Source organism: Garra rufa, chromosome 9, assembly GCF_049309525.1.
Source record: "Garra rufa chromosome 9, GarRuf1.0, whole genome shotgun sequence".
NCBI lineage: Eukaryota > Metazoa > Chordata > Actinopteri > Cypriniformes > Cyprinidae > Garra > Garra rufa.
Genome location: NC_133369.1, coordinates 25,110,686 through 25,246,575, shown reverse-complemented (window position 1 = coordinate 25,246,575; position 135,890 = coordinate 25,110,686). Strand labels below are relative to the sequence as shown.

The following is a 135,890-nucleotide window of genomic DNA, read 5'->3' as shown; positions in this document are numbered from 1 at the left end:
AAAAGGTTATTTATTCCTATGATCAAATGACAGTTTAGGAGTTTAGTATAGAAAAACCATGACTAAAGTAATTCATAATTTCAATTTATTTATTTTTTTAATTTTAATAAAATATAGCATCATTACTTCAGTCACGTGATCCTTTAGAAAACATTCCAATATGCTGATTAAGTAATTTTTTTTCAGGGTTTTTTAATGAATAGAAAGATCTATATATATATATATATATCGATATATATATATACACACACACACACACACACGCTTTTCAACATATTAATAATAATAAAAATTTTATTTTATCAGAATATTACAATGATTTCTGGAGGATCATTTAACTGGAGTAATCAGCTTTAAAATTATAGGAATAAATTACATTTTTAAATATATTCAAATAGTAAACAGTTATTTTAAATAGTAAAAATATTTTAAAATCTGTTGTTTTTGTTGTCCTTTGGATCAAATAAATGTAGGCTTCGTTTAAACTTTTGACTGGTGATGTACACACACACACACACACACACACACACCTATCTATATTCAGTTATTTCACATTAATGGCAATGAAAAGAACATATTCATAAAGTGAAATTACTGAATCTACGCATAGAAGCCTGATGAAAATTTTCATTTTAGAAAAAAAAAAAATCAAATGACACTTAGAGGCTTTTGCATCTAAACTCTTCATTTCCTTTTTTTTTTACAAAAGCCTCAAAAATCCACCACTACTTACCACTTACTTTCATTTCCATTTACTACCAACATTGTAACAACATAAATCTAAATGAAAACTTGTAAGTAAGCAGAAAAATCAAAGTTCAAGTGTTTTGCTCTTGAATGGAAACCCAAAAACGATCACCCCGACACATCTTCCCAAGCTTTCATAAAGGCCTCTAAGTTCATCTTCAGCGGTTTGTCATGTTAATGAACATCCTACTGAAGGCTCTTCGGATATGTGAGGTATGCTATTGTGAAAGACATGCAAATATCAAACCACATAATAGAGCATCGGTTAAACTATTCTTTCCGCACAACACTTCAATCATCAACTTGTTCTGGTGCGCTACAACTTTGTGCAATACGCAAAACTCATGTTTGCTTTGAATGTTTAACATTCTCCCGATGCTTGAAGAGAAAGAACAGACCAGAAGGGAAGGAAAGTGAGAGCGAGATGACATCTGACCTCACTTACTAGAGCCAACCGGAACCTTAATCAAATATTGTAAATCTGTAGTACTTCTGATCTGAAGAAATGGGGAATTACGCAGAAGAATTTAGGAAATTAGATAAGGAAATGAAACCAGGCTGACGTGGTTCATACGCTCGTTTAGAGTATCATATGCAGTTGAGGAGATGGCATCGGACCGTCGTGCCATTGGCTGCGTGGCATGTGACCGGCGGGGGCAGGGGCGTGTGTTGGAATGCAGGGTTAAGGGGTGCAGCTATGGAAGGTCACGAGGTCAGGGTCATACACACAACATGTCCCCCCTCCCCCCGGTCATACACAGGGGCCTCTGTGCTTCTGTCAGTCCATAAATGACTCCAACACATGGACGCTCTCGCTCGTATTCTACGCTGCCTCCGTAACCCACTGACATGGCAAACACACACAAACCACTGTGCTCCCCTGTTGGTGGACACACCATTATTGTTCTCCAGGGGTAAAAACAAACAAAATACTATTCAACCCCAGAGGACCTCATTCATCCCTAGAAATACACCATCCGTACACTTCCAGTGAAACATCTATTCCCAACACTCCCAAATCGAGGTACAAGTTCTCCCAAGGCGACCGGTGTAAGAAAAAAAAAGTACAAACTGTATCGGTGCAGCGTTTAATACGGTCTCGCATTTCAACGTCAACGAAAAATCCTGCCTTTGTGTGTGACATTTACAGAAATAGCACAACGGTGCAACCGTTTGATGGGCCTGATGGGAAACTAGGCAGTGCGGAAAATACAAAACACGTCTCGCACAAACACGCACATGCTGCCGAACAGGATACATAAGCATGTAAACATAGAGAGGTGCCTGTTGATGTTGAACTGGTTCCAGAGAGACCTGAACAAGTGAGGCGGCTGCATAACACTGACTAAAACGGAGCACACAGTCTCCTGTGTGACAATGTGAACGAGCGATAAGAGGCTGCTAATTATTCCAAATTAACAATCTATTACACCTACATGGAAACCAGCTTACAGTGAGCATGACAACGAAACCCTTACAAACACACAGGCCAACATGTGGAACAAAGCAAATAAATACAATAAGCAACATGAATCAGGGTTCAAAGTAATCTGGGGCTGGGTCAAAAATGCACCTGAAATTTAAAATGTGATATAGTTTTTCTAATTTATTAATGGGTAAAAATATAGATTTCTCGATTTTAATCAATTCATTTTTACAAAACGATATAGATTCTTAAATCACAAGAATCAATTAGTCGAGCCTGTTTTCAGTTAATGAACAAAACATTGTAGTGTGCCTACCATCAAATAAATCCCAATATTGTGATTTGTTACTTTTTATATTTCAAATTCTGTGCATTTTATTACAATATTCAACAAAATCAGTCACAAGTAGTAATAGCCAACAATACATTGTATGGGTCAAAATTTTAGATTTTTCTTTTATGCCAAAAATCATTAGGATATTAAGTAAAGACCATGTTCAATGAAGATATTTTGTACATTTCCTACTGTAAATGTATCAAAACTTAATTTTTGATTAGTAATATGCATGGCTAAGAACTTCATTTAGACAACTTTAAATGTGATTTTCTCAGTATTTAGATTTTTTGCACCCTCAGATTCCAGATTTTCAAATAGTTGTATCCCAACAATTAATAAGCTTGTGGAAAGCTTTCAGATGAAGTTTAATTCTCAATTTCAAAAAATTTACCTATATGACTGGTTGTGTGGTCCTGGGTCACAAATGGCGTTTTGGCTCCATTTAATGTGGAGTGATAGGTCGCTGTAGCGTGTGAACTGATCATGCAACTCCACTTTGATACGGTTACAGCGCAAAATCCTCGAAGGTACATTCAAAGGTCTTTTATAAGAAAGAGTACAACTTACTGAAATCCGTATCCTGTCTCACGTAATCTTTCAATCAGTGTTTCAACCGTGGAAAGACGTCAGTATAACAGCTTATCACATAACATCACATTTACCTCAGGAAAAAAAAAAAGTGTATTTGGTGACCATAAACTCGTTGAACCTTCAATATTATTGTAATGTAGTACCGACTGACTCTCATTTTAAAAGATTAGTTAAGAGATTTTTTTTTCCTTGAGAAAATTTACCATGTACTGTACATTATGTATATTCGATATTCAGTCGAATCGGAATTGCAAGTTTGTGAAGCATAATCGAATCGACTTGTGAACTTTGTATTAAAACCCAGGCCTGTTATTTATACAACAATTAGAATCTGAATTTGATTGGCTGAGCGGAATTTTTTGTATAAGTGAGTCATTGAATTATTCACTTAAGCAATTCATTCAACAGCACTGATTCACTCAAGAACAAAACAAGCGACTGTATTTATGAGTGAGTCATTGAATCATTCACTCAAATGATTTGTTTAAAACAACAAAACACTTCAAAACAGACCAAAATAATAAGGTTATTTCCTCTACAAATGTAATTTATTTAACTGTGTGTAAAAGCAATATCACACTAACATCTGCTGAATATCTGCAAGCATATTAATTCATTTGTAATTAGTCCCACTGATAATTTATTTACATGAATTGTTTCAAGTAAAATTTATTAAAAAATTAGGCTATTTGAAAAAGTTGGCATAAACATGATTAAAAAATGACCTCAAAGTAAAAAATGTCTGTGGGCAAATATTACATGTCTGATACTGATGGGTAAGGGTAACGCATATCTCTATGAAAAATAACAAGCTGATATTACAAATTAAAGCTGCAATCGTTACAACCAACTCTTCGCTAACAACCATCTCATGAGACACGCAAAGTGATAGCCATTCAGGATACTGCTGTACTAAATACACACTGAGGCCTGATGGGTAGACCATAGTTAAACCACAGACACTTTCAGATGTTAGAGGAAACGAGATCAGCCAGGGTCAGCTGAAGCCTATTTGGGCAGACGCACAGCACCCGGAAAAGAAGAAAGCCCGAAGAGGTGCGCATCATTCTCTGAATTCATGCAAAGTGGCAGTCGGAGCATGAGGAGGCGATAAGAGCAGAGTCTCGTATCTAATGCGATTCATGTGGCGAAAGCTTTTTGATGAAGTCGATAGTGTCAGTTTTACAAGGACTGACAGACACTCACATGACTTTTATCAGGATGCACACCATACCAGCGCTGTTGTCACCTCCTGTTCTCATAACAAACCACGGCTTTCAGAGAAAATGCTCTCTCACCGAAATGCACTAGGTATTTATACCACTGTGGGTGTTTGCAGGTAAGAACACAGACTGAAGAGATACTAAAATCTGATAAAGAGTGAAGCACATGGAAACCACATCCTATACTCGGTACTGTATCTTCGTCTCACTCTCTTGCTCGCTTGCATACTCAGCAGCTGAGCTCACCTCGTAACTATCGAGGTCAGAATGTGGCCTGCACAGCCGTAGACTGATAAAACCGCAAGGTACTTGTAGTAGTTATTGCCACCTGACTTAAAACAACATTTCATCCCCTCTCTGCATCCTATCGAACTGAAAGTCAACATACACAAATGGAATCATTGGTTCGATTTAAGATGAGATATGTGCGTTACGAAACTTTTATCTTTAGAAAAGGGAAAACCAATGCTACAAATTCAAGTATATATTTTAGAGCAGGTCAAGAGGTCAACCACAAAACCTTCTTAAATTTCAATTTTATGCACCTTCTTAGTTTGGATCTAAACAAATCACAGCTGAAAGTGTAATGTGGTTTTCAAATGTGTTGATATTGACACTGATATCACAGCATGTTTCTTTAAGATATTTAAAGGTACAGTTCACCCAAAAATAAAATATTATGTCATTTAGTTTTTTTTGCGCAACAAAAAGTAATCTCGTAACTTCATAAAGTTACGGTTGAACTACTGATGTCACATGGACTATTTTGTCAATGTTCTTGGTACCTTTCTGGACCTTGAACGTGGCAGGACCCTTGCTGTCTATGAAGGGTCAGAAAGCTCTTGGATATCAAAAATATCTTAATTTCTGTTTTCCGAAGACAAACGAAGGTCTTATGCGTTTGGAACGACATGAGGTTGAGTAATTAAGACAGAATTTTACATTTTGGATGAACTATCCCTAAAAGACTATAAAGCGCTGTAAAGAAAATTCACTGACAACTCACACACATGTAAACATGCTGACAGACTTTGGGAAATAAAGTAAAAATATTTATCAATAATGCTGACCCAGGCTTTCAAAGCTCACACTGAAAAGGCAGACTTTGGCTCTAGACCAGATGGATTTCAGACATACTTATTCAGACATTGCCAAAGTATTCTTTAAATAAAAACAGTATATACAAAAATACTTGCAATTTAACACACTACATACTACAAAAAATGCACTGTTCAGCTAAAAACAACAAACTTTACTTGTGAGGGAGAGGAAGGCGGGGTTTATAAAAGTGAATGACCATGAAGCGGTAAGACTTCACGGAGAGCCAGGCGAACTTCATAAAGGCCGGTGTACAGCGCCAGACAAAACTACAACGTGTTGATGATGGTGTGTAATAGTTAAAAGTCCGTCGAGCAGCGTGGGTGGCGAGGTACGACCTCTGGGAAAATCGTGAAATGAGAGAAATTATTGTGATTGAGAGAGAAAAAAAGCCTGAGTCTCAACATGGATTCCCAAACATGCCACAATAGGCCTCCTGAACACGGCTACTGAAACTTCCTGCAGTTGGCGGGACAGTAGCAACTTCACAAGTATACACTGGACAAGTAGATACACGTTACGAAATGAATACTTGCGGCAAGTATGCTAACAGTAATGAAAGTGAATTCAAACTACTGGAAAGCATTCATCATAAAAGCAGGCGTCTTTTCGCCTAACGGGATATTAGTGCGCAGCTCTGGGTTATTAGACTCTACTGCACTTTACAAGCATAAATGTCTATATCCCCACCTAGAAAAACTGTAAAGTGGTCGGTTTATAAACAAAGTAGTGAAAACGTTTATTAAATACTCTTGTGAGAAAGCGGGGCTTCCATTTTGAATGTGCCATGCTACTGGTTCAAAGCTTACGCTTGAGCTGCACAGCTGGTTCGCGCAGGAGGAAAATTTTTGGAAAAAAGGTATTTAACATTGTGCACATTGTCCACAGCATCGATTTCGACATTTTTCCAAGAAGGACAGAAGTACGAGCTGCTGTTTAAAGTTGAAGCCATTCAACAGGTTCAGTGCGCTTTGCGCTGACAGGACTGGAAGAAACTGAAATTAAGCGGTCATTCGGTTTGAATGTAACTATTTAAAGTAAACCGCAAACTGGAGAACTTGTTAACATTAGAGCTGGACTACATGTCTAGGCTATCCCGCGACACTTGAGGTTTTAAAATGAATGGACATTAGTTTTAACATTCGAAAACTGCCAGGAGCTAAAACATGAGATTAACCTGATCATGTAAACAAAAAATATCCGAGTAGTGAATCAGTTGACATGTCAGAATAACAAATGCTGGATGAAAGTAAACTTTTCCAAAAGTAAAAGTCAGTTGTTGTGAAACTAATGCATCGGTTTTGACATTGCTGACTGGTGAATAATATATAGAAAGCTGTTTGTAAAATCCTGACTTTATACACTAGCTCAACAAGCTCGCAAGTCAAAGAAGTTGTGGCAGCACTTGATATTGAATGCCTGCGTAACTTACCCGCGTCCCCCGGGGTTTTCATGGTGAAAGTTATCTGCCCCTAACACACAGCAAGCTGGGTTAAGTTGTCAGTTCAGCAGTGGCGAGACTCGGCCTCTCCCGCACCCCGTCTCCAAAAGGCCAAACTTTTGTCCAATGTTCAGCGCTCTTGTTGCTCCCGCTGTACGCTTTCTGGCCTCTTTACGCGATCCCTCCAAACCCGCCGACCGACAGCGCTGAGTTTGGGAAAGCGGCTGAGTACTTCCACTGGCGCGACGGGACGGGGTGCAACGGAGTTCCGAAACAGCGCTTTCCCGTCTGTCCCGGGAGCGATCGATACAATCCCAACACGGCGGAAAAGCAGCACTCGTCTTTCTGTTACAAACGCGCGCTCTGGTTCCCAGTTGATGATTTTCGCAACATTTTATCCTTGTGTTAGTTTGTCATCTGCTCTCCCGAGGCTCGCCATTCGCAGTATATCAGTCAGTTTCCCATTCTCTCTTTCACACCGACTTTTTTTCCTTCCTCCACTCTCCCTAGTCTGAAACTACTCGCTGTCTCCTCCCCCCATTTCTCTCTCTCTCTCTCTCGGGTGTCGTGTTTCGCTCGCTGCTGCCGCACGGGGCCGCCCACACGGTCGGGGGAAGGAGGGGAATGGGGCGGGAGGGGGGACTCGGGCATTGGCTGAGTCACGCCCCCTCACCACGAGCCGGGGCTGGCGTCACTGCAGCACGAGGCGTCGTTATGGAGACCGCCATAGTCACTGTCCGTAATGACATCACATCCGCGTCCTACGAGAACTTGAGATTCAGCGTCATCGCGCCCGTTAACGTCAGCAACAAGTGTTTTTCGAGCTAATTAGCCCTCGTTCTCTTTCATTTAATGATAATTATCTACCCCCATCGAGAGGTAGTAGCGCATGGAGTAATGATTTCCGGAATTTACCACACAAGATCAAAGACCCTAAGGGCACTTTTGGCCACTTACATATTTTCCATCAAAACATGTCAAATATTCTGTTTGTTTTTTATATGGATACAGGGCAGTGAAAAATAAGCCTACACATATATTTTCCAAGGTAACTAAATATTTTTTATATCACCAGTTTCATAAATATCATACATTTTACATCAAAACATTTTTATATAAGGTTACCACACTTAACCAGAAAAAATAGTGTATGTGATATTAAAAAAAAGAATAATGTTATCTTGACACACAGTCATGTGGGTTCTCTTCTTCCAACCCCAACTTTGATTTGCCAAATAGAAGAACTAGAGAAACAGAGAGATAGATAGACGAGAAACAGACAGATAGATAGACGAGAAACAGATAGACGAGAAACAGACAGATAGATAGATGAGAAACAGACAGACAGATAGACAAGAAACAGACAGATAGATAGATGAGAGACAGACAGAGAGATGGATAGATAGACGAGAAACAGACAGACGAGAAACAGACAGATAGACGAGAGACAGACAGAGAGATGGATAGATAGACGAGAAACAGACAGATAGATAGACGAGAAACAGACAGATAGATAGACGAGAGACAAACAGAGAGATATACGAGAAACAGACAGATAGATATACGAGAAACAGACAGATAGATAGATGAGAAACAGACAGATAGATGAGAAACAGACAGACAGATAGACGAGAAACAGACAGATAGATAGACGAGAAACAGACAGATAGATATACGAAAAACAGACAGATAGATGAGAAACAGACAGACAGATAGATGAGAAACAGACAGACAGATAGACGAGAAACAGACAGATAGATAGACGAGAGATGGATAGATAGACGAGAAACAGACAGATAGATAGACGAGAAACAGACAGAGAGATGGATAGATAGACAAGAAACAGACAGATAGATAGACGAGAAACAGACAGATAGATAGACGAGAGACAGACAGAGAGATGGATAGATAGACGAGAAACAGACAGATAGATAGATGAGAGACAGACAGAGAGATGGATAGATAGACGAGAAACAGACCGATAGATAGACGAGAGACAGACAGAGAGATGGATAGATAGACGATAAACAGACAGATAGATAGGCGAGAGACAGACAGAGAGATGGATAGATAGACGAGAAACAGACAGATAGATAGATGAGAGACAGACAGAGAGATGGATAGATAGACGAGAAACAGACCGATAGATAGACGAGAGACAGACAGAGAGATGGATAGATAGACGAGAAACAGACAGATAGATAGATGAGAGACAGACAGAGAGATGGATAGATAGACGAGAAACAGACCGATAGATAGACGAGAGACAGACAGAGAGATGGATAGATAGACGATAAACAGACAGATAGATAAACGAGAGACAGACAGAGAGATGGATAGATAGACGAGAAACAGACAGATAGATAAACGAGAGACAGACAGAGAGATGGATAGATAGACGAGAAAAAGACCGATAGATAGACGAGAGACAGACAGAGAAATGGATAGATAGACGAGAAACAGACAGATAGATAGACGAGAGACAGACAGAGAGATGGATAGATAGACGAGAAACAGACAGATAGATAGATGAGAGACAGATAGATAGATGAGAGACAGACAGAGAGATGGATAGATAGACGAGAAACAGATAGATAGATGAGAGACAGACAGAGAGATGGATAGATAGACGAGAAACAGACAGATAGATAGACGAGAAACAGATAGATGAGAGACAGACAGAGAGATGGATAGATAGACGAGAAACAGACAGAGAGATGGATGAGAGACAGACAGAGAGATGGATAGATAGACGAGAGACAGACAGATAGATAGACGAGAAACAGACAGATAGATAGACGAGAGGCAGACAGATAGATAGACGAGAAACAGACAGATAGATAGATGAGAGACAGACAGATAGATAGACGAGAAACAGACAGATAGATAGATGAGAGACAGATAGATAGATAGACGAGAGACAGACAGATAGACGAGAAACAGACAGATAGATGAGAAACAGACAGACAGATAGATGAGAGACAGACAGATAGATAGACGAGAAACAGACAGATAGATAGATGAGAGACAGACAGATAGATAGATGAGAAACAGACAGATAGATAGATGAGAGACAGACAGATAGATAGACGAGAGACAGACAGATAGATAGATGAGAGACAGATAGATAGACGAGAGACAGACAGAGAGATGGATAGATAGACGAGAAACAGACAGACAGATAGATGAGAGACAGACAGAGAGATGGATAGATAGACGAGAAACAGACAGATAGATAGATGAGAGACAGACAGAGAGATGGATAGATAGACGAGAAACAGACAGATAGATAGACGAGAAACAGATAGATGAGAGACAGACAGAGAGATGGATAGATAGACGAGAAACAGACAGATAGATAGACGAGAAACAGACAGAGAGATGGATGAGAGACAGACAGAGAGATGGATAGATAGACGAGAGACAGACAGATAGATAGACGAGAAACAGACAGATAGATAGACGAGAGACAGACAGATAGATAGACGAGAAACAGACAGATAGATAGATGAGAGACAGACAGATAGATAGACGAGAAACAGACAGATAGATAGATGAGAGACAGATAGATAGATAGATAGACGAGAGACAGACAGATAGATAGATGAGAGACAGATAGATAGATGAGAGACAGACAGATAGATAGACGAGAGACAGACAGATAGATAGACGAGAGACAGACAGATAGATAGATGAGAGACAGACAGAGAGATAGATGAGAGACAGACAGATAGATAGATGAGAGACAGATAGATAGATAGACGAGAGACAGACAGATAGATAGATGAGAGACAGATAGATAGATGAGAAACAGACAGATAGATAGATGAGAGACAGATAGATAGACGAGAAACAGACAGATAGATAGATGAGAGACAGACAGAGAGATAGATGAGAGACAGACAGATAGATAGATGAGAGACAGATAGATAGATGAGAGACAGATAGATAGATAGACGAGAGACAGACAGATAGATAGATGAGAGACAGATAGATAGATGAGAGACAGACAGAGAGATAGATGAGAGACAGACAGAGAGATAGATGAGAGACAGATAGATAGATAAGAGACAGATAGATAGATAGATAGACAAGAGACAGACAGATAGATAGATGAGAGACAGACAGATAGATAGACGAGAGACAGACAGATAGATAGACGAGAGACAGACAGATAGATAGATGAGAGACAGACAGAGAGATAGATGAGAGACAGACAGATAGATAGATGAGAGACAGATAGATAGATAGACGAGAGACAGACAGATAGATAGATGAGAGACAGATAGATAGATGAGAAACAGACAGATAGATAGATGAGAGACAGATAGATAGACGAGAAACAGACAGATAGATAGATGAGAGACAGACAGAGAGATAGATGAGAGACAGACAGATAGATAGATGAGAGACAGATAGATAGATGAGAGACAGATAGATAGATAGACGAGAGACAGACAGATAGATAGATGAGAGACAGATAGATAGATGAGAGACAGACAGAGAGATAGATGAGAGACAGACAGAGAGATAGATGAGAGACAGATAGATAGATAAGAGACAGATAGATAGATAGATAGACAAGAGACAGACAGATAGATAGATGAGAGACAGATAGATAGATAGATAGACGAGAGACAGACAGATAGATAGATGAGAGACAGATAGATAGATAGATAGACGAGAGACAGACAGATAGATAGATGAGAAACAGACAGATAGATAGACGAGAGACAGACAGATAGATAGACGAGAAACAGACAGATAGATAGATGAGAGACAGACAGATAGATAGACAAGAAACAGACAGATAGATAGACGAGAAACAGACAGACAGATAGATGAGAGACAGACAGATAGATAGACGAGAAACAGACAGATAGATAGATGAGAGACAGACAGAAAGATATACGAGAAACAGACAGATAGATAGATGAGAGACAGACAGATAGATAGACGAGAAACAGACAGATAGATAGACAGATAGATAGATGAGAGACAGACAGAAAGATATACGAGAAACAGACAGATAGATAGATGAGAGACAGACAGATAGATAGACGAGAAACAGACAGATAGATAGACGAGAGACAGACAGATAGATAGATGAGAGACAGATAGATAGATGAGAGACAGACCGAGAGATGGATAGATAGACGAGAAACAGACAGATATATAGACGAGAAACAGACAGAGAGATGGATGAGAGACAGACAGAGAGATGGATAGATAGACGAGAGACAGACAGATAGATAGACGAGAAACAGACAGATAGATAGATGAGAGACAGACAGATAGATAGACGAGAAACAGACAGATAGATAGACGAGAGACAGACAGATAGATAGATGAGAGACAGATAGATAGATGAGAGACAGACCGAGAGATGGATAGATAGACGAGAAACAGACAGATATATAGACGAGAAACAGACAGATAGATAGATGAGAGACAGATAGATAGACGAGAAACAGACAGATAGATAGATGAGAGACAGACAGAGAGATAGATGAGAGACAGACAGATAGATAGATGAGAGACAGATAGATAGATGAGAGACAGATAGATAGATAGACGAGAGACAGACAGATAGATAGATGAGAGACAGATAGATAGATGAGAGACAGACAGAGAGATAGATGAGAGACAGACAGAGAGATAGATGAGAGACAGATAGATAGATAAGAGACAGATAGATAGATAGATAGACAAGAGACAGACAGATAGATAGATGAGAGACAGATAGATAGATAGATAGACGAGAGACAGACAGATAGATAGATGAGAGACAGATAGATAGATAGATAGACGAGAGACAGACAGATAGATAGATGAGAAACAGACAGATAGATAGACGAGAGACAGACAGATAGATAGACGAGAAACAGACAGATAGATAGATGAGAGACAGACAGATAGATAGACAAGAAACAGACAGATAGATAGACGAGAAACAGACAGACAGATAGATGAGAGACAGACAGATAGATAGACGAGAAACAGACAGATAGATAGATGAGAGACAGACAGAAAGATATACGAGAAACAGACAGATAGATAGATGAGAGACAGACAGATAGATAGACGAGAAACAGACAGATAGATAGACAGATAGATAGATGAGAGACAGACAGAAAGATATACGAGAAACAGACAGATAGATAGATGAGAGACAGACAGATAGATAGACGAGAAACAGACAGATAGATAGACGAGAGACAGACAGATAGATAGATGAGAGACAGATAGATAGATGAGAGACAGACCGAGAGATGGATAGATAGACGAGAAACAGACAGATATATAGACGAGAAACAGACAGAGAGATGGATGAGAGACAGACAGAGAGATGGATAGATAGACGAGAGACAGACAGATAGATAGACGAGAAACAGACAGATAGATAGATGAGAGACAGACAGATAGATAGACGAGAAACAGACAGATAGATAGACGAGAGACAGACAGATAGATAGATGAGAGACAGATAGATAGATGAGAGACAGACCGAGAGATGGATAGATAGACGAGAAACAGACAGATATATAGACGAGAAACAGACAGAGAGATGGATGAGAGACAGACAGAGAGATGGATAGATAGACGAGAGACAGACAGATAGATAGACGAGAAACAGACAGATAGATAGACGAGAGACAGACAGATAGATAGACGAGAAACAGACAGATAGATAGATGAGAGACAGACAGATAGATAGACGAGAAACAGACAGATAGATAGATGAGAGACAGATAGATAGATAGATGAGAGACAGACAGATAGATAGATGAGAGACAGATAGATAGATAGACGAGAGACAGACAGAGAGATGGATAGATAGACGAGAAACAGACAGATAGATAGATGAGAGACAGACAGAGAGATGGATAGATAGACGAGAAACAGACAGATAGATAGATGAGAGACAGACAGATAGATTTTTTTACAGAATAAATTCATGGAATTGCACATTTCATTCTCCCTTATTTTTATATTTATCAATAAAGGGAAAATGAGAGGTATTAAAGATTCAATCAGAAACATATAACATGACCTTCCTCTTGTTTTGTTTTTTCAGTGATTATATGAAGTTTGCTAGTAAAACAGTGTGACCTATTGACCACACTTCCATTGAATTCTGCTGGAACATACATGAGAGAATGAGAATATTGCAGTGTGAGAAACAGCGTATGTTGGTTTCCTGTATGATTTGAATGTGATCCATCTGCTCAAGCATATACATCCTGTGTTAAAGCTGAGCACCTGAACCATAAAAGGACCCCTTTCCCTCCCTCATTGACAAACAGTTTTTGAGTAAATGTGGTGTCTCTCATGAGCAGTGTAGCACGTCTCCTGTTCTAGATTAGCACATCCTACTGCTAGAAAACAGGCGACTGAGGAGTGTTGACACAAACTGTCTTTAAACGTGCACTGAGTAATTTTATTTTTGAACGTTTTAAAAAAAGATTTGTCACTAATAACATAGTTCAACCATCATTTTTACTGAAAACATTAATAATGGCTGATTGACTTTAGTAAGGGTAAAATTAGTAATGGCTTTAATAATGTTGCAAATGATTGATTTTCTTGATACTGCATTCATTCCACTAGGTGTCAGTATAAATCTAAGATGGCTGACATATGTATAAAAGCCTGTTTTTGCCACGAGATAAAAAATTGAATTGGTAATTGCGACTTTTTTCTCACAATAATTAATTTATTTTTTATGACTGAGTTTAAGTGCCACGTTAAAAAAAATACAAAAAATGTATAATTATGAGATTAAAGTAATAATATTTTGAGAAAAAGTCAAAATTACGAGAATAAAGTCGTAGCATAACAAGAGTCATGTCAGAATATTTTAATAATAAAATAAAAATGACAAGAATAAAGTCGCAATATTTTGAAAATAAAGTCTGATGTGCGACTTTATTCTCGTAATTTCTCGTAAAATTTCTTGTAATTTCTCGTAAAATATTTTGACTTTATTTTCAAAATATAACAACCTTATTCTCGTAATTTAATTTTTTTCTAAAAATATTTTGACTTAATTCTCATAATTTTGACTTTATTTTCAAAATATTTAGACTTTATTTTTGTAATTTCGATTTTGTCAAAATATTTAGACATTTTATTTTCGTAATTTCAACTTCATTCTTAAAATATTTTTAATTTATTCCCGCAATTTCGACTTTTTTCTCACATTATTTAGATTTATTTGTATAATTTTGACTTTATTTTCAAATATTTCAACCTTATTCTTGTAATTTTGACTTTGTCAAAATATTTAGACAATATTCTTGTAATTTTGACTTTATTGTCACATTATTATGACTTTATTTAAAAAATATTTTGACTTTATTCTTGTAATTTCAACTTCATTCTTAAAATATTTTTAATTTATTCCCGCAATTTAAACTTTTTTCTCAAAATATTTTTAATTCATTCATAATTCATTTAGACTTTATTCTCGTAATTTTTACTTTATTGTCAAAATATTTTGACAATGTTCTCGTAATTTCGACTTTGTCAAATTATTTTGACTTTATTTAAAAAAACTTTGTTCTCATAAGTTCGACTTTATTTTCAAAATATTTAGACTTTGTTCTCATAATTTCAATTTTATTTTTTAAATATTTTGACTTTATTTTTAAAATTTCAACTTTTTTCTCAAAATATTTTGACTTTATTCTCTTAATTTTTTCTTTATTGTCAAAATATTTTAAAAAAATAACCTCGTAATTTCGACTTTATTGTCATATTATTTTGACTTTATTTTAAAAATATTTTGACTTTATTCTCGTAATTTCGACTTTATTCTCAAAATATTCAGACTTTGTTTTCATAATTTCAATTTTATTTTCAAAGTATTTTTACTTTATTCTCATAATTTTAACTTTTTTCTTAAAATATTTTGACTTTATTCTCGTAATTTCGACTTCATTCTCAAAATATTCAGACTTTGTTTTCATAATTTCAATTTTATTTTCAAAGTATTTTTACTTTATTCTCATAATTTTAACTTTTTTCTTAAAATATTTTGACTTTATTCTCGTAATTTCGACTTCATTCTCAAAATATTTTGACTTTATTCTTGTAATTTCGACTTTTTCTCAAATTATTTAGACTTTTCTCTCATAATTTTGACTTTATTTTAAAATTAATATTTTAAAAATCAGAACTCAGAACAGAAAAATTAACATTAAAAATGTTGTATTCCATGGCGAAAACAAAAAAAGAATTGCAAAATGTCAAATCAAAAAAGCCAAAATTACAAGATGAAAACACATAATTGTGAGGGGAAAAAGACTGAACTCTGAGTTTATATTTTGCAATTCTGTTTCTTTGCTTCTACCTAATTTTTTTTTCTTCTTGCAATTATGGTTTTATATCTCACAATTCTGACTTTTCTTCTCAGAATTCAGGATTGCGAGAAACAAAGTCAGATTTGTGAGATTTAAAGTCTGTTAGAATGACACTTTACTTAAAGTAGCAACCTTTCAATTCGATTTCTTAGCAATTTATCAAATTTTCTCAAATCTATGTGATGGGAACATTAAGTCAAGACTGACAGGATGATGTGTGGTTTTATGAGCTTTAACCTGATCAGTTGTCCTTTCCTTTGAGAGGAAACTGTTGTCATTGTGCTGTGAGCTGTAATGTGTATTATAGTGGTTCTCATGATTGTGCCTCTTGTTGTTATTTGTGCTACTCAGGCTGTAGAGTGTCAGCAGTCATTTCTGGTCACAGGAAACAGACTTACCTCAGATAAGCATCTCAGCTCCATAATGCTGCTGCTGCAGCCTATGTGAACGTGTGTGTGTGTGTGTGTGTGTTGTTTTGGAAATATCCAGTGCTGTCACATCTGTCCGAGACACCCTCTGTTTTCTTTCCCCAGGAAAGAAAACAAGAGCAGTTATTGGGATGGGCAATTTCCTTTGACTGTAATGGACAATAAATACAGTCTACTATTGTATTTACCCACAATTTTCCATTTCCTCTCTCACACTTGCAGCTTGTTCTTTCTACTTCCTTCTGTCTTCACCTACTGTATCTCTGTTTCCCAGTGTGATGAAATGTCTTCAGCTTCAAAAGAAAAAATCTTTCTTGTTCTGCTAACCGCTAAATCACTATTCTACGCTCTCTATCTCTCTGCCAAAGTACAATACATTCTGCTGTCCGATTCATCCTATTCATCCTTGTAATGTTTCCTTCACTTCTGTATTATTCATCCACACCATTATTTAGCGCTATCAACCTTCTCTTCCTCCACGTCCTCTGCTCTCCTGATTCTTATCCACTCCTTTACGTCAAATCTGTTAGCACAGTAAACTCAAGGTTATCAGTTTCTAAGAAAACTTCTTTACTGCTCTCGCTCTCACATGCATATGCGTGTGTTTATGTATTGACACACAACTCGCTTTCTCCTCCACACTTCTGTTTATGTTTAGGTATAACCAACAGCACTATCACCAAGTCTATTGGCTTCCCACAAACATAGAAAAAGTTGGAGTGACTGGAGAAACCTATAGTCAAAAGTTTGGAAACCCCTACTCTTTTGTATATTTGCACTTCTGTAAAGAAGCTGTTTCTGCTTTAAAAAATTGACTGTGTACAATAAGGATCAATTTGTTAACATTAGTTAACATGACCTAACAATGAAATGGAATACTTCAATACCACAATGAAAAGGCATTAATTAATCTTAAAGTTAAAGGGATAGTTCTGTCATTAATTACTCACCTTCATGTTGTTCCAAAGCTGTAAGACCTTCGTTCATCTTTAAAACACAAATTAGGATATTTTTGATGAAATTCAAGAGCTTTCTGACCTTCCATACACAGCAGTGCATCTACCACGTTCAAAACCCAGAGGGGTAGTAAGGACATCGATAAAATAGTCCTTGTGACATCTGTGGTTTAACCGTAATGTTGTGAAGCTGCGAGAATACTGTGTGTGCACAAAATAAAAAACAAAAATAATGACTTTCTCTAAATGTCAAGAGATTGAATAAACATTCTTCTCACTTTATTACAGTGCATGTTCTATGACGATGCCAGTGTTGTTTCATTGTTTGATATAATTCTGTGCTTTTCTCAGTTGCAGCATTATGAGAGAACCCCCCCCCCCCTTGTTCCCCTGCCCCACCAGCTCAATTTCCTTGTTCTTCTTTATGAGATGATCAGCATTTAAAATCGGAGTGACAGACAGATGCTGGAGTGATACAGTGCTTCCCAAAACCCTTGCACAGTTCAACCATTCTTTCTCCTCCCTCCATTTTGCTGTTGATGAAAGTACATGCTCACAATATTCAGTCCCATGTGGCACTGCTTTTTCTCAATTATTTAAAGGGGTCCTGTTATGCTTTTTCACTTTTTGAATTTTAGCCAGTGTGTGGTGTTTATGTTTGGGCATTAAAAACATCTACAAAGGGTTCAAATCTCAAAGTCCACACCAAAGGGAGATATTTAGTTTTTAAAAAATCCCTATTCGAGAACTATAACAAACGGCTCCTCTGAACTACAGAATTTGTTTTCCGGATGCTATGTCACAACATAAATCCCACCTAAGGAAATTCAAATTGTTGGCGGCTGGGGAGGGACGAGGTGGGGGATTCGCCTAACTTTAGCAATGTAACATGGACATCCGCTTCTGGGATGCTTCAGCCAGCCTCAGGGCGGCTCGTATAAATGCTAGCATTGACTAAAGTGTCTGCGAACTGCTCTGGTAGCCGTGCTGGCTGATGTAAACACAAGCATTGACTAGAGTGATGATCATCGGTTGCCGTGTCGGAGCCGCGCCGTAGACGTGTGCAGTTAGAGATTTATTCATCATACAGTGTAGATAGCTTCACTATAGCCTTATGTTGGAGCTGGTTTCAGGCATGTAAATAATTAAATAAATTAGCACAATAATGATAATATCATGTATTGGTGATCTCACAGGCTTATGATAGAACCAACACTACTGTGGGCTTATTATTAACTCACCCTCCATGCATCCTAGGTGTATAAGATTTCCTTCTTTCAGACGAATGCAATCAGAGTTATATTAAAAATGAGTTATTATAGTTACATAGTTAGTTACAGTTATAATAAAAGCCCCCTGTAGTGAACCAATGTGTTTTTGTAAGAAAAATATCTATATTTAAAACGTAAGAATCACTTTAATCTAGTTTGTGGAGTTGTACAGGGAACTTGCTGCTTTGGGAAGGGGCTTGGCAGGACTGAAATGCTGTCTAAGCTGTTCGCCAATCACAACGCAGTAGGAGTGCTAACCAATCACAACACATATCGTTTTTCGGAAAGCGGGCCTTTATCAAACCTGGAACTAATCGGGCCATGTGTGCCAGATTGGGGAGAAAGCTATTGTAATAATGTAAATTATGTGAAAAATAATGCATTTTTCAAACCACCAAGCATGAGAGCATGTTCTAGTGCCCAAAACAAAGACTTTGTAAAAGAGCATAATAGGACCCCTTTAAACCAGTCTTTTCTTTTAGTCTATTTGTCCAGTTGACTCAAGCGTGTGGACTGTGTCAGAAAGCGAATCAAATGTAGACCAGATGTAACAAGTGATTGTAATTTCTATTTCTAATTCTATTTGACACTCGTATTCAGTGTGCCAGCCGTTAATCTACTGAACACCAGTGGTCATGGCTTTAATGGTACAAAGACCTCTTATATGCCAAAAGAGGCAAATTTGATTTCTCATGTCATGACCTCTTTATAAATATGTGCTATGCTTGCACTACACATTGTAATTTTTTTTTTCTAAAAAAATTGCCTATGAGTGCTGTTCCACTGTCAAGTTAGATGGCAAAAAAGAGTGTACTCTATTTAAGAGGGCCTCATTGTACCTCTTTATCTGTTGGCCTCCTAGTGGAGTGAAGCGCACAAAAGTGATGGATCTGTTAGACAAAGCAAGAGAGAGTAAAATGATTCCTCACAAACAAGGGACAGAACGACAGACCAATGCTGCCCTTATGCATCATGCTACATGATTTTAAATTTATGTTTATTGTAATTGTAAATTAAATTTGAAAAAACTGTACAAACAAATGTGGTATATTTGTAGCAATAGCCAACAATACATTGTATGGGTCAAAATTACCGATTTTTCTTTTATGCCAAAAATCATTAGGATATTAAATAAAGATCATGTTCCATTAAGATATTTTGTAAATTTACTGCCATAATATATCAAAACTTAATTTTTGGTATTGTATAAACTGTATAAATGTCAGTTTCAAAAAATGTACCCTTATGACCCTTTTGTGGCCCAGTCACATGAATTATGAAAAAGCAAATAATTCAGACAACACAGTGAGTCTGCCCTGTTTTCTTTAGAAAGAACGAATATTAAATGCCATTTAAGTTAACCGGACATCAGATTTTAAATAGCATTTTTTCAATGTTGCATAGTTAAATCAAGAATGAATTTCATGTGTCTACTGCATGTAAAATCTAAACTAAAAGGTTAATCAGAATTAATATCAGTGTTAATAAATTGAATCATGAAAAATTACTTGAATAAAATAATAATTATTAATGCTTAATACCATCATTTTTTTATTTTATTGTCATTACATGAATAAGTAAATACTACTGATGAACAACATGTAATAATAACATGTAATAACAACATTAATGTTTTATTTTATTTTATTATTTTACTATTCAATCTGTATAATATTTTGTAGCTGTATAGTGAGTCAGTACACCGGACATCAAATATTCACTTAAGATTGTATGAAAAAAAAAATCTGTAATTTTACTTAGTAAACTAAGCACTAAGTGCAACATTCCAAAATGATGAATGTAGAAAAAATATTTCAGGACAATTTTTTTTTAATACTTCTGCAGTGTCATTCTCACATGCTGCAATTTCTGATTTTATTTCTAAGCTGAACCAAAAATGACCAATTAATTTGGCATATGAAATTCACAGAAACAGAAGTCAGCCAGACAACATAACTGTTGCAATGATTTTGTTCTGAGGGTTATTAGACAAGTAGAAAACAAGGATCTTCTATGCTTTCAATATTTCTTACCTCCCTCCCTGCTTCAAGCTTGTACTTTTCTGGTCAACACTTGAAACTTTGTATTGCTAGCAGTTCTCATGTAAGAGGAAATGGTTTGGATAAAAGTGTCTGCTAAATGAAAAAATCTAAATATTTGTAACTATATATGTGGACAGATTAATACAGCTAAAGGATTACAATTTACAAATTTACAAGAAGTTTTTACCCGCATGTGTTTTTCTATCTGTGTGTGTCCTTGTGAGAGTGAAAGGATGAGAGAGCATGTCAATGGGCTCTTTGTCATCAAAGAACATGTTTATTTTCAAGTTTGGCGCTCCAACTGTCAGGAATCCCATCATCTCCCTTCAGCGCCCCTCCTCTCTCGTCCCTGTATTCTTCCCTCAGTCTTTAGGGTCATGTTCCATAGCTTAAATGCTTTTTGTCTGCTCACCACTATAACAGAGAACTGACAATCCCTCTCTCCCGCTCACCCTCTCTCTCCATCTCCCTCTCTTTCTCTCAGCTGGTTTTCGCACAAGAGTAATAGGATTACCACACACTGCTCTGCCAAGGACAGAGACTGGAGGGGGAGACAGGAGGACAGGTTAAAAAGGGGGAGGAAGAGAGAAGAGTACAAGTTGAAAAACAGAATCTGATGTCGCTGCACACCCATCCTGAAACCCCTCGGAGTAACAGGCCTGAGAAATTTAAGGAGCGACAGAGAGGTATGTGTCGCTCTATGTCAGTTGCTATATTAAGCACACAGTGTGTGTTGATAGTGTCTCCAGTATCTTGCTTGGGATCAAACTCTTCCTATTGGCACAGCTGACTGTTTCCACTACTGAAGCTGCCATACCTTCATTCCAGCGCGATGGATCTGTATCCGGTACAGCTGTCATTTCAGAGGCGGGGAGCTAATCGGAGGTCCGATTTAGCAGCGTGACGGGCCTAAAGCGTGGTCAATGCATGGCTGCTACTCACTGCTGCTGTTAGTACGCCAGCTGCTGAACTTCATGTAACTCAAGCGCAGTCTCAAATCACTACATGACATTCCACAGATAGGCAGATACACAAAAATGGACTTCTGTTTCTGTACTCAACATACAGCCATTATTGTCAAAATAGCTGGCAACAAAAGTGAGTACACCCTAAGTGAACTTATCTAAAGTGTCAATATATTGTGTTAGCACCATTGTTATCTTATTAATCCTGGGCATGGAATTGACCAGAGCTGCACAGGTTGTTGCTGGGATCCTCTTCCACTCCTCACAGAGCTGCTGGATGTTAGACACATGGTGCTTCACCTTACACTTGAGGATGCCCCACAGGTGCTTAATAGGGTTCAGGTCTGGAGACATACTTGGCCACCCCATCACCTTCAGCTTCCTCAGCAAGGCAGTTGTCATCTTGGTGGTGTTTCCCTCAATGAACTGCAGCTCCCCAGTACCAGCAGCACTCATGCAGCCCCAGACCATAATGCTACCACCACCATGCTTGACTGTAGACAAGACACAGTTTTCTTGGAACTCCTCACCAGGGCATCGCCACACATGCTGGACATCATCTGAGCCAAACAAGTTGATCTTATAGTCTTATCAGACCACAGGACATGATTCCAGTAATTCATGCTCTTGGACAGGTTGTCTTCAGCAAACGGTTTGCGGGCTTTCTTGCGAGCCAGCTTCAGATAAGGCTTTCTTTCTGTGGCAACGCCTATGCAATCCAACTTGTTGCAGTGTGCACCATATGATCTGAGCACTGACAAGCTGACCTTCTACTTCTGCAACCTTTAATGCAATGCTGGCAGCATTCATGCATCTGTTTTTTGAAGCCAGGCTCTGCACCTGACGCACAGAACGAGTGCTCAACTTCATTGATTGACCCTTGCCAGGCCTTTTGGAACTCATCTTGGAAAACCTCTGTATGAACCTGGCCACTATAGTGTAACTTGGTTTCAGGGTGTTACTGAACCTCTTATAACCTTGGCCATCTTTGTGGAGAGCAACAATTCGAATTCTCAACTCCTCAGAGAGTTCTTTGCCATGAGATGCCATGTTGAACATCTAGTGGTCAGTATGAGAGAACTGTGCTTAAAGGTAGGGCTGCTCGATTTTGGCAAAAATCATAATCACGATTATTTTGGTCAATATTGTAATCACGATTATTTAAATGATTATGACAGGCTCAAAAACTTTACACAGTGATTAATTTAAAGATAGCAATACAGCGAGAAAAAGATACAAATAAAAAAACAGTGCTTTAACAAAGCATTAACAAAGGACAGTGCAAGTTTTCTTACGTGCTATTAAAAACACAACATCAAAGAAACATTAATAAATTAAGCACGTCCCATTTTATGAAAGCCACCTTACACGATTTAGCTGATTTGCATGTGAAATTTGGCTTTTATGGAGGAGCGAAAGCGCACCACTGGTAAAAGGGCAGAATGGGGCGCAATAATCGTTTCATCTCGATTACTGCATTTTCATGATCGTTTGAAGCAGAAATCGAAATCGAAACCGAATTTCGATTAATTGCACAGCCCTACTTAAAGGTGCCATAGAATGGAAAACTGTATTTACATTGGCATAGTTGAATAATAACAGTTCTGTACATTGACATGACATACCGTGAGTCTTAAGCACAATCGTTTCCTTATATAAATCTGGTGTTTGCAAAAGACCACTGAAAAAGAGGCCAATTCTAACATAACACAGAATATGACGTTATAGTCTCGGGATCATTAATGGCCACGCCCCCAACATTTGCATAGCCCAATCATCAGAAGTTCTGCAGGTAGGCTATTGTGAAAAAACAAAGCGAGGACAATAGCAAAAATGGCACATTATGGAAATAAATGTTATGTTCCAGGTTGTGCAGGAGATGTTAAGTGCAGGAATGGGTTGGTGTCTGTACTCAGAAAGGCATGGAAAACAAATAAGGCAATCTAATAAAATAAGGCGAGCCACTAAAGGGACACAGTTAGCTTCTTGCTAGCACTAGCCTGTTACATTGCAGTACATAAAATTTCACTTACCACATAAACAGAGTAAGGAGAGATGATTGTGCGGACGATGGTGAATGATTTGCAGATCCTGATCACCGCTGACAACATCTAAACTTGTCAAATGTGCTAAGTACTGCCACTGTAGTATAAAGTTACACAGAGCATGTGCGATCACAAATCTCAAAAGTGAAAGTAAAAATTTATCGTGCATCCAAAACGGCAGTTTCAATGCCCCGCATATTAATAGCGGCTCAAGGTCCGTAATTAAATTATATTTATCTTCCATGTGTTTCCTTTCTGCTGTGCTGCTAAATGAGCTGCTCTGTGAAACAGCCAATCAGAGCAGAGCTCATCATTATTATTTATTAACCTTCCAAATAAGGTAATAACATACCATTTCACTCTAGGGACAAATCCTAGGGTTGTAAATGGACTTGTAAAACTGTTTCTGAAGAATTTTTGCCCTTACCTATTACATTATGCAATATACTGCTGTTATCACTTAGGGTGTACTCACTTTTGTTGCCAGCTATGTTGACAATAATGGCTGTATGTTGAGTTATTTCCAGAGGAAAGTAAATATATACTGCTATACAAGCTGCACATTGACTACTTTAAAATATATCACATTTTTATTTCTATAGTGTTGTCCCTTGAGAAGATATACTAAAATGGTTGCTGAAATGTGAGGGTTGTACTCACTTTTGTGAGTTACTGTACTACGCATATAGAAAGCCCCCTATACAGCAGGTTCATGAATTGTGGTAGCAAACAGAATTGCAATTGACTGGGGCTGTGACGATAAACCGATGCATTGTGAATCAAGAAATGATTCTGCATGGAGTTTGAGATTTTCCGACAAGCAATCTGACCAATCATAATGCTGAATGAGCCTTTTTGTCTGACAAACAAACCAGACAGGAGAGTGGATTAGCATCAGTGGACTTGAACTTCGAAAAATGGTGTGTAATGGAGGTCTTTCCGTGGTTGAAACAAGATATCTTCTAGTGTTCATTCATGTTTATTGTGCTATAACTAGTAAAAAAGGAAGAGGAAAAGAGATCGGGAAAGGTCCTCAAGCCGGGATTCGAACTCGGGACGCCTGTAGCACCTGTATAAGGCTGACACTCTTTTTTCTAAACCCAGTCTGTGAAAAGGACAAGTGAAGCAATTATCTCGTCCTTTTTACTAGTTCTAGCACAAAATAAACATGAATGAACATCAGAAGATATCTTGTTTTAATCATGGAAAGACCTCAATTACACCATTTTTCAGGTTCAAGTTCACTGGCATTGATCCTCTCTCCTGTCTGGTTTGTTTGTCAGACAAAATGGCTGAATCAGTATTATGATTGGTCAGATTGCCTGTGCATCAAACTCCCTGTAAAGGGTCAATTGTAGGGTTGCGATGATAAATTGATGCATCTTGAAAAAAATTAAGTTGACTAAACTAAAAATTTTAAGTCAGTGGGGTAACAAACTATTTTTTTACAGTGTGTTGGAATTCTTTAAATGGACCCTCTTCACAGACTGAGATGACATGTTTGCAGTTATTAAAATCATAACGTTTGTTTTTGTTAGTTTTAATTGTCATAAAAAATAAAAAAACTTAAAGGGTTAGTTCACCCAAAAATTAAAATTCAGTCAATTATTAACGATGCATCGATTTATCATCGCAACCCTACAATTGACCCTTCACAGGGAGTTTGATTGACAAGGCAATCTGACCAATCATAATACTGATTCAGCCATTTTGTCTGACAAACAAACCAGACAGGAGCGTGAATTAATGTCAATTAACTTAAACCTGAAAAATAGTGTAATTGAGGTTTTTTCGTGATTAAAATAAAATATCTTCTGATGTTCATTCATGTTTATTTTGTGCTATGAATAGTAAAGAGAAAGAGATAATTGCTTCACTTGTCCTTTTCACAGACAGAGTTTTAAAAAAAGTGTCGGTGCTGATAGCCTTGTAAGCGCCGTTGCGGTACGGGCGTCCCGAGTTCGAATCCCGGCTCAAGAACCTTTCCCGATCCCACCCCCCCTCTCTCTCTTCAACTTAAAAATGATATACCTTCTTGTCAACTCTAAACTGTCCTATTTTTGTAAAGTCAAAAACGCCCAAAAGCAAAGAGAAAAAGAATTAGTTTTTAATTACTACATTATTATTTTGGATGAAATCTGAGAGTGTTACGAACCGTACACTGTTTTCTTGTGTATGTTCTTCTTTTTTCTGTTCTGTCACTTTTAGTGTTCTCTAGGTACCGCCTACCTTCGGAACTCTATTGGCTGGTGTGGCTGTCAATCATCGTTGGTCACCTGTGACAGTTTGTGATCTCTGCCAATCGGGATCTGCTAGAGACCTTTAAATTGGAAGCGCCAACCGGAAGATGGAAGTGTGTGTTTTGACTTGTCGTGTCACTGGCTGTTTGGTGGTGTTACAGCCGGAGTGTCCTTCCGCATTTGTCCACTAGGTGGTGTTCCGTGATTTTGTCTTTTCCAGAGCGAGACTTGAATACAGGTGTGGAGTGTTAACTATGATTGGAGTTTGGGCTTAAAAGACTGGGATTCAGACAGCAGAAGTAGCTCTGGACTTTGGTGCCGTTCGTCTTCCCTCTTCAGTCCTGGATTGTTTCTTTTTGTTGTTTCCTTTTTCTTACTTATACTTAATTTTTGTATTAATTCGATTTATTTCTAATTAAATGATTATTTGTTAAATTCAGTTTGTGTGTGGCCTCCCCTTACTTTGTAATGTTGCTTCACCCTGAGCCAGGTGGTTGTAACATTATGGGGGCTCGTCTATAAGTTTAGTAAGTTTGGTAAAATAATTGGTTTAAGAAAAACTGAATGAGTTTGAGTAATAGTTGTTACGTAAATGTTTTGATTGTTTTGGGGAGTGTTTGCATAATGCCACACTCAAAGATTGGATTTCGATTTGGATAATTTTGGATAATTTTGGCTGGGACTGGAGAGGAAAGAATTCTCCCGCAGTCAAAGTATAAGGACTTTGGCAGCGGGTTAAACCTTTTTGTACATGACCAGAGGTAAGTAATGTTTCCGCTGTAAATGCTAAGAAGTATTGAGTAGACAGGTTAGACCGTCAAAGCCACACAAACTCCCGTGTTAGGTTGTAGAGCGCTAACGCTATTTTTTATTTTAGTTTGTTATTTTGATTTTTTGTTTTTGGTGTGTCGGACACGGGTAGGCGGATTAGCCGCTGAGCTGCATGTGGGCGTACCAAAGACTAGGGTTGAGATATTTAGGTCTTAGTTAGATACGGGACGGCTCTTAATTTCTTCTTGCATTTATAGTGATATTCATTTGGTTTTCATTTGTTTAATGTTTTCCTCTGGTCTGTGCATTTAAGGACATTTGGTAAAACGGCAACGTTATTTATTGCGGCTTTGAAAAATTAAATGAGTATAGTACATTGACTACCAAAAATGGATAAATTACATGAATTTTTGTTTGCTCCTACAATAGAAGGATTGAATGAGCTTACAAAAGAGCAATTGTGTAAAGTAGTTGAGCACTTTAATTTTGAGGTAGCAGTAACTAAAAGTACAAAACTAAAAACCTTTTGTGATATCGTAAAAGAAAAATTAATCGAGAGGATGATTTTAACTGTTGATACACAATCTGAAGAAGCGTTGTCACCTGAGAGCACTTCAACGCCGCTTGTTATGACGGGGATACAGACCAGGTTAACTTTTGAGCAACAATTAGAAATCTTGAATTTGCAGAGTAAGGAACGCAAATTAGATAGACAGCTCGAATTAGAGAAAATGCGAGTTCAAGAAAGAGAACGTGAACGACAATTTGAAAAGTTTAAGAGTGAACAAAGAATTCAGGAGGCTAAATTGGCTCAAGAGGCAGAACGTTTGAAACTAGTTGCCGAAGGGAAAATAGGTAGCGTAAGTATTGACTCCTCGGGTGAGCAGCTGGTTACAAACACTGCTTTAAATATTACAAATATGGCCAAATTGTTGCCTAAGTTTAATGAGAAAAACTTGGATGCGTTCTTTTCATTGTTGGAAAGTGTTGCTGACGATCGGGGTTGGAACGATGCTGAACGTACGAACATACAAAGCATTCTGGAGGGTAAAGCTCAAGAAGTTTTTATTTCACTCTCACCAGTAGATCGAAAAGATTACAAAATCGTGAAAGACACTACTTTAAAAGCTTATGAACTTGTCCCTGAAGCTTACCGTCGCCGATTTAGGGGATGGAGAAAGGGAGAAAGACAAACTCATGTGGAAGTTGCGCGAGAGCTCACAAGTCACTTTAATCGCTGGTGCACTTCGTTAGGAGTAGGTTCTTTTGATAGTCTTTGTGACTTGATGATTTTGGAGCAGTTCAAAAATATTGTTCCTGAATGAATCGCAACGTACCTGTCAGGGTGAAATGTTGTAAAGTTCCCGAAGTGGGTCTTGAACCCCGGTCTCTCAGTCAGAGAATACAACCTTTCTACCTCTGGTCTACTGAGGAAGACAGTTTGCAAAAGACCCACGTGCAGAAGGAGAAGTATACCAGGAGGCTTAGGTTACTCAATAAAGAGGCAGTCTTTACTTGGTCTCAGTCTTCAAACAGAAACAAAAGGCAGTAATAACTTTACAAAACATAAACACAAAGATGGCCAAAAGGCAATAGCGAAACAGAACAGCACTTCTAGAACTGGGGTTATCCAAACAAGGTACGCTCAAGACTGAACACGGCTCAGTGAAATCGCCAGACTTAAATACAACAAAATACAGGTGATACAAATTAACTTAATGAGACGTGCTAACAAAGAGTTCACATTAGATAGTGCCACCTGGTGGCGGGGAGTCTTCGCAATACAGTGGTAGGGAGGGACACTGCAAGAGGGAGCAGACAGCGCTCCCTAGTGGCTGGGAGAGTCATTGCAAGAGGGAGCAGACAGCCCCCCTTAGTGGCTGGGAGAGTCACTGCAGGAGAAGTCTTACAGTACACAAATGAACAAAAGGTGAAAACGGCGGCTGAAGCAGCAGTTTTAGCAGATTAATTCGTGTTGATTCATAAAAACTCCTGTGGGTATCAAAAAGAGTGCAAATATGAAAATCTAGATCGACCGATGTCAAACGTTGTGTATAGACCTAGAAAAATCGATCCAAATTCCTCTTGTAGGTACTGTCTGGAAAAGGGCCACTGGAAGAAAGAATGTCCAGTGTTGAAAAGCAAGTTTAAGTCCACTAAAACAGTTGGATTTGCGTCAGTTTATTCTTGTACGCCTACTGAATGATTCTGCGTTAGGGAAGTACCTGACAAAATTAAAAACGCAGATGAGTACGTGGGGAATCAGACAGATTATGGTCCTTATATTACGACGGGATTTGTTTCCTTGGTTAACTGTCCTGTTAAAAAATATGTCAAGATCTTGCGCGACACTGGGTCTTCAGAATCCTTTCTTTTGGACTCAAAACTGAATTTCTCTTCTGAATCTAGTACAGGGAAAAGTGTTCTGATTCAATGAATTGGGTTGGAGATATTTTCTGCTCCTTTACACAGAATTCAGTTGGACTCTGAAATGGTAAATGGAGAAGTTGAAATTGCGCTACGATGTTCATTGCCAATGGAAGGCGTAGATTTAATTTTGAGAAATAATTTGGCCGGAAACCGCGTGTGGAGTGCTGCGGCATCTCCTGTTGTGAAAACGACTCCAACTTTGTCTGCGAATCCAATTAAGAATGTCCAAGATTTTCCTGACGTTTTCGTCTCCTGTGCTGTAACTCGAGCAATGAGTGCTGGAAAAAATGTGACCCAGAGTGAAGGGGAATTTTCCTTTGACCCGTAAGCCAATTTGACTTTGCTTCCTTCGTCAATCTCCCATGATGAGCTCATTGCGGCTCAGGGAAAAGATGCTGGGTTAACAACTTTATTTGCGGCTGTTCAATCTAATGATGACATTGAAACCGCAGCTTCTGGTTATTTCATAAAAGACAGCGTTTTGGTTCGTAAGTGGACGCCGGGTATCGATCGTGCTTTGGGTGAACCAATATTTCAGATCGTTATTCCAGCCGGATTGCGTGATTTGGTGCTAAAAACGGCTCATGGCGATGTAGCTGGACACTTGGGGGTTAAGAAAACTTACCATAGCGTAATGCTCTACTTTTTTTGGCCTCGACTGAAGAGAGATGTGTCGAGTTTTATTAAGACATGCCACACATGCCAAATAGTAGGCAAACCTAATGAGGTACTAGCCCCTGCGCCGTTGTAACCCATCCCAGCCGTGGGCAATCCTTTTGAATATCTAACTATTGACTGTGTGGGTCCGTTAAATCCATCCAAATCTGGTTCTACTTACATATTAACAGTAATGTGTCAGACGACTCGCTACCCCACTTCTTATCCTTTACGGAAAATAACCACTAAGGCAGTTGTGAAGGCTCTGTCTCAGTTCATTTCAATGTTTTGTATTCCAAAGATTAAATTAGCCCGTGAAAAACCTAGGTAAAGCACAGTTGAAAATGAAAACCTGGTTTGATTGCCGATCTGAGCGCCGCGAGTTTAGTCCTGGAGATCAAGTTTTACTACCTGTTACTGGATCGTCTTTCTTGGCAAGATTTGCTGGACCTTACACTGTTGTTAAACGTATATCGGACCAAAATTATGTTGTTTCGACTCCGAATCTGAGAAAATCTACCCAACTTTCTCACGTAAATTTGTTAAAACCTTACTTTTGTCGTGTAGGTGAGAATGCTGTTCCTGGTGCTGAAATCAAGCCAGTGGCTTTGGTTGCGGAGGTGAGTAGTGCCTCTATGAGTACGGCTACAAATGTCAACGAAGGAGAGAGAAGTCCACCTGATTGTATCGTTCAACCTCAACTAAACTGAGCAACTGACTAAATTGGACGATATGTTGAAACATTTGACTAAAGAAAATTGTTGTCAATTAATTGATTTGATAACTGAGTTCCCTTCACTCTTTTCAGATACTCCCTCGTGTACTGACTTAATATATCATGACAACGATGTTGGTCGATCGATGTTCTTTGCCCATCCGACAAAGGTTTTATCGTGTTTCCCCTGAGAAGCAGGCATTTTTAGAAACTGAAGTTAAATATCTGTTAAATACCAGCCTTGCGAAGCCTTCATATTCAAGTTGGGCGTCACCATGCATTCTGGTTGCGAAGCCAGATAAAACGCATAGGTTTTGCACAGATTACAGAAAATTAAATAGCGTCACCAAGTCCGATTCGTTTCCGCTTCCACGAGTGGAAGACTGCGTTGACTCAGTGGGTTCAGCCAAGTTTGTAACGAAGATTGATCTTTTGAAGGGGTATTATCAAGTTCCTTTAACTCCTCGAGCACAAGAAGTTTCTACTTTTATCACTCCATCTGGGCTATACTCCTACAATGTAATGAGCTTCGGTTTACGAAATGCTCCAGCTACCTTCCAGCGCCTGATGAACAGGGTGGTCTCAGGGCTGGAAGGGTGTGCCATGTATTTGGATGATGTTGTTGTGTATAGTCAAATGTGGGACGAACACCTTTGTCATTTGCGTGCCTTGTTTATTCGTCTTTTAGAAGCCAAGCTAACTATCAATTTAGCGAAGTGTGAATTTGCAGAAGCCACGGTAACTTATTTGGGAAAAGTAGTGGGCCAAGGAGAGGTGCGTCCGGTATGGGCAAAGGTGCGCACTGTTGATGGCTTCCCTGCTCCTACCACTAAAAAGGAGTTGATGAGATTTTTGGGGATGATTGGGTATTACCGCAGTTTTTGCGAAAACTTCTCGACTGTAGTGGCCCCGCTTACTGATCTGTTAAAGACCAAACGTACGTTTGAGTGGTCTTCAAATTGTCAACACACGTTTGAAAATGTGAAACTCCTATTAAGTACTGCTCCTGTTTTAGTTGCGCCTCGGTGGGATCGAGCGTTTCAGATCCAAGTAGATGCAAGCCAGGTGGGTGCAGGAGCCGTTTTACTACAAAAAGATGATGATGGAGTTGATCGTCCAGTCAGTTTCTTTTCTAAGAAATTTAATTCATACCAACTGAATTACTCCACAATTAAGAAAGAAACACTGGCTTTGGTGTGGGCATTGCACTTCGATGTCTATGTAGGAGGTGGTGCAATGCCTGTAGTGGTATTCTCAGATCACAATCCGTTTACATTTTTACAATCATTGCGAAGTCCTAATCAACGACTTATTCATTGGGCTCTTTTATTACAACCATACTGCTTAGATATTCGTCATATTTGAGGGCGGGATAATGTTATGGCGGATGCCTTGTCTCGTTCTCCGATTGAAGAATAAAATAACTAACTGTCATTTAAGTTATTTGCTCTTTCTCTTAGTTTAGTGTTTTCAAGGCGCCTGAACATACTGAACAATGGAGTTGGGGTAGGTGCTGAGATGAGAGGGGGTAAGTGAGATTTGTATGGGAGCCCTCAAATTTGCATTGTTGGTGTAAACTGGTTTGATTGTGTATTTAGTGTTGTTTTTGTTTATTATTATTATTATTATTATTATTATTATTATTATTATTATTGGTGTTTACAGAGTTCCCTTTTAGGGCCTCAGTTTTAAGAGGGGAGGTGTTACAGCCGGAGTGTCCTTCTGCATTTGTCCACTAGGTGGTGTTCCGTGATTTTGTCTTTTCCAGAGCGAGACTTGAATACAGGTGTGGAGTGTAACCTATGATTGGCGTTTGGGCTTAAAAGACTGGGATTCAGACAGCAGAAGTAGCTCTGGACTTTGGTGCCGTTCGTCTTCCCTCTTCAGTCCTGGATTGTTTCTTTTTGTTGTTTCCTTTTTCTTACTTATACTTAAATTTTGTATTAATTCGATTTATTTCTAATTAAATGATTATTTGTTAAATTCAGTTTGTGTGTGGCCTCCCCTTACTTTGTAATGTTGCTTCCCCCTGAGCCAGGTGGTTGTAACAGGTGGCGTTAGTTATCTGCTACTATTGGTATGCTTACGAGACTAGCGTGAGATTTGTTGGAATGACCTGTGTAAAGTTTTTTCACCTGTGACATCTACGTTCATGATGAACGTTATGTGTCTTTGATACCTCTAGCCCGCTTATGCTCCACTTAAACTTGTGATCTAATTGCTGACTTACAGACAAGGGAGACGTGGAACAGCCTAGTAAGTCACGTGACATACATACCTTGCACGCAGGATTTTACTCTGTATTAGACACACTATTTAAGTGAAGTGTGCTAAATGTGTATTTTTGTGTTTTTTTAGTTAGAGTAAGTTTAGGGCGCATCTGCGCTGAAGATTTCTTTTTCATTTTTTGTTTTCTTATTTAGAGGACCGGGTGGAGACAGCGGGGATCTTTTTGTTATATTTATTTCTTTGATTTTCTGGCGCTACTTTCAGTTCCTCTCCCGTTTGTCTTGGTTATATAATTATATTATTGTTTAGCATTTTGTTTTCCTAAATGTTTGTAAATATTCATGGTTTTGGGAGCAATAAATCTTTTGCGGTGCTAATTTGATGTCTGGAGTTTCTCTTGCCACTTTTACTATAAGCTTCTTCTTTTGGTCATCTCAATGTTACTCCTTTTAAATTCCTAGAAAAAATTTCCATCAAAGGTCATAACAGAGAGCTTTCTGACCCTGCGTAAACAACAACGCAACTACCACATTCAAGGTCCAGAAAGGTAGTAAGGACAATGTTCAAACAGTTGATGTGACATTAGTCGTTCAAAACAAAACAAAAATAATGACTTTATTCAACAATTTCTTCACTTTTTTTATTTTTTTGCTATTGGAGAAAATAGGATCACAAAAATTATATTTGATGACTTTCGCTTCAAAGAACCTTGGAAATGTGAAAAGCGTCCATTGTAAATTCAGTTATGAACAGTAGCATTCAGAATAAAAGTAAAAATAGTGTAATTACAACATCTACTAACAAGGGCTAAATGTGTTATACTAACCAAACCAAATTTTGACCCCAAGGCCTGTAACAAGCCAAAAAAAGGTTTGTTTTGCTGTTTTATGATCTCTGGTCACTATGATTTAAAATTGAATAGCAATAGCTGGGTATCAAATCTAAAAAAATAAATAAAGCTGCAAGCACTATATTGTAAAACAGTTCATGCAGTTCATTGCTAAAAACATTTTCTCAGCTAATTCAAAATCCATTCAACATTCAGCCACCTCAAATTACATCTCAAGGCAAAAAAACAGATATAAATCTGTTTAACTTTGGTATGGTTTGTGAAGCTGAAGAGACCTTATACATTTCTGCTGTAACATGCTATGACAGATGTATGTTAGTCTCTGTGTGTGTGGGCTCATCGCAAAGATAGGAAATCTGTGTAGGTACCAAATTCATACTGTGGGCACTAGATGTTCCTAATGACTCACCAAGTCCATGTGTAATGTGGGACACCCCCATATTTTCTCAGTTTTGTGTATTTGTGTGTTTCGTGCTCGTAGGATCTGTATTAACTGACAAGATGTTGTGGTGTGTTCCAGATAGATGGCGGCAACCCAAAGCTCCTCGTTTCAAACTCTGGAAGCGATGATCCACGAAGGTATCAGCGACATGCCCTTAAGTCCTACAAGTTTTAGGTTTACCAAGTTAGCCTAATCCATCACAGCTCAAGACTGTACCTAATGAAGGGTTATCATAATCTATTTTTTTAAACAGCTGAAGAGCGATTAGTCGCATGATATTTGCATTGCAGATGATTGATTTAAAAATTGATTTCTGTGGCCTCTGTCATGGACGCCAAGGGTTAGCTGTTTGCCAAACAGAAACACATCCATGCATTTTCCAAACCGCTTGTCCTTTTTAAGGTCAAGGGACAGAAAAAAAATAGACTATTGGCTTTGATTATTTGTTATAATATTTAAAGTGATAGTTCACACAAAAATGTCAAAAATTCACACATTTAAGGTCTGGAAAGATAGTAAGGACAACGTTAAAATAGTCCATGTGACATTAGTGGTTCAACCGTAATGTTATGAAGCTACGAGAATACTTTCTGTGTGCAAAGAAAACAAAAACTTTATTTCAAAAACTTCCATGTCACAGTAGTTACCTTGTAGATACTGCATGTTTTTGCTAAATGAAACCATGTCATAAGTCATTTGGGAGGCTATGAATGCCTGTAAAATGTTTAAATCACGAGTGCAAATTCCTCACAAAGGTCACAGGTGTGACTAATAGAGCCGATCACTGTCCATTTTTTGTTTAGACTGAATAACAATAGCTGCTTAAGAGTCGTGTCATGTGTTGAATAGTTTGTGATGCCGTGTTTGCTCAGTGCAGGTGTGGTGACTCAGAGTAGGGTGTGAAAACACTCAGGTAGAGGAAGGGAATTTCATTGTTTGTGTGAGAATGTCCTCTGAAAGACTAAACATCAGATGATTTCCTCAAGCCCACAGTGACATCTGCATTTGTTTAGCTTGTAATCATTGTTGCAGGATTCCATGACAAAGATAGTGTTATGGTTGATAATCTAACATAAACAAAAGAGCATATGCTCCAGCCCCATGTTTGTGGAATTTACTGTGCTCCTGTTACACACCTGAAATGCCACCGTCATCTGTTCCGTCTTGGAGCGCTGTTAGACACTCACGCAAACACACACCTGTGCCACTGAAGTGACAGATTGACCACCTGTCTCTGTGAGTAGGCGGGTACAGTCTGACTGAGGCAGATTGTGAGTGGGAGCAGAGATGACTGACGCATCCTGTGACCAATCTGTAAACATCTCACAGCTTCTGCAGACTGAAATCACATTTACTTGTGTGCTGGACTATAGGGTGGTAAATGATACCCGGACAAGTCTATCTGTTAGCATTCTCAGTGGAAATCCACAATTGAAACACAGCCAACCCTGATATGTCATGTGACTAATCAACAGAGTAAACAGTGCAACAGTCCACCCACTTTCTAAAAATATTTTTTTCCATTCATTTTTCTCATAGGGAACTTAAAACGTCTTTGTTAGAGAGTTATTAGTCTCGGTTATTAGACTGACGGCTGAAGGTCTGGAATTCATGACAGCTTTCATTGGCCAAGGCATTGAAAGTTAATGAAGAAGAGGGAGAACAAGCAGTAAGTCAGTAATTTGTTCATGAACGTCGCAAATGTGTATAACAACAATGGCGCCTGCATAAGCACATTTTAGCAAAACGCAGAGTAAATCCGTCTGCGCTTTGTTTCCCAGCGGACCGAAAACAAACACGACACTCGCGTCTCCCGGAAATCCGATCAAACTCAACTAATCAGATGACGACTTTGAAACTCCTGAAGTGTTTCCAGTTAAGTGTACCATATGCATCAGACGTTTAGCCAACGTTCCATGGGCGTGAGGCTGAGACCAGAGAGTTATAAGCCATGAACCAAACTGACCAGCTACGAAATGAATCATAACATTACAAACATTAATTTGAAGCTAAAAAGTGTTTAAAAATTTGGTAACATTTGACAAAGATACTATGTGCTTAAAGGATTAGTTCACTTCCATAATATAAATTTCCTGAAAATGTACTCGCCATGTGTCATGCAAGATGCATTTCTTTCTTTCTTCAGTCGAGAGAAATTAAAGTTTTTCAGGAATACATTGAGGGATAGTTCTCCATATAGTAGACTTCAGTGGTGGCCAACACATTGAAGATCAAAATGGCAGTTTAAATGCAGCTTCAGAGTGCTCTACACCATCCCAGCCATAGAAATAAGGGTCTTATGAAAACAATCAGTCATTTTCAAAAAAAAAAAAAAAAAAAATTGTATACTTTCTAACCACAAATGCTCATCTTGCACTAGCATTGAAGTCTACGAATTCACGCATTACGTAATCACGTCGGAAAGGTCACACACGTTTAGTTCTTTGTCTGTGTACTCCGGTTCAAAAAGGTAAGGTAGGGTGGAAAAACTCTCAAAGTCAAATTTTCTCCTCCAACTTCAAAATTATCCGACATCATTATTTTACCTTTCTTTTTGTAAAGAGCGTTTGACTTTCTTTGCACGTTTGCTTTCTAAACACTTCCGCCTATGTCACGCGTGGACTTTCCAATGTGACTATGTAATGTGTGAGGTCAAGCTAGTGCAAGACGAGCATTTGTGGTTAAAAAGTATAGAATTTTTTATTTTTTTATTTTTTTTAGAAAATAACTGATCATTTCGCTAGATAAGACCCTTATTCTTCAGCTGGGATCGTGTAGAGCTTTTTGAAGCTGCATTGAAACAATTTGGACCTTTGACCTGTTGGCTCGGAGAAAAATCCTGCAATGTTTTCCTCAAAAACCTTCAATTCTTTTTGACTGAAGAAAGAAAGGCATGAACATCTTGGAAGACATTGAGTAAGAGTTGAGTAAATTATCAGGATATTTCTTATTTTGTGAAATTTAATTAAACTACAATCCCATGAAGCATTGCAATGCATAATTGAATTAATAATGATATAGAAACAAAACCCTTGGCAAAATAATATACCATCAGTCAGTAAGGCTTCAATATTTTATAAATATTCATTAACGATAAATTCCTATCTGGAGATAATTACCAGGACAGTTCACCCAAAAATTAAAATGACTGCATGATTTAGTCCCCTCAAGTGCTTCTTTCAGGCAAATACTGTCAGATATGTTAAAAAATGTCTTGGTTCTTCCAAGCTTGGCTGTTGAAGCAAAATAAAGTGCATCCATCCATCATAAAAAGTACTCCACTTGGCTTCGGAGGGGTTAAGGAAGGACTTCTGAAGTGAATGAGTTTTTGCAAGAAAAATATCCATATTTAATTTTATAAACCATCTCTAGAGCATCAGTTTCTTAAATTAGACAAACAACAAAACAAAATCCTCCTTGTCAGTAATGTCAGTGTCATTCTGAACACAACAGGCATTTTTTGCTTTTAGCCTCCGCATAACTTTGCAGCAGCATGACATCCAACCCACTCAACTCAGGACAAACTTACTGAAAAGTTTCTGTGACGCTGACATGTTGAATGCCTCCAAGCATTCAGTGATGCACAGTTTCCACAGCTCAACTCATGCATCAGTGCAAAATAGCTTAGTAAAAACAACAGGTAGTGTTCAAAGTGTTGGATATGTAAAGGTCTCTTCAACCTGCAGCAAGTTTTCTATTAAACCTGGCCAAACTTAACACGCATATCAGACCACTTTAATGTGTAACTCAAAGCAACCAAATGGAAGTTTTTGACCTTGAAATATCAATTTCATAATCATTCTGATGGCACACTGGCACTTACTTCTAATAAGGCGAACAGCTTCTGTTTCGTTCCCACGCTCTCTCTTACAGGGGTCATTGGATGCAAAATGCACATAAATGTGTGTTGACAGTGTGTGTATGCAACCACCCCATAATGGTTTTTTAAGGGTGTGTTCACACTTGTAGTTTGGTTCGTTTGGTTCATTTGGTCTGGACCAAAAAGGAAAATTATACATTTGGTCCTGGTCCACTTAGTGTTCACAGTGGCACTTTTGACAGCAAACCTAATGATACTGAACCTAAAGGCATAGTGATACATTCACAACCTGATTGGTCAGGTTGAATGACATATATTTCATGATGGAACTCACTTAATACTCCAAACAAAAGAAAAAGGTGTGTTTGACTTAAACACACTGTGGGTGTATGACATTCAAGTACCCATTCACTGATCGCTCTGCTCATCACCAATTTAAGTCGAATACACCTAATGCTGTCTGCTGGACTTAGTGCGCTCATTGCTGCATGTATATGATTTTATTTTTACCAACTACGAACTCATTGTTATTTCATGTTTGCCCTCTGCTTATTTCGTTTTGTATACACCACTTGTTCCCTTCGTGAAATCACGTCGCATAGTGTGGCATCTTGTCATTACTTCTTGTTTTTGGTTCGTTTAGAAGTATTTAGTCCATGTTGCATTCATATTTAATTCAAACTGTACCAGAGTTTCTTTTGGAAGCGGACACAGACCCATCTTTAGCGCCCCTGGTCCACTTGTTTGGTGTGCACCAGGGTTCGGATGGCAGTGTTCACACTTACTCAAATGAACCGCATTAACAGAGCAGTCGCACCAGAGTTTGTTTTAATCTAACCAAACATGACAAGTGTGAACACATTCTAAAAATAAATATAAATAATAACCCCTTTCTCAAATCAAACTATTCTCAGATTCTTGGCCAAGGTTGCTCCCACGATTGTTGACTGACAAGGCCGTCTTACCTTAAACTCACCCTGAGTGAGCTGTGAACTGTCTGACTGCCAGTGTTTCATCAGCAGAGCAGGAGTAGACAAGAATGTCTCCTAAGCCATTGAGGTGTTTCGTTGTTGGATGTAATAAGGAACATAGCAGTAGTCATTTACTCCTGACATCAGAGTCACTGAAGACGGATTACTTTTGTTTTTGAGGGGAATGTCCCCCTGATCGACATAAATGCATCTATGTTTGCATTTTTCACATTTTTAAAAAAGATCTCTGTGGCAGCAGCATACTACACTGCCCTCCAAAGGCAAAGCGCAGTAACTACGCATTTGGTCAAAATTGAGTTAAGGCTTAAAATGGACTTTGTGACAACTGTTTTGTCTTGTGGCAAAGTCTTCTGGTTCAATTTTGTCCCAGAGGAACGAGAGTGTTTCAGATAAACAAGAGTGTCAACATGTTTGACAAGCTGGCGTAAAAACTTTAAAGGCATTTTTCTCAGTTTCAGTGTTGGCGTAGTTACTGCACTTTGCCTTTGCCTTAAATATCGAGGGAAATACATTTATTTCAACAATTAGTTTCAAATAGTGAAACGTGTATGTCATATTAGTTCACTACACACAAAGTGAAATATTTCAAGCCTTTATTTGTTTCAGTTTTGATGATTATGGATTACAAAAACAAAAAACAAATCCAGTATTTCACTAAATTAGAATATTTCATGTGACCAATATAAAAGGATCTTAAACACGTGTTGGCCTTCTGAAAAGTGTGCTAATGTACTGTATTATGTCCTCAGTACTTTGTTGGGCTTCCTTTTGCACTGATGACAGCATCAAGGCGGCGTGGCATGGAGGCAATCAGCCTTTGAAACAGTTGAGGTGTTATGGTAGCCCAAGTTGCTTTGATAGTTCCTTCAGCTCGTCTGCATTTCGGGGTCTCTGTTCCCTCATCTTCCTTTTAACAATACCCCATAGATTTTCAATGGGGTTTAAGTCAGGCGAGTTTGCCGGCCAATCAAGTACAGTTATTCCATGGCTATTAAACCAGGTACTGGTAGTTTTGGCTCTGTGGGCAGGTGCCAAATCCTACTGGAAAATAAAATCATCATCTCCAAAAAGCTTGTCGGCAGCAGGAAGCATGAAGTGCTCTAAAATTTCCAGGTAGACAGCTGTGTTGACTGTGGACTTGATAAAAGACAATGGACCCACACCAGCAGATGACATGGCTTCCCAAACCATCACTGACTGTGGAAAGGTCACACTGGACTTTAAGCAGCTTGATTTTTGTGCCTCTCCAGTCTTCCTCCAGACTCTGGGACCTTGATTTTCAAATGAAATGCAAAATTTGAAAACAGGACTTTGGACCATTGGGCAACAGACCAGTACTTTTTCTCCTTAGCCCAGCACAGACGCTTCTGACGTTGTTTTTGGTTCAGGAGTGGTTTGACGCATGGAATTCTCCAGCTGTAGCCCATGTCATGCAGACGTCTGTATGTGGTGGTTCCTGATGCACTGACACCAGCCTCAGTCCACTTCTTATGAAGCTCCCCCAGATTTCTGAACTGCCCTTGCTTGACAATCCTCTCAAGGCTACGGTCATCCCTGTAACTTGTGCACCTTTTCCGGCCACATTTTTCCCTTTCTCTTAACACTCTGTTAATATACTTCCTACTTTCCTTATGGAGGGTGTCAATGATGGTCTTCTGCACAACCATCAAGTCAGCAGTCTTCCCCATGATTCTGAAGCCTATTAAGCCAGACTGAGACAATTTAAAGGCTGAGGAAACATTTGCAGGTGGTTTGTGTTAATTAGCTGCTAGATTGGGACACACTACAGTGTTGAACTTTGTCATGATATTCTAATTTTGTGAAATACTGGATTTTTTTTTTTTTTAATCTTTAATCCATAATCATTCAAACTGAAACAAATAAAGGCTTATTTATGAAATAAATTTCACTTTGTGTGTAGTGAAATTATTGAAATAAACTATTGAAATAAATGGACTTTCCCTCGATATTCTAATTTCTTGGTGCATACCTGTATACAGTAAATAAATCAATAAATCCAGTGCTCTCTTGTCTGCTCTGAGGCTGGGACTCTAGTCTGTGCAGCCAACGACAGAACAGTTAGCATGCTTTGCATGAACTTTTGCTGTGGCATTTAAACCGGTGCACCGTCGTCACTTGCAAAATCAAAAAGGTGGCGATGTGAGTGGAAACGTGCAGATTAAAGGGGACTTCGGATGCCCATTTTCAAGTTCATATGATTCTTCAGGGTCTTAATAAAAAATCTCTAATATACTTTGGTTAAAAATTCTCAATAGTAGTGTAAAAAAAATGGTCCCTTTAATTGCAAATAAGCTCTGCTCGCCCCGCCCCTCTCTGCTGTGGGATGATGAGACGAGATGTTTACTTTAGCCGTATTTAGCTGCATTTAGCCACGGAACTTGCCAACAAGCACATTATTAAGAAAGGCCATTTTCAAAGATGCATAAAAAATCCTTATACTCACTTCTGCTGTGGGTGAAGCTGCATCAGGAACGATTCGCATGAACAAAAATGCATATGTAGATCGGGATCAGCACTTTCCTTTTAAAAATGAAAGTAACGTTATCCTCTGCATCTTCAGCGGCTCAGATGTTGAGAGTTATTACATCCAACAACAGAACACCTCAGTTGCTCAATCAGAGACATTTATGTGTTCCCTGCACCTGAGTCGACACAATGGCGATCGGAGTCGGACTGTTTCAACTCGGTGAGGGCGGGTCTAGGGTAAGGTGCTCATGTCAATCAACTATCGTGGGAGTGGCCTCTGTTGGTGTGCCCTCACACCGACAAGAAGCTGAGAATGACCTGATTTTAAAAAGGAGATTTTACTTTTGATGATAAAAAAAAACACTGAGTGGATTTTTGTCATTGTAGGGTGGTTGTGTATACAAACTACCAACACACATTAATGTTCAAACTACATGTAAAAGTTGATAAAAATCTGAGCGGCTAATTTTTTCCACATTCTCACAGAAAAGGCTTACCAAAACAAAGTTACTGAGTTGTCCTTTTTTACTTTTTCTAGTTGCACAGAGACTGGTTTTTCTGTGCTAAAGTCAGGAAACTTTGCTTCCTTTGCTCCTGTAAATAAACGTTGGTTTTCGCCAGACTCACAGGCGCATACGCAACACCGACATCCTACATCATCCTCCCAGAGCTGCTTCCAGGTACAACCATTAGTGCAAGCTAGAATAAAGTGATTATTACATTTTAAATATGGATATTTTTCTTACAAAAATGCATTGATTCGCTACAGGAGGCTTTTATTCACCTACCATAGCTGTGAAAGGCGGACTGATTTACTCTGCGTTTTGCTAAAATGTGCTTATGCAGGCACCATTGTTGTTATACACATTTGCGACGTTCGCGAACAAATTACTGACTTACTGCTTGTTCTCCCTCTTCTTATTTAACTTTCAATGCTGGTTATTTCTGTTGCACGCCAGTCTGTTGTTGTGGGGGCATTTCCACGCACCGAAACGTGACGCTGAACGAAACGAACTGTGATTGGTTGTTTGACATGTCGGTCAAACGGTCTTATGGGCGGGCCTTGGCCAGTGAAAGCTGCCATGAATTCCAGCCGTCAGTCTGAAGGTCTGGCTACGTGAGACTTTGTCCCCTTTAACTTCATACATTTGCTGTAAATACTCTATGACTTTATGAAGTCATTAAAATAAGAACTTTTTACTTTTTACCAATAAACGTTTTCGGTTTCTAACTAAGCTTTGGTTGATGTTGTGTTTTTTTTTTCTGTAGCAGATGTAAAGACATAAAAATCTTAAAAAGGTGAGATTTGTAATCATCTAAATTGGAGAGGAGTAGAACATGAGAACAAGGACGAGCTGTCTGGCAAAGACCAGATGTCCTATGAGTCAGATGAGCAAATGAGAGCTGTGAAAAGTGGAAAAAGAGGGAGAAAAGAGAGAAACCGATAGATGTAGAGAGAGTGAAGGAAGGGGAAGAGAAGGTGACTAAGTTGAGGCACCATGTGGAGGCAGAAGCTCTTACGGATGATTCATCCATGTGAAGGAGAACAGCATGTGGCTGCTGCTGCCACCCAGCGGCCAAACGCGGACCGACGGCATCGTACAAGTCCACCGGAACGTTTTCACACATGAACTGAGAAGTAAAAGACAACATTTTCATGCACTGTTCTTTTTCTCTACCGTTTTTATTCAGATGAGTGAAACACTTTCAGTTACAAAAATGACTTTAAATGAACAACACTGTACAATGAACAAGCGAGTTATTTGTCAACTATTTTTTGGTTTCAGAGATAATTACACCAAAAGGCTAACCTGTCACCATAGGGAGAAAAAGAGAGACACAAAGGACAGAAGAGAAGAAGGAACTGCTCAACTCAAGTGAGGAAAAAAAAAAAGGAACGATGGAAAGGGTAAAAACATGACAACGTACATCAACAAGCAAAACAGACGCACGCATTCACGCACATATCCACACTGCCAAAATAACCGCATTCTCTCCAATTTTAGCGTGTAAAATACGTGAACATATGAACGCACAGACAATAATGACGCACCCACGCACTCTCATTTACGCACCGAGTGAGCAGCGAACATGAAATCAGGGAGAAGATTCAGGGGACAGATTAACACCACTAACCCCCAGAAAACGGAAACAAAAATCATCACAGACATACCAAGTCTTTTCTTTAAGATCATCATCATCACCATGAAGGTTTGTCCCCAAGTAATGAATAATTAAAAATATACATTTCATCATCTTCATCGTATGTTACTTTGGATAGTTGAGGTTATACCTTCAGAAACTGGGTTGCTAGGTGACCAGGAAATGAGACAAAAGAAAACAGCTGCGGATGTGTTCGTGTAGCTCTTTGGTTTAACTAGACGTGTTTAAGTTCTTTGCTATTTTTAAAAATCTTTTTAAACACCTTTGGACTGAAGCTGGTATATATTTTTCTTTTTTTTTAAATGTATAATAGAAAGAGAGAGTAGATAAAACAATTAGAGAGTAAAATGAGAACGAAAAGACTCACATTTGCAGTTCTCTTGGTCAGGCCTTTCACCAATTTTAGATTGTTACTAATGAATTGATCGAAAACCGCCACGAATCAAACTCAAGGATTGCGTACGTGAGTTTAGGGAGCGTGTGTGTTGTGTACCGTCTCAAAATGGCGTGTTGCTTTGGTATCATTCTCTAGAGATTCACGCCACTGAGAGACTCGCACTTTGAACACGCTCCCTTACGCTGCGGCTATAACTTGCATATCAACATCGTTAAGTTTTGAAGACGTCCAGAACTGCGCCTGACTGTAACGGTAAGAAGGAAAGCTTTAGAGAAAAGGTAACGCAAGATTAAAAGGGTTCCCCTTATGTTCCTCTTCAACATCTCCCGCGTTTTAAGACATAAACTTTTGTCACCTAGCAACAACAGTCACCGCCCGCTCTTCAGTCACCTATTTGACTTATATACATACACATGCACAATAACCGTGTACATATATGAAAAGTTGTGTGTATGTGTCCTGCCCTGTGTTTGGTGACTGGAAAAGTGGTTCCGGAGGCCGAGGAAGTTCGGCAAGGGTCATTCCGTGTCAAAGCGAACAAACTTCAAAAACTTCCCTGGCTCAAATTTTTGATTTTGATTTCTGAAGAAAGAATATTTACTGAGTAATCCACTATTTTATAGAGGGAGGTCAAAATGGCAATTTTCACCTGAGCTTCAGAGTCAAGTTATGGGGGGTAAAATGACTTCAGAAAGATGCCAGCATCATAATGTTATTTTTACATAGAGATTGGTAAGTTTATTAGTAAAATTTGTTGACTTAACAATCTTTGTTACATTATGTGCCAATGGTGACCATTAAACATGGGGAAACAACACTTTTTTACATCTTCTCCAAAGTTTGCATGCTTGTAACTCAAGAAGTTTTAAAGATATTGTTTTAGATATTGGGTCTTAATACAATGCTAATTTAAAATAATTTCTTCTTCAGAAATTGTTCTTTAATAAACTAAGTATCAGCTGTATACAAAGTAACCAACATTTGCTTTTTGACCACTAAACATGGGTAATATTCAACAATCTGGTCATGGAGCCTCATTGAGATCCCCATATCTCAGGGATTGAACGATGTAGGGCCTTGAAATTGAAGATTCCAAAAGAAAAGTTTATTAACAACTAAAATCTAAAATCATATTGCAATATCTTTAATACTTCTTGAGTTATAGGCATGCAAACGTTGGGAAAAAAGAATATTTATGGCACAGGTATATTCAGTGCAGTTGTCCTGGCAGAAGGAAACGAGATACATAGTTCTTCAGACATTCCTCTTCAAAAGAAAGAAGTATAATATTTTTGCAAACTGACTCACATTTAGTTTTGGACCACTGAAAATGTGTACTTTTTAACCATTAAAATTCCAATATCTTTGGAATTATCTCCTAGGGCCTTAAAAATAAAGATGGCAAAAGGAAAGTTTGTTAAGACCAAATATTTAAAAGGGCATTAGATAGCTTTAATACAACTTCAGTTATATGCATGCAAACTTCGGAGGAAAACCTGAGAAGTGCTGTTTCCCCATTTTTAAATGGTCACCATTGACACCTAATGCAACAAAGATTGTTAAAGTCAACAGATTTTACTAACAGACCTACTAATCTTTGCGTACAAATAACATTATGATGCTGGCATCTTTCTGAAGTAATTTTTACCCCCCTGTAATTTGACTCTGAATCTCAGGTGAAAATGGCCATTTTGACCCCCCTCTACAAAATAGTGGCTTACTCAATAAATATTCATCCAAGACATTTAATATTTTGGCTTTCATCACTATACATGTCTATATTTCTGTAGAATCAAAAGTTTGAGCAGAGGACCTCTGGTTGAGTTGACACGGAATGGCCTGTAAGTGTTTTCATCTTTATAACGTCCGATCAAAACACTTTTCCTCAGCCCCTACTGACAGATCTGTTTTTAAAGCATTCATCTATTTGGTTTGTCATTAAGAGAGTATAAGAGGTATTAAGAGGTATATGAGGAACTATCTCTCTTCTACACCCCCTAACCAGGAGACAGATCAACGGACACGCTACGAAATAAATACAAAACAAAACAGGAATAGAAATCGGACGAAGAGGAGGAGGAGGAGTGAGGCAGAGAGCAAGAAGAGAGGAAGATGGAGCACTGATACATTTCCGCTATCATACAATACATACATTGCGCTGTATTTTCCCTCCAAGTCCCTCCATCTTTCCTCTCCTAAAGTTTTTGGTTTTGTAGCTGTTTAAAGCTTTCAGGTCAAGGCTCACGGCAGCACTGCGCTCGACGCCGTCACACACGCGCACGGTAGCCATCACGACAGTAACCATAGCAACACCATCAGAAACATCAGCAGTGGTGAAACAGGTACGTACAAATACATTGCACGTTCCTATAGAAACGTATCCCTTTTAAGCATGGCAGTGCGTGCTTTTGCTCTGGAAGGTTACTTCAGCTACCGAAACATTTGAGCAGAAGAAACACAGTGCTGCTTTTTTCCCCTGATAGGTTTCCCCCCCACAGGCTCTGTCCAGTAAGGGACAGCTAAGAGGTCGAGAAGACAAGTTGTCCGCCCCCCACGCCGTCGATTAGCGGCCGGTCCTTTAGGACCGACGGTTGCATTTGTCGATGGATTTGGTTTGAAAGGTCGCCTTGGCAAAGGAAGTTTACATTTGAATACAATCTGGTGCCTCAAACACACCCACTACAAAACAGCATTTGGAATATATTAAATAAATAATAATATTAATAATAAAAAAAAACCTTGTTAAGAAAATCCACAAACGAGCAAGAGGAGCATAAATAGAGAAATCAATTTTTAAAAACGGGGGAGGAAGAAAACACAAAAACCCGAAAGAGAGATAGTGTGAATTTTTGGTCTAAGTAAATATCGAGATTTTTTTTTCTTTTCACAATGTTTTTCTTCCATACATTAGCAATTAGTAAGCATTATAACATAGATCATTTACTACAAAAATCTATAGAAGCACTAACCGACCCATTCGGACTATACGGTAACGCAGAGAACTGAGTTCATGTATCCATCCCTCGTTGAACCTGCAGCGCTCGCCGACTACAGATTTCAGCACGATATAAATACAACGGTAAGGTGGATGAGAGCGTGTAAGTTGTTGCGTATGTGATATTTGGTTCTCTTTAAAGCTTGTTTATACTCGACTTTGGTTCTTTGGATGTACTTGAGCGTGTTTATCCTGGTTTCTTATCTGTTGAGCTGAATTTTCACAGTATTGTTTCAACCACCTGATTAGAGTCTCTAACACAACTAGATAGGAACAAGTAAGGAACGTAAAAAATACCTTTGAATGAATACCTTTTCCCCGAACGAAAGCACACAGATCTACACACACGGCCGAGAAGTCCCACAAAACGGACAGACGCAACGAAAGACCAAAAGTAACAACCCTCCCAACCCCCAAACGAACCCGAAACATCTTTTTCAGATGAGTCCAGTGAGGTCATCAAAGATCCCGCCACCCAGGACCAGGAAGAGTTTGAATGACAGGAGGCAGACGTGGATCCCTTGCTACATGGTTCTGGGTGACCTCAGTCCAGAGATGTGTGAAGGGATACTCTTTTTCTGTACAGGCTCCTCCATCGGTTTTTGGCTTGGTTTGTTTTTGGTTTTCCTTTCTGGGAAGTTTGGCTGGCTATGAAGTTTTGCTTCCTTTTTTGGCTTGTAGAAGAAGCAGAGAGCCCCATGTTTCAGAGCGGCCTTGATCTGAAACTGATCGAGTATGAATGAATCGCTTTGGTATTCAAAAGGGAGAAAGTGAGTGACGAGGGCATGAAATGGAATGAGGAAGGATACAAGCACTTAATTATCAAGAGAGAAATGAGAGTATTTACACTTAACTCGAAGCGTGAAAGCTAGAGAGGAGCTTGGTCTCACTTTTATTACACTATACGACATTCATGTCATCGGACAAACAAGTGCATCAAGCTATGCAGTGCTAATATGATGAACATCAAAGACCCAATCCTCTCTATATGCTCGATAAGACATGGAATGATGATGATGATCGTATGTGCTAAACATTACAGATGGAAAATCTGCTACTTCTGAAGAAGAAAAAATAGACATGAATGAAGAAGAACCAGAGAACTGGCTCGATCATATTTAACATTAAATCATAAAAAACATAATGGAAAATGATGTGATTGCATGGCAGATATGACAGTGAGCTCAGAGATGGATGGATTGTTGAAACTGGGTCTGGTCCTGGACGGTTGGCTATTTACAGGTCTTTTGGATAAAGCTTTTCCATCCGTATTTTTGGTGTTTGTTTTTGGTATTTGAGATTTTGGTATGCTTGTATTTTTTGTCATATTTTTGAGTCTCTCAAAGTTCCTTTATACTTTTTGGTATTCTCCACGTTTTGCTTCAAAGAGTTGCAAAAGTTCTATAACACAGTAAGTTTGTTGTTTTTGGTGCTCAAGGATCTCCTTTTGTCCTCTTCTCACTGTACTACATAGTTTTTTTTGGTTCTCCTTTTATGTATTTGGCTGCGTCCTGCTAAGCCGCGTGGTGTTTTTTTGGTTTAGTTTTCCCTCCTCTCCTCGTTCTTTCTCTTTCCACTCTGTCTCTCCATCTCTCCCCTCTTCTACTCTGTATATTTTTGGCATCAGTAGAGCGGGAGAGCGGAAGAGAGAGAGTGCGAACTAAAGGAAACGAAAGAGAGCGAGGGGATCAAGAGATGCTTTGGTTGACAGGTAAGGTTTCATCTCCTCCTTCTCCTCCTCCTGTGATTGGCCTCGGGCAACGTCACTCGATTTTCGCCCCTCCGATCGAGTGTGGGCTGTGTAGCAATTCGCCGGAAGAGCAGGAAGAGATGGGGCTCGAGCAAGGGGAGGGACTCATGCCGCCTGTGACAGGAAATGAGGTTTTGGCAAGAGCTGAACCGCCCAATCCCATGCCGGTGCCTGCTGCCATAGGCAACAAAGAGGAGTGGTTAAGGAAGAGGGAAGAGGGGAGACCTGCTCCTTGGCCTCCAGAACCACCAATTAACACCTTGCTGCTGCCCTCAAGACTGGAAATGGGCAGCTGGCCACCACTGGCTGCCAGAGCTGTGAAAGAGACACAGTATTACTCACAAACATCAACAAAACTAACTTGCTATGCACTTGATGAACACATGATGTGAGAAAAGGATAATAGGAGTGGAATGACGTAAACAAACACTCATACAGAGAGGACACGGTAACACATGACTGATATGAGGTGGCAAAGTCTCTCTCGGCCTCCCTTTCGCACAAACCTTGGATAGTAGCAAGTGGGTTGCTGCCAAGAAGAGCTTGGTTCAATCCTGTGTTAACTCCCCTCAGTGTATTCCTGAGTCGCACAAACGAATAACCAACCCACAGAAGACACGGACAGAAACGGAAAACAGAAAGGAATACAGGGAAGAGGAAGGGAAAAAGAGAGAACATTTAGAAGCATAGTTAAAGGGTTAGTTCACCCAAAAATGAAAATTTGATGTTTATCTGCCCCCAATGTATCCAAAATGTAGGTGACTTTGTTTCCTCAGAAAAACACAAACGAAGATTTTTAATGAAAACCGGTGCAGTCTGCCAGCCTTATCATGTGAGTGGATGGGCACCAAACCTTTAAAAGTAAACAAAAACATGCACAGACAAATCCAAATTACACCCTGCGGCTCGTGACGATACATTGATGTCCTAAGACACGAAACGATCGGTTTTTGTGAGAAACTGAACAGTATTTATATCATTTTTTACCTTTGATACACAGCCACGTCCATCTCTCCTGAGCACGAGTTTGGCATCAGTCACGTCACATGTGCACGCGCTCTGTCGTAGAATACGCAAACGCCGGAAGCGATCTGTCGCATGAATACGACACTCATTGTTTCAACAGTGCACAGAGATTGTGGGTATAGCGGCTATTCAAAATGGTAATTACTTGCGCGTATCCTGATTGTTTAAACCGATTTAAAGCTAAAAGATTACGTTTGCTTGCACAAACTCATCCGGGACTTTTCACTGATTTCCCCTTACGGCGTTTGCGTATTCTACGCCAGAAGCGCGTGCACATGTGACGTGACTGATGCCGTGCTCATGACAGATGGACGTGGCTGTGTATCAAAGGTAAAAAATGATATAAATACTGTTCAGTTTCTCGCAAAAAACGATCGTTTCGTGTCTTAGGACATCAATGTATCGTCACGAGCCGCAGGGTGTAATTTGGATTTGTCTGTGCATGTTTTTGTTTACTTTTAAAGGTTTGGTGCCCATCCACGTCCATGATAAGGCTGGTAGACTGCACCGGTTTTCATTAAAAATCTTCGTTTGTGTTTTTCTGAGGAAACAAAGTCACCTACATCTTGGATGCATTGGAGGTAAGCAGATAAACATCAAATTTTCATTTTTGGGTGAACTATCCCTTTAAGAGCTGGAAAAACAGTGCAAGAAGACATGTCTTTGCAGAGTAAATATGGCTTTTCTTGTTGTACAATGCAGGCCACACACCAGCAGACCTCAGTGATGCATCAGCGTGTAACAATCCTTACGCTAAAATGTAGTGGGATTTGACCAAATCTTTTGAACCAATATGCAAAATCGCTGAACAAATACACAAAGAATGACCACACTTAAATACTCAGAAATGTAAATAAAAAAACTAACAAAAATGAAAATAAAAAATGTAGAAATATATATTTTTATAGTATCAAAACAAATATATAAATTATAGTGCAAATCTATTCATAATTTTTTTTTCACGATTTATGTTGCAGCCTTATGTTAAAACTGCTTTAAATGACCTTTTCCCCCACATCAATCTACACTCCATACACCATGACAAAGCACAAAACTGATTTGTGACAACTTTGCAAATTGATCAAAAATAAAACACTGAAATAAGTACATTGCATAAGTATTTATACCCTTAACTCAGAAGCTGAAGCAGACCTTTACAACCTAAAGTCTTTTAGGTATGATGTGACAAGTTTTGCACATTTGCATTTGGCAATTCACCCTTCACCCACTCTTTACCTCTCAAGCTCTGTCAGCTTGGATGGAGGCAGATGCATATTTTCAGGTTTTTCCAGAAATGTTTGATTGGATTTAAGTCCAGGCTGTGGCTGGGCCACTCAAGGGCATTTACAGAGTTGTCTATGAGCCACTCATGTGTGCTTAAGGACACTGTTGGAAGGTGAACCTTCTGCCAAGATTGAGGTTCTGAATGCTCTGGACTAAGTTTTCATTTAAGCGATCTCCATATTTTGCTGTGTTGAGCTTTCATTCAGTCCCTCTTGCTGAAAAACCCCATAGAATGAGGCTGCTACCATCACACTTTACTTTTGGGATGCTACTGTTCAGGTGATGAGCAGTAGCAGGTTTTCTCCATATATAATACTTGAAATTGAGGTTCGTCAGACCAGAGAATCTTGTTTCTCACAGTCTGAGGGTCCTTTAGGTGCTTTTTTGCAAATTCCAAGTTTGTTTCATGTGTCTTCACTGAGGAGAGAATTGAGTCTTGCCACACCACCATAAAAGCCCAGATTAGTGGAGTGTTGCAGTGATGTTTGCCCTTCTTTAAGTTTCTCCCATCTGCATATATGATCATGGAGCTCAACTAGAGTGACCATGAGGTTATTGGTCACCACTCTAGCCAAAACCCTTCTCCATCAATTGCTCAGTTAGGCTAGGAGGCTAGTTCTAGGAAGAGTCTTGGTTGTTTCAAACTTCTTCTGTTAAGGGTAATGGAGAGTACATGCTTCTGTGCCCCTTCAATGCAGCAGATTTTTTTCTAAACTCTACCCCAGATCTGTGGCTTGTTGCAATCCTTTTGACCTCAGAGCTTGGTTTTTGCTCTGATATGCATTTTCAGCTGTTAGACCTTTTATTGAGGGGTGTGTGCCTTTCCAAGTCATACTCATGAATTTGCAACATGTTAAAGGGATAGTTCACCCAAAAATTAAAATTTGATGTTTATCTGCTTACCCCCAGGGCATCCAAGATGTAGGTGACTTTGTTTCTTCAGGAGAACATAAACAAAGATTTTTAACTCAAAGCGTTGCAGTCTGTCAGCCAAATAATGGCAGTGGATGGATTTGTTCAAACCGATTTATTGCTAAAAGATTACGTTTGCTTGTGCGAACTAATCCGGTGACTTTTCACTGATTTCCCCTTACGGCGTTTGCGTATACTACGCCAGAGCGCGTTCACATGTAACGAGCCGGATTATGAGCTCGTGCTCGGCACAGTTGGACATGGCTGTGTATCAAAGGTAAAAAATGATGTAAATACTGTTCAGTTTCTTACAAAAACCGATCGTTTCGTGTCTTAGGACATCAGTGTATCGTCACGAGCAACAGGGTGTAATTCGGATTTGTCTGTGCATGTTTTTTTTTAACTTTTAAAGGTTTGGTGCCCATCCACTGCCATTATTTGGCTGACAGACTGCACCGCTTTGAGTTAAAAATCTTTGTTTGTGTTCTCCTGAAGAAACAAAGTCACCTACATCTTGGATGCCCTGGGGGTAAGCAGATAAACATCAAATTTTCATTTTTGGGTGAACTACCCCTTTAACTTCACTCGAAGTGTAGTAACATCTACAAGCGATATGAATGCCTCTGAGCTAAATTTCAAGTGTCCCAGAAAAGGGTATGATACTTATGCAATGGAATAATTTCAGTGTTTTATTTCTAATAAACTTGCAAGTTGTTACAAACCTGTTTTGTTCTTTGTCATTATGGTGTATGGAGTGTAGATTGATGTGGAAAAAGTAATTTAAAGCAGTTTAACATAAGGCAGGAACATAACAAAACGTGAAAAAAGAAGGGGTATGAATACTTTCGCAAGGCACTGTAAATAAAATTGATAAAAGTAATATTTACATGTAATATTTTAGAAATTGCAATACTATTAATTATAACAAATTCTATAACAATAATTATAATTAATATAATGTATTTAATTGCTCATAATATATAATAATAGTGCATCTATCACCATATACAATTGTCAATTTACCAGAATAACCTAATCCACATTTTCCTATACTTGACAATGACAAATAAGAACACAGACTCTGCTGGTTGTATTCACCTCAAACTTGCAGCAAAGTCAGTGATGTAGTTAGAAACGTCACCATTCTTTTTATGCCATGAACTGCGGATGACAAAACCACACACACAATAATACATTGGCACACAAACACTGCAGTTACCTACATTTGCTGAGCCACAGGGAGTAAAAGGTGATGAGTATGTGCTGAGTGGATGTGTGTGTATGTGTGTGTATGTGAGAGAGAAATCAACTCACCCTGTGCTCAGACTTAGTGTACTGTGAGTCGGCGGGGCGGGGCTGGCATCACTGCGGGGAGGCGGGGTTACAGGAGATGGTGCAGAGCTTAAGGAGGGGCCGCTCGGGGTCAAAGGGCAAACTGATGACATAGTGGTCACTGACAGAGGGAAATAATAAGAGATAGAGCATCCATCATATATATATATATATATATATATATATATATATATATATAAATTACATAATTGTATGTATCTGATCAGCAGATGTCAACTTGTGCACCCTACCTGCTGTGCCGAGACTGCTCACTGTCTGCGATGGTCCCTGACTGGACATCTGTAAGGAAGATGCGGATATGATGTCACAGGTCAAAAGGGAAACATGATGGACAGAGTGTAACGGAGGGTGAAAAGGAGAGAGGCTACAAAACTTCAATTAAACACAATTTTCCTCTAAAAGAATTAGTAACAGAGGCTGAATCCTCTTGTAGTATTATGACAACGACAGTGAACTAGTTGTATAAATTGGCTATGAAGATATGATATATTACAGATTAAAATGCAAAGCAATGCAGGACGGGTGAAACAACATTCAGGAGTAAATGATATATGCATCATTATGGGAGTGATTATTATCGTCTGCTCATGCAGGAGAAACTATTAGTGTTGTGGCACAGGGTGGTTGGAGATGGGGGTATGGGCCAAGGGAGCAAGCCGGGTCGTACCATGTGCGGGCTGTAGCAGGGGGGTTTGTGCGAGGTGGGCTGGGGTTGGCTGGGCAAGGGAGGGGTGGCACTGGAGGGGTTAATACGTTTCTCTTTCTGTCGGCGGTTGCAGAACCAGACGCGGATCACCTCCTTCTCCATGCAGAGCTTCTCGGCGATGAGCAGGATCTCCTCTGAGGTAGGCTTCTGGTTCTGAATGAAGAAAACACAGGTTTAGGATGGGATTATTTGAGGACATTCATTTCAGAAGCATTTAGTTATATGTGACCCTGGACCAGAAAACCAATCATAAGGGTCAGTTTGTTAGGATAGAACAATATTTGGCTGAGATACAACTATCTAAGAGGGCAAATAAAATCTAAATATTGAGAAAATCACCTTTAACGTTGTCCAAATAAAGTTCTTAGCAATGCATAAATAAAAAATTAAGTTTTAATATATTTGCAGTAGGAAATTTACAAAATGTCTTAATGGAACATGATCTTCACTTAATATCCTAATGATTTTTGGCATAAAAGACAAATCTATCATTTTGACCCAATATAATGTATTTTTGGCTTTTGCTACAAACATACCTGTGCTACCTAAGACTTGGTCCAGGGTCACATATAGTACTGATCAAAAGTTTGGGGTCAGAACTTAACAGAACAGAACTTTTCTTAAGCAAATAGAAATGTTTCTTGAGCACCAAATCAGCATATTGTTTTCTGAAGAACACTGAACACCAGAATAATGGCCACTGAAAAATCATCTTTACTATCACATGAATAAATTACATTATAGAAAATATTCAAATATAAATTTGTTGTTTTATATTTTACTAACATTTAGGAATATTACTCTTTCTACTGTATTTATAACCAAACAAATGCAGCCTTGGTGAGCATAAGAGAATTCTTTTGAAAACAAAACAAAAAAATCCCCAACCCCAAACTTTTAACTGATAGTCAGAGCTGGGTAGATTACTTCCAAAGGTAGTTAGTAATGTAATCCATTACATTACACCTTTTAGGTCATATAATCAGACTACTTTTAGATTACATTACATTTCTCTATTAAATAGGAAAATATTGTACCATATAGATACAACGAGTAAGAAAATATATTCCATTTGTTGTTACCAACAACAGAAAGTGCATTGAACATTATATTATGTCATGATTTTCCAAAACTGGGTTTGTGAAGGAACATCAGAGAACTCATGAACATGCAAATGTAATACTTCATTATTAAATTATTATAATATATGCTATTTTAGAAAGGAAAATGTAAAGATGAAAATGAGGAATTAGAGAGAATCAATACATTTTAAATAAATCGTTGCTGTTGTGTAAATAATATGTAATCCATAAAAAAGTAACTGTAGTCTGATTACAAGTATTTGAATCTAATTTAATCTGATTACAAGTACTTAATTTTTGGAATCTGATCACGTAATCCAGACTACATGTAATCAGTGCATACCCAGCTCTGCTGATAGTGTATGTTGTGCAATGGATTTGTAATCATGTGTTCTGACCGTAATGAAGCTGCGTTCCAGAGCGACGCGGACGTTGGTCTCAATGCTGGTGCGTTTCTTCCTACGGCGACCGGGCAGGCCCTCAAACCCCAGCGAGGGAGAGGAAAGAGCACTGGGGCTTGGCAAGGTGCTGTCCATCGACATTGTTTCTACGTAAACCATTAAAAAAATTATTTTTACTAATTCAAATGCAATGTCACATTTTTTAAAATGTTATTCTTCAATAATGATGTGGCTTAAATGCCACTTAAACTGTAGTTTTAATGTATGTACAGAACATGTTTTTAAGATTGAAAGGAACTTAAAGGGACAGTTCACCCAAAATGAAAATTGTCTCATTTATCCTGTATGACTTACTTTCTTATGTGGAACAAAAAATCAAATATTTCGGAGAGTGTTGAACAAAAAATACAATTGAAGTCAGAAGGAACTTGATCTGTTTAGTTGCCAACATTTTTCTAAATATCTTTTGTGAAAAAATAAAGTCATACAGGTTTGGAACAAAATGAAAATTTTCAGAATTGGGTACACTATCCCTTTAAGCACAAGGTATGATTGACAGCTATAACTCTAATCTGCAGCTGTCTGTGGTGGTTACCTGCGTCAGTCAGCCACTTCTCCAACAGAGGTTTGAGTTTGCACATGTTCTTAAAGCTAAGATTGAGTGCCTCGAATCGAGAGATGGTGGTCTGACTGAAATCATTCCCATAGAGCTTCCCCATGGCCAATCCAACATCACCCTGTAGAGGGAAACAGAGACCAAATGTTATTATACAGGGAAAGTCAATTCTTTTGAGTGTGCATGTGTGTTTGAGTATGTACCTGTGTGAAGCCCAGTTTGATTCTTCTCTGTTTGAATGTGCGGGCAAATTGCTCCAGTTCCTCCAAATCACTGGGCTCCTCAGGATGAGGGGTCACAGAAGTCACTGTGTTCACGCTGCTCTCTGCAACCTTCTCTCTCTGCCACGAACCAGACACACAAGACCCGAACATGAGTGTCAGATGTAAATATAATGGGAGGAGAACAGCAAAGACATACACTAACGTTCAAAATTTCTTTTATGCTCAATAAGGCTGCATTTATTTGATCCATAATACAGCAAACACAGTGATATTGTGACATATTATTACAATTTAAAACTTTTTTTCTGGCTTTTAAAAGTTCAAATGTCTTTTAAAATGTTAATTTACTTATGTGATGGCGAAATGTGAAAGCTGAATTTTCAGTATCATTACTCCAGTCTTCAGTCACATTTCCTACAGAAATAATTCTAAAATGCTGATTTGCTGCTTAGGAAACACTCCTATTATTATGATCAATGTTGAAAACAGTTAATACTAATACCTATTAATACTTGTGCTTAATATTTTGAAATCGTGAACAGTTTTTCATGATTCTTTGAAGACAAAAAAGTTCAAAAGAACAGCATTCGTTTAGAACTAAAATCAGTTAAACAGTCACTCGCTGAATAAAACTATCACATTTTTCAAATAATTTTTCTACCTCAATCTTTTGAACGGTAGTGTATTACCACATCTGTCATCCACACAAAATTACAGTGTTCAAATACATTATTGTGTTTCCCTTTTTAAAAAGGGAACTGAAATGAATAATCGCAATCATCACAGTTCTTACAGATAATTAATCAGTTATTTTATTCTGTTGTATGTTTTTTTATATTTAGCATTTTCTGCATTTAACATAGAAATATCTTTAAGTACCCCTTGAAATCTGTTTAAGTAACCTTTGACATATGTATACCCCTGTTTGGAAACAGAAAACTCACTAATATGTGGTCTTTCATCAGCCGTTGTACCTGTGCTTGCAGACTTAGTCTGGGTGGAGCGGCCAGCAGGCTTCCTTGGTTTTGCTGAGGTAGTGGAATAAGATTTGGCGTTGATAGCAGCCCTGAAACATATACAACCAATATGATTATATCTATCACAATTACATCAAATCAGACAATTATCTAGGGTTGTCACTAACGATTATTTTGTCAATCGTGTAATCGGTTGATTATTCTGATGATTAATCGAGTAATTGGATAATTATAATGAATTATTTTGTGGTAATAAAAATAGACCTAAGTGATCAATTTATTGAGATTTGAGAGTTGAGATTTAAAAATTTTGATTTATACATCATCTGAAATCTGAGTTAATAAGCTTTCCATAGATATATGAGATATAAAATCTAGAATCTGATGCAAAAAAAATCTAAACATTGAGAAAATCGCCAAATGAAGTTCTTATCAATGCATATTACTAATCAAAAATTAAGTTTTGATATATTTACAGTAGGAAATTTACTAAATATCTTAATGGAACATGATCTTAATATCTTAATATTCGATTTTTGGCATTAAAAAAAACCGATAATTTGGACCCATACGGTGTATTTTTGTCTATTGCTACAAATCTACCCATGCTACTTAAGACTGGTTTTGTGGTCCAGGGTCACATATAACATTTAACGCCACTAAAATGAACAAAATGACTTAAATGAGAGAATAAAATGATCCGATCTTCCCATCACTAATACTAATAGTAATTACGCTACCTTGCTGCCCTTGCTGTGTTTGTGGTAAAAGAAACTGTGCGGGTGAAGGCAGAGTGTGTCCTGGAACGAGGACTAACTGCTGCAGCTGCAACAACTGCTGAATGTCCTGAAAGAGAGAAAAGAAACAGATGCTGAAAGGATGTGACAGTTTCACTCTGGTGAATGACTGAAAGAGCAAAAACACTGATTCTGGAAGAATATTAGCTTTGCTGTTAAAGGTATAGTTCACCCAAAAATTATAATCCTGTCATTAATTACTCACCCTCATGTCATTCCAAACCCGTAAGACCTTCGTTCATCTTCAGAACACAAATTAAGATATTTTTGATGAAATCCGAGAGCTTTCTGATCCTGCATAGACAGCAACACAACTAAAATGTTTAAACAGCCCAGAAAGGTAAGAACTTAGTTGAAATAGTCCATGTGACATCAGTGCTTCAACCGTAATGTTATGAAGCTATGAGAATACTTTTTGTGTGCAAAGAAAGCTAAAATAATGACTTTATTCAACAATTCTCCTCCAAATCACATCTTCCGCCATTTTTAAGGGTACCTCTGCATGTAAACAACACATCGTTTGGTACGCAATGCGTCGTGAGAAGAATTGGAGAAGAATAGTTGAATAAAGTTGTTTTCTTTGCGCACAAAAAGTATTCTCATAGCTTTGTAAAATTGCCACATGGACTATTTTTAACAATGTTCTTACTACCTTTCTGGGCCTTGAACATGTCAGTTGCGTTGCTGTCTATGCAGAGTCAGAAAGCTGTCGAATTTAATCAAAAATATCTTAATTTGTGCTCCGAAGATGAAAGAAGGTTTTACAGGTTTGGAACAACATGAGGGTGAGTAATTAAAGACAGAATTTGTATTTTTGTGTGAACTAACTCTTTAAAAGCCTGAGGAGGGAAATCACCAAGAATAAGCAAATAAGGCGCAGACCTTTGAGTCTTAAAATTGGCTGTTTAGTGAATATATCCCTAATATCACCTCTTTTCAGGTGTGCTGCTCAACACTGATTGGCTGTACCTGCGCAGTGAGCTGGATTGGCTGAGAAAGAGGAAGCTGGTGAGGAGGAGGCGGGACAGGGGCGGCGGTTTGTTCCTGTGTGCTCTGCGATTGGCCCTGCGACTGCTGCTGAGCTGCCTGCTGACTGGCCTGCTGCTGGGCTTGCTGTTGATTGGCCGCGTGGGCCGCATGCGACTGCTGCACAGCTGCAGCGAGGAGCTGCGCCTGCTGTAAGAGCAGCTGCTGCTGTGCTGGCAAAAGTGCAGTCAACTAGAAAGAGAAAGAGCGGCGGGGACGAAAAGTGCGGTGAAAACAAAAGTTAGAAAAGAAAGCACATGTAAAGCAAGCAAGCTCACATAGGAACACACACATAGAGCACATGTAAAGAGTAAGTGCATGTGTTTGTCTTACCCCTGCAAGCTGACCACCCGTTAGCATCAGCTGTGTGTGGGAAAGGGCCGTCTGAGCGGGAGTAGTTTGTACAGCAGCGGGAGACATCTCACCACAATCCTCCACCTTAGTCTAAAACATTGAGTAGGAGAAACGTTGATGATGAATTCATGTGTTACTAAAAGTGACACAGTGAGTGGGGGTATTGAAATGAAGGTGATGATATCTGTGGTTAATAAAATAGTAGCAGCTCACGAGGTGGAAAACACTAAATCTTTATTTGCAAAAGAGTCAAAACTCCTTTTTATCTGGTCACATACAAGAAAATGTGCAGCTCTCTAAATCTCTTGGTAATACAGAACACAGGCTTTCACATGCATTTGCACACTTTCACTCACCTTGGTGCTGCTGCTCAGTGTGGGAGAAAGAGAGAAAGGGTTGATTTTCATTGCCTGAACCTGTTGGAGGGAAACACATTGAAAATATGACTCATTTTTTGATCATGCTGTATATAAATTTCAAATGGAATATAACACTGGGACCTGGCTCTCACTTACCTGATTATTTGAATCTGAGCCATTTCTTTCTGCGTCTAAAACACAATGAAAGAAGAAAACATTTTTGTTAATTTAGTCAATTTAAGTTAGGTTTTAGTTAAGGTAGTATTTCATTTACTAGTATTTTTTATTATTGATTTATTTGTTCAGAATTTTCTGAAAGCAATTATTAGCACAATTAATGTACTTTTTTGTAAACTTTGTTACAAATATATATAAATATTAGCATTTACATTAGACCTTTTTTTACTTTGTTACTGTTTTATTTTGAATATTTGTTTTTATTTTTTTAAATATTAATTTCAATTTAATTCAACTTAATTTCAATTTATAGAATCACTGATACTGTTGTTTTCTTATTTATTGCTGTGTAGCTGCTTAGTAACAATCAGTTTTTATTTTATTATTATGATTTAAATAAATAATAAATAATTATTTAACTGTGACTTAAATTTTTAGTGTGTGTGTGTGTGTGTGTATATATATATATATATATATATATATAACATGTTTAATTTTTAAGTTCAACTTTTTAAGTTTTCTTATTTATTGCTGTGAAGCTGCTTAGTAACAGTATCTGTTTTTACTTCATTTTATTTTCATGATTTAATTAATGTGTAGTGTTTTTTAGTGTTTTATTTATATATATTAGCATTTTTATTTATATTTTTTATTATTTAAATGTGACTTTTTAATTTAATTTTTAGTGACTGTGTGTGTATATAAGCATTTTTATTTATACTTTGTTATTTTTTTAATGATTTAAATATGACTTTTTAACAATTTTTAGTGAGTGTTTTGTTTTGAATGTATGTTTTTATTTTAAAATTATTAAATTCAATTTAATTCAACTTAATTTTAATTTATATAATCACTGATTCTGTTGTTTTCTTATGTTTTGCCGTGCAGCTGCTTAGTAACAATCTGTTTTTATTTTATTTTTATGATTTAATTAATGTGTAGTGTTTTTTAGTGTTTTACTTATATTTTTAATTTTAAATCATTTAAATGTGACTTAATTTTTAATTAGTGTTTTATTTTGAATGTTTGTTTATTAATATATATATATATATATATATATATATATATATTAGCATTTTTATTTATATTTTTTTATTTAAATGTGACTTTTTATTTAATTCTTAGTGACTGTGTATATATATTAGCATTTTTATTTATATTTTTTTATTTAAATGTGACTTTTTATTTAATTCTTAGTGACTGTGTATATATATAAGCATTTTTATTTATACTTTTTTATTTTTTTATGATTTAAATATGACTTAATGTAATATTTAGTGAGTGTTTTATTTTTAATGTGTTTTTATTTTAAAATTATTAAATTCAATTTAATTCAATTTAATTTTAATTTACAGAATCACTGCTTCTGTTGTTTTCTTATTAATTGCTGTGCAGCTGCTTAGTAACAATCTGTTTTTATTTTATTTTTATGATGTAATTAACTTGTAGTGTTTTATTTATATATTTTTAATTTTTAATTAATTAAATGTGATTTTTTAATGAGTGTTTTTGTTTGTTTTAATTTTACAATTATTAATTTCAATTTAATTCCACTTAATTTCAATTTATAGAATGACTGATTCTGTTGTTTTCTTATTTATTGCTGTGAAGCTGCTTAGTAACAATCTGTTTTTATTTTATTTTTATGATTTTATTCATTTGTAGTGTTTTTAGTGGTTTTTTTCTATTTAAATGTTACTTTTTTTTCTTTTACTTTTTCTTTATTTTTTTACTTTATTATATTATTAACACAAATATAACCTGCGAAAAATAATTTTATCATATTTTTTATAGGGCTAGTGCAAATGTTATGTTAATTATATGCTCGAGTAAATATCTGAGCAGAAAATTCCATTTTTGTTAAGCAGACAAAAGCTTGAGCTTTATACCTGTGCTCTCCATCGGAGAGTCTGCCGCTGGATTCTCAACCTCTATTGGCTTTGACATTCTGATATCTGTGAAAAAGAGAGAAGGATATGAGGTCAGTCATCAACTTTTATTACATGCTGATGCATTTCCGTTAACTCACAAATGAATTACAATTATCATCCTTTAAAAAATATCAAGAGCAATATACCCTAATTCAACAGTCCAACCCTATTCCACAGTTATTTCAAACGTTATTAAATAGTTTTGATGATGACACAGATGATGAATGGAAGTGTAACAAACACAAATATATTTAAAACACACATTTTGAGTCTAGATTCCTCCGTTCTCACACGAGTGGAGACCAATCCAACAAACAACTAATAATGATTACGTCACCACAGACGTGTCATTTCAAATTTAACTGTAACCGAGCCCATGGGACAGTCCCAGTCCCTCAGCAGACAAACAGAGCGTGCAAAGTAAACGTGTGTGAAATATGATAAATCTTTTATGAATCCTAATAATATTTTTTTGATATATAATGTAGACACACAAAGTCAGAATACACAACAAAACATGTATGCTTCTGACAAATCCAAGCCAGTTTAGTTTATCAGGAAGACACTTTTAACAATAAAAATAGCTGTATGCAGCATCAGCGATATAAATTCTGTAGCCAAAAAGCTCTGAAATAGAACCCATACACAAACACACACACACTGAGAGAGAAACACACTCACTTCCCTTTTGTAAAAAAAATGCAAATAAAGCCAACGACTGACTAATAATATCACCCACCTGCATATACCACTATCTTGTGTGATCCTCTTTATCTATCTCCCCTCAACACTCGCACCTCATCCTTCATTTCTCACTCTTTCAGCCTTCCTTCCATCAATATTTCATTCCTGCCAACTACATGAAACAATGAGGCCTCGCCAGATATTCATAATTAATATCTGACTCCTCCAGGGGGCAGTACAAGTACAATTAAAAAAAAAAAAAGTCTGTAATAATCCCAGAGAAAGTTACACAGGAAACCAGCTTCACTCGTATCAGTTGTGTCACTCGTGTAAAAGCCGCCAAAAAGCTGAAGAATTGCCGACTTCCTCAGACGATCAAATCCAGGGTCCGGTGACAGAGATCGGTGAAAGGAAGTAAGAGGGAAGGAAAGCCCCTCTCGAGGCCCGTCAGCAAACGGAGTTCAGGGTTTCCACAGAATGGCCTGCTGGTAAAACGGTGCTCTGATAGCTCAGGCTGAAAGTTTTGCGAATATTTTCAGATTGTGTCACACACAAATTCTGACTATTTTGAGGATGGTGTCATAATTCATCTGAATAAAATAAGCTGACTAGAGGTCTTCAGAAAGGCATCATTGCCGTCACGCAGTCTACACATTTACCACAATTTGGCATTATCGAATCTAGAACATAGGTTTGTTTGATATGAAGTGTATGTGCAGTTCATCATTCATATTAAGTTCATATAAAAGACTGCCTGATGGTTTTGGTGTTAATGTCTCACTTCCCTCTCCGTTTCCCCTCAGGCTGGGCCAAACACAATGTGTTAAACCAAACACTTACTGTCGGGCCAGCTATTAATATGCATGTTCGCACACGCACACACACACACACACACACACACACACACGCACACGTGTGCTTGAATGTAAGTGCTGCTATATAATATACAGTAGCCGACACACAGTTCTGTTTCTTATATATATTTGAACTTCTCCATTTCATAACTTCTGTATTACAAAGATCTCTATTCTTTTTTTAAATCTGCACATACTGGAAATCTTTTCCAAGCTGAATTATTATAAGGCGATATTAATTGCCAATAACAATATCCACATTTCTGAGGGAAACAGACGTTCTGCACACCCTCAGCAATACACATTTCCTCTCTTATTTGTATGTTAACCTCATAATCACTCATTTTGGCACACATAGTCAAACCCAAAAGTATTCAGACACCAGATTTAATTTTTGATATTTTTTAGTTTTCGTGCAGGACACTATAGTTCATTTATGTAAGTGAGGATAGCATAATAACGTAAACGGTGACATATTATACCAAAAATTCTTCATACAGGACCAAAAATGTGATTTTACACTTTGACCTGATCATGTCAAAGTTATCTGGCATTATCAAGATGAATTAGTTCTGACGCAGTGTAACACTTGAGTTCTTGTCATATTTTTTAAACTATATTCAATAAACTGATAATGTGAGAAATGTTTTTCTTCAGAGCTGAACCCAGGATTACTGCCCTTCTAGTCTTTATTAAGCTACAGGATCTCTGCATATGCCTGTTAAGATGGAGGAGACTCTTTTTCAGCCACCAGCCACTTATTTTTACTTCAAGATGCCACAAATTAAGATGACAAGAATCAAATCTCAAATCTCAGTCACTGTATGAATTTCAATTTGCTCAGCTCAATTTGCTTTTAACCACATATTCATAATGGTGTCTGGGATCCAGTAGACTTACTTCTGATTGATGATTACGGACCTCTCTTTCATTTTTACAATGTTTGAAAGGTCAGATATTCAGTTATGATTAGATTATAGCTGTAAGTGAAGGCAACATTCCTCAAGGAAGCTTCTTATTTCTTCTCATAGCAAACGCATACTATACTAACATTGTACACTATACTCAACAGTATACTAATCTTCCTGTACTGTGGTCCATCTGTTGAGTGCACAGCTGCGTTGTAGTTGCAGTTGGGAGCTGAGGAAGGGGGAAACCCCATTAAGAACTTCACACTGGGTTTCCCAGAGGTTCCCTTTATACGCTTCCAGTCAATAAATACAATTTCATCACCTCCGCAATACTAAAAACTACTTATATGCTTGATGGACCAGCAAAGAACTAGATATGTGACCATTGATCACAAAACCAGTCGTACTGTAAGTAGCACAGGTATATTTGTAACAATAGCGAAACATACATTGAATGGGTCAAAATTATCGCCAAAAATCATTAGGATATTAAGTATCATGTTCCATGAGAAAATTTTATAAATTTTCTACCATAAATAAATCGAAATGTACTTTTTGATTAGTAATATGCATTGCTAAGAATTTTTTGACAACTTTAAAGGTGATTTTCTTAATATTTAGATTTTTTTGCACCCTCAGATTGCGGATTTTCAAATAGTTGTATCTCGGGCCAAATATTGTCCTATCCTAACAAACCATACATCAATGGAAAGCTTATATATTTATGGATTTTATGCACATAATACCACATTGGCATTGTTGTTAACCACTTGAAAGTCAGAAAAGCTGAGCTCTTACAACACTGTATTTAATGATCATGCCTTTGAAATTAATGCAAATTTCACAACAGAAAGACCAACAGTTCATAAAAACAGAAGAAAAAAACCCTCACAACCTCACTGTGGCAACTTGTGAGAAAAGCCATGAATGAAAAAAAAAACCTTAGTCTGTCATAAAGCATTATACTGCTAAAAAGAGAAATGGAAAAAATGTGAAATTTAACATCCTCACTGTGAAGTGAGGTGTTTGAAGCGTCATGCTGTGGATTTGCGTTTCATTAGCAGAGACTAGGCATCTTATCAAAGTACAATCAAACCAAAATGTATTCAGACACCTTCAACATTTCTCACATTATCACAGTTTATTCGCTATAGTTTAGAAAATGGTAATAAAATATGACAAGAACTTAAGAGTTAAACTGCCTCAGAACTAATTCATCTTGATAAAGTAACTTTGATAGAAAGGTACGTAACAAAACATGGTCAGGTCAAAGTGTCAAATCAAATTTTACTGGTAGTCCACTGTATGAAAATATATCAGTTTACTTTTTTAGTTTACTCTTTGCTATCCTCCCTTACATAATCTAGTAAAAAAAATAGCAAAAATTATATCTGGTGTCTGAATAATTTTTGGTTTGACTATATTGTGCAAATTTAATACTGGTCACACTTCAAAAACCAACATCTTCACAGTGAAAAAGCTGTTGGGAGCATCATGCAGAGCAGAGACTGGGCATCTTATCAAAGTACAAAGAAAAAATAGATGCTGCAAAAAGGAAATGCTACAACTAAACTTCAGCAGGACAATGATCTCAAACTTTGAGAACGTAAAGGTGGATGTCCTACACTGACCCAGATTTCAACCCCAAAATACGGTGGCATCTGAAAAGATGAATCATAAGATGAATCGCTTGCCGTGTTCCTCGTTTGTAAGATGCTTTGGATGAAAGCATCTGCTATATGAATAAACGTAAATGTGAAAACATCACTTGATGACATGAACAGCATGAATCTAGACACGTACTTAGAAAATGCATTTCACACTGTGAAATATTATTTTGAATATCTTTGTTTTTAGGGACTGCATTTAAATATTTTCTTATTAAAAAAAAAAAAATAGTTTTACGCTTTGTAAAACTTAACCAGTGCAGTGCTTTGAAAAAATAAACCACAGAAAATTTGAATCCATTTGCAAAGCACCACAACATAAATCCCTCTATTTCTAGAGAAAAATTCACAAAGCATATTTGGAATTTCAGCCTTTGCATATCTCTTTCTTTCAGTTTCTCTACACTAACCTTCTTGGTCTGATGACCTCAAGCTTGCCTGCATTTCTAATAAATCCATCAATAAAACTTAGAAGAGACCAACCTGGCAACCACCTAGACACATACCTGGCAACCACATATGGGAGTAATCCATGGATGCAACAGGACCGTTCTTTGTCATGTTGATGAATATGTGTGCAGTCGTTCAGTGAGGTCCTCTTCCTCTCACACACAGGCATATACACTCTTTCTCTGTCTCACTCTCTCCGTGTCTCTTTGACTCTGTCAGTGTGTGGCCAAGAAGGAGGAACAAACTGATAACAAGCGGTGGGGTGAACTCTCCACTCCTCCTTCTCTCCTCCCTCAGTCACCTCCTCTCTACGCTATACTCACCCACACCTCCGCCCCCCTGTGCCCACTTCCTGACCCCAAGAGAGCAAGAAAGGAGCGGGTCAGGGCAGACGTGCCACATTCACAACACAATGACAGCATTTTACACTTACAGGTCGTTTCATTGAGCGAATTTATGCAACGCTCGCATTTGGAGGGGGAAATGCTGAGGAAGACGTGCGGGACGGTGAGTGTACGAAAGAGGAAGTGAAGCGCTGTCGGTCGGTGGGCAGAAGAGTGGGGTCAGGTGAAGAGAGAGAGGATGAAAGAGGTTGAGAGTGGGAAGGCAGAAGAGAGGAGCGAGAGATGAAAGAATAAGCAGATGGCGCGATAGAGGTGAAAAGAGGGGGAGAGTTGTGCCGCTGGAAAGTGCTGGGGTTGCTGGAAAGAGTAGCTCACGAGTCCTGCGGTGACTCTCCGTCTCTCTCGCACACCCGTTTCATGCCGTATCTCTACTGTATATCAACACATCTGTCACAACGCAAGCCTCCATCAGAAAATACAGAATGAGGACGCTTGCTCACACAGCTTTTTTCCAACCTCACTCGTCCACACCGGGGCATGAATCACCCCTGTAGGAGCCCAAAACATAGCAGAGAAAGCAAAACAAGCCGTGTGTTGTGATATAAAACTGTGTCTAAAGCAGGAAGCAGGGATGGATTACAGGCTGTACTGCTCAGACTGAGAATAAAAAGGTCCAAAGTGCCCACACTACTATAGTGTCCAACAAATCTGGAAAAAAAAGTTATTAAATGCTATAAAACAACCTGCATCCTGGGATGCTTTTGTGTTGAAGCGTTGAAGATCCTTATTAGCTTATTTTTATGATTTGCTCCGTTTCAAAACACAAAAATAAATAAATAAAATACTAAATAAATGGATAAATCATATGTGACCCTGTACCACACAAGTCTTAAGTAGCACAGGTATATTTGTAGCAATAGCCAAAAACACATTGTATGGGTCAAAATGATCAATTTTACGCCAGAAAATCATTAGAATATAGAATATAGAAGTAAAGATCATGTTCCATGAGGATATTTTGTACATTTTGTACAAACCTACTGTGAATATATCAAAAACTAAATTTGATTAGTAATATGGGTTGCTAAGAACTTCATTTGGACAACTTTAAAGATGATTTTCTTAATATTTTTATTTTTTCGCACCATTGTAATCTTGGTCAAATATTGACAATGGAAAACGTACTTATTCAGCTTTCAGATGATGTAGAAATCTCAATTTCGAAAAATGGACTCTTAAGGCTGGTTTTGTGGCTCTGGGTCAAATATAGTGATTATACATAATATTCGTCTAGTAAATTAATTTCAAAGATTTTAAAAGATGATGCTTTTATACAGTTCTTAAAGCTCTTAAAGGAAAAGTTCACTTCCAGAGAAAAACATTTCAGATAAATTACTCTCTTGTCATCTAAGATGTTCATGTTTTTTTTTTTCTTCAGTCATAAAGAAATGTTTTTTGAGGTAAACATTTCAGCATTTCTCTCCATATAGTGGACTTCTATGGTGCCTGCGAGTTTGAACTTCCAAAATGCAGCTTCAATGGTCTTATCTAGCTAAACAATTTATATACTTTTTAACCTCACATGCTCGCCTTGTCTAGCTCTGCATGAACTCTGCACACTTTGGTTCATGTCAGTAAGGGTATATATGTTGAAAAATTCCCACCTTATTTTCTCGTCCAACTTCAAAATTGCCCTATATTGCTGTTTTACCTTTTTTTGTAAAGGGAGTTTGATCTTTTTTGCATGTTCACTTTGTAAACACTTGGTCAGTACTTAGTAGCAATGTATGATTTTAAAAGTTGGAGAATAAAATGAGATGGCAGATTTTTGCCATACCCTAAATGTCTTGAACTGGAATACACAGAGTACACGCAGCGCTAGACAAGACGAGCATTTGAGGTTAAAAAGTATATAAATTGTCAATTTTTTTGAGAAATTACCAGATCGTTTTGCTAGATAACACCCTTCTTCCTCGGCTGGGATCATTTAGAGCCCTTTGAAGCTGCATTTAAACTGCATTTTGAAAGTTCAAACTCACAGGCACCATAGAAGTCCACTATATGAAAAGAAAATCTGAAATGTTTTTCCTCAAAAAACATAATTTCTTCTTTAAGACCCAAGTGAAAAAAGTGTTTTTTTCCACACACTCATTTTATACTTAATATTCCAAAATTTATTCTTAAGAAGTACTAAATATAATCTTAAGAACATCTAAGTGTACACAGCTGTGCTATTTTGGGACACCATGAGTATGAACTATTACTTTTTGCATACAACCTATCAAAAATGTATTTAGTTACCACTTGTAGTATACTTGAGCATATTTGTAAAGAATGGGTTCAAGTGCACTACAAGTGGTAACTATTTTTTTAATACAGAGATAGTATGTCAAAGGCACATTTTAGTTCATATTCATAGTGTCCAAAAATTAAATAAATAATATAAAATTTAAAAAATCTTACCGTGACAATAAATATTTGTCTAGTGAATTAATTTCAAAGATTTAAAAAGATGAGGCTTCATTTAAAAGTTCTTAAAGCTCCTGAGAAACCTTTACATTTGAATGGTGCTGCATGTTGTAAAATAGCTTTCATCTTCATAATTTGAAAAGGATTCAAGAAAAGATAAATAAATATACAGTATTAATGTAAAAAATAAAATATTTAAAACATAATATTTTTGTTATTAAATAAATAAACATTATTTTTCATTATTAAAATTATTATATTATTTATTATACTTGATGTTGCAGTATTAAACAAACAAATGATTAGAAGATTTAACAGCGAGTAACTTATGAAAAGTTTAGACATGGCCCGCTAAAATGATTTACAGTCAAGGTGAAGTATATAAAAAAAGAAAAAAGAAAAAGAAAATTAAAATTAAAAAGTAAATAAATATAATCTAAATATAATCATACAGTGAAAATTAATATTTGTCTAGTAATTTAATTTAAAGATATAAAAAGATTAGGCTTTCAAGAAAACGTAATCACAATAATCTGAATATAAAATAAAGTTATAGTATTAATATAAATAAAATTGAGAACAAAAATAATAATAAGAAGAATAGTTTTATTATTAAAAATCTTAATATGATATCTAACAAACAGATTTCATATAAAAGGGAGATTTTAGCATATATACATATACACAATATGGTATTGTATATGTAGGATCATAGTTTTAGTGTGTTGAGTGAAGATAATGTTGGAGTAATATAAAAGCATTCCATAAACAAAGTCTCAAAGGTGGTCGGAAAAGAGAGATTCAACTACATACAACAGAAAACCAGATTTACAAATATAGAAAATGTTTAATATTTGGCGTATTAAACAAATCAAATGGTTAGAAGGAACACGATGCAATGGCTGGTTAATTCAGAAAATTGTAGACACAGCCCGCTAAAATGATTTACAGTCAAGGTGGTGTCGAATTACAGGATATAGGCTATAGTGAGACCAGGACTGCAAGAGAATGCAGTACAGTATGTTTAACAGTAGGAGGCGCCATTGTCCCATTTCTCGTGAACGCAATGAAGAGTTTCTCTGTCTCCAGTCTCCTGATTGATAAGTCGTATTTCCGAGCGCTGCATTTAAACTTTACTGCTCATATAAAAGTAAAATAAAAGTGAAAATAGCTTGTCTGGTTTATATTCTCATTAATATAAACACACACACATACACTCACACACACACCCAACAAAGGAGCTGCCACTTAATTCACTTACTATTCTCTCTAGGCTTTCAAATTAACATTCTTCCCATCCACCTTATTTTTCCGGTAAGAGCGGGCGTGGCCATTTGTAAATTTAATGCGTCTGGGCTTCCGGTCTCATCAACGTCCAGCTATATTTAGCTTTATTACAAAACAGCTCATTCAGCCTCTTGATATTGCAGGTGTGTCTTACCATATTATTTTAATGTATTATTCTATTCTATTTATGAACACAGTGGTACGTAGTGGAAACAGTTTTACCATTTACTACACTTTGTTATTATTTTGGTTATTTAGCGGAAAAACAGCTTACTTCCGCACGGAAGTAGCACGGGTAGGCCTATATTTGTAGCAGTAGCCGAAAATACATCGTAGGGGTCAAAATGGTCGATTTTTTTAATGCCAAAAATAATAGATAATGTTCCATAAATACATTTTGTAAATTTACTACCATACATATATCAAAATTAATTTCTGATTAGTAATATGCATTGCTAAGAACTTCATTTGGACAACTTTAAAGGGCGATTATCTCAATATTTCAGATTTTCAAATAGTCGTATCTCAGCCAAATTTGTCCTAAAAAAACCATACATCAATTGAAAGCTTATTTGAAAAGCTTTCAGATGATGTTTCAGGTTTTGTGATTCAGGGTTACAAATAAAGTGGATATCATCATCTTATAAATCTTCAATGTAACAAAATAATCTCAAACTGATACAAAAACTACAGAATTTGAGCACTTGTATGTGGATCAAAAACGTCAAGATGTCAAAAGAAATTTTAAAAAGCAATTTTATGTCCATAGAAATCATACTGAAATGTAAGTAAAGTGTCTACTTTTAAGGTTTTAAATAAGTTTTTGGAGAATAAAATGTCAAAATTTGGTTGAAATTGGTCATTCAGTGTAACAATATTTATGTAAAAATTCAAACAACATGGTTATTCTGACCTGTACGTATTAAAATATATAAAAGAGCAAGGGAGCATATTAAATTATTAAAATAAACTATTTTACAGACAAATGGGCAAAACCTAGGATAGTGGCAAATTTTAAAAATAATAAACGAATTAGTATTCAGGATGAAAGTTATTCATCTTTTAATATGTCATAAATTAATTTTGTTGTAAATATGCCAGACAAGATTGTTACATTGAATGAAATTATAGTGGGTGTCTTCAGTAAAGTAGGGAAAATTGAAAAAAATAAAATCAAATCAAAAACAAAAATGCAAAAAAGAGAGAAAACTTGTGAATATTTTTTTTGGAAAAACAATTTAAAGCAGTATTATACATATTGTTTTTATGCTTTATATTATTTATGCTATATTGTTGTATCAGACAAAGAGAGAAGAGCGTCAGGTTCACGGTCATCGACAGCCCGTCTGTATGCTGTGCGGCTGCTGGGGTTAAAGTTCACGACCCCGGAGGTCACACAGCACAGACACGTCTGCATATGTCACAGAGGTCTCAGGCCATTTGGCCGCCCTCTCATCTCATGATTTCCATGGAAACATCACTCCTAAGTGCTTCCTCGTAATGATTGCAAACAACATTTTTAGCTCATGTGATGACCCGCGGCCTGATGCATCTCACGGTCCACCAGCACATATGCCTCTATGATCTATAAAATCTAGTACGTTTCTCGATCCGTTCCTCTCTCTCTCCTTCTCTCCATGTTTATCTGATCAGCTGTCCGTTTAAGAGCGTGAGCTACAGGCCTCAAGAGAGCCATCAATCTTGCAGCTGTCACAGCTCAGAGCCGTATGCGTTCGTATGTGTGTGAGCGATTAGATACTAACTATTTCGCACAGCGAACGCTCTTCGCGCCGCAGATGCAATCGCGTTCGGTCCAACACGAGTGTGTCTTGGTCTTTAATGCTGATAAAGTTACTTTCCGTCCTTCATTCCAGAGTGAGGCGTCCACCTCTTCACCTCCATAAACACAAGCGTCCATTCTCTCCACTTTCCTCTCGCTCCTCCAGCTGTTAAACTATCAGCACGTCCCGTAACGTAATGATGAAAATGCTCTTTTTAAATTGTTTCCAGACATTTCTTTCTCTCTTTCTTCCCTGCTGGTCAGCAGACGCTGTGACATCACTGGACACTGCTCTGCACTGTGATTGGTCACTGGCCTGCGTTGCCAGGCAACAGCAGTGAAAGGTCTCTTGTGTGTGTGTGTGTGTGTGTGTGTGTGTGTGTGTGTGTGTGTGTGTGTGTGTGTGTGTGTGTGTGTGTGTGTGTTTGTCTGTGCTTATGTGTATGTTTTTACCCCTGTGACAGACAGTGAAATGGTAAACGGAGAGCGGCTCTTGTGCTGATAAGTTTCCTATCTGAAATGGAGTATTTTTCCTGTAATGTGAGGGTTGTGTATCGTTTCTCCAGAATGAATGTGTGCATGTTTAATATTTCACCGTATATAGAGTGTGTGTGAACGCAGCTGTGTGTGAGAAACTGTGTGTCTGGGGAATAGGTGGTTATTGTTTTTGACACAGACCCTCATATTTCTGCATCGATCGATTCCTCTGACTCCCGACACGACAATAATCGCACACACATACACGCACACACAAGCAGACACACACTTGGGCCTCTTTCTATCAGTAGCATTATTACTGTGCAGAAAGGCAGAGGGGGAAATAAGGGGAGCTGAGAGGAATCCATACGGCAGGACGGGAGCGAACGCGGATGTAGGAGAAAGTCAGGCCACTTGAAGAAGAAGTGCACAGTGGGAGAATTGATAGTAAAATCTCACTGGGAAAGAAAAGGACAGGGGGAGATGAAGAGAGATGAGAAAATAAATGAAAAACTTGGAAGATAAGACTAGAAAGTAGAACGAAATGTGTGTAAGCTGAAAAAGTGCCACCAATCTGACGCTCTTGGTCGATACAAATGACCATCGAAACTGAACTGAATTTTTCATCGGTTTCAATACATTCATGATGCTTTATTTAAAACTCTGGTTTACTGATTAATTTTTGTCATTTTTGTTATGCATTAAATTCACTAAAAAGTACATTTTATATTTAGTATTTATTTTAATTTAATTAATTTAATATATATTTGTGAAATATTTATATTTATAATATTACTATTTATTGCTGTACTCCGGATAAAAATTTAAGTGATTAATATTTTATGTATTATTTTACACATTAAATATTTTGAATCTAATTTACTTATTTACTCATAAAAACACTTATATCAGAACAAATACATATAAACTGAGATATATATCAAATAACGTCAAAAGCCTGAAAATTCTTTACCTCTATAATATTTTAGCTATGAAATATTACATTTAAAAAAGTACATTTTATATTTACTATTTTTTAATTAATTAATTTAATATAAATTTGTGAAAGATTTGTATTCATAATACTATTTATTTATTGCTAGGCTTAAAAAATGTAAGTGATTAATATTTTATGTATTTACATAATTGTATATTTTAAAAAAAGCTAAATTTGTGTGAAAAGCTGTATAGAAGAAGTTTAATATTTTAACTTTACACATTAAATATTTTTAATCTAATTGATTTCTTGGTGAAACTATGGTTCCTCAGATTAACAAAAACACCCATTTCAGAACAAATACATAAACTGAGATATATATCAAATAACGTCAAAAGCCTGAAAATTACCTCTATAATATTTTTATTTTATTTATTTAGCTATGAAACTGGTTTAAACTTTTTCATCCGTTTCAATAAATTTCAAAATGCGTTTCACTGATTCATTTGTGTAATTGTTATGCATTAAATTCACTAAAAAGCATGTTTTATATTAAGTATTTTTAAAATTAATTTATTAAATATAAATTTGTGAAATATTTGTATTCATAATAATATTTATTGCTAATAATAAAATTAAAGTGATTCATATTTTATGTATTAACATAATTGTATATTTAAAAAAACAACTAAAAATGGTGTAAAACCATGTAGAAAACATTCAATATTTTAACTTTTATTTTACATTAAAATAAATAAGTATGGTTTTTCAGATTAATAAAAACACCCGTTTCAGAACAAATACATAAAAACTGAGATACATATTAAATAACATCAAAAGCCTGAAAATGACCTCGAATATTTTAGCCATAAAATTGGTTTAAACTGTTTCATCTGTTTCAATAAATATTAATGCTTCATTCCAAATGTTTTACTGATTAATCTGTGTCATTTTTATTATGCATTAAATTTGCTAAAAAAGTATATTTTAGATTTAGTATTTATTTTAGATTTATTAACTTATTCAATATAAATTTATAAAATATTAATATTAATTATATTACTTTATTGCTATACTATGGATGAAAATGAAAGTGATTAATATTTTATGCATTTGCATAATTGTATATTTAAAAAAAATACAATTTAGTGAAAAACTCATTTTAAACTAAATTTAGTGTGGAAAAATGTAATCACTTTAACTTTTTTGCTTTACACATTTAATATTTTGAATCTAATTGACTTCCTGGTGAAACTATAGTTCCTCAGAATAATAAAAACACCCATTTCAGAAAAATTACATAAAAATTGAGATATGGATCAAATAACATCAAAAGCCTGAAAATTACCTCTATAATATTTTTAGCTATGAAACTGGTTTAAACTTTTTTTTTTTAACAGTTTCACTCAAAACTGTTTTACTGATTCATTTGTCTAAATCTTGTGATTAATTGTATGCATTAAATTCACTAAAAGGTACATTTTATATTTAGTATTGAATTTATTTATTAATAATTTGTTTATTATCATGAATTCATTTAATATTAAAAATAAAGTGAATAATATTTTATATATTTACAAAAATTGTATTAAAATAGCTTAATTTAGTGAAAAACCATGTGGAAAACATTCATTATTCAACATTTTACTTTCCACATGAAATATGTTGAATCTAATTGACTTCTTGGTGAAACTATGCTTCCTCAGATTAATAAAAACACCCATTTCGGAACAAATACATAAAAACCGAGATATATATATCAAATAACGTCAAAAGCCTGGAAATTACCTCTATAATATTTTTAGCTATCTCGCCTACCCCTGCTGCAAAATAATAACAGAAGAGCATTACAAGAGAGAAGATGAAGGATTCATCCCATCGTTTTCCAATAAAAGAAGAAATGAGGGATTGAATTGGGGAGGATGGAGGGGTGAGGGTACAACAAAAGAGATGAGACACACACATACACACCGAAACTGTTGTTTTTGAGAGATGAGGAAGAGATGTTATTAGGTTGACAGCGGCGTAATGACGGAGCGGCTCTAGAGCTGTCACAGAAAAAGCACAAGCGCACCGTGATGGAGGACAAACACGGACATGTTCACACCTACACTGTCACTTTCATGAGGAACCGTTTGGGTTGACATGAAGGACGGGTCATGATGGTTAACTAGTGAGGCTACCTAAGTTTGGGCATTTTGAGATTTGTTAGTGCTCCAACTATATGATCGAACACATGAACCAAAACCAAGCTAGTCAGGCAGCTCACACACTTAATATTTCAGTTTTCACATCCTTATTTAATATCCTCCATCCTCCAACTACGTGTCAGTCTTTTCCAATAGTTACAGTATTGTAGTTATGATCAAACGTGATTGGCACAATTTCAGGACTAATTTGACCTGCCTTTCACCTTTCCCTGCTCAGTTTTTTTTTCCTTTCACTTTGTCTCCTGTCTGTCATTCTTACTCATCAATATTCCCTCTCACCCTCCATCTTTATCACAACATCCATCTTTCTCTCTCCCATAATCCCCTTCTCCTTCGCTTTCCGCCCCCCCTCCTTTTTGTATCACTTCATTCCCCCTCTTCGTTCTCCTCTCATCCCATTTCACTTCCTAAACTACATCTCAGTCTCTCTCTCTCCCTCTTTGTCTATCCATCCATTTCCAGCTGCCATTTTTTTGCCTCTTTTATTGTTTAATTTCCTTTCCTTTTTTATGCCCCACTTGGCTGTCTCTCTCTATCCATCCTTGTCTCTGTGTTTGTGATAATAACTAAAATAAGAGTTTCTTCTGCCATTATTTATTTCTCTCCTCCCGACCGCAAGGAGATATCAAAACCTACTCAAAGGCGGCACAGGGGACCCGTGCTACATTTGGGGAAAGGAGAGGTGGACTATGAGATGGAGAGAAGGAACGAGAGGGGGTAGGGGCTCTACTGCTGTTAGATGGGGGTAGATGGGTTGGGGGGGTGTAGGAAATCGGTCTGGCTAGCGGAACAGCTTTTCACCTATCTCTCTCTCTCTTTCTCTCTTTCTCTCTCTCTCCCCATACTGCTTTGTATTCTGTGGAGATGACAGGGGAAAGCTTTATTGCTCTGAGTCGGTATCGATCGGGGCCCTAGGCAGGGGGGAGCGCACAGACGCCCATTAGAGGCACTTTCTCAACGACCGCTCCCTAAGAGCACAACCCCACCCTACCCCCCTCTTTCTCTTTCTTTGCCTCTGAAATTCAAATTCAAGGTTTCTATCCTTGAGGCTTGACTGAGAAACAAGGAGAGCAAGCGAGAGGAGACATAATCTGATAAAGAAAGAGCCAACAGAGACACAAAGCAAAGAAAATATATCAATATTTCAATAGCCGCCGAATATATATATATGAAGTGCTACATTCCTGTTATTCTTTCAACCTTCTATTATTCCACATCTTCTATATTTTTAATATAGCATGAGAATGTGTAGGTTGAAATCAGTATAGATGTCCAGCATGATATAGTTATTCACACATTCACGCACAACAGAGAATGCATAGTGTTCCTGCGAATTGTGTGTATCATACCAAAACGATTCTTTTCCACTGTGTCTGTGTTTTCAAATCCCACTGGGATGTCACACTCTGGAATGAGGCCTTGTATCACCTGTAATCTCCCTCTTCACAGAATTCCTCATTTTTAAATCAGAGTTTGGCAAGGCAGGAGTCTCACCTTACCATTCACCCGTCCTTGCCCTCTCTCTCACACCTTGACCAAACAAAAGCACACTGTCATCGCGAAGAAAACGCTTTTTCGTACCTCCCTGGCTATCCAAAATCACACAGTACACTATAAATAGTAATTCTCTATTACCCAGCTGAAAAAGCCTGACCGGCAGAGACTAAACTTTGACCTTGGGGAACTTTATTCGCGCATCTCCTCTGTCCTTATTCAATTAATAAAAAACAGTGATCTGCTGCACACAATCCAGAAATATGCAATGTTTAGTTGTATAAAAATAATACTAAGAATACAATATTTTATATCCATCTTTTCACACTGAGGACAACTGAGGGACACATATGCAACTATTACAGAAGGTTCAAACGCTCACTGATGCTTCAGAACGGAACACGATGCATTAACAGACAGGGGTGAAAACTTTTTGAATTTGAAGATCAGGGTAAATTAAACTTATTTTGTCTTTTGGAAAACATGTAGTGTCTTCTGTAGCCTCTGAAGAGCAGTACTAAAAATATATATATATTTAGGAAAAATAAGAAAAATTTACACATCTTCATTCTGTTCAAAAGTTTTCACCCTCCAGCTCTTAATGAATGCATTGTGTTTCCTTCTGAAGCAACAGTGAGCATTTGAACCTTCTGTAATAGTTGCATATAAGTCCCTCAGTTGTCTTCAGTGTGAAAAGATGGATCCAAAGATCATACAGTTATTGTTGGAAAGGGTTCAAACACACAAAAATGCTGAATTTTTTTTTGTGAGACCTAAAAGATTTTTCTGAAGAACAGCGGACAGTTGAACTGTTCAGGACAAACAAAGAACTGTGAATCATTGAGGTAACAATATTAACAGTATTAACAATCAAATGTGTGTTTGAACAGGGTAATTTTTATAACTTTTTTTTATTACTATTATTTTCCCTTGTGGACTATATGTGAACGTCTTTTATGTGAAATATCTTATTTAGGTCAGTACTAAATAAAAAATAACATGCATTTTGTATGATTCCCTCTTATTTTGGTAAAATAATTAACATTTTGCAGATTTTGCAAGGTGTATGTAAACTTTTGACTTTAACTGTATATTGCAATAACATGAGTTTAAGCCTTGGTGCTCAAGTGGGAAATTCAGGTTCAAATCTAGCCTGCAACATGTCCTGATTCAAGTCTTTTTATTATTTTCTTGTCTTCTCTATCCTTTTTATCTATGAATAGTGATATAATATTAATATATGTTTATTCGCATCTGCATGATCCGACTGACTACTCAAGTAAAGCTTTTTGCATCTTCAGATATTTCTTCTCTTCTAGTCATATTTCAGAGTATTCAGAGTATTTTTAGGTAGGGTGGGACCTCTCAATATGAATCCGACATGTTTTTAACCTGACGAACACTGAAAAGTCTGTCTCTGTAATAACCCAATGGGAATAGTTGAAGAGACTTCGACGTAGTACAATCGTGCACCATGTTTACACATGTGAGTCAATCGCTCCCACGCCAATCGATGGAGAGAGAAAGAGAGACAGAGAGAACAGGTTACCTTTGGTCATTAAGACGGGGGAATCCCAGACTTAGGGTGGTTAGGGGGTTCATTGATAGAGAGAGAGTACGAGAGAGCGAGTATTTGGCAAAGAGAGAGAGCAGACAATTATCTGTATTGATTAAAGGGAGGCAGCACAGTGAAGAACAGAGCTCACTATGTGTCGATCAATACAGAGAGAGAGAGAAGGAGAGAGAGACAGATTGAGCGAATTGTTTGGGGAAAGAGGGTCAATAGGGTGGGAACGAGATAGGGACAAAATCAAGAGTGAAAATGAGAACAAGAGCAAGGTAGGTAATGCAAAGACAGAGCATGAAATAAAAAGATCAAAACTATATAATACACTACAGTATAAGTGTTGTTTAAAAATGTTGATATCAACATTATACAAGTGTCCAGCATCTTTTAAATGCTGCAAGTCAGATGCAAGTTTTATTATAGACCAAACAAAATATAGCACTACCCTAAAACATTTTACAATTACAAAATGAGCTAAAATTATTGTTATTGGCCTAGGGAATAAAGTGCAAAGCATTGCCACTGGTGGCCAATCGAAAAACCAGTTGGGTACTTTGTAGCGAGACCACCTCTCGCCCTCAGAAACACGTAAAACACCATGACAAAAGCTTCAAAGAAGACTAACAACAAGTGAACTGTGTAGACACAAGCAGTGTAGACAGAGCGACTGCTTGCCCCTTCTCAAAATATTAATCCCCTTTCAGACAAACTTGACCCCCAACGCACACACACTCCCCTTTTCCGCTCCCATTAGGAGCCCAATGCATATCTACAGACTGAGCCGGCCGTTGCCTGGTAACCGTGACCCTCATCGGCTAACACCGGTAACAACACAACATTCATTACGTCCTCTGACTCATTTGTTGCTTAGTAATGTAACATTGTCTGAAAAGCATGTATTAGTGCACTTTAGCTGGAGTTTTAAAATCAAAGTTTTTAACAATGAGAGCATTTCAGGTCAAAACCATATAGAATAAATGAACATGAACATTTTCAGTAAATGTATTAGAAAATCAAATGTGAATTCATGTTCTACTCACATTTTCTTGGTTAAACATTACTTAGACTATCAGAAAAGAGAAATAATTATATTTTATATTTTTACATTTACAATATAATCAATTTTCTCATCATTAAAACCAAGTATGAATTTCATCAAGTTAGTGTTTTTAAGCATTTTACATTTATTCCAAAATAATAACTCAAGATAGTAACAATTTAAATAATATATTTTACTTGTGAACTTACATTCAGCTATTTTTTTTAATCGTTAACTTTGAACCATTCATACCATTTTAAGTCTTATTTTGACGTAACAAAGTGGTTATATCTAAGTATGTAAGTTGTACTTTTTCTGAATTAGTCATCTTATTAAAGAGCAATTCATAAGGTATTGTAAAGTATTCTAATATTGTGTAGGAGTCCCCTACAGTTTTTAATGCATCTAAGGTCTGAAAACATTGTAATTTTCTTAGAATATACATTTAATATTAGAATAATTTTCATCCTCCCTTCTATAAGCCTACTCTGCTCTGATTGGTCAGGTGGCCAAGTCTGTTGTGATTGGTCTTTCCGTATACACTGCAAGCGAATCGTGCTCACAGCTAAAGTTTAGCTGCTAAACTGTAAACACTTCACAAAACATTAATAGTGGATGCGTTAGCCGAGTGCTAACTTGACTAACTGATGAAACAATACAGTTTGTGAACCAAAATATGTCCACATTCTTTATTATATAAGTAATTTGAACAAGGACACTCTATATTAATCGACACATTCTTACACTGTAAAAAAGTTTTAACCAGATTCAACTTAAAAACCTAAGTTCAGCAGCTGCCTTAAAATTTGTATTTAAATCAGCTTAAAACTACGTCATTTTAACTTATTACAATAAAAATGAGTTGATTTAACTTGTGAGCTGAAATGACTTAAGTTGATTTAACTTAAAATTTTAAGGCAGCTGCAAAACTTACGTTTTTAAGTTGAAACTGGTGAAAACTTTTTACAGTGTAGGAAATAGTGGGTTCAAAGCGAATTATCAGAACTATTTCAGTAAGACAGTAATATTGTGGTTTACCTGGAAACCTGAAGCTGCACTAGGTATACATCACATATTAGCACAATTTGTATTTTTTATTTTGACAAATAAGGTACAGACTTATCTTTTACAGACAAGCGTTTAGTGAATTCCAGGTTGAACTTGTCAAGATTAGAGAAGCAGTCCTCGGTTCAAATTGTTTGCTGTGGTATTGTTGAAAAAAAAAAAAGATTTTAATCCACGGATTCTTCACATCGTCATCTTTCAGCAATGAAAACAAAACAAACTTACTTTCAGAGCGCAGAACATATCATCTTCTCAACATGGTGTAAACACACCAACTGCGGAAGTGTTTGTGGGCAGGTCAGACTGTTAATATTTCGTGGACAGGCAGGGATTATGCTAATATGTTACCTAGTGATGTATATCGGTAACAGGCAGAAGATTCGAAAATATGGCGACTTGTTAGGGTGGCTCAGAGTCAACTCTTTCTTTTAAGAGACAATATCTTTATTTATATTTATACTTTTTTGATTACCAACCTTGCCGACTGTTTACATTGAAGGATAGCTACATTAGATATTTTTCGAAAACCCATATGACTCTCTCTGCTCTTTAAAGCCATTATATTGTTCATTCAGACTGATTTGTAAATGCGGAACGCACACAAACACAAGAGGCGGGATTTATCACATGAACCAATCACAGCTGAACATAACCAGTCATATCCAATCATATTACGGTTAAGGCATTTCCTCCTCTCACATTACTTTCCCCATTCATTCTCAATTACCCCCCAACAAACCCACATCACGCTTTAGGGGGTCTGTTAAAACTCAATGGGCTCAGGGGAGGCAAGAGAGATGCGGACTCCTGTTGTAACTTTACCTGCTGGTGTCACTGTTGGACAATGTTTCTTTAGAAAAACGAACGCTTTATACACCTTTTTAATGTTATGTTTTGTAATATTGACACCTCCCTTCCCTCTTTGGGAAATACCAGGAAATATCCCTGATATATATGAGATTAGATTTATTTATGCTTGTTTTGGGCTTTTTAGCTGTTAATATGTTATACATTCTTCACTTTAATGACTAAAAAAGCGTGATTTATGCGGTCAATGCAGTAATTAACTTTACCTGTGAAACACATTCCTGTTGAAAGAATTACGTAAGTTGCTTTATCTGTGAAACCCATATTCTTAGTGAAAATGTCATTGCTGGGTAAACAAGTAAAAGAAACAGACAATAAAAGTAGAGAATGTGATGGTGGACACAGGTGTTATGATCTCAGAATTCAAGAAATAACTTAATTAAAGAAAACTCATTTTTATCTAAATAATTGCAAAAGTTACTTAGATGTCGGACCAGATTGCATCATAGCGACGAACCTTACAGCCTAAGATGAGGCAAGGTTAAGTGAAAGAGCACACACACAAACACACTATAGCGTCCACACTGATAAAAGGCCTGTTTAATATGAATCAGATCTCAACGGATATGGCAAGGACACCGAGTCTGTGTGCATTATAATCTACCAGGGTAAATACTTATTTACATGCATCTAGCACACACACAAACACAGTCAAATAATCATGTTGCAGTCTGTGTAGAGTTTTTATAACTACAGGCAATAAATACAACAACAGAAGAAGGTCTGAAATACTAAACTTTGAAATAGAGTCCTGCAGAAAGATTAAAACCAGTAGAATTCAGGTGTATAGTTATGCATGCATGACATCACAGGACCCCTCCCCCAGCCCTTGGGAGTGGGTGCCTTGGAAACGGTCGCTAAGGGAACAGACGACTAAGAAAAAGAGAGGGAGGGAGAGAGAGAGAGAGAAAGAGGGAGAAGGTGAAAAGAGTGGAAGGAATAAAAGAGAATAAGAAAGCATCCTGTTCTGCCGTGCAAAGGAAAAGCACCAAAAGAGAGAACGAGACATAGAAGCAGATAATATAGTATCATATAATCATAATAAGTACATGTTATTAGATATTGTTTTGTAGCAAGCTAAGTTAAGCAAATGAGCTGATGTGAGATTTTATTACATTATTTAAGAGTGCTGCGGTGGGACAAGTCAAGGCCTGTGGAGCAGCCTGTGTGCCTGTTCACCTTTTCTACACATCCATCTTACTACTTACTAATACAAAAGAATGAAAGAAATGAGCCGCGGGCCTTCAAATGTCTTTTATATTAATCTCAGTATCTGTAAAACTACACGCTATCTAACTAATGTGAAAGCTGATTAATATCTCCAAAAAACAATTTCATTTGCCAGCCTTTATAGAGGAAATTATTCAGTGTGATGTACCCCAATCATATGGCTTTAATGTAAATTTATGCTGATGTGAAAGTTCACATTTCCATTTATATTCCATATATTCCTAGAGCCACATCCACACGGGCCTGAGACAAGCATCTCCTGTTACATCATTCATGAGCCTCCTTGAATATCAGGCTGCTTGAATACTGTATACATCACCATGAAAACACATACTCTCCACCAAAGGAGAAAAATAAAGGGGTGGGGATTTGCAAGGCCAATGGATCTAGCAGACCGCAGTAGCCGTCTCACCTCCAATCCAGAAAATAACCCACTGCCTTCACTTCTACTTAAAGTATTATTGGGTTCAGTACATGTCAAAGGGATTGTTCACCCAAAAAACGAAAATTCTGTCATCATTTACTCACCCTTGTGTCACTCAAATCCTGATGGCTTTCTTTCTTCTGTGGAACATGAAAGATTATTTGATATTTTGAGATTTTTTAGGAATTTGTTGTATTGAAAAGAGTTTTGGTTCTCATTCACTTTTTATTGTATTTTTGTCCATTGTCCAACGGAATTGTTTGGTTACAAAAATATCTTCTTTTAAGTTCCACAGAAGAAAGAAAGTCAAACAGGTTTGAAACAACATTAGGGTGACAAAATGTTAATGAATTATACTATTAAGCTTAATGGACAGCGTTTATGGCATAATGTTGATTGAAAAATAAAAAGTTATAGTGAAAAAGTTACAGTGAAGAGACATTTTAAAAGCAGAATCATGTAAAAGCAAATATATATATATATATATATATATATATATATATATATATATATATATATATATATACATATACATTTTTTCTGTTCCTTGAATCCGATTGGCTGAGAGGAATGCGATATTCTAATGATATTGGAATTCCAACCAACTGTTTGTATCACTCCATTTGCGGTGTTTCTCACAACAAGTGTCATGGCGGACTTACAAATCCACTATAATTTTTAATAAATAATACTGTTTTTGTCTCATAGAATGTAGTTCTAAGAGTGTTTTAGGTGCTAATGTACATGTTTAGACTTCAAATATATGGTTTGTTAATAAAGATAACATCTATTTTTGCTTTTCGGAGATTTGAGCTCCAGGGCATCAGCAGCCGTTCAGCACTCATGAACCCACCGAGAGCAGCCTTACTTCCAGTTCTTCTGAAATTTGCAGCTAGCTCTGATGTCTCTTTAGTGGTTAAACATGACATATATTTCATTTTCAGTAAATCTAACTAGCGGTCTTTGGTCTTAATCAATTATTTGTTCCAGAGCAAATAATTTTGGCTGAAGGCAAAATCTCACCACGTTATATTCTATATGTATAATTTTATGCTGTATATCAGAGCGTGCTTCCTTTGTACTTTTGACTGAATTGCCTAGAAACTTTTATGATGGCCTTTGTTTTCTATTATTATTATTTAATAAATAATAATTTTATTATAAAAAAAATACTAGTAGTATTTAATAATAGTACTTAGTATTGGGAAAAAGTGTGTGTTCATGATGGTGATTTTAGTTACATTATGTAACTAGATGGTGACAAAAGACTGTTTTTTATGAGTGAGTCAACAGTAAAGACTTTTATATTGAAAAAGACTGAAATCTGGATGTAAACAAGGAAGTTATTATTACTTTACACTAGGGATGCACCGAATCCAGATTTTTGGGGTTCGGCCGAATACCGAATACACTGTTTAAGATTCGGCCGAATCCGAAACCGAATACCGAATCCTACTCGCATCCTTAATCACACGTTTTTAGCTGTGACTGTCCAGCTGCCGTACCTGAAGTTGCTGCATTTTGGCTGCTGTCTGTAGATTCCTTCATGCAAAACTCGTATTCTTTTGGATGTTTTAGGGGCCGTTCACATGTAGCGTCTTTTGCGCGCTCAAATTCGTTATTTTAAATGTAGATGCGCGGCTTGCGCGCGCATAATGGAAGCGCCGCGCACGTGGTGCGACGCGCTCGTTTTTCCAGGCGCGTCCGCGCCGCATCGAGATAAAAACATCTCAACTTTTCAGAATGCAGCAAGCGCTCCGCAGCTTGGAGCTAGAGCGCAGCTGATGGTTGCTTAGAAACGGCAGACGCTTCTGGAGCGCAAGCGCCCGAGCGCTTTGTTGACAAGGAAGAAAGAGGCGCGCCTAGTGTTTTCCACGCGTTTTTAGGCGCGACATGTGAACAGCCCCTTAGACGCAAATGTTTTAACATCGGCGATATGTTGTGTACTGCTTAGGGTCCTTGCCACCACGAGACAAATTGGCATTGCAAATTGAACATAAAGCTCGACTTGAATCGCCTTCTTTTGGTGGAAAGTACTGCCAAACAAAACTTTTTTTGCTTACGAGTTCCATTTTCAGATTCTTACAGCCTACTACATTCGAACGGGTCCTATGTAAACACCTTCACCTAATCAACGGCCGTGTGACGTCGTAGTGCAAGTCTAGGGTTCGGTTTCGGTGGAAAATAAATCTAAGGTTCGGCCGAAACCGAACCCCGTCAAAAAGCCCAGGATTCGGCCGAATCCGAATCCGAATCCTGGATTCGGTGCATCCCTACTTTACACCTTGTAACACCTTTAACAGTTAAGGGAAATCACCCTTAACAGATGAATAGATAGTATGACAAAGATATCGTTTTCCTCAGACATTCAAACTAATGTTTTACTGTGAATATGAGACTGAGCTGAAGAATACTCTTTCACTACAGTAATACAGCAAGCTTTAATGAAGCAACTTAAAGTTCCTTCCTTACTAGTTCTAAGGTGATGTTTTCGAATTAGTAACAGAGGTTTGAACTCAGCTGTTTAAACTGTCAAACTTAGATTTGAATCTGTGGTGGATTGAAGTAGTTTACACTCGTAGCCGTGCGATATGGCTGTACAGTTTCAGGGTTTGTATCACATTGTCATAGTCAGTTATACAACTGGAGAACAGAAAATATGAGTAAGTGGTTTTTAAAACTAAAATCATGTTATCATGTTGTCTTCAGGCCCTACAGTGTTTTATTTTAGTGTTTATGGATTGACCCTATTCATTTCCATTGAAAGTGCCTCGCTGTAAGCCAGATATTTTAGCTTTTATTTTTAAACATAAATAATTGTGTAATCAATATTATGCCACAAGTGCTGGTAATTGATCTTAACTTGTATTGAAGCCCAAATATTTCTTTAAACTGAAATTTTAATGCTGGATTCAGACCTACGCCAGAGATTTAAATAAGTCTAACTATCTAAATATACTTAAAACTTGAGGCTGAAGAAGAATCAATCTTTCCAGGCTCTTTAATAGAGAGTATGTGACTTTCTCCCTTAACTTTGGGAGTGTTTCGCATGGTATGAGCTGTTAAGGTTCGTTACAACTTACAAAAGTGGCAGATGTCGCTATCAGCTGCAACACAGCTGGGTACAAAACATCCAACTAGTTCCAGGACCATCCAAATGTGAATGTACAGATGCTTATCCACGCGAGCACGAGCGAATGCAGTGGGCGCATGAGATAGAGAAAGCAGGGATCCCAAACCGACATCTTCTCATTTATACCGATAGGGCTGTATCCGACTCCACAAAACTATTGCAGCATTGTGAGTAAATGGTAGACTACCCCCACCTTCTACCCGCTAGGTTGAGTCTTTAACCTTGACCTCTCGTGCCTCTGCCTCCAGTAATGAAGTCAGCCCCCCCAGCTCCCCATTCCCTCTCACCCCCCGTCTATCTGCCCCCAGCTCTGCTGTCCAGCGCTCCTCTCATTCATAGTAAACACTATTGATTTTTCAGCACAGAGAGTAAAAAAAGCCATGAATTTTAATGCTACTATCTGTCCCTCGCTCTAGCTCCCTCTCTTCCTCTGTCATCCTTTCCTCTCATGCGTTTTCCCTCCATCCCTTCATCCCATCTTCTCCTCTTCGAGATGTGAGGGAGGGCAGGAGTTGAACCAAGTGTGTGTTTGTTGGCTATAAACTTTGGGTACGTGAAAGTGTGTGCGTACGGAGCGCTAGCTAACGCTCTCGTCTCTTTCGCCCTCTGTGACTGAGACCGATTGATTTTGCTATAAGCAGTGTTGAGGCTATGACAGGCCAGCAGCAACAGACAGAGGAGCTCATCAACGTCCAATGAACACGGAAAAAAAATCTCCTTAAAAATCCCTCCATCATGCCACACCAGGACTGGAGGAGAGAGAGAGAGAGAGCTAGAGGTACGGAGAGAAGGACAGAGGGTAGAAGATAAGCCTTTAGAAAGAAACCCCATTAAACATCCCGCACCATGACATCACAACAATGCAGAGAGTACAGACAAACGGGTCAGACTGCATTGGTGAGGGACCCAATGTAAAAATCATATTATAGTCTGGAATAGGCATGTAAGGAGGGAATAATGCAGGCTACAGACAGAGGAGTCAAGGAGAATATTTAGCAATAAAATAAATATTAATGTCAAATAAATAAATAATACTTAAATACGAAATTCTCAATTGAGTTGTATATATATTACAATATTACCTTGCACAGTACCTTTCAGCTTCCACTAGGAACAAAATAATAATCCACTACAACATACAAAACAATCAGCCCCACTATGAGACGAACAAAGAAACTATATTACAGTATTATTAATATTTAAAGGGTTAGATCACGTCAAATTTAAATTCTGATATTCTTGCTTTCCTACATGGAGCACAAAAGCCAAACTGGGTAACACTTAATTTTATAGAGTCCTTGATTTACATTACATGTACTCACTAAAGTAATAACTAGTGCTGGGCAATAATTAATCACGATTAATCACATTCATAATAAAAGTTATTGTGTACATTATGTGTGTGTACTGTGTATATTTAGTATGTATATATAAATACACACACATGCATGTAGAAAAATGTTTTAAGAGAAATATGTCATGTTTATATATTAAATATATTTAGATATATATAATATGAATTATATTAATAAAAATATATACATGTAAATATTTTCAAAATATATACTGTATGTGTGTCTTTATCTATACATAAATAAATAAACACAGTACACACACATATATATTATATAAAAAAAACTTTTATTTTGAACGTGATTAATCGTTGTCCAGCACTATAGTAAATTATGCATAATGGCATGCAATAACATGCAAAAACAAACCCTAACCCTAACCCTATTTCTATAGTACATGTTGTTAAATAATATTATTTAGCACTTAAACATACAATTACACTGTAACAAGGGCATTGTAAATTAAATATTGCTGTCAAATCGATTAATCGCGATTAATCGCATCCAAAATAAAAGTTTGTGTTTACGTAATATGTGTGTACTGTGTATATTTATGCATATTTATATAAATATACACACATACATGTATACACAGTACACACATATATGAACACAAACTTTTATTTTGGATTCGATTAATCGTGATTAATTGATTTAACAGCACTACAAATAAAGAAAGATCAAACCAATTTGGTTACCACTGACTTCCACTGTATAGGGGGGAAAAAAGCACAGTTCTCAAAATATCTTCTGTTATGTTCCACAGAAGAAAGTTAAACAATTTTGGAAGACATAAAGGTGACGTTGGTGTCAGAGTTATAATTTTTGGGTGTCCTATCCCTATAAGTTTGCTGAGGTATTTTTTCCTACAATCAATAACTAAGAGGCAAGATGGCACCAGTTTTATTTGTATGAAAGTAGAAAGTTGCAGTGGCATGAAAGTAGTGGTGGTTTCAGTTTCCCGGTCTAACATTACATTCTGAAACTGCTGAATGTCACAAACAACATCAGGATTAAATAGTTCAATGTATTTTTATGACTATAATAATTTCTGCTAGGATGCCTAAGCTCCACCATTGTACGTCACCTCAGATACATTAGACAGAAAATGCAGTCATTCAGCCGTGATCCGTCCAGCATTCCTGTTTTAACGCCCATCGGCATCATCAGATGCCGGACACCGACTGAGCTCATATGCGCTGATGGTAATAAACTCACAGTACAAATTGCTTTCAGGGAATACAATTATCCCATCAAAGCATGTACAAGTACGGCTGTCAAATTAAAGGCAAAATGTCTCAGTATTTTGCAGCTCTGTTTTAATGCCATTGCGAGTGAATGGAAACAATTTGCTCTTATCGAAGTGATGAGAACATGCTGCATAATGGATATAAACTTCGAGTAATCTGATGCAATAGGCATTTTATGTACTCAGGTGCAGAGTACAAATTGGCAAGCCATGTATTGATCGATAAACCCGGATTGAAGGAAACCCTGTTAACAGGAGCCTGTCTGGGGAGTCGGGCTCCATCCCTCCCCTCTCTCCATCTTAATTTGATTGATGATCATACTTGTCACTCAAGGCAGCATGTGGCCAATTACAAGATTTGTACGGGTAGGTGGCTGGTGGTTTCGGCTTGTGTTGTCAGTTAAAAATACTGTGTGGTTGTAAGTGCCCTCTTTGGGGTAAAACTGCATTTATCTTGCCTAATTTTACTGCAGATAATAGTTTTTTACAAGCATTAAAGGGACAGTTCACTCAAATGAAATGTCGTTTTTAAACAACATGACTGCTTTTCTCTGAGAAACATAAAAAAGAAGATATTTGGAGAAATGTTTCAGTTGGGGTTTCAATGAGTCAAGTCAATAAGCACCAAAACATAAGTATCAACATTCTTCAAAATATCTTCTTTTTCTTCCACAGAAGAAAGAATGTCATTCAGTTTTGGGATGATATGAGGTAAACATTTCACTGATGTTTATTACTGTTATTTACTCAAAAGCATCCAGTCAGAAATGTTGCATACTATACATGCATATATGTGACCCTAGACCATGAAACCAGGGTCAGATTTTTTTCATCTGATGTATAGTTTGTTAGGACAATATTTGGATGAGATACAACTATTTGAAAATGTGAATATTCAGAAAATCGCCATTAAATGAAGTTCATAGCAATGCATAGTACTAATAAAAAATTAAGTTTTGATATATTTATGGTAGGAAATTTACAGATATCTTCATGGAACATGATCTTTACTTAATATCCTAATGATTTTTGGCATAAAAGAAAAATTGATTATTTTAACCCACACAATGTATTGTTGGCTATTGCTACAAATATACCTTGTGGTCCAGGATCACATATTATTATAAATAAGTTTACACCATAACAGTAGAACACTAATGTAATCTAAATCAAATTGTACCTATTAGGTTACATACTTTAGATTAGAAACAACATATCATACAATATGAATTAATTACCGATATGAATTATTAATAACTAATAAACTAATTAGCAGTATTAATCAAAAAATGACACCAGACCACCTTACGACCGTGAAAAGAAAGGGGGAAAAAGCCCTGAAAAGCATTCGCTAAGCCCTACATGTGAACGGGAGACCTTGATCGCTATAAATCTTAAATGAAATGGAGGAAGAGAACAGATTTAGGTCTTGAGCTTGTTCATGAGGAGTGAAGGACATAATCAAAGAGCAAGCTTTTATTACCCATTCTCTATTATCAGAATGTGTGCTGTGACACACACACACAGCAGCTGCTGAGAGGACAAATTACACTATGTCCATTTTCACTTCAAGCATCAAAGGAGGAGCCAGATTTAACCCCACACACTAATTTAAATTTCTCTCATTACATTCATTTGTTAGTAAAGCCACTAGTCACCTGCTTTGTCTATTTGTGCTCATCTTTCTTTCTAGTCTCGATCGCCCATCCATCTTTACACACAACAGAGTGTGCTTGAGGCGAATATAACAATCTCTCTCCCTCCAACATGTGCACACACAAATACACATGTGCAGCTAGATAATCACACTAAATTAACACAGCAGCGCTGAATCTGTGTGAGTGCTGCTGTACTGGTAGGGGGTGTATTGACCAGGTGCTGTCTCTCACAGATGTGTTGATTAAGGGCCTGTCTGAACATTTCGACTACTTTTGCGCCGTCATGTAGCCCCCAACACCTCCAGAGTGTGTTTTTGTATGAGGAAATAGAGAGAAGGAAGCAGAAAGTCAGATTAATAACAAAAAGATTTGCATTTTCTGAAGGAAATACCTGTGCTTGCAAAGCAAGGCAACAGAATAATAATGTTAAAGTATTAAGTGAGGTCAGTTCAGTCTAAATGAAATGCTGCACCACAGCGGCTTTGCTGCTGTGCACATCTTGTTTTCAGCCGACTGCACGCAAGAATCAACACAATCACTGTGCAGCGTCAGGCAGTGTTTCCCAACACTGTTCCTGGAGGCACACCAACACATTTTCAAGTGCTTTCTAATCAAACACACCTGATTTAACACATTGGCTCATTAGTAGAGACTGTGTGGGTTCAATAACGGAGAGACATCCATTATTGGTGTGCCTCCAGGAAAAAGGAAAGACTGGTGTAAGGGGCCGTTCACCCAAAATGCTGTTTTTCATTTTTTTTCTGTAAACATGGGCTGGATGCCCATGTTTGACCATTGCGCTGAAGTTTCATGTCTTTTGCAAAAGTTTAACTTATGAAATGTGCATCTAGACTTTTTTTTTCATTGCACAGCAGCACTGCGTCTCACTTTTTAGTCCACAAACGTGCGCTGTGTAAATGGCCTTCAAATGTGTTGTAAATAGATAATTATGTAAAAGACAGAACCAATTACAATTCCATATGCAAATATGTTTCACAAAGAAGACCAATCAGAATCCGGTATTTAAAATTGCAACATCTTAACTGTCAGTTACCTTTTGTATGTCTTTATGTTTATATGCACAACAAATTTAATTTTGAAAATTAATTCATTATTCACATAAATTTAAAACTGATAAAAAACACAACTAAGGTTTAGATATAAATGGCTTATCAAAGGGATAGTTTACTCAAAAATGAAAATTCTGTCATTATTTGACCCTTCACAAACAGTTTTATTGACAGGCAATCTGACCAGTCATAACGCTGAATATGCCATTTTGTCCAACAAACAAATCAGACAGGAGAGTAGATTAACTTCGGTGAACTTAAACTTGAAAAATTGTGTATTGACGTCTTTCCATGGTTGAAATAAAATACGTTCTGATGTTCCTGTTTATTGTACTTTAAGTAAAGTAGAAAGGAGAATCGGTTCACGTGGATTGATCTAATAAGGCAATACAGTAATCTGTCACAACACATTAAAGAGCCACAAATGGTATTTATTGTTTGAATTTCTTAAAAATGGCAACATTTTAAACCTAAGACCTTGTTTCATACCAGTAACTTGTTTTGTCTTGTCTGACGGCATGTTGTCAGTTTCCTCTTTGCTCCGCGATGTATTTTTCACTGTGTGAGAATGTGATGTGTGTCAGGAGAGCGGTATTGTTTGTCAGACATAGCAATAATAACTAAGAAGAGTGAATTTTTGCAAAGGGTCAATTACTCACCCTCATATCGTTCCAGATCTGTAAGACCTTCGTTCATTTTCGGAAGACAAATTAAGATATTTTTGATGATATCTACCACATTCAAGAAAACTACCATGTTCAAGACCTAGAAAGGTAGTAAGGACATCATTAAAATTACGGTTGAACCGCTAATGTCACATGGACTATTTTAACGATCTAGGCCTTGAATGTGTGAGTTGCGTTGCTGTCAATGCAGGGTCAGAAATCTCTCGGATGTCATCAAAAATATCTTAATTTGTGTTCTGAAGATGAAGGTCTTACAGATTTGGAACCACATGAGGGTGAGTAATTAAGGACAGAATTTTAAATTTTGGGTGAACTTTATAGTGCATAAAAGGTTGAGGGACGGTAAATGATTTAGGTTGAATTCTTTTTAGCACGTATATTTTTAGCTTTAAATATGACAGAGTTACATCTAAAATCGTCATTATCAATTTGTAGACCAGACTCGAGATGTGTAATGACTTGCTGGTTGTATAAAGACAAAATGTATGTGTGCTTGTAATGGTCACTGGGAAGAAGAAACTCTAGGGAATGTCTTACAGGGTAAAAAGCCGCGTCTTCCAGCAGTGCTAATGAGGGGAAGGGTGCCGTCAGTGTTAATACACTATAGAAGGTCAACCCACACAGATGCAAACACATTTCTGCTCTGCTGAAACTAACAGTACTAAAAGACCTGTGGGACTTTGAACACCATGACGACATGGCATATCAATCAAAGCAAGCGAGGGTGTGAGAGAGAGAGAGACAGTGAAATGCAGTAGAACATTCTGTATTGACATCTTCCTTATATCTATTGATTCCCCATTATGTTACTAACAAACCCAAGCTGACATTTTGTCATTGGCAATCATCCTAACACCAGGACTTGCCCTGATCTATAAAAACACTTTCTCTCACATTCCCTCACATAAATATGTTTAGATACCAAAACAAATAAATAAATAGCTACAGAAATATATGGATTCCATTACAGACACTATCAGCTATCATTATGACAATGAGATGATTCTCTTTTTATCCTAATCGATTAAATGTGACCCTGAAACACAAAACAAGCCATACTGTATGGGTCATTTTTTTATTTTTGGATGAGCTTTCCACTGATGTATGGTTTGTTAGGATAGGACAATATTTGGCCAAGATACAACTATTTGAAAATCTGGAGGGTGCAAAAAAATCTAAATATTGAGAAAATCACCTTTAGAGTTGTCCAAATGAAGTCCTTAGCAATGCATACTACTCATCAAAAAATAAGTTTTGATATATTTATGGTAGGAAATGTACAAAATATCTTCATGGAACATGATACTTAATATCCTAATGATTTTTGGCAATAATTTTGACTTATACAATGTATTTTTGGCTATTGCTACAAATATAACCGTGCTACTTGGTTCATGTAATGCAAAGCAGAATCTTGCTTAATGTTCCATTTTTTTTTCTCTCACAGTCAATATTCTCTCATCCTCCAGGACCTGCCTGTTACTGTAATGCACATAAAACTTTAATGGAGCCGTTAATGGCAATAATTCCCGAGACCACTTACAAGAATAGGTCTTGATTATCTCTATCTCTGCCTCTGTCCATGTCTATATCCGCTATCTAATGGGAATAGGGTGTAATAGCTGCATATATTAGTAACTGGATAATAGTTAAATAGGTTCTGCTCTCTCTAATGGTGATTAAAAGGCTTTGATGAGATATGCATATTTCTGCTGGCCGTAATGGTATTTGACAGCATGAAATGAAAGACTGCTGCTTTCAGGTTTAGCTGACTGTGAAGAACAATTTACTTAATAATTCAACAAAAATTATTAATCATATGGCAATCATCCATTTCTATATGAAATAGGTGTCAAGAATGTATATCAAAACAACAAAGTTTACAGCCTTGCTTATCATTCACACCTAATGAGCTAGACGACTACGTCCATACAAGCTGTGCCTAGAGCTCAAGATCACCTCTTCCGCTCAAACTCGGTTTTCCATACTCTTTCCCATTTTTCACTGTCATCTGCACCTACTTTCCTTTAGTGGTCCACAGCTTTTTCTTTTTTTTTTTATCTTCTTTTGACACTCGCTATTTTTCAGCGAAAGGGGCATGAAACTCCTCCTCTTCTCCCTTGGCCCTGTTAATCTCTGAGGGGAAGAGGCTCATTATCCTTCCCCTTTACCACTCTGTATCATTCTTCAGTCCCAAAGCCCATGAAAACCTGTAAGACTTTGAGTTATGCAAATTATGAAGTGGTCAAAATCATACAGCTAGAGAACAATGCAATTCCACTAAGGCTGCAAAAAAAAAAAAAAAAAACACTTTTCATTGCGACTTTACAGCACTTTTACATTCTGAATGCATAGGAATGGAAAAACTGAAGAGCTTTTAAGCACCATCTTGGTTGTTATATCATAATGTAGGGGAAAGTTGCCATGTGCAGACAAATAAGTTTTTATTCAATTTTTCTATTCAATTTTTTTATGTTGAGATTCAGATAACTAAGAGAAATATTATATTCAATATATATTCAAATATTCAGTGCAATCTCTTAATTAATTTGCTCATTAAAACAACTTGAGTAATAACTATAAAATGTGACCCTGGACCACAAAACCAGTCTTTTAGCATGGGTATATAGCCAAAAATACATTGTATGAGTCAAAATTATTGATTTTTTTCTTTTATGCCCAACATATACATAAGATATTAAGTAAAGATCATGTTCCATGAATATATTTTGTAAATTTCCTCCTGTAAATATATCAAATCTTCATTTTGTGATTAGTAATATGCATACGAACTGCATTTGGACAACTTTAAAGGAAATTTTCTCAGTATTTTGGTTTTTTGCACCCTCAGATTCCAGATTTTCAAATAGTTGTATCTCGGGTAAATATTGTCCTATCCTAACAATCCATACATAAAGTTTATTTATAAAAAATTAACCACAAATCAAAAAATTGTGACCTAGGGTCTGTTTAAAATAGATTTAGATAAAGCATATAATTTCAAATAATTAATCAAATGACATGTAATTTTTCCATATACAGTACATCCCATGCAAGCTTTATATAAAATAAAACAAAATGAACGCTGCGTAAAATATACATAAAATAAATTCTGCATAAAATTACTGAACACTTTCATTGTATTCTCAGCCCGTCACATACCCAGTAAACATGAGGACAGCTTGCTTATGCAGTTATGCCTCCTCAATTCAGACTACACCCATCTCCTCCTACTCCACCCCCGCCCTCCTTCTCCATCCCCGCTTCCTTCTGTTTTCATCTTTATGTGGCCATCGAACAACCGGCAAGTTCCCGCAACGAAAACAATACCGAAAACAGTCGTCCGTTTGCATTTCATCGCCCCTTAATGCAAAAAAAAAAAAAAACGAAGTGCAAGACAACACACAATGTATGTTATCATCTATTCAAAACACTCACAGCCGATCACACGTGTAGCTATCTGCCTACCTGACCATCATCACACAATACATCTGTATTTGTAAGTCAAACATAAGATGTTTAAATAGCATAAACGCTCATTTCTCTGCTCTCTGTAGCTGCTCTGAATCTCTCCTCTCTCCCCTCGATCCGCCGGCCCCGGAATCGATCCTGCGGAGATCGATAAGTTGGCATGAATATTCCCAGCTCACCGCGAGTTTAGTTCGGGGGAGACGGAGGCAGAGGCAGAGGCGAGAGGAGGAGACGGACGGATGCGGAGCCCTGAAGAAACTAAGCCCAACGAGACGGGAATATTTTTAGGAAACACCTCACCAAAACAAAACCGACCTGAGCTGCATTTTGAGGCGCTAGTTTTGCTATAGACAAACTTGACTTGGCGTCGGTTGGACTAAACTGAAATGGAACTGAAAGGGCGGCAAACGCGCGACACAAACAGAAAACGGCAAATGAGGATGTTACATTCACATAATGGATACGGGGATTAGACCACCTCGCGCGGTCACTGGATTCGCTATTAGAAGAAAAGGAAAGGGTGGTTGCTCTGGAAGAAAGCCTTACCGGAGTGAGAGCGGAGAGCCAGCGGGGACTTGAGGCGCCAGGCGTGGAGATCAGAGGCAGTTCTCGGCAAGACAAACGGCACCGGCAAAGGAACAAACATGATCCGTCTTCTTGTTTGGTTCTTTTCAGATGTTCTTTTTTTTTTTTGCTGTTGATTTTTCTTTGCAATTCAGCTTTTTCTCTTATCACTTTGGTTCCGTGATCCAGGCGTTTTGACACAATACTGGTTATTTATAAATTGCGTTTATACGTAAGTTTCCCAAGTACATTTTTTAAAAAATAAAACCCTTTTCTTTTTCGCTTGTAGTTTACTTTTGATCTACATGCATAGATACGCAGACGCGCGCAGCCCGACTGTATTTTCCCAGTGCGCGCACACAGGCGGATAGACGGATTATAACAAGACAAACGTGGGTTATTTTACTAGTACTTTCACGTTTGTCTATTCGTTTTGGTATTCAGCTACAGTATTTGGTATAACTGCTCATATATGCATCTGTCACTCAAAGGCATATATTCACTATGTTCGCGAACGTCTAAACGTTGTAAACTCAAGTGTTTCTGTCCTTGTCGACACTGACCACTGTATGTTCAGCTGGCCTGCTGCTTCTCCCCGTGGTCGCAGTCGCTTTAACTTTGGTTATCTGCTTGTGAAATAAACTGACGCTTCTGCATTTGTTCTAATAAAGAAAAAAACGCTTTCACACCCTGACTGTATAACGTACAAAAGACAGCGGATATTGTTATTACTTGGATATGTGGTGCATTTTTGGTGAATTTATTTGGTCTAGCTCTTCTATAGCTCTCTTCCTTGTTTTCTAGCAGCTACAGGCTACACATTCATTTGCACAAAGTCACTAAACGTGGTTAAAACCGTCTGCTTATTTTTGCTCGTCTAAATGAAAAATCTATAGAAAAATAAGGCAACTCAACGTGTTCGCCGGATTCGCCCCTCCTCCCACGCACCTTGTCACACGCCAGTAATTAAAACGCAATCAATCGATACATGACTAAATAAGGCAAACAAATAAATAAAGCACGAAAACATCAGGGGGAAAAGAGCTCGTTACGTCGCTGGTTTTTAAGATCACTTGCCTATATTTCCGTCCATCCGCCTGCGTGTTTTGGTCTGTCTGCCTGTTCCCGTTATTTGGGAACCCCAATAGCTCATTCGTGCACGCTCTCCTCCCATACGCTCGCGCGCTCTGATTCCACGCTGCCCGCAACATTGAAGCGCGAACGGAGCCGTTACAACTCTCACATCACCACCACCCCACCCCCACCCTCTCTCTCTTTCTCTCTCTCGCTCACCCTTGGTTCGGTACCCTATGCGCGACTAGCTGAAAGGTAAAATCACTACGAACAGTCAACTACGAACATCTCTTTCCAACAACACTTATTCATTTAATGTAGATTATAAGGGTATAAACACTCTTAAATATAGCGAGCAAAACTAGCTTTTTCATACATAATACAAAAAAAGAAAGACACTCCCTGAGTGACCATGTTTACATACCATTTTCAGAATAAGCTGCTGGTAATATTTTAAATAAAGGAACACTTTTCACACTCACTCCGGCCAATTATTACACTGCATTTCAGTCAATTAGTTAATCTTTATCTCTACAAATTCTGTCATTATCATGTTCATTCCAAACATTTATGCATTTCTTTGTCCTTTGTTCACTGAGGTTCAAACATCAAACAAAATATATATACATTTTCAATACCTTTTGTGGTCCACAGAAGAACGAAAATCGTATCATTCTTTAAGGCAGAAGTAAGTCTATGGGCCAGACTTCCGGTTCATTAGCCACTATTGGGAAATAACAATGTGCAGAAAACGGTAAAAACAGTTTGCACTACAATCCAGTGTGCTTATAATCAGAGCTGGGTAGATTACTTACAAATCGTAATCTGTTACTGATTCCAAATTACATGACAGAAATTGTAGTTAGTAACGTAATCCATTAGGCCTATATTACATATTTTTAAGGTAATATAATCAGGCTACTTTTAGATTACTTTTGTACCTTTTGTAACTTATCATAAAGTTTAACATAAAGTTTTAACTTAACATAAAGTGTATTAAACATTATATTATGTAAAGGTTTACCAAACCATCGTTTGTGAAGGAAATGCAGGGGTTTTATGAGTTCAGTAAAAAGCTAATAATTAAATCATAAAAAGTTAAATTATAATAAATCAATCAAAATAAAAAACTAACAAAAAATGCAACATTTTACCTGGATGTCATGTGCAATAACCAACATTGAAGAACCAATGAGCATGCAAATGTTATACTTAATTGTTAAACTATTTATTTTTCAATCTCAGGGGTAGTTCAAGTACATATATGAGGTAAAAGAGGATTAAAAATTTGTGCATTTTAATTGAAAGACAAAAGTCTTCCAAAGACATAGAAATACACGGTTAAACAAACTACAGAGTAATAATTCAAATAAAAATCAATGTGTTCATCACTAGTTGATGCAATGTTAAAACACTTCTTAAAACTGAAATGATTTTTGTAAATCAGTGGTCAAATGTTTTAGCCACCTGACTTATGACTGATCTTTATGTGAATCTCCACAAAACTGGAGGACTTTCTGAATGTATAGGCAGTAGGCTATTTTAGAAAGGAAAATGTGATAGATGAAGAAGAAGAATTAGCGAGAATCAATAAGTTTTAAATAATGTATTGCTATTGTGTAAATAATGTGCATTCGTGTAATCCATAAAAAAAGTAACTGTAGCCTGATTATTTATTTTAAAATGTAATCTAAGTACTTAATTTTTGGAATCTGATTACATAATCCAGATTACATGTATTCAGTTACTACCTCAGTTTATAATACATAAAAATAATATGATGAGACACACCAATATGCAATATCAAGCAGCAAAACAAGCTGTTTTGTACAGCTAAAAATAGCTGGACACTGATGAAACCAGAAGCCAGACCCATACAAATTACAAATTACAACTTCCACTCTTACGGGAAGAAAAAGTTGGATAAGTTTGGGACAACAACATAGTGAGTAAATTATGGCAGAATGTTTGGGTGAACTATCATTTTAGATTTTAGTTAACTCCCATTAATTTCCATTCATGTGCTTAATAACAAACAAGTGCACAATAAATTTAAAAAAAAAAAAAAAAGGTTTTGACTTGGTAGTAGGTAAAAATTGATTCTCAACTCTAAAACACATTTAATAATAATGAGTGCTTCAAAAATGTTCACATGTCCCAACAGTTTGTTTAATAAAACCATATGTGAGCTGTTGGCTTAATCTGCTCATTACTGACCCAATTGGAAATCAATCAAATTTTAATTTAAATCAGAATATGCATAGAAATGTAGTGTGTATATGCTGGACACACAGGCTGTTATGTTTTTATTCGTCAATAAACATTGTTTACCAATATGTTGTGCAGAACAACAGCAGAAACAAAACGGGCTGATCTCAAGAGAGCCAGAGTGCTGGACATTGTTTCCCAACCCTGTTCAGGCCCCGAACAGAATATAATCAGGATGTCTTCCAAATCAAACACCTGCTCATCAGTATAATACTGAAAGACTGTTATCTGTATTCATCAACAAACATCATTCACCAAATGTGATGTGCAGAGCAACAGCAGAAACAAAACAGGCTGGTCTCAAGAGAGTCTGTGCGCTAGACAACGTTTCTCAATTCTGTTCCCGGAGCACCCTAACAGGATGTCTCCCAAATCACACACCTGATTATACTCATCAGCTGATCAGTATAATACTGAAACCCCTGAAATAGGTGTGTTACTACCAAAATGTGTACTACTAGGGGGCCCTCCAAGAACAGGGTTGGGAAACCTGCTCAGAAATCTCGTTGTGCCAGCAAACCTCCCGGGGGCCTTAATCAGCGAGCGAGCGCTGCTTCTCTCTCCTACCGCCAATTCATCACGCCCTGTCAATTACAAACCATGCTGCGGCACACTTACACACAAGATTATTGTCAATATAGATTTTTAAATAGAAAAATCTATACGCTAAACACTCCAATCGATAGGAGTAAATCGATTCCACTAGGCAGCAAAACTCTCTGTGAGCTCAGGCGCAGAAGTCTTGGCAATGACTGAGATGCAAACAGATGTTGCAAATACAAATCATTCATTTGGGATTCTACTTTTACCCTAGCACAAATAATAATGTGAGTATCATTTCATACTGTAATAATAATAAAAGTAATGATTATGATTATTTCTGTTATTGTTATTGATGCTTGTGTTCTTTTTGGGGGGAGTCTGCAACAAAACCGTTTCCTCCTTATTTTGTTCAATCGAAGGATGTGTTTCATTGTCCCTGTCCTTCTCTTGCATCTCGCTATTGACAGATGACATCCGCAGGTCAAGTGAAAGAGATGAAAAGAAGTGACCGGTTGTCCCTCGCGTACCCCCTTGACGTGCTGAGGTAACGGGGCGCTCGGGCCCCTCCCTCCAGTACTCCTTTCAGACAAAAGCAATTATTTCTTGTAGAATATAGTGTGGTTGTGCGCATCTAAGAGAAGGAGAGAAGGACTGGAGGGAAAGAGAGAGTGCGAAATTGAGGGAGAAGAAAATAAGATGGTGTTGGAAGGATAGGGAGCTAACACCTCCTTCCTAACTGCGCTCTCCTCGCCCGCACATACCTAGCCATTGTTCCTGCTTATGTTGACTTCCTGGAGTAACACACTCTTAAAAATAAGGGTTCCATGAAGAAGCTTTAAAGGGTTACTTCACGCAAAAATGAAAATTAGCCCACGATTTACTCACCATCCAGGCATCCTATAGGTGTACATGACTTCCTTCTTTCAGATGAATCCAATCAGAGTTATATTAAAAATTATCCTGGCACTTCCAAGCTTTAGAATGGCATAGGCGGGTGTTTCTCTTCATCAGTCCAAAACAAGTCCAATAAAGTGCATCCATCCATAATAAAAAGTGGCTCACATGGCTCCAGGGGGTGAAAAAAGGCCTTCTGTAGTGAGTCGATGCATTTTTGTAAGAAAAATATCTATATTCAAAACGTAAGAATCACTTTAATCTAGTTTGCACCAACTGGTCGTTTGACATAATGGTGGATAGCATAATACGTCGGCGTTGTGAATGCACCGTGGAGAAATCAAAACAAAAGAACAGTCACAAATTAGAAGTTCAAAATGAAGATTTGTAAAGGAAGCATTTCAATATAAACCAAGAAGAATCTGGTTTGGAAACTTTGCTTCCTTTGCTCCTGTAAACAAACATTGGTTTTCACGAGACTCACCAGCGCATGCGCAACACCGAAACCCGACGTCATCCGCCTGGAGCTGCTTCTGGGTACAACTAGTTGGCACAAGCTAGTTTAAAGTGAATATTACATTTTAAATATGTATATGTTTCTAACAAAAACACATCGATTCGCTATAGGAGGCCTTTATTTAACCCCAAGAGCCGTGTGAGGCACTTTTTATTATGGATGGATGCACTTTATTGGACTTGTTTTGGAATGATGAAGAGAAACACTCGCCTATGCCATTCTAAATCTTGGAAGTGCCAGGATAATTTTTAATATAACTCTGATTGGATTCGTCTGAAAGAAGGAAGTCATATGCACCTATTGGATGCCTTGAGGGGGGTGAGTAAATTGTGGGCTGATTTTCATTTTTGGGTGAACTAACCCTTTAACATCCATAGAACCACAAAAGGATCTTTAAAGTGGGAAAAGGGTCTTTAGATTAAAAAAAATGTTCTTTAAAATAAGAAATGTTCACTAAAAGGTTCTTTGGGGGACCCCAAAAACAGTTCTTCTATTGCGTTACTGCAAAAACCTCTTTTTAGAACCTTTGTTTGTTAAGGATTAGTTCATTTCCATAATAAAAAATTCCTGATAATTTACCCCCATGTCATCCAAGATGTTCATGTCTTTCTTTCCTCAGTCCATAAGAAATTTAAGTTTTTGATGAAAACATGCCAGGATTTTCTCCATATAGTGGATGGGTTGAAGGTCCAAATTGCAGTTTCAATGCAGCTTCAAAGGGCTCTACACGATCCCAACCGAAGATAAAGGGTATTATCTAGTGAAAAAATTGTGTGTCTTGCACTTCACGCATTATATAGTCATGTTGGAAAGGTCATGTGTGATGTAGGCGGAAGTACCAACCTAGTGTTTACAAAGCGAACGTGCAGAGAAAGTCAAACTCCCTTTACAAAAAAGGTAAAACAACACTTGTCTGACAATTTTGAAGTTGGAGGAGAAAATGAGATGGAGTTTTTTCCCTACCCTCTCTTTTTGAACCAAAGTACACAGATGAACTAACCATGCGTGACCTTTCTAATGATAATGTAATGCATGAGGTCATTTATGGTTAAAAGGTATATCAATTTGTATTTTAGAAAATGACTCGCTAGATAAGACCTTTACTCTTTGGCTGGGATCGTGTTGTAGAGTTCTTTGAAGCTGCATTGAAACTGCAATTTGGACCTTCAGCCCATTGGCCACCATTGAAGACCACTATATGGAGAAAAATCTTGGACTGTTTTCCTTGAAAAACCTTAAAACCTTAATTTCATTTAGACTGTAAAAAAGAAAGACATGAACATCTTGGATTATATGGGGGTGAGAAAATTATCAGGAAAATTTTATTCCAGAAGTGAACTAATCCTTTAAGAGTGTAGAAAAGGAAAGCTGTTTCTTATTCACATACACTTAAATATGTTCATATACAGTGTGAATGTCAACAAATGAATCACTGTAGACCAAACTGTGCCTGTGACACACTTGGAAAATATCCCTATTTTTTCTCCCATTTTCTCTGTTTACCCAAACATGAACATTCTGTCATAATTCACTCACCCTTATGTTGTTCCAAACCTGTTTGACTTTTTTCTTCTTCTGCCCATACAGTGAAAGTCAATGGGGTCCAAAACAACACTGTTTAACATTAACATTCACTGTAAACTCTTAAAAAGAAAGGTTCCAAAAGGGTGTTTTGCAGTGATGCCATAGAAGATGCCATATTTGTTTCCCAAAAGAACCTTTTAGTGAACAGTTCCTAAAAGAACCATTTTGAAGAACATTTTAAAAACCTTTTTCAACTATAAAGAAAGGTTCCATGGATGTTCAAGGTTCTTCATAGAACCATTGATGCCACTAATGGACCTTTATTTTTAGTATGGAAAAAATCTGTTCCACAGATGAAAGAAAGTGAAACAGGTTTTAAACGCTATGAGGGAATATCTTGGGTTAATATATCTCTAATAACACACTTACAACTTCAACACAACAATCCAATTATCATATACATGAATCAAAATTAAATCCTGAACAAAAGTAGTTTTATCAAAAACCTACAGAAGAAAAATTCATTTACTGACTAATGAAAGCAGCATAGATTCTTTAAAAAATGGTTCCAAAATAAACAACGAACATTTTAATTATCTAAAGAACATTTTTCCATTCTATAAAGAACCTTTTGTGCAATGCTTCCTCATTGAACTATATGACTAGATGCCAATAAAGAACCTTTTCCCCCCCAGAGAGCAGCAGCTTTTGAATTTTCCACACACCGCTCAAATTTGACAAAACACTTGCCTGTCATTTTGCTTATTGCTTCAACTCGTATTAATTATTCAGATGAGATCACAAGAATCCTTAAAACACAGTTTGCCGATAGCAATTGCCTGTCGACCAGAAAGAGGTGACAGCTTTAGTGCGGGAGATCTTCAAATGACTCCACGTGAGCGTGGAATGAAACGCATGCATGATTAATGCCGCCGTGTTTGTTATTGATGATTAAACTGTCACGTCTTGACAACCGCAGAAATATTCCATGCTTATGTGCACAGGAAATAATAAATTCTCTTAGGCTATAACACACATTATCCAGACAGAGACATATAGCAGAGTGGAAAGTATGATTAATATAATGGAGAGAAAAGAGCAGGCTGCGAGAATGTACGAAGCACAGAATAAGCAGTTTTATATGTGTGTTTGTGATGGCTGCTGCTAAACAATGATGGCACGTTGACAGATGAGCAAGTCAGATTGGATTCTCTTTCATCAACAATATGGTAGTCTGATCAATAATATCTCGCTGCTACATCCAGCGACACATTGCGTTTCTTTCATCTCGCTCTTTCTTTCATTCAGAGTTCAAAAACAGTTGCTGGCTTAATTAAAAGATCCTATGTGACACATATTGCCACAAATATAAAGTGTTACACAATTATCTAATATAATTTCACTTTGTTAAAATGCGCATTTATGTCTTGTACATACAAACAGATGGACAGTCTTCCACACAGACACACACACACATTTTTTGCTTTTATTTTCAAGCAGATCCATCTAAAGCCTCTGTTCCTTCCTCACTCGTTGTCTCTTTTATTAGTTTTTATGAACTCCCTCTCCCCTTTTCTCCTTCTCTGTCTCTGTCAGTACTCTCAATAATCAATGCTGATATATTGCCAATATCCCAGCCAGTCCCCGGTGCCATCCCTCACTGCTCCTCCTTTATTGTGGGAGATTGGTCCAAAAATAATGATATTTATTAGATATATTTATTATCCTCAGCAGTGGTGCAGTGCTCATGTGTGAGCGTGTAACCGCAATATACTCTGCGATTCTTAGTGCGTTTGGGATACGAGAAAAGATCCAGAGCGTTTTGCAACAGCCGCTTGAAGGAAATGTTGGAACATTGATCAGCACCGAGGCACTAAATTTGATTTCCTCATTTCTTTTTACTTTTGACTGCATCACTTTTATGTTTTTCAGCGGATATATAATTTAGGGGTGCTTTAGCTCCTGTGGCGTACAGAGAGAGATTTACTGAGGAGAGCTACAGCCTCATGGCTAAGTCCTGAGGCAGCCCCCCACGAACCCCCCCCCAGACCCAAGGCCTCCAGACGTTAATCTACACCTCCCTTCCTCATCACTTCTCCTATCGATTTCCTCTTTCTCTCTTCCTCCTTCTCCCTCGCTCTCTTTCTCTCTCTAGGACACAGCAGGTGCTGCTAACTCATTGGTCAGCAGAAGCAAATGGGAATCTGGCCACAATGGAGAACCAGCCACAGAACAAACACAAAAGAAGAGAAATAAATACATAAATGAACAAACACATGGCTCAGTGGTGTATAAGACTCAAGAAAAAAAAAACATAAAATCCATTTAAAATCCTCTTTTATACAATTTTCAAGACATTTTTCAATTTAATAGTCAATTAAAAATGTCATGTGTAACTATCAAATAAAAAAATAAGATTTAAAAAGAAATATCTTTATAAAAGTAATATTTTCAGGAAACCTTTTAAACAAATATTGGTCATAAATAAGCTTTCTATTGATGTATGGTTTGTTAGGATAGGACAATATTTGGCCAAAATACAATTTAAATATCTGTAATCTAAAGGGTGCAAAAAATCTAAATACTGAGAAAATGACCTTTAAAGTTGTCCAAATTAAGTTCTTAGCAATGCATATTACTAATCAAGAATTAAGTTTCGATATATTTAGGGTAGGAAATTGACAAAAAAATCTTCATTGAACATGATCTATTAACATCCTATTTATTTTTGGCATAAAAGAAAAATCGATAATTTTGACGCATACAATCTATTGTTGGCTATTGCTACAAATATATCTGTGCTACTTAAGACTTGTGGTCCAGGGTCACATATATGACTTTGATTTGGTGCACAAATGCCTGCGAAGTAATAAAATACTATTTTTAATAAATAATTATGCAATAATTACTTAATTACTTGACACATTTGCATGTTCATGATTCTCTGAACGATTGGTTAATGTTTACATAGTCTCAGCCTCAGACGTCACGCCCTCGGAATGTTGGCTAAACGTCTGATGCATATGGTACACTTAACTGGAAACACTTCAGGAATGTCGAAGTCGTCATCTGATTAGTTGAATTTAATCGTATTTCCGGGAGACGCGAGTGTCGCATTTATTTTCGGTCCGCGCAGACTGATTTACTCGCGTTTTGCTAAAAGGTGCTTATGCAGACATTGTTGTTATACACATTTGCGATGTTCGCGAACAAATTACTGACTTACTGCTTGTTCTCCCTCTTCTTATTTAACATTCAATGCTGGTTATTTCAATGACTGAATTGTTGCACGCCAGTCTGTTGTTGTGGGGGCATTTCCACGCACCGAAACGTGATGCTGAATGAAACGAACTGTGATTGGTAGTTTGACATGTTGATCAAATGGTCTTATGGGCGGGGCTTGGCCAATGAAAGCTGCCATGAATTCCAGACCTTCAGCCGTCAGTCTGAAGGTCTGGCTACGCGAGACTAATGTTTACAAGAAATGCAGGTAAACAAGGAAAATGTTTCATCTTTTTTAGCAAGTGTTTTATTTTCAGTGTTGCTTTCAAGTATTAGCTCTTCATTAAACGCACAAACCCCAGTTTTGAAAACCTTGATGTAATGTCTAATGCCCTTCATGTTGCTAATAACAATGAATAAAATATATTTTCTTCGTATTTTTACATCAATATGGTACAAGAGTACCTTTTTTAAATCAATGTGATAAACAATTGAGGTCAAAAGCAATCCAAGATTCTGGTCTGATTACCTAAAAAAAATTTCCATAATTGATTGTTACTAACTAATAGAGCTGGTTAGTAACTGATTATATGTAATCTGGGTTACATAATCAGATTCCAAAAATTAAGTACATTTTAAAGTACTCGTAATCAGACTAAAGTTACTTTTTTTATTGATAACATGATTTCATATTATTCACACACAAGCAATAAATTACTCATAATTTATTGATTATCCCTAATTCCTCTTTTTTTATCTTTAGATGTTGCTTTCAAAAATAGCCAAGTGCTTATATACATTCGGAAAGTCTTCCAGTTTGTGGACATTCACACAAAGACCAGTCACTAGTCAGGTGACTACACAGCATTTGAGCACTGGATTTACAAAAAAAGCATTTGAATTCACTCAGTAGGTTATTTAAACATGTATTACTTAGTCTTTAAAAGGCTTTTTGTCTTTCAAACTCATTAAAATGCATACATTTGTTATTTCTTATTTAAATTTCCAACCTTACATTCCCAAACTTTTTTGTCATCCGGACTTTCACCCCTGAGATTTTAAAATAAATATTTTATATTACATTTGCATGTACACGATTCTCTGAACAAATAAAATATTCATTTTTTTAGTAAGTGTTTTATTTTGATTGATGTTATTTTAAAATGATTTATTATTAGCTTTTCATTAAACTCAAAACCCCCAGTTTGGGAAATCTTGACATAATGTAATGGTTAATGCACTCCATGTTGTTAATAACAATGAATGGAATATATTTTCTTAAGGCGAGACACTGCAGGTGAATAGGGTAAAAAAATTAACTAACAGTTATCACCTTACTTACCCAGTTGATTGATTACGTTGATAATTGCAAACATTTTTTTGTATTACAAGTTTTCTAAAATGTTAGGTTTAAATATGCAAATGAGGCATTATTTAATTAAATATGTGCTAATTTGTATACATTTCTAGTACAAAAATCACTGGATGAATTTTTTTGACATATTAGAGACAAATGAGGGGATTTTGGGTATCTCATATTGTCACTCTGTAATTCAGAAAATACTTAGAACAGGCAGAAAACAACATATTTTTTTACATTTTATAAAATGTTGTATATACTCAAGCAAATTATATGTGAACAAATCCCTCTGTAAAAACCTTCAGAATATAGACAGGAATAAAAATGTAAAGTTAGATGTATGTAAGTGCTACTGAAGTGGAGATTTATGGCTCAGTGTAGAAGAAAAAACTCATTTTGAGAAAATGGCCTTTAAAAATATGTATTGTAATTGAAATCTACTGACACAAATAGATAAAGTGCTATAAAAGAAATACTTAACAGTGTCGTTTGGGTGTTTTCTTTCCACTAGTCTGAAAAAACACTTTATGAAAAAGCAAAAAACTCTCCTAGGTTACGTATGTAACCCTAGTTCCCCTGGGGAGCTGCGTCCGAAAACGCTATGGGGAACGTCTTCAGCGTGACACGCTCTAAAACACGTGTGTAATCCGACCAACGGGAACGCGAAACGTCACCGCGTCGATGACGTCATCACGCCGATGACACCGATGACGTCAGACCAGGAAGCTATAAAAGCACATGGGCACAAACGATCGGCAGCTTCTGATTGGCTGAAGCAGCGCGACGCAGAGGTGCCGGAAGTATGGCTTCGAGACGCAGCTCTCTTTCCCTAGGGGAACTAAGGTTACATACGTAACCTAGGAGAGTTGTCAAGCTGCGTCCGAAAACGCTATGGGGAACGATATGCCCACGCCGCCAGACTTGCAAGCCTCTGCTTAGGGTGTCCGAGAACCACTAGAGCGAGAGGACGGCGGAGCCTGGAGTGGTCCGAATGTCTAGGCCATAGAATTTGACAAAGGTAAGAGGCGTGGACCATCCCGCAGCGTTACAGATGTCGGACAGGGAAACGCCCGACAAAAAGGCCTTAGAGGCAGCCATACTCCTAGTGGAGTGAGCCTTGATCCCCAAAGGAGTGGGGAGGTCAGAGGACTCGTAAGGCATAGAGATGGCCTCCACTATCCATCTACTAAGGGTCCGCTTAGAGGCGGGAAGCCCTTTCTTATAAGGACCGTAGCATACAAGCAATTGGTCAGATTTTCTCCACAGGGCAGCTCTGTGGACGTATGCATCCAGTGCTCGCACTGGACACATACAATTAAGCTTCTCTTGGTCTGAGTCCTGAAATGGAGGAGGACAGAAGGCTTCTAGCATGACAGGCCGTGGCACAGAGGAGGGAACTTTAGAAACATACCCCGGTCTGGGGCTGAAGATCGCCCACTCTCTTGAGTGAGGAAATGGCAAGGAGGAAGACTCCAGGAGGTATTTCTTCGATAGGTTCGAAGGGAGGTTTGCACATAGCCTCCAGGACCACGGCCAGGTCCCATGGGGGAACCCTAGATCGAGCTGTAGGCCTCAGCCTCAGAACACCTCGGAGGAAACGAACTACCAGGGGGTCTCTACCCAAGGAGCGATCCCCGACAGGGTCGTGGAAAGCAGATATTGCCGCCACGTAAACCTTCAGGGTCGAATGGGCTAGCCCAGCAGTCAAGCGCTCTTGCAGAAACCCTAGTACTGAACCAACTGGGCAGTGAACTGGGTCAAGCTGACGAGCACTACACCAAGAAGTGAACAATTTCCACTTAAAGGCATATAGTTTCCTCGTGGAAGGAGCTCTGGATTGAAGAATGGTCTCTACAACCTCGGCTGAGAGACCTGAAGCTAGTAGTTGTGCCCCCTCAGGGGCCACACCCACAGCTTCCACAACTCTGGGTGGGGGTGAAAGATCGTACCCCCTGCCTGAGAGAGAAGGCCCTCCTGATCGGAATCTCCCATGGAGAGCCGTCTAAGAGGGCGACCAGATCTGAGAACCATACTCGGCCCGGCCAGAACGGGGCTATCAATAAGAGGCATGTCCCGTCCCGGCGTACTCTTTCCAGAACTCCCGGGAGCAGAGCGATCGGGGGAAAAGCGTACAGACGAAGCCTCGGCCAGGTCTGTACCATAACATCCAGTCCCAGGGGAGCTGGATGATTCAGAGAGAACCAAAGGGGACATTGTGTCGTTTCCTGGCTCGCAAAGAGATCCACTTGGGCTTTCCCAAACTTGCTCCAAATGACTTCCACCACCTCGGGATGGAGTCTCCATTCCCCGGGCCTCAGCCCCTGCCTCGACAGGACGTCTGCTCCCACATTGAGATAGCCAGGGATATAAACTGCTCTTAATGAGAGAAGTTTCCCCTGGGACCACACAAGGATCTGGTGTGCCAATTTGTATAAGGGGCGCGACCGCAGACCTCCTTGGTGGTTGATGTATGAGATCACCGCTGTGCTGTCGGTGCGAACTAGCACATGGCGATCTTTCAACTGTGGAAGAAAGTGTTTCAGAGCCTGAAACACGGCCAGCATCTCTAGTTCTAGTTCCTGCCATGGCAGTTCTCCAGGCATACCAGGCAGACCTGCTGAAAGACCTGGATGAGGGAGACCGGGTCAGAGCCGATGACATTGACGAACTTCGTGTGATAAATAAGTAATCTAAAAGTAGTCAATGTGTAATGTAATGGATTGTGTTACAAACTACAATTTTTGTCATGTAATTTGGAATCAGTAACTTACTACAATTTGCAAGTAATCTACCCAACACTGGTCACATGTGTACATGAATAAGAGAACAGTGAATGGCAAGAATCAGTGACAGCAAGGGGATTGTGCGGGCTGAAGAATAAGTGTTTATGAGGGTGATATGGAAAATTCAGTGAGAGCATATAGACTGTATGTATTGCATTTGGAATTTGACAGAAATCAGCAACCATAAAGACAAAAGAAACCAGGAAACAGAGAGGACTGGTGACATATGACAGTTCCAGCAAACAAGATTAACACATCGCACTGCTTCTGTGTGGTAACGGAAAGAAAAAGTAGGATTCAATTACATTAAAACCCCCCGAAAAACATTCTCATTCCAAACTAGATGAAAATCCTCATAACGCAACTTCTGAAGAGGACTGGAAAACAAAAAAGGTGGCATTCTCTCACTCCACTGTGACTGAGCACATCACGGCAAATGGACAAGATCAGTTCTATTCCCCATGAATACACACTATTTTGGAGGAGACACAGGCCACACTCTCACATTTGGTCAGGAAAGGTCTTTTCATCAGTGGTAACCCTCAGCTGTGTCCAATCACTCAGAAAATAAAGAGAAAAAGCCAGTTCTTTTTCTTTATATAGATATCCCATCACCTTCCTTTCCATCTCACTGACTATTTCTCATTCCTTCTTCGAGATCCTGTGAGCTGGCAGATGTTGATTATTCTATAAATTCTCTGTTTATCTATTTATCTGTCCACCCCTCTATTGACTCATCACTTCCATTTCAGTGCTGTTGCGTGCGGATAAACAGTCCATATGAGAGAGCGAGAGAGGGAACGGCAGAGAGATTTAAGCCCGAGATCAATGGGAAGTTTCAAAATCAATGCGCTAACAACCAGGAAATCAATGAGCTCTAATGAGGATGCCAGTTGCTTCCGTCAAAACAATTAAGAGGTGAAGAAATGTTTAACGGGAGTCATGAAAGGGCTTACGGAGAGAGCTAGAAAAGAAATGATTAGAAAGATCTGACTTCTTATTCAATTAATAGCAAAAACAATCTGGTTCGGTTTACTGTTATAGTTTGTCATGATTGGCGCAATACAACATGTTTTAGAAATGATTTCTTTGCAAAAACATTAATGAGCTTTTTACATTCTAAAGACAAAAACGCTCTATGTAATTTACGTTCTTACAGTGTTTTGATGGAGTCTGTCCTGAATGACTCTGTACTGTGACTGAGGGAGGAGGATGGAAAGAAGGGGCTAATTTGGGGTCAATCAATCAATACCACCCACAGTCTCTCTCTCTCTTGTCTTGTTCATTGTTGAAGGCAATCAATAAAAAATCCCACAGCTTGTCAATTGCTGAACATACAACTAATCACATACTCACACACACTGACAAAGCCGCAATTAACCTATTGATTGAGAAGATGTGCAAACACGAGTGCGGACGTCCAAACAAACACTTGTGGGATTGATGTCAGTTAAGGCTAATTTCCTCGTTTTCAACCATACGTTGCTCTGCAGCTCAGAGCGAAGTATTCAAGCTCTTAATGACACTTCACAAATGTGGTAAGGTTTTAATTATGTTTCTAAAAAATGTAATTAAATAAACTACAAAAAATGAAATTATACTTATTCTTGTGCTTACTAAAGAGATAGTACACCCAAGATTGAAAATTCTGTCATTAATTATGTTGTTCTAAGACCTTCGTTCATCTTCAGAACACAAATTATAATATTTCTGATACAATCAGAATATAAATATAAAACAGCTTTCTGACTCATACACAGCAATGCACCTGACACGTTCAAGGCCCAGAAAGGTAGTAAGGACAGCGTTAAAATAGTCCACGTGACCACAGTGGTTCAACCTTAATTTTATGAAGCTTTTTGTGCACAAAGAAAACAAAAATAATGACTTTATTTAACAATTCTTCTCTTCCATGTCAGAGGAAGACTACAGAAAACAATCTTGAAAACATGTAGAAGAGTATACAGATGATAAACGAAAAGAGATGGACATTCTACACTCTTAAAAATAAAGGTGCTTCTCAATGCCATTGAAGAACCTTTTTTTGTCTATCTAAAGAACTTTTCTGTTTCACAAAAGGTTCTTTCTGGATTTTAAAAAAGTTAAGAAAGAGATGGTTCTTTAGAGAACCTTTGCCTGAATGGTTCTTTTTCAGAACCAAAATTGGTTTTTGGTTCTGAAACCAAAATCACGCATGTGTCACGGTACTCTCGTCGTCAAGTACTGACACGGAAGAAAAGAAATTGTGGAATAAAGTTATGTTTTCATTGCACACAAAAAGTATTCTCGTAGCTTTATAAAATTACGAAAATTGAACCACTGATGTCTGGACCATTTTAACAATGTCCTTACTACCTTTCTGGGCCTTAAACGTGTCAGTTGTGTTGCTGTATATGCAGAGTCAGAAAACTTTTGGATTTCATCAAAAATGTCTTAATTTGTGTTCTGAAGATTAACGAAGGTCTTACAGTTTGTAACGACGTGAGGGTGAGTAATTAATGACAGAAGTTTAATTTTTGGGTGAACTATCCCTTTAAAATAGTTACTGCATTTACCAGATGAAAACTCATTCTTGTTCTGAAGAGTGGTTGTGAAAATTAAAGGAATAGTTAATCCAAAAATGAAAATTCTGTCAACATTTACACACCCACATGTTGTTTTGAACCTGTGTGAGTTTCTATTGTGGAACCAGTGGTGTACAGTAACAAAGTATTTTTATTTTTACTTGTTTACTTGTACATTTAAGTATCTGTAGTATTTTAATTTTTACTTCACTACATTCCAAAGCATAATTTCATACATTTTACTCCAAAAAACATGTTCCTTATTCCAAAAGTTCCAGATTCCAAAATCTGTGAATGAGCTGATTCTTTTTAATGAATGTTTTGTTGATCTTTGAAACACCAATGAAGATATTTTTAATGAAATCTGAGAGATTTCTGCCCCTCCATTGACAGTCTATGCAATTCCACAAAGTTCCACAAAGAGATCGTAAAACAAATCTATATGAATTGAGTGGTTTAGTCCAAATTCTCTGAAGAGATTTGATTGCTTTACATGATGAACAGATATAATTTAGGCTTTAATTCACATATTTACATTGATCAGCGAACATAAACAGAAGCTCAGTCATACCTGTTTGACATGTGAGAACAAACCTCGTTGGTTCTTACAGAGGCTTAAACATGCCGCGTAACACGAGAATAAACCTCATTGGTTCTCACATATCAAGCAAGCATGCTTGAGCTTCCGTTTGCCATAACTAATGTGCATGTTGATAAATGTTTATATAGTCAAACCAAAATTTATTCAGACACCTTCAAAATTTCTCACATTATCACAGTCACAAATGGTAATAAAATATGACAAGAACTCAGACTTAAAGTGTGTCAGAATAAATTCATCTTAATAATGCCAAGATAACTTTGATAGAAAGGTATGTAACAAATCATGGTCAGGTTAAAGTGTCAAAATTTTGGACCCACATTTTTATAAATTTTACTAATAGTCCACTGTATGAAGAATTTTTGGGTATAATATGTTACAGTTTACTTTATTTTGCTATCCTCACTTACATAAATGAACTATAGTGTCCTGCACCCACTAGTAAAAAATATAAAAAATTATATCTGGTGTCTGAATAATTTTTGATTTTACTGTACAGTCGTGGCCAAAAGTTTTGAGAATGACAAATATTAGTTTTCACAAAGTTTGCTGCTAAACTGCTTTTAGATCTTTGTTTCAGTTGTTTCTGTGATGTACTGAAATATAATTACAAGCACTTCATATGTTTCAAAGGCTTTTATCAACAATTACATGACATTTATGCAAAGAGTCAGTATTTGCAGTGTTGGCCCTTCTTTTTCAGGACCTCTGCAATTCGACTGGGCATGCTCTCAATCAACTTCTGGGCCAAATCCTGACTGATAGCAACCCATTCTTTCATAATCACTTCTTGGAGTTTGTCAGAATTAGTGGGTTTTTGTTTGTCCACCCGCCTCTTGAGGATTGACCACAAGTTCTCAATGGGATTAACATATGGGGAGTTTCCAGGCCATGGACCCAAAATTTCAACGTTTTGCCCCCCGAGCCACTTAGTTGTCACTTTTGCCTTATGGCACAGTGCTCCATCGTGCTGGAAAATGCATTGTTCTTCACCAAACTGTTGTTGGATTGTTGGAAGAAGTTGCTGTTGGAGGGTGTTTTGGTACCATTCTTTATTCATGGCTGTGTTTTTTGGGCAAAATTGTGAGTGAGCCCACTCCCTTGGATGAGATGCAACCCCACACATGAATGGTCTCAGGATGCTTTACTGTTGGCATGACACAGGACTGATGGTAGCGCTCACCTTTTCTTCTCCGGACAAGCCTTTTACCAGATGCCCCAAACAATCGGAAAGAGGCTTCATCGGAGAATATGACTTTGCCCCAGTCCTCAGCAGTCCATTCGCCATACTTTTTGCAGAAGATCAATCTGTCCTTGATGTTTTTTTTTTGAGAGAGAAGCGGCTTCTTTGCTGCCCTTCTTGATACCAGGCCATCTTCCAAAAGTCTTGACCTCACTGTGCGTGCAGATGCGCTCACACCTGCCTGCTGCCATTCCTGAGCAAGCTCTGCACTGGTGGCACTCCGATCCCACAGCTGAATCCTGGCGCTTGCTGGACTTTCTTGGACGCCCTGAAGCCTTCTTAACAAGAATTGAACCTCTTTCCTTGAAGTTCTTGATGATCCTATAAATTGTTGATTTAGGTGCAATCTTAGTAGCCACAATATCCTTGCCTGTGAAGCCATTTTTATGCAACGCAATGATGGCTGCACGCGTTTCTTTGTAGGTCACCATGGTTAACAATGGAAGAACAATGATTTCAAGCATCACCCTCCTTTTAACATGTCAAGTCTGCCATTCTAACCCTATCAGCCTGACATAATGATCTCCAGCCTTGTGCTCGTCAACATTCTCACCTGAGTTTTACTGAAATGATCTCAGCAGGTCCTTTAATGACAGCAATGAAATGCAGTGGAAAGTTTTTTTCGGGATTAAGTTAATTTTCATGGCAAAGAAGGACTATGCAATTCATCTGATCACTCTTCATAACATTCTGGAGTATATGCAAATTGCTATTATAAAAACTTAAGCAGCAACTTTTCCAATTTCCAATATTTAGGTAATTCTCAAAACTTTTGGCCACGACTGTATGTGAATAATTCAATCTGTTCATCATTTAAAGCAAACTAGTCTCTTCAGAAAGGTGGGACTAAAGCAGTTAGTTAATATGGATATGTCCGATATTCCAAGTCTTCTGAAGTCTTACAGTAGCTTTGTGAAATTTAGAGGTTTGGAGTGACATGAGCATTAGTGAATTGAGATAAAACCTTTATTTTTGGTTGAAGTATTTCTTTAAGTCCAAAGAAGTCTACAAAATACAGGTTTTGGGCATCCCAGTGGCTACTGTTAGCTCAATTATTAGGGCTTATAAGCTACTTCAAAGCACCTAAAACCTGCCTAAAACACTCTATGCAAAAACACAGAGGAGAGTTTGGAAAGAAGCCACAGAATGCCCAACGATCACTGTGAAGGAGCTACAGACTCCAGCATCTGAGAATGGAGTAAAGCTGAAGAGCCCTGCACAACATGTATGGGAAGACAGCAGAGAAGAGGTCAAAATAACCAGAAGAGGGTTTTGTGACCAGATAAGGCAGATATAGCGATTTTTCTCAAATAAATAAATAAATACAAATAAAATGCATGAATAAATAATGGGTTAGCACTGGTTTCATCAGAAGGAACTATCCATCTTTTTAAAGCTGATGGAAAATACTTGCGCATTCTTTTAAGCACAAATGCGTAAAAAAATCTTACAGCTTTGGCAAAACTCTTACAGTCTATTACAGCATGAACCTCCACTGAGATTTTGACTGTTCCATTTTGATTTGTGTAAGAGTATATTTTCTTTTTGCAAGCTTTGTTTGCAAAAAATAACAGCTACAGTACAAACAACACATCAAATTTAAGCAATGCAAGAAACATGTAACAATACATTATCCGCTAATGAAAAAAAAAACAGTTATAAATATCTCACAAATACACACACTATACATCAATCACACACACAAGATTTTCACTCATTTTTACGTGACTTTTATGTGGCTTAAAGGGTTAGTTCACCCAAAAATGTGTTGTTGCTAACCCTTAAGACCTTGGTTCGTATTAGGAAGACAAATGAAGATATTTTTGACTAAATCCAAAAGCGTTCTGAACCTCCAAGGACAGCTTTCACATTCAAGGCCCAGAAATGGTATCAAGAACAACAAAATCTTTAACAAAATAAGAGAGATTGTAAAAATATTTATTATTTTTTGTTTAGTACTGTCCTAAGTAAGATATTTTACATAAAAAGATATTCACATATAGTCCACAAAACAAAAAATATAGCTGAAATTATTAAAATAAGCCCCTTTGAAAGTTTGAAGGTATGTGTGTGGTTACCTGGATATTCTATGACTTTTTTTGGTTTTGTTGTTCATGAGTCCCTTGTGTGTTCTGAACAGTTAAACTGACCACTGTTCTTCCAGCATCTTTTGCATATTTGAACCCTTTCCAGCAGTGACTGTATGATTTTGAGATCCATCTTTTCACACTGAGAACAATTGTGCGACTCAAACACAACTATTAAAAAAAAGGTTCAAACATTCACTGATGCTCCAGAAGGAAACACGAAGCATTAAGGTATTTGAAGATCAAGGTAAATTGTACTTAATTTGTCTTCCGAGAAACATGCAAGTATCTTCTGTCACTTCCAAAGAGCAGTACTAAATGGGAAAAAAAATCATATTTCAACAATATATGAAAACTCGTGACACTTTCATCCTGTTCAAAAGTTTTCACCCCCTTGCTCTTAATGCATCGTGTTTTCCTTCTGGAGCATCAGTGTTTTGTTTGTTTTTTAATCTTATTTAATAGTTGTGTTTGAGTCCCTCAGTTGTTCTCAGTGTGAAAATATGGATCTCAAAATCATACAGTCACTGCTGGAAAGGGTTCAAATATGCAAAAAGATGCTGGAAAACTAAAGAATCGGCAGGACCTGGAGGATTGTTCTGAAGAACAGTGCTCAGTTTAACTGTTCAGAACAAACAAGGGTCTCATAAACAACTATCACTAAACAAAAACAAAGCAGTAGATCATCCAAGTAACCGATATTAATAATCAAGGGTTCCCAAACTTTTGAAGGGGGTTATTTTAATCATTTCAGCTATTTTTTTGTCTTGTGGACTATATGTATACATCTTTTATGTAAAATACCCTACTCAGGACAGTACTAAATAAAAAAAAAACATGCATTTTGTATGACCTCTCTTATTTTGTTAAAATTATTTACATTTTCACAGTTTCTACATGGTTTCCCAAACATTCGCATGCCACTGTATTCTCCAAAATGGTGCTAGGCTGAAACAGAGGTGAAGAATTGTTGAATAAAGTTGTTATTTTAGGGGGAGTTTTTACACAAAAAAAGTATTCATGTAGCTTCATAAAATTACGATTGACCCACTAATGTTACATGGACTATTTTGTTGATGTTCTTGGTACCTTTCCGGGCCTTAAATGTGTTAGTTACATTGCTGTCTATGCAGGGTCAGAAAGCACTTGGATTTCATTAAAAATATCTTAATTTGTGTTCTGAAGATATGCAACGGTCTTACGGGTTTAAAACAACATGAGGGTGAGCAATTAATTACAGAATTTTCATTTTTGCGTTAACTAACACTTTAAGGCACTTTACTGACAAAAATGAGTGTGACTTCTAATCAAAACTGCTGTAAACTTGCACTAGAGAGATGTTTAAATAAACGATTTTTCATAAAACGGAAAGAATCCAATCCGATTTCAGATTCTAAACATTCTGTTTAAATGAACCCTAAACATTACAACCTGATTTACTTATGCATTTATGTGCATTACATGTATTCAAACAAAACGTCAATGCAATGTCACCAGTGCTAACGTGAGTAAATGTCATCTTGATCTTTATTTTAGAACGTTTTAGCAAATATTTAGTAAATATTCAGTCTCACCAGATGACATTAGATGCAAGTAAACATACAAACATTTGAATGACTTAAAATGTATTCAAACATATGCATCACAGCATTGTGCATGTGTGCAAAATATTTTAGAATCCAAAAATAGTCCGATTGAAGCTTTTGCACGCTTATTTTTTCATGTCGACTAGTTTATTTCAGGTCTAAACCACCACTTTTAATATACTCTAAATTAAATTCAGATCAAGCTCAGTCGAATTGATTGCGGTGTTTACATGGAGACTTCTCAGTCCAACGGAGCCATCAGATCCGATTATAAACAGATTATTCGGATGCATGTAAACGTAGCTAACAGCTGATGATAACTGTAAATGGAAAATATATAGAGATTGGAACATAAGCATTGTCTTCTACTCCTTCTCTCAGTCTGTCCGTTCCTCTACCTCTCTATTCTCAGAAGAATATGTTCTGTGGTTGGTATTAATAAAATGGCATTTTCAATTTTCTAAACAACCCTGTGAAGGGCTGCAAAGATGATTACAAAAGGTTTTCTCCATATGAAGAAAGACCCACAATAAAAAGGAAATGCAGCAAACCCTTGAAAATGCTGGTTTTAATGCAGTTTTGAGTGTATTAGGGGATGAGCATAACATACAAATTCTAAATATACAAACAGTGCAAATTCCCCCGGGGCCAAATGTTTAAGCAATTTAGGGGGCAGTCAGGCAGCGAATAAATGAATCTGGACAAAGAAATCTCCCCCAGATTACGTGCCCTTGATCCTACAGTGAAACGAGAGAAAGAAATGAAAAAGAGGCATTTGGGGCTGTGGGGAAGCATCCAGAGATCATTTTTCTCAAATAAGCGTCTGCATCCAGTCCCTTTCATCCCTCTCAGCTGAGAGCCTTGTTTTCAGAGCTGCACTGCCTTCTTTTGCTCTCTCTCCCTTTTTCCTTCATCCCTCACACTCTTTCACATTGCACTTTTCTTATGTTTGTTTTGTTTTCTTGGTCATTTTCTTTCTTGTAACAAATGAGTGACCCAGAATATCTGGACTTGTGCTGGGGGAAAAAAACAGCAAGGAGAAAATATATACGATTTTCTCTCATACACCACCTCAAAAGTAACATTCAGCTGTTAGTATCAGCAGAAAAATCTCAGAAAATCTCAACAGACAACGTCTTATACGGACAATACAAAACATCTCTTAAACACATGATGAAGTGCGCAGAGTAGCTTTTTTAGCCCATGCTATTTGAACAGCAGAGATAGATGAAAGACATCTGGATCATCCGAAGGCAACAGAGTCCAGGCCAAGCCCTTGTCAGTGACTAGATTGTGCATTAAAGAGCATTGTGGTTGTATTGCTACCATGAGGCACTTTTTCCTGTCAGTCAGTCTAGACCTTCATCTTTTCTCCCTGCTTTCCACTCTGTGATCGTCATGGTCATCTTGCAGAATAAACTACATCTGATACTGTAAGAACATGAGAAACACCTGTATTTCCTTACAGTGCCTTCTCAGCTCCTTCATTATTTCTTTGCATGCATACATTTTAAATATGTATTATAACTTAAACGTATCTTTTTTTTTTGTTTGTTATATGCGACCCTGGACCACAAAACCAGTCATACAGGCCCATTTTTAATTTTAAAATAAGCTTTGATGTATGTATGGTTTGTTAGGATAGGACAATATTTGGCCAAGATACAACTCTTTTAAAATCTGGAATCTGAGGGTGCAAAAAAATCTAAATACTGAGATTGTCCAAATGAAGTCCCTAGCAATGCATATTACTAATCAAAAATTAAGTTTTGATACATTTATGGCAGGAAATTTACAAAATATCTATATGGAAAATGATCTTTACTTATAATCATTTATCAATGATTTTTGGCATAAAAGAAAAAATGATCATTTTGACCCATACAATGTATTGTTGGCTATTGCTACAAATATACCTGCGCTACTTAAGACTGGTTTTGTGGTCCAGGGTCACATATATTTTTGAATTCATTATGTATTTTTAATTTCACCATTCTGATTTGTGGGTGTCAGATTTGCATACATGTTTTATAGTAATTTTGAGCAGTACATTTCAGGGAATCTTCTGAATCGAAAATAAAAAGTAGCAAATCTACTTAAGATGTGAGAAGCAGAATATTAATTAACACTACCTTTCAAAAACTTGAGGTTCAGTAAGATTATTTAATGTCTTTGAGGCTTTTAAGATTTTTGATAAGAATTTTATCATCCTCAGGCTGCATTAATTTGATCAAAAACAGTAATTCAATAATATTATAAAATATCATTACAATTATCATTACAAAGCTGAATTTTCAGCAGCAATTATTCAAGTCTTCAGTGTGCAGGACACTATATTTCATTTATGTAAGTAAGGATACCAAATTTATTAAACTGTGACATATTATACCAAAAAAGTACAGCGGACTACCAAAAATTATTCAGACACTTTGACCTGTTAATGTTTTGTTGCATACCTTTCTATCAAAGTTATCTGACATTATCAAGATGAATTTGTTCTGACACACTTTAATTCTGGAGTTCTTGTCATATTTTATTACCATTTTCTAAACTATAGCGAATAAACTGTGGCAATGTTAGAAATATTAAAGGAGTCTGAATACATTTTTGAAAAAAGTTTGAATGTACAGTCGTGGCCAAAAGTTTTGAGAATTACATAAATATTGGAAATTGGAAAAGTTGCTGCTTAAGTTTTTATAATAGCAATTTGCATATACTCCAGAATGTTATGAAGAGTGATCAGATGAATTTCATAGTCCTTCTTTGCCATGAAAATGAACTTAATCCCCCCCAAAAAAAACTTTCCACTGCATTGTTAAGAAGGCTTCAGGGCGTCCAAGAAAGTCCAGCAAGCGCCAGGATCGTCTCCTAAAGAGGATTCAGCTGTGGGATCGGAGTGCCACCAGTGCAGAGCTTGCTCAGGAATGGCAGCAGGCAGGTGTGAGCGCATCTGCACGCACAGTGAGGCCAAGACTTTTGGAAGATGGCCTGGTGTCAAGAAGCGCAGCAAAAAAGCCACTTCTCTCCAAAAAAAAACATCAGGGACAGATTGATCTTCTGCAAAAAGTATGGTGAATGGACTGCTGAGGACTGGGGCAAAGTCATATTCTCCGATGAAGCCTCTTTCCGATTGTTTGGGGCATCTGGAAAAAGGCTTGTCCGGAGAAGAAAAGGTGAGCGCTACCATCAGTCCTGTGTCATGCCAACAGTAAAGCATCCTGAGACCATTCATGTGTGGGGTTGCTTCACATTCAAGGGAGTGGGCTCACTCACAATTTTGCCCAAAAACACAGCCATGAATAAAGAATGGTACCAAAACACCCTCCAACAGCAACTTCTTCCAACAATCCAACAACAGTTTGGTGAAGAACAATGCATTTTCCAGCATGATGGAGCACCGTGCCATAAGGCAAAAGTGATAACTAAGTGGCTCGGGGACCAAAACGTTGAAATTTTGGGTCCATGGCCTGGAATCTCCCCTGATCTTAATCCCATTGAGAACTTGTGGTCAATCCTCAAGAGTCAAACCCACTAATTCTGACAAACTCCAAGAAGTGATTATGAAAGAATGGGTTGCTATCAGTCAGGATTTGGCCCAGAAGTTGATTGAGAGCATGCCCAGTCGAATTGCAGAGGTCCTGAAAAAGAAGGGCCAACACTGCAAATACTGACTCTTTGCATAAATGTCATGTATTTGTCGATAAAAGCCTTTGAAACGTATGAAGTGCTTGTAATTATATTTCAGTTCATCACAGAAACAACTGAAACAAAGATCTAAAAGCAGTTTAGCAGCAAACTTTGTGAAAACTAATATTTGTGTCATTTTCAAAACTTTTGGCCACGACTGTACATCATATTCTTCTTTTGATTCTCATCACTTCATTCTCAATCATTAAATGATGTGAGAAATTTAGAAGGTTTCTAAATTTTGGTTTGAATATTATTCATCTGTGATCAAGATGAATTAGTTCTGACACATGTAGCGAGTGACACAAATCATATATATTTCAAAAATCTATTTCGGTAGTGAGTAGTGACCTACTATAGCAAGAAAGTGTTTAACTTGTAATGCTTGGGTGAAATATATATATATACCAATCAGAAGATCACTGGAACGGCTACAGGAGGTAGTGGGTATGAACTGAAAACACAGAAGTCTCAAGTACCGTAAGTACTTTTAATGTTTTTTTCCCCAAATTAAGTAATAGGCCTTTTAAAATAAAGCAATAATTAAATCAACAAAATTTACAAAAAGTACAAACCACTTTTGTTCAATGTAGAAAAAAACAAACTTCAATTTCTCAGTAATCACAAGCTTACAGTGACACCAAATTCACTGTATAAAAACAATACCTTTTTCCCCAAAGCAATTGCTTTGAAAGTATGTCACAGTTCAGTTCAATTAGTCACTGATATCAGTTTTTCTTTGTTCCACAGTCACTTATCTCAAGTTCAACGATGCATCTGTCCATTCACAGTTCCATCCGAGGAAAAGAAAAGCATCCTTCCCGCAGAAAACGAAAGTAACACGATTTCAGTCGCGGTTAATCCACTTGATAACGCTCCTCCCCTCCTCTCCTAGTATTCGACTGGGTAGCTCGCCATCAACGGAACTTTCCGATGAATTCAAAAACCTGACCGCATCCAACACGTCTACACGGCAATCCACAAGATTTAAATCCTAATAACTGAATCTCTCAAATATGAAGTTCCCTTAATGATTTCCAAAAGGGTTTTAATCAAACGTAACACTTTAAACCTATATTTTTCTGTATTATAACTGCTTGTTCTATTTTCTGTTCTATCTGCTATATCAATAGCTCTCTCTCTCTCTCTTCCCGTTTCTGCTGACTCAGCAGGGGGCGGGGCTTCTAGTTTTTTTCATTGGCCACTTCTCTATTACAGAAGATTTAATTACTTTTTTTTTTAATTTATTTTTAATTTCACAATTATTATTTGTACTCTCACACAATATGATTTCTTTGAAAACTATATATCTGTTTCTTTTGATTTATTTTAAACTAATACAATTTTAATTATGTTCTCTGAAATCAAGTCAGGGTTACACACAGTTTAACTCTTAACTCTTAAGCTCTTAAACATTTTATTACCATTTTCTAAACTATAGCGAATAATCTGTGACAATGTAAGAAATTTTGAAGGTGTCTGAATAAATTTGTTTGTCTGTTCATCTGTGATTATCAAGATGAATTTGTTCAGACACAATTTAACTCTTGAGTTCTTGTCATATTTTATTGCCATTTTCTAAACTATAGCGAATAAAATGTGACAATGTGAGAAATGTTAAAGGTGTCTGAATACATTTTTGAAAGAAAAAAAAAGTCACATTCTTCTTTTGATTCTCATCACTTCATTCTCAATCATTAAATGTGAGAAATTTAGAAGGTGTCTGAATAAATTTTGGTTTGACTGCTATTCATCTGTGATTATCAAGAATAATGTTCTGACACAGTTTACCTCTTGAGTTCTTGTCATATTTTATTACTATTTTCTAAACTATAGAGAAAAAATTTGATAATGTGAGAAATGTTGGGGGTGTCTGAATATGTTTTGGTTTGACTGTACATCATCCTTTAATTCTCAGTCATTAAGAGATTGTTTTCCAAATACCGAATCACAAATCAAATAAAACACTGTACCAATTTAATTTAAATTAAGATTTTTCATATAAATAAGAGAGTTGTTTGATCTATACATGACCAAACCTTAATGCAAGTCAAAATATCTATACACCAACACAGCAAAATGTAATTTCAAATACCAGATACCAAGAAGTAACAAAAAATCCTCTACACTTCAACCGAAACACCTCGAGTTGTAAAGAAAATTCACTCTAAATACCCCCATCAAAGTGAAAATGCCCACTAAACACCCCCATCTCAAGCTAAAAGCCGGCTGATTAGGTACCAGCACAAGCCAGATAAAGGGAATGTCAGCCAAACCTGCTGTTCTCCTTGAGCGAGAGAACACACAGATATACCTTTGGATCTGGCCCATGATGAGAGATGGGAGTAATTGTTTAAATGGATTACAGGACAGGAGCATTCCAACAAACAAAGTGAGAAAATGACAGTTCAAAATGTCTAAAATCAGATTTTATAAATACAAAAAAAATTGTAATTCAATAAAACTAGAAGAGAAACAAAAAATTAGCATGCTTAAATTACAAAACAAAGCACAGGTTGTGATAGAGAAGAGCACAAAGGGACAAACAGACATTTTCGTCAGCGTTTCGTCATGTCATCTTCCTCACCCTCAGGCTTGCTTGCGAGCTCTCTTTCACTCCTGTATCCTCCTCTGGTCATTGGCTAAGATAAGTAGCTCAACTAAATGGGCCGGACAGCCAGCTCTCTGCTGCCTAGCGCAGGTCACATATGAAACTGCAACCCCACTTACACCCCTATCATCGGCCCCGGTGGCCCCTACCCCGCTACCCTGCTGGGGTTTTAAGAGCAGCCATCAGCCCTGATTCTTCACTAACCCCCCAGTACCTGAGGTGGTGAGCCTGGCCAACTGCAGGTGTTTAAACCTCAATCTCGGGTTATAGTGGAAGTGCGTGCGAATGCATACGAGATACAACAGAGTTCATCTAGCAGCTGGGGATACAAGAACACTGTGGCACTGGGGTGAAGATAAAGGTCAAAGGTTAACTTTTCTTTTGTGTAGCAAATGGAGAATACATTTGGAAATGAAAATGGGACCAAAAATGTGTGTTTCATAACCAGCACTGTATTTATCTTTTTACCCTTTGCCTTTCGCTTCTGCTCTCTCTTTTCTTCCCCTTCAACTATCATTTTCTATATCCTTTCGAATCCTTCCCCCATCCTCGTATGACCCCAGGGTCATTCATGAGGGCAAGGTCGTCCGTCTGGGGCTGAATTTGAACTCTGACCCCCTCGTCTCATCGGGTTCTAAACACACGCGCGCATTCATAAACGCGCGTGTCCCTCTGTGTATTATTGTGGTCATCTTGATTCTTTCAACAGTCACATGAGCAGCAACAAAATAGAGGTGCGAACAGATCGTCCACACATTCAAACCAGGAGCAAAAGTCACAATTGTAAAGGTTACAGCAAGCGCCACAATTTATTAGTTGGTGATATTGAGGTTTCGCCAGGAGGATTTTACAGCTGCGAATGTGGAAAGGCCAATAATGTCTGATTTATGCCATCTAAATAAAATAAATGCATTTTAAAATTATATACTTTTCTCTAAAATGCCTTCATTTTGAGGTAAATACACCAGCAAACTAAAATAATTTGCTGGAAAAAAAAAACTTATTCTTCCTTCTGTAAATTAATATCTGAGGAATTAGTATAACAAAAAACTAAACATATCATATGCTTAGCATAATATTTACATTTTCAGAAACCAAAATGAAAAGTTAAAAAGTGAATATGAGGACACCAGTCTTTGTATTAGCATCAGTATTGTCGTATCCTTTTGATAACATCATATTTCTGAAATAAACTGCCTGCGGTTTTGTTCTTTTGTAGGAGAAAATTGGATGGGGCCATAATGCTCCATCTCTGTCCGTTTTAATTGCACCGGTGGTCGTTTGGCCTTTGACCCATGGGGTCGTGAGTTACGCTGACAGCTGCTTATGAAAAACCCCAAGATTGATACCGGACATTGAATATCTGCGGGGCACCTTTTAAAAATAAAAATGATAATACGAACATACTAAAGTGTGTATTTTAAATAAGTGATATAAACAGGAGGACGGTCGCGATTTCGACGACAAATATGATTTTCTGACACACCGACCGAAGTTGAGAAATTTCCTAAAATAACAACAAGAAAAAAAATCCTGCCCGAAATACAGTCTCCCTGCTCTCTCGAAAAAATGTGAGCCAGTGTAATTGTAATAGAGCACAGTAAACAACCACAAAAAATAATAATAATTAGGAAATCTTACATAGGTAGGCTACTAATTTAGTCGTGTTTACCTTTTCTGTGTTTATAATGTATTAACAGCACACGAGAGCCATTAAGCATGCTAAGCTTTTATCGATTTGTTAGTTGATAGTTTTAGGTGAACAACGACTTGGATGGTATACCACAAACATAATAAAATCGTCTGAGTTGGAAAATAGTGTAGATATTTAAGTAGATAATAATTCCATCGTATATTTTTTCTGTTATAAATTGTGTGTGTGTTCTTCTCTCACTGTTACGCTGGTTATGACAATGCCATGAATTTAATGTCGATAATATCACTAATTTGCATGGTATCAAAAACAGTTTTTTTATTTTAAGCGTTGATATTATCGACACAAACACTCTACTGATGAGAAATGTATTTTTGTCTTCACAGAAACTGCACTGTAATTAAATGAAAGAGTATATGCTATATTTTGTATGGAATGAACGTTTTCAACAATAAGTTTATACCATTTCAAATTGTATAGGCTAATGTGGGCTAAGTATTTTTTTACTGCATCTTTGGAAAAAACAAAACACTTCTGGTTTACCTGAAAACGCGCTCAGGGGAAATATTTTTATTTATTTGAATAACTGATGCATGCAATGCATTTCTTCGATAGATATCACTTCATTTGCGTGTAATATGAAATATCTTAGGTATAAATGCTCAACTGTAAGGTTTTATGGTTGTATATAATACGCAGCAATTTGCATATCAGTTACACTCGGGTTTTTGTAGTTCTTTAAAATAAAGCTGCTGTATTAAATCTGGTACATTAAATGACTAAACGCGTGATAATTATCTGTTACTACCAATCTAGCCAATAATCATCGTTAATCATTAATTCAAACACGGTAATGCGAAGATAACATTTACATACACATAGAAACCTGCTATTTAAACAATTATGAATGTACATACTACAATAATTTAAGAAATACATATCTGAATTATGTATAATTATTGGAAACCACGAGAACGCATTATCTCAATATACAGATATGGGGAATGTGTTTTAGCCTACCTAGTTATGTTTATTAGAACATTATTCAGATCAGATATTTTCATATGCATGCATATTTGACTGTACTATTTTCATGATTTGCATTATTTAATTTACGGTCATTCAAAAGCTAAATCAAGTAAATGCGTGTGAAATAAATTTTGTGAAATGTTTCAGTTTACATAAACGTAATCTTTTTAGTCATACTACTGTCTGGTTAAAATGAGGCTTTGAAAAACACGTGAATTCTGTTGTCATTTTATATTAATCTCTTTATTAATATCACAGTTTAGTGTTGATTTGTGCACTTTTTGTTTTAATATGAAGACGCATCTTCAAAGCTTAGAATTTTGCATGAGAAAATTATAATAAATAACCTACTAATGCATTTTATATTTCAAAACCTTTGAAACGAAAGATTACCAAAGGTCTTCAGAATTTCTGCATCATTTTAAACTATGGCCTCAATAATGAGTCCTGAAGATTTAAAACCATCGTAGGCTATCTTCAGATATACGGCAGCTGTGAAGAGGCTGCTGTGTGGCGTTTCTTAGTTAATCTGAAGCCAATAAAAAGTACGTGTGCCTGTGTATCAGCCATGAAACGTGAGAGCACATATATACAGAGAGTCAGGCTCTTCAAATATTTGATGGCCCATCTCCACTATGTAAACTTATAAGGGAAAGTCTGCACCTTTCTGTCCATCGCCACAAACCTGCACCTACACACACAAACACAAAAGAAAGAAAGAAAGAAAGAAAGAAAGAAAGAAAGAAAGAAAGAAAGAAAGAAAGAAAGAAAGAAAGAAAGAAAGAAAGAAAGAAAGAAAGAAAGAAAGAAAGAAAGAAAGAAAGAAATGTCCACTGTGAATAAAGCCACATCGAAAGACGTTTGTTTTTTCGTCAGATTCAGTTTGTTTACTGAGGAAGAAGGTATGAGTTCTCCGGCTGTACCGTCCGCACACCACCAACACGTACTGGCTGTATCTTAAAAGATCTGCTGAAAAGAAATAGCCCCATTACAGCATTGTAAATGTGTCCTAAGGGCGGATGACAGAATTGCAAACATAGTAGCAGGCTAGTTTAGTATCATAACCCAGGGAGAAGTTGACCAAGCGGTCGCGCACCTTGAATACGCCGAGAAGAGCGAAAAGAGCGGAGCCCAGAAATGTGCGAACAGGCTTCTGTATTCAGTCCCCTTTCCTTTGCACGGTCGCTGGCTGGCCTTTTAAAGCCAAAATCTCCACCTCTTAATTGATTTTCTCATAATTAACTCAGTCTGCTCATCGATTTCCCCCTCAGCGGAGATTCAGTCTGTGTGGCGGCGGACACTAACGGCCATGCTGAGGCCGCATGATGGTATTATTACAACGTCGTTATCAAGGATAGGCCGCCAAACAAATATCGACCATATTGATTACAAAGCTTCCCAAAGGAGTAAACACCATGTCCAGATTTTCCACGAGTCAAGAGACAAAACAGAAACAGCCGCGGACGATTAGTCAACATAAATGAAGGAATTGTTAACACCAAGGAATTAAGAGCCATTTTTAGGATTTAAAAACATTTTAACCTCAAACGATCGTCAAAAACTGCTAAACGAAGCAATTTGACCCATTATATTAGCATTCGGTGACACACAAACGGTAGGACATTTCATTCTATCGATAAAACAGTTAAGGTGAAACAATTATAAAGCTGTCCTTTTTCAAACATACAGTTTTTCCTCCCTTATCACAATAATCTATAATGGCGTCGTTTTTGGTCTGCACACCATTTTTAAAACAAACAGTAACCTAGTAATGGCCAAAAAAGCGTCGAACTCGACAAATCTAAACAGCGAAGGATGTTCTCAGGGACATGAATGTAAAACACAAGGGCATGCATATGTCGCAGAGCGATTACCGCTTTCCAAATCAAATATTCCCGCGATGCCCTGCGCCAATTACAGCATGCAGAACAGCGCGTCCACACACATGCAGAGAAACACAAGCACCGACTCTGAGAGAGAGGGCTGTCCCATGAATTCATTTCTATCTAATCAATAAAAAGAAAACCCCGGTCCGAGCAAGAAATCATTACAGGCAATAACCCTGTCCGCCTCTCTCCTGCTTCCTCAGTGCGGGACGGGTTTAAATGAGATGGGACAACTTTAGCGTGAACCGTTTTCATGGAATATAACTAACAGAAACGGCGGAAAGTGTAAACAAATATACATTAGAGAGAAAAAAAAGCGTTGAGGATGAGGTCATGGTATGAAAAAGTTCTAGGTAAGCAAAAGAATACATTTATGAAGCTGTCAGTTTGTTTACACAACGTTACCAGCGTTTCCATCGATGAACGCGGCAGTCTCCGTCACACGCGCTTGGCTGCTCGGACACCAAAATAAGTCGGACACAGCAAAAACGGGAGAGAGAGGCCAGATATTTTTGGGGGGTGGTTTGTGGCGGGGGGGAACAGAAAAGGAATCGAGGAGCCTGAATTTGAAATTAGGGGCGAAAGGTGAGGGGGTCGGGTGGAGGGTGTGTGCGCTTGTGCGCAAATCCTTCATGTGTCTCACTGCCCCTGGTCTACCTCTAGCGGTTTCCATGGCTACGCGTTGACCGCCGGTGCTGAAAAAGCGCATTTGTATGGGTGAGGAAGAGAGAGAAGCAGCAAAAATGTTTAGAGTGTAGATTTTAATCTTCATTTCCCCTGATTACCTTGGTATATGTTTTGTAGGCTTGACTAGGATTAATCAAACATATAGCTGACATCTACTGGTGAAATGACTAAATTGCACACAAGAAGCGGAGAAGGCTCGAAATAGTGAAGGCCTCTCTCCAAAACACTGGCAAATTAGTATAGACATTCAGTTTCATTTATTGTACACCCTATCCACCTTTTTCTTTAGCGGAGGTAAGCATATGGGTGCGACTTCCGGTTTAACATTCGCTATAGGGAAATAACTAGAAGAATAACGTGTAGTAAAAGGTAAAACTGTTTGCACTACAAACCAGTGTTCATAATTAAGATAATACATTAAAATAACATGGTAAGATAGCAATTTGCAATATCAAGCAGCGAAAGAAGCCGTTTTGTATAGCTAAAAATAGCACGGATGAGACTGGAAGCCAGATCCATAACATTTCTAACAGGGATTAAATGTGAATAATTATTTAATAAGTAGCCTAGTTACATTTACAGCTGTGTAATTAATGCATTTTCTCCTTTAAGAATATCAATGTCAATAGACACACGCCCAGTGTTGTCAAATCCACGTTTTTTTTTTTTTTTTTTTGTGGAATTAGACAGAGCTAACTGATTAGATGTAATCTGGATTACGTAATCAGATTCCAAAAACAAATTACTTGTAATTAGAGTAAATTACATTTTAAGATACTTGTAATCAGACTACAGTTTACTTTTTAATGGATTGGATGATTACATATTTACACAATAGCAATCATTTATTCACAATTTATTAATTCTAATTCCTCTTTTTTATCTTTTAAATGTACATATTTATGTCTCTAAAATAGCCTACTGCTTATATACATTAAGAATATCTTCAGGTTTGGTGGAAATTCACACATCAGTCACTAGTCAGGTGGCGACAGTGTTTCACCACTGATTTACAAAAATCATTTCAGGTTTAAGAAGGGTTTCAACATTGCAATATTAAACACATTGATTTTTACTTGAATTATTATTCCATAGGTTATTTAAGCATGTATTTCTGTCTTCGGAAGGCTTTTGTCTTTCAAACACATTAAAATCAGTGTTGCAAAGTCTGTGTTTTTCCCATGTAATTGGGCTACTTTAACACTGTTTCCAAAGGTTGTTTCTAATGTCTGTAGGCTGAAGCAACTCCAATAATGTGATAATAGCCCCTGGAATGCAAATTTTACTGTTGGACTAATTTTGAGTAGTAATTAGGCATTTTTTGTTGTAAAAACCTGGCAACCCTGATTAAAATGCAAAAAATCACAAACTTTTTTGCTATATGAGCCACTTTCACCTAATATATTTACTTGAAGTACCCCTGAGATTTTAAAATAAAGTATTTTAAAGGGGTCATCGGATGCAAAACTAACTTATACATGTTGTTTGAATATTAACGTGTCGGCAGTTTGTGTACACAACCACCATACAATGATAAAAATCCACCCATCTTTAAAAGTAATATCCCCTTTTTAAAATCAGGTCATTCCGAATACGATCGCCATTGTGTGGACTCAGGTGCAGAGGAAGACTCTAATTGACCGATTGAGATGTTCTGCTGTTGGATGTAATAATGAACATAGCAGTAGTCATTTACTCCCGACATCTGAGCTGCTGAGGAGGCAGAGGACAACATTACTTTCGTTTTTAAAAGGAAAGCGCCAATCACGATCTACATATGCTTCTATGTTCGTGTGAATCATCCGTGATGCAGCTTCACCCACAGCAGAAGTGAGTATAAGGGGTTTTTTATGCATCTTTGCAAATGGCCTTTCTTAATAATGTGCTTGTTGGCAAGTTTCGCCGATAAATGCGGCTAAATGCAGCTAAACGCAGCTAAAAGTAAACATTACAGCTCATAATCCCTCAGCAGAGAGGGGCGGGGCGAGCAGAGCTCATTTGCATTTAAAGGGCCCATGCAATAAAATGAGCTGATATTTTGACAAGGTAAAAGGTTGTTTTTTTACACTTCTACTGAGAATTTTTAACAAAAGTATATTACAGACTTCATTAAGATCCTAAAGAATCATATGAACTTGTGGAAAATGGGCATCCAATGACCCCTTTAATAATTAAGTATTACATTTGCATGTTCATTGGTTCTCTGACATTGGTTATGGTCACATGACATGCAAAATAAAAAAATAGTTTTTGATCTTAAAATAATTTATTTTAATTTAACATTTTTATGATTCAATTAATTATTAGTTTATTATATAAACACCAGTTTGGGAAACCCTGATATAATGTAATGTTTAATGCACTTTATGTTGGTAATATTTTCCTTGTCTTTGTATTTGTACGCCAAAACAGTGCAAGATTATCCTATTTTAATTAATGTGATAAATGGGTAATCAAAAGTAATCTAAAAGTAATCTAAAAGTACTCTGGTTATTTTACCTAAAATGTGTAATGGATTACGTTACTAACTACAATTTTTATCATGTAGTTTGGAATCAGTAACAGACTACAATTTGTAAGTAATCTACCAAGCTCTGGAATTAGGCTACTTTAACACTGTTGGCATGTGTTGTTTTTCATGTCTAGGGATTGGCAATCACACTAACTTGATATTTAGCCCCTGGAATGCAAATTGTACTACAGGAACCGAGCCAAAAATGTATTTTAACTCCAGAACATGACCGGTTAGTTTTAGGCTAGTTTTGAGTAGCAATTAGGCGGGTTTTGTTGTGAAATCCTGGCAAACCTGCACACGGCTCAGTTCTTCAGCACCATGGACAGAGCCCTAACACCATGGACAGAGCCCATAGACATGTTTTTTTTTCTCGTTCTGACTGAAAATATGTTTTGGTTCTGACTTAATGGATTAAGCGACAATAATAATACTGCAAAACCAATCTCAGTTTAAGATTATTGCTAGAAGTTCCAACCTTCTGAGTCAGTAATTCTTTAAACGCAGGGAATATATATGTAGTCCACCGAGCAGCTTCTATTAAAAAAAGAAAAGAAAATATGAACATCTAAATGTTTGGTGCATAATGTTCCTTAAACTAAGAACACGAATTAACTGGAAAAAAAAGTGATACTTACAAGAATCCACCAAAGGGATTTGGCCACAACATTCCCAAAAGGAATTCAAAAACTGAAATTAAACATCTTTTAGCACACAGTATCAGAAAGACACAATTATTTTCCAACAGGACTTTATTAAGAATTATATAGTTACGTAAATGTACATATTCCAAAACAATATCAAGTAGTATCATTTTAAACAAAAACATGAAAACACAAAAGCGTTCAATGTTCCACTCCCAGTTCACTTCTATCAGTGACATGACGGGATTGTTCCAAACGGAATTACCACTAAATATTACTGAACTTTTCTCTTCTTTGCGTTTTTTTTTTTTGTCATAAGATTACAAATATAACAAAAAGGTCAACACATTCTTTTTTTAATAGAAAACACACTAGTCCAGAAACATGACCAGAGGTTAGTCTGGTTGTGTGTCAAGGCTGGTGTCAAATCAGTGGTCATCTAGTTATAATTAACTAGCATTTTTCTATCAGCGGTTTGTAAGGCATCCATGACTCGATGACCTTGTATTTGAGACAAATAATGGTTATTGAGTTGTTGGGACACATCGAAAGTCTTACAACAAAAAGTCTGTTGTAAAAAGCTTAATCTCAGTTTCATCTTGTGGCATTTCCCAATCCTCAATATAGCTTTAAATTTTGGCAACTTTGATAGGTTTGTTCCAGTCAGGTTCTATATAAAAGGATTTCCCAAGTCATCTAAGTTGACTCTTGTAAGAGTACAGAGCACTCCACTGGTAGATTTGGTTGTCTGAAGCCCAAACTCTTAAGAATTTTATCAATCTTTCAAAACCTTTTCAAACAGGACATATATTGAAACTAAACTTACATTATCTATACATTTGAATGCTTTTTTTGTGTGTGGATTGAATCACACATCCTTTTGGGTTACATATTTGTTGTGTATTCCCATCATTCCGATTTTTTAAATCAAAGAGGCTATTTTTAATTTCCCAAACTAAGTTAAACACATAACTTGAATTCAACGGTTCATTGTATGCCCTCACATTTGGAACAAAATTCTTTCCACATACCACCTATGGCAGACTAAGTGGTAAAAATGCCAAACCTCCCTCTTTTGTTTTCAATGGGTGTGTGTTTGTTCATGTTTAAACTGACCTGCAGTAGAACAAGAGACGGTAAGTCCTATATTTGAACTTAACCTCTCGGTCAAGAATCATTTTTCCTTCACAAACAATCAGTGTCCAACAAAACAGCTGCCCCGTTTGATCTCGACTCTTCCAACAGGCTCTCTATTCCAGGGTCACAACACTCAATGGGCAATGAAATAAAAAGGCAAAACATCTTTTTCATCCATCATAGCTGAAGGTCCCGAGTGAAATGTGACATTTCTCAGGGCCTGTGAAAGAAACATGGAAAGAAACAAAGACACATTATTGAATACATATGGGAACAAAATCCAAACTTTGTAGGATTTAAAGTGGGGTCTAGCGACCCCTGGGGGCCACAAAGGGTTGCTAAGGCATCCATGGAAGTTTACTGAGGCTGGAAAAGTTAATGTTACTAATAATGTAACTACCATTGTTGGGGTAACTCATTACAAGTAATGCAAGTTACGTAATCAGATTACTTTTTCAAGTAACTGGTAAAATTATGTATTACTTTTTCGAGTTACTTCTTCAAATAAATAACGGCAGTTACTCTGTCCCGTTCCGTGTTGAGAAAAATTGGAAGTGAGGTGCTGAGGCCATTTTTCTCTGGCAAAAGGCTAATTCATTTGACTTTCGGTGTGAAAGGGCCTTTACAGTGGCCGAAATTATAACTTTTGGGATTTCTGTCATTAAAAAAAATAAATGAGCAAGCCCAGCCCAGGTGACAAAAAGTAATGCAAAAGTAATGTAATGCATTAAGTTATGTAA

The 135,890-nt window shown here is 37.3% G+C and overlaps 3 protein-coding genes across 3 annotated transcripts in view; all 3 read right to left on the bottom strand.

Moving 5' to 3' along the window:
- erfl3 (Ets2 repressor factor like 3) overlaps positions 1-7,387 on the bottom strand; it is a 57,807-nt gene extending 50,420 nt beyond the window's left edge. Inside the window, exon 1 of the mRNA XM_073847303.1 lies at positions 6,855-7,387. Coding sequence (XP_073703404.1) covers positions 6,855-6,876 — 22 coding nt within the window. The 5' untranslated portion in view covers positions 6,877-7,387. The remainder of the gene's footprint in view (positions 1-6,854) is intronic.
- A 35,868-nt stretch (positions 7,388-43,255) lies between these two features.
- On the bottom strand, positions 43,256-97,583 carry pou2f2b (POU class 2 homeobox 2b). The gene is made up of 17 exons (XM_073847724.1): positions 97,020-97,583; positions 62,057-62,122; positions 60,147-60,181; positions 59,988-60,047; positions 59,611-59,721; positions 59,221-59,469; positions 58,195-58,300; positions 57,452-57,543; positions 56,457-56,594; positions 56,233-56,374; positions 55,635-55,783; positions 54,116-54,307; positions 53,679-53,727; positions 53,410-53,548; positions 53,194-53,256; positions 49,380-49,453; positions 43,256-49,188 (listed from the first exon to the last, which is right to left on the bottom strand). Exons 1-17 carry the CDS (start codon positions 97,117-97,119, stop codon positions 48,887-48,889), a joined length of 2,067 nt encoding a protein of 688 aa, XP_073703825.1. The 5' UTR covers positions 97,120-97,583; the 3' UTR covers positions 43,256-48,886.
- Positions 97,584-134,103: 36,520 nt separating this feature from the next.
- Positions 134,104-135,890, bottom strand: part of dedd1 (death effector domain-containing 1) — a 19,828-nt gene continuing 18,041 nt past the window's right edge. Inside the window, exon 7 of the mRNA XM_073847727.1 lies at positions 134,104-135,370. Coding sequence (XP_073703828.1) covers positions 135,364-135,370 — 7 coding nt within the window. The 3' untranslated portion in view covers positions 134,104-135,363. The remainder of the gene's footprint in view (positions 135,371-135,890) is intronic.

Excerpts from the sequence above, each read along its gene's own strand:
- pou2f2b (XM_073847724.1), bottom strand. The coding sequence starts at position 97,119 with ATGTTTGTTCCTTTGCCGGTGCCGTTTGTCTTGCCGAGAACTGCCTCT. Across the intron at positions 56,595-57,451 it reads GACTAAGTCTGCAAGCACAG|AGAGAGAAGGTTGCAGAGAG; the intron begins GTACAACGGCTG and ends GGTTCGTGGCAG. Across the intron at positions 49,189-49,379 it reads CCCACTTGCTACTATCCAAG|CTCTGGCAGCCAGTGGTGGC; the intron begins GTTTGTGCGAAA and ends TCTCTTTCACAG.